The following is a 144,179-nucleotide window of genomic DNA, read 5'->3' on the forward strand; positions in this document are numbered from 1 at the left end:
AATTTTCTTATTACATTTCCTTTAGATTTACCTTCAACTATATAGCACAAGGACCTGCCTGATTGTATACAGGTGTTTAGGTTTGACCTCATGTTTTATGGTTTTGGTAAATCTAAAGGAAAATTGTACAATGTATGACCAGTCTAAGGTTTTGGAATAAATGCGTTAGCACTATGTTGAATTAAAGGATTCTCTGGATTGCTTGCCATTCTACTAACAACGTATCTATTAGGATTAGAAGCGAACTCCAGTTCTTTTATCTACTTACAGTTGTGGAGATACTTGAAAATGATATAGCATACCCAAAAGGAATGCTCAGGTAATAAAATATTTCTCATAGGGAACATTTGGACTGGCCTTGTCCTTATAAATCCTCCCAGAGTAGGCATCTGCAATGATGTTTATTAAAATCCTAGCAATGTACAGTATATAGTATATAATTTACTTGGAGTGGGATTCTTTTCACCATTCTGGAATATAGTCTTCTAGGGTCTGTCGCCTAATGTTATCTTTCAGATATTAGGAGAGCCCTGTTGCATGAGTCAGCCCCTGGCTTCTTATATTTCTTGAGCACTCCAGCAGCAAGATCTCCCTGCCATAGTTTCCAATTCTGTTCCTGTCCAACTGGGAGTTTTTGGTGTTCCCACCCAATTTTTCATGTTTTAGCACCTCTTTTTTCATTGTTCATAATAAAGGATGAACACCTCATCCAGCAAGGTGTGTAAAGACCTCTGATGTGCAGACCCAAGACTTCAAGTGCAAATATCTTAGCAACAGTGTCCCTGAGAGATACTAAAAAATCGTTCTGTCATGTTATTCTCCAGTTTTTGTTAAAAAATGGTTCTATTTGTTTGGGTGGACTGACCATTAAAATAAATAAAACCTATCATCATTATTCCAGCTTCTTTGTATTAACTATGTTTGGTTAAGCTTACATGGTTCTGTGGCTACTCAGCAACTGATTAGACAAACCTCAGTTTTTAACTGTCATCATCAAGTTGTTTGGTATTGTAATGATTTGGGATGTTCCACGTTAAACAATGCCAATTTGTTTTAGATTTTTCTAGGAATGCTGCAACTAATTATGTGTCAGCTGCCATTGTTCTAATGACAATGGGGTTAATTTACTAATGGTATACTGATTGTTTACTTAGCTTGGTGGATAATATGAAGCTGTGTTCACTTTGATCTTCCAGTCTTGTGCAAGCAAGAATCATGATTTTTTAAAATTTCCCTTGTATATGATTGTGTATTCACAGCGAACAAAGTTTCATCTCATTTACTAAGCTAAGTGAATTTTCACCTTTTAAGTGAACAATTTTTTTAGGTAAATGATAATAGTCAACACTATAATGGATACATTTCCAGTACATACTTCCAATTTTAAAATGAGCTTCTGTGAACAAAAACATAAAATTGAGCATATCACAACATCAGAAGTACATTTTCTACAAATGTTAGTACAATAGAAGCGGTATACATTGTAATATATACATTAAAAAAATTACAAAAGGTAATGTTATTATACTTCATAACTTACTGGAAGAGTGTATATGGTGTTAAGTCATGGCAAAAAATGAAGTGAAGTCAAGTGTTATTTATTTAGAATGGGACAGAAAATACGGTATGTTACAACCATATACTTTGCAATTTGCACAGAACTATAACAGTGAAATAATTATGAAAACATATTTAAAACAGCATAGAAAACTAAACTTTCATCCTTGCCTTCAAGATGACCTGATGGCTGCCATAGAAGATTGCTGCTTTGCTTTAGGCAGGCTTGGCTGTTGCCTAGGTGGTCTTCCCCCAAGCACAATTCCTTTTGCTGGTTATTAGATGACTCAGACTAATTTGTTAAGATTTCTATCAATGTTAATTACTTCTTTTGATGTCAGCAGATTGCCTATTATACTATGAAGGTGATGAAAAAAGCATGGCTTTTTAACTTATCACTTTAAGGTATATATACAACCATTTCCTTCAGAGATTATGAAGGCAAAATGTTGTTACCTATAAGGCAGGTGTGTATTTTTACTGCTTCAAATAATATATTCAACTACAGACCAAGTGATGCATATAAAGACAGCATAATTCAAAAAGTCTTGCATTTTCTCTTTGTTTTTATTAAAAAAAAATGTAATGAATCGTTGTATAACATGATCATACAACTCACAGCCGATCACACTGATAACTTGGGTTTTCAGGTTCTATATTTAGCCGACAGGTATAGACATCTTTCGTTTTAAGTGGTGGGGTATTGCTGGGACTTCCCACTCCAGAGTCTTGACTTGGTGCTACCTGTGGTACTTCTTCAGGATGCTCAATATGCTTCTGTTCTGTGAAATTAGCACGGGGGTCCTGTTTATGTTTCAGACGTTTGAAACGTTTTAGTCTGACAGGGTTCTTTCCGCTTGCCTTTGTGCACGGAAGCAAGATACCAAGGTCCTTTCTGAACTTAGAGCTCATCCCAAAATAAATCAGAGGATTGTAGAAACTTGCAGATTTAGCAAAAAGAGCTGCTAGTATACTGGTAAGATTGGGGACAAAATATCCCCATGCTGACCACATAGATATCACAGCATAGGGAGACCAGGCAATTATAAAGGCTGTGCAAATGACGATGGAAACCTATAAAGAGAACATAGGAACACATTTTAAAACAGAAGCAATTGCAAAATGTGCACCACTGTATTGTTTCACTAATGCATGCTGAAGGAGGCTGCTAGCAAACCCATGATAACTGCTTAAGGGCCCACCACTCAGGCTGTCAAGGTTTGATGAGTTGGATGCCGCTTACTAGTGGGGATGCAGGCTGAGTTAATGTCTGTCCAGACCCAAAGCATACTGCAAAAATAGGAAGATATAGCCCAGCTGCCGCGCACCTCATCCAACCCAAGTGGTTAGCAGATAAAAGCAGCCTCTGCTTGATTCATTCAGACCACAACTTCAACATGTTTCGCCCCACCCTCAGGGCTTAATCATGGAGAACCTAAGGTGGGGTGAAACATGTTGGAGTGAATGAATCAAGCGGTGGCTGCTTTTACCTTCCAACCACTCGGGCTGGGTAAGGTGTGCGGTGGGCTATCTCTTCCTATTTTTGCAGTATGTTAGCAAACCCAGCCACATGCTTACCTCTTGAGGTTTAGCCTCAGAATGAGAATTACTTGGGACAACAAATGTCTTTGAGCAGAAAATGTTAGTAGCACTAATCTGAGTCTTTTAGTGTTTTGTTAGATACACTAGTGGATTACTACTGGTGGGAAAGGGAGAATAATTTGCTTTCCTGGCTTTAGCTGGGTATATGGTGCAGAAACAGAAGACAGGGGCTGTCACCCTAGAAACTTACACCACAAAATAGTTTTTCTTTGGGGTCTGTAGCACCTGCCACATTATGGTCTACAGGTAGACAAACAGCATAATGCACAGTTAAAATAGTTAAAATAGTTCTCAACTGTTTAAACTGCCAAAACTATAAAAATAACACATTTATTTAGGCAGTGGTTAAACCCAGACTCCCTGGCAGACACTGTTCAGGTGCAAACCATTTGTTTTTCTCCACTAGGGATAGGGGATAGAATAGAGGACTTTCCCTATCCTTGTGAGGAAGCCGGGAGAGGTGAAAAGCATCAAGCAATGTTGGTTCCCAGGAAGGGGACACTGTTGTATGCAATAAATTTGTTTACAACTAATAAAAATGGCAAGAGTAGCTAAGAGTAGAGTGCGGCTAATACATTTTTTAGAACTCACATGTTGTTAAATAAGTACTATAGAAAGACCACTCATTCCCCACTACCACTGGAGAAGAAAATAATTAGTAACTTCAATGGGTAGGACAGAAAACTGCAAGGTCAAGGCATATATATAAAGCAAATTTGGGGAGAGAAGGGATGCGTTAGTCAGATTTGGGAGAGAAGGGGTGCATTAGTCAGATGCAGTTTTTGGTATTTATACTTGATAACACAAGAAAAATAAGGTGTAGCAAATTTCTAACTGATAGTCAATGAGCCAGGTCCATCCTTTTAAAAGTTTTGGGTCTCAGTGTCCATAAATACTATAGAGACTCAATAATTTAAAAAATAGCAGAATGTGATTTTTAGTTATAACAGAAACACGGTCCATACAAAACAGTTGAACAGTACTGATATTAGAAAATCATACAATACATCCAATAATATTCTAAATCCGTCTTTATATATTTCAGTATAAAGATACATACCCTGGTCACATCTCGTTCCATCTTTCTTTGTCTGTCTGATAAATTTGCTTCAGTAGTTAAAGCACGACTTGATTTAACAGTGTTGATAATAGAAACATAGCAAAAGACCATGACCATAACAGGCAGGAAGAAACAGCAAATAAATATGGACACAATATAAGACTTGAATATAGTGGAGAAACTGGCTTTAGTCCAGTCTATTTCACATGTTCCATACAAACGATCTAAGAAAAGCAGAAACAAATTACTTAGTATTGGTATTTCAAATATTCTGAAATTGGGAAAAAGTGAAAATTAATAAAAATATATGCATGCAGTTCTGATGAATTTCTAGGTACTTAAAGTGGAAGTAAACCCATCCATAAAACAGTTTCATTTCTGGCATGTGCCGAAAATGTAACACTCCCATTGGTTGTGCTCTCAACCAAGCTGTCAAACCATCCAATGGCTGGTGTCATAACTGATCACATGAGCAGCATCATGGCAGTTGTAGATGTAGCAGTTGGTTACCGCTAGTTACTAACACCCACCAAATCACCCTGCTGCCAGACCCCCATCATTCACCTCTGAGACAATGAGCAGTCATTTGCGTAGTTTTGTTTCGTTTATTGCGGGATACAACTTGGTTGGGGTAAAGGAAGATATGGGATGCCCATAGCACTTATTGAATTGTCATCACATTTTGCAGAACGTTGATTAGCGGCTTTAGCTCTGAAAATGATGCACTTCTAACATTCACAGTCTATTTCCTCTGAATATCTCCACTGCAGACTATTGCTCCTCTTCCTCTGCACTCACTCCTGCAGATTATCACTCCTCTAGATTCCTCTCTTCTTGTACAAATCCTCTACTGCAAAACTGTTAGACTCCTGTATCATCACTTCCAGTTATACAAAAAGGGTCACTCTGAATAACCCCAGTTTGCTGGCTGTACTTGAATGGTGTTGCTTCAGCAAATCAGTAAGCCAGAGGCATGCAATACCTCTCCCTGGCAGCTCAGTGAATTTGGTAGCTATATAGTCTCTCGGAAGGTATTACCAGAGTGCTTTACCAGGCCGAGATACTCGGTACCTCTCCCCGACGGCCTAGCACACGGTAATAAGCGGACTACTGTTCCCAGCCAGTCCATAACTGCAAACACTGTGTTCCCCGGCCACAGCATTCTGCACTACTGTCAACAATTCTCCTTTTGATTCTTTCACACTGACCTTCTCCTGTGTGCAAGTTCTGTGTTCTCTGGTCACAGAACTTTGTTCAACTCTCCTCAGTCCTACTGTTGCGTCTCCTTCACCGATCTTCTCCTGTGTGCAAGTCCTGTGTTCCCCGGTCACAGCAGCTTGACACCAACTCCATGATGAAGATCTTTATCCAGGAATACATCCTAGCAGCTCCTCCATCCCTCCTCTGTGCTCGGCGCGCCCCCTCCTTTTCTCCTGCACTGTCAGAACTCCCTGGCAGCATGTGACCCCCAGCTTATATGGGAGGCCTGCCCCCTGCCAATACCGAATGGTAATTGGTCAGAGCTCCTCACATGAGCTGCCTGCCACTCAAACCTCAGGTCCAACCTCTGTTCCAGAACAATCTTCCTGAAAGCAAGGGCGGCGCTTCTGAGTCAGAGCACAGGTGGTCACACCCACCACTACACTAAACACTCCCAATCTCAAATCAAAACAAACAGGCCTTAACTTACAGCACAGGCCTGTCTAAATTTGCCTACACTGATATCTTAAACCCAGAAAAATCCTATTCTAGCACCTACCTTCTGGTAGAGGGTGCTACATTCACCCCCACTAAAATCACATCTGTCCTCAGCGGTGGAGGAATACATTTGAAAAATACTTCCTGAACCCAGGAGGAAAAGCATCCCATATCAATTAGTTGGATGGAGAAGGAAGAAAAACACAAACATGGATGGGGAAACATTGTATAAAAGTACAAAATGAAACATGTACACTGTGACCATTTGCACACTTTTTACATCCTAACTACAGATCCCTGCAGCTAGTGTTACATACAAGTGGAACCAGAGCACTGCTCCCTTGGGAGGAATACTCTGCTTACCACAGGTCTTCATCTGTTCCAACGGTGGAGATGGACAGCCGTCACATCCCAAGGTTTCCTAAAAGAAGACACAAACAAACAAACACACAAACTAACTGTACATACTAACTGTATATTAACACTTCACCAGGCAGAGGGTGTTATAATCCTCTACTTGGTGACAGAAACAAACATATTATTTTCAAACTTTTTTCAAAAGTGACATGTGAAAATGTCTCCTGGTAAGTACAATTAAACACATATGCCCATAGGCAGATAAACTTTCTGTTTGGCTCCTAAACAAAGGAGTCCTTCTTGAAAAGTAGTTTTTGGCTCCTAGACAAAGGAGTCCTTTCCTTTTCTTGGAAAAGTGACTAGCAAAGGGTTTTAGCAAGGACAGCCCACCATAGTGTCCATGATATTGTCCTTATCAGGCACCCTGGGTGGCAGACTTTGTGTGTGCCCTGCAGTAATGGTGGTCATTGGGGAAACCCACCCTAACCCCACTGCAGCCCAGCAGTCCTGATGGGTGCTCTTACCTGAGGCTAAACAGCACAGTAGTCCAACTTACAGGTAATAGCGTGGGTCCAGCAAACTCCGGCTATCCCTTTCCCCTCTGACAGACACAGAGTAACTTCTAGTGTTCTGACCCGCTTTAACTACTAGAACATTGTCCCTGTGTATAGCACACCCAAGCCTCCACTCTCAATGGATGTCCTTGAAACGGGCCCAAACCTCGCTCTCAGGCACCCGTTTTGGCTTGGGTACATGCAAGTAGTCCCAGACCAGGTCATTCTCCCACTGCTCCCAGGAGTCTTCAACAACGTCCATGATCTGGGCTGAAAGGTATGGATAGTCCAGGCCCCACTCCAAAGCGACCCTCCTCTGCACTTCTCGCTGAAACCAGGAAAACCTGGGCAACTCCTTAGGCTTCCCCCAGGCAGGCAGGACACACGATTCAGAGACCTTACTCACCCATTGGCGGTAAATAATCACTTTGGTTTTAGTAGTAGAGGGCGAACTGGTGAAGAGGTGGTAAGATTGATCCTGGGGTTGCACTGGGCGCTGTGGTTCCTCCACTGGGGTTGCGGTGGATGGAGAATTTTCTGTGCACCGTGGCTCCTCATCACTAGAAGAAGCCTCCTCTGGGGAAGACCAATCAAACAGCTTCTCCACAGATCCAAATTCCTCCAGCATTCTGGGCGAACCGCAGTCCATGACCCAGCCCTCGCTCACCTCGTCCGGCTCACCTGAGGGATCCCCCTCCTGCAGCATGGATTCCTTCCGGACAGGCACAGCAAGGGTCTTACTTGTAGCCGGCTCTTCAGGGAGATCAACCGGAGGCCGCACACTAACACTTGCAACCTTCGGACCCCTGGCCAGGCCACAGGTCTTCCCGACATCTTCTTCTTCTTTGACATCCTGGAACTCAGAGATGGATGAGCTCGGTGAAAGTTCCTTCATTGTTGGGGTAGGTGACACATGGCCCTCCCCGGCCTTCCAGGTCACCTGCAGCTGTGGCATACATAGTCCAGTGAGTAGACTCATGGAGTAGTACTTTGTCTCTTGCTGCACTGGTCCTAAGCAGGTAAATGGATTCCCACAATGACTCCAGCCGTAGGTCGATGACACCTGGGACATATCATACACAGCCATACCACTCCTCCGACTACCCCCAAGGCAAGTCCTCTGGTGAGTTCCAGCCGAATGCCAGTGTCAACCAGCACCCGATCCTGCACATCAGGCGACTCTGGCTCATGTCTGGCATGTAGCACGCTGAATACTTGTTAGCTCTCCGCTGGGGCGTAACTCCACCCACTCACTTGTTGGTTCTGCGTGCGAGGAACTGTAAGCATACATTTTCAGTGTTTGTCAGAGTGACACCTGGTGGCAGGCACTGTTGAATTGCAGGCACTGTCCAAGTTTAGCTTTGAAGCTGCGTCACATAGCGGACTGAAAGCAGGCAAACTTTGCAGCAGTCACCATTAACACAGGAAAGTTTCTCCATTGCAATGTCCTACCGTAAGGAACTGACCGTGTAGACCCTGTCAACGACACCCCCTTGTGGCTAGGTTACTAAGAGCAACAGTAGACATCCACAAACTTATTTTTCACTCTCCCTGTGTTAGGCAGGCTTAATAAAGTCATTCACATTTTGCAAACAGTGGGTAATGCCCGCACTGTGCAAAGCGCCAGACATATTTGTAATCCAATGAGCGCGATCGCTCGCCGTGGTTGCCACGGGTGATAGCACATGGTTACAGTCACTGAGTTGCAGGGCTTATCGCTGTTGTGAGTGTCCATTGGTACAACTGAGTGCAGGGAGCGGGCAGGCAGCGCCCATCCTGGATGGTTGCTATGGGCAACAACACTTGGCAACAAGCTTGGTTTTGGTTGCTATGGGCAACAGCATGTAACAAAGTCAGTTTAAAGGCAAACACATAGTCCTTTTCCTCAGTATATCCCAAACTTGGCAAAACAAGCAAAGTCTCCCCCGGCTTTTAGTGGTTGCTAGGGGCGACGGCCAGCAGGTTAATCGTGAAGGTGGATTTTGGTGGGACCTCCAAATGTAGCGGTTGGTTACAACTAGTTACTAACATCCACCAAATCACCCTGCTGCCAGACCCCCATCTATCACCTCTGAGACAATGAGCAGTCATTTGCCTAGTTTTGTTGCGTTTATTGCAGGATACAACTTGGTTATGGTAAAGGAAGATATGGAATGCCTATAGCACTTATTGAATTGTCATCACATTTTGCAGAACATTGATTAGCAGCTTTAGCCCTGAAAATGATGCACTTCTAACATTCACAGTCTATTTCCTCTGAATATCTCCACTGCAGACTATTGCTCCTCTTCCTCTACACTCAATCCTGCAGATTATCACTCCTCTAGATTCCTCTCTTCTTGTACAAATCCTCTACTGCAAAACTGCAAATCTGTTAGACTCCTGTATCATCACTTCCAGTAATACAAAAAGGGATCACTCTGAATAACCCCAGTTTGCTGGCTGTACTTGAATGGTGTTGCTTCAGCAAATCAGTAAGCCAGAGGCATGCAATACCTCTCCCTGGCGGCTCAGTGAATTTGGTAGCTACACAGTCTCTTGGAAGGTATTACCAGAGTGCTTTACCATGCCAGAGATACTCGGTACCTCTCCCTGATGGCCTAGCACACGATAATAAGCGGACTACTGTTCCCAGCCAGTCCGTAACTGCAAACGCTGCGTTCCCCGGCCACAGTATTCTGCATTACTCTCAACAATTCTCCTTTTGCTTCTTTCACACTGACCTTCTCCTGTGTGCAAGTTCTGTGTTCCCCGATCACAGAACTTTGTGTTGCTCTCCTCAGTCCTACTGTTGCGTCTCCTTCACCGATCTTCTCCTGTGTGCAAGTCCTGTGTTCCCCGGTCACAGCAGCTTGACACCAACTCCATGATGAAGATCTTTATCCAGGAATAAATCCTAGCAGCTCCTCCATCCCTCCTCCGCACTTGGCGTGCCCCCCACGTGGGGACGCCCTGCGGCAGCTACCTAAAACTACATTCTCCTTTTCTCCTGCACCGTCAGAACTCCCTGGCAGCATGTGACCCCAGCTTATATGGGAGGCCTGCCCCCTGCCAATACCGAATGGTAATTGGTCAGAGCTCCTCACATGAGCTGCCTGCCACTCAAACCTCAGGTCCAACCTCTGTTCCAGCACAATCTTCCTCAAAGCAGGGGAGGTGCTTCTGAGTCAGAGCACAGGTGGTCACACCCACCACTACACTAAACACTCCCAATCTCAAATCAAAACAAACAGGCCTAACTTACAGCACAGGCCTGTCTAAATTTGCCTACATTGATATCTTAAACCCAGAAAAATCCTTCTGGTAGAGGGTGCTACATAGATTAAACAGAGGCAAAGATGGCAGCTTCCTCTCTGAAAATGATAGGAGGGTTTACTTACACTTTAATGAAAATGTTTCTTTGCTGACCCTACATAGTAAGCTATCTACTGTTTCCTGTACTGCCACTTGATCTTTGTGTTGTCTATTGACTACATCAAGAACAGTGAATACGTTTGACTCATCACATTCGTATATTAAAGCTGAAATCAGAAAGGGCACAGTGGGACTAATTTGCAATTACTATGCACCCACAATGTATGCATGCATGTGCATAGGCTGCAGCACAAATATGTTGAGTTTATTAAGTGTGGTTCACTATGAAATAAATACTCTGGTGTCCAAATATGCATTGCTTGAGTCATGGAATGCCAAGAACAAAAATTTCATTTTCTCCCATTTTTTGCATGTCTATCTAACTGTTGTTACCATACATACATACATACATACATACCAAGTAGGAATTAATCCTCATTAAGGGCACACTACTATTATTATCATTAAAAATCACCAAAAACGCCATAGTGAATGAAATAGGGGGTATTGTACAGAGTACAGTATGTGTGTATCTTTGTGTGCTTGCACTAAAGTTAACACACACCAGCTTGTGTATGAGTTTCCAATGATAAATATTCATGCATGCAATGCATTCTTCCTCTGATAGCATGACGCATGGGCTTTTAGACCTGCTGCTTGGCTTGCGTACATGCGTATTTTATTGCATAATGAGGATTTTATAGCAGCCCTAATACCTGAACATTCACTAAATAAAAAAATATTATCATTACCTTGGTTGTTTTACTATTGAGTGCATATAATGGAAAGACTGGTTCAGCTGTAATTATATTATTTTGTGATTTCACTGCTTAGTTCAGACTCCAATAAAAATTACAATATGCTAGAATGTTTCACTGAATTTGGAAAACAAAATTTTAATTACTTTCTCTTGGGTGTGTAAAAAGGGGGCATTGAAACTCTTGCAAAGTCAATTTTTATCCCAAGCGTACATTTTTAGCTCAAGTGTCCTGGCACTTTAAATGCTTTAAAAATGTCTGCAGTTTGTGAATTCACCTTCTCAGCTCATCATCTGCTCTCTGCTTCCTTTCAGGTACACTGAATTATAATCTGCTTTATTGTCTGAGTGAAAACATCCTGTGTAAAAAATTACCCTGGGTGAATCTCTTCCTGCTTTAGTTTACCCTCTGCTTTACTGGCTGTCTGTGTGTAAATTTACACCAAGTGTAACTCTCTCATTGCTCTGGTATGTTGAGGTAACCTTTGTTTTACTGATTGTCTGTGTGAAAACTCATCCTACTGTATGTTATCTTCTATCAATCTTATGGAAACAGATTTATCTTCCTGTTTGATCAGAGAGAGCTTTAAAACCTGGCTTGTCTTGTATGATAAGGTTGCTCTTGCACCCATTGGTCCTTTATCAGTTTCCAGTTGATTAATCGACAAGCATTCCCTATCAATATTCTGATACCATTAGAGCAGTCTTTGAGGGTAGGCACTTTTGCTACCTGGGGCATTGGTTCTCTTGTAATATCAGTTTGTATTCAAAGTTTCACTTTTTAGCCCAATTGTCCTGGCTGTTTGAACAAGGCACTTTAAATAGGGCAGAAACAAGACAGCATATACAAACAGTGCTCCTGACAGACTACAGGTGAACCTATATTTCCCCATCCAGCTTTTTCCTTCCGAGTTTGTCTACTGCTCTTGCCAACCTATATCATACTCTCTGTACCACTCTCTCACAATAGTGCCTTCTCTCCTTAAACTCTCATCCATATACCCTTCTTTTCCACTTCACAGCCTATACATATTACCATAAATCATGCCCTCTCCCTATTACTGCACTTATTACCTCCTGCTTATTCTTAACCCACAGGCTGACATAACGTTCAGAACACTGGGACATATGCAATCTCGCTTCTATCTTGCTTTCCTCACCCTCTTGCTTCTCCTATCTACAGAGAATATCTCACCCAGTCCTGGCCCTCTGCTATTTTTCACCCACACACCCAGCACTCTTCTTTATCTGCCAGCCCTGAAATCCACATGCTTTAATTCTTATTTCTCTGCTTCCAAGAACTAGCTATCCCTTTTCATATGCCCTCTCGAATGCCTGCTCTATCAGTAACCAGCTCAACTCTGTCCATTACCTTTTTATGTCCAACTCCCTTAACCTACTTGCCCATACCCTAACCTGACTTCAAGAATCGAACTCTACCTCTCCAGCTGCCCTCTCTCATGTTGGTCTCCGTTGGACTCACTCACGCAAACTAAGTGGACAAAAAGGATGTGGGGCTGGAAACCCTTCTATTCCTGCTAATCACTTTACAAGGTTTTCCCCTCACTACATGTAGAATTAGGTCCCAGCTCCTACAACCCTGGCAAACAGATGACACCAGAAGTCTCAAAGGACATAGCCTCATCTTAAGTGTGGCATAAAAATAGGTCTCTGCAAGACTTTGCCATGTATAAAGCTATCCTCCTAAAACATAATGCCGCGTACACACGGTCGGACTTTTCATCTACAAAAGTCCAACGGACGCCGACGGACTAAAGCTGGCTGGTAATCCGATCGTGTGTGGGCTTCTCCGGACTTTCAGCAGACTTTTTCAGCCTCAAATCCGACGGACTTTAGATTTGAAACATGCTTCAAATCTTTACGTCGTAACTACGACGGACCCCGAAATCCGCTCGTCTGTGTGCTAGTCCGACGGACAAAAACCCATGCTAGGGCAGCTATTGGCTACTGGCTATGAACTTCCTTATTTTAGTCCGGTGTACGTCATCACGTACGAATCCGTCGGACTTTTGTGTGGTCGTGTGTAGGCAAGTCCGTTCGTTAGAAAGTCTGCTGCAAGTCCGCCGAAAGTCCGCCGGAAGTCTGTCGGACAGGCTGTCGGACTTTTGTAGACGAAAAGTCCGACCGTGTGTACGCGGCATAACATTTCATTCCCTGCTGACAAACAGCTTTATTTTATCTCTTTCATTGAAACCCTCTCATCCAGTTATTGTCCTTTTCCACCATTAACTTTCTACTTTGTCCCCCACTGCCATCTACAACTAACTAAACAAGATGCATGTAGTTTGTGATGAGATGGTCATTGTCCAAATATCTTCCCAAATAACTTATCATCTATATCACCACATCAATGCTCTCCTCTTTTGATCCTGTCACTACAGAGAGGATTGCAAAAGTTTTCTCTGATGCCCATCTCACCACCTGCCCCTTGGCCCCCATTCCCTCACAACTACTCACGTCACCCTTTTACTTTATTCTTTATTTTCTTACTCACCTCCTCGATCTCTCCCATTCTACTTGCATCTTCCACGCTCCTCTAAAACATGCATTGGTTTCCCTGATACTTAAAAAGCTTTTGCTGTTTATATATAGCACGGAAACTGGTGGCTAGATTCTGGCTTTCCTCACATATTCCCACCAGGAAACAATGGGTGGAACAGGTCAATTACATCCTTATAAGATAGCAGTTAACATATCAGCACAGAAACGCAACTCGTAAATTTTATTCTATTTGGCAGGCCTGGTTGGAAACCCCAGGTTTAGCGCCTTCACACGTAGTTTTGAACAGGCTACTACAAGTATAAAGGGCATGCATATATGCATACTTTGCTAACTCTTACCTTAGGGCAGTTACTTACATACTATAATTTTCAGTATCTAAGAATGACCCATAACTATACTCTCTGTTTATCAGGGGGCACATTTTCTCAGGGTGTGGTAGGATGAAGGTGACCGTACGCAATATCTGGCCTGTTGGCCATACGTCTCTATGTTTCGGCTAGGTGGGTTAATACCCACTTACCAAATATTGCTGTTTGTTATTTATTTTCTTTTACTCTTTTATTTAGTTCTTTTAGTGTTACATGATCCTAGTATATTGCTAAGTGCCCCTCTGCTGATTTCATACTCCTGAACCATGCTGACAATTTGTTACTGGTATTGTAAGGGTGGACTCTGATTTCCAGGACACGTTATTGTTCCTTCATAATATGTCTACAAATTTAATGTTATGTAACCCGGACTATTTTCTTTTCAATTATGTTATGCCATATTCATCGTAACCTGTGTTGTATGACTATTGGCACAATAAAAACTTTTTCTGATGAGCTTTTGCTGGACCCCACCACTCTAAACTTCCTAAGATACAACTCCTTGCTCCCATTTAGCTCCAAACTCCTAGAATGCCTAGTTTAAACCTGTCCGGGATACTACCTCACTGAAAACAATAATTTTGACCCCTTACAGTCTGGCTTTTGCCCACAACACTCTATGGAAACTGCACAGTTTACCACTACCTTGGCTTCCAAGATTTTCCTCTTTCCTGATTCTACACCTACCTACCTAAGCTCTCCTTCAATATCACCTATAAATCTACCTCCCCCTCTCCTCTCCCTCTTTCTGTAGGGGTCCCTCAAGGCTGTATTTCTTTTGTTTTCTATCTACAGCGCTTATTTTGGTCAGTTGGTAACCTTGCATGGCTTGCAATACCATCTCTATGCTAATAATACTCAAATCTATCTCTCTACTCAATAGCTCACCCCTTCAGTCTCCTTGTGCATCACTATTCTACTAACCAACATATCAGTATGGATGTCAAATCACTTCCAAAAACTCTTTCATAAACTGAGTTCATATTATTTACTCCCTCATGCCTCCCTGGATTTCTATTGAGATTAATAGCATAGCTATCCTTCTCTCACCTTAAACCAGGATGATAGGTGTAATCCTGGAATTCAGTCTCTCCTTTCAGTCCCACATCCAAGCACATTCCAAAGTGGCTTCACCTATGTAACATTTTCCAAAACACACCCCTTCTTAACCAACGTAACCACCAAGCTACTAATTAACTCTCTTGTTATCTCTCTATCAATGCAACTCCCTCCTCATTGGCCTCCCACTACACAGGTTATTCCCTCTACATTATATAATGAATTCTACTACCAGACTCATCCACATTGCAATCACAGTGTCTGTCACCCCTCTCTGCCAATCCCTCTGTTTTCTGATCGCCCAACAAATACTCTTCAAAATATTAAGATTAACTGTCAGAGACAAGCACAATTCTGCCCTTAGCTGTATCACCAACATCATATTAAAATATCAACCAAGCTGTCCACTTAGCTCCTCCCAAAACCTGCCCTATAGCTCACTTATCACCTCCTTCCATGCTTTCCTCTAGGACTTCTCTAGAGCCTCTGCCATTCTCTGGACTTTTCTAGAGCCTCTCCCATCCTCTGGAGCCTCTTACACCAGCCTGCCTGTATGGCTTTCTACTGCTCTTTCTTCTTTTAAGTGGTATTGAACCTCAGAAAAAAGAAAAAAACTTACTTTAGAATGAAGCCTTGCAGCAGCGCCCAGGCACCACTGAGGGAGCTGACATGTTCCTTTGGTGTTTCTTTCGGGATCGCTGGCTCCGGCGCTGTGAGTTGCCGAAGCTGCGATGACATCACTCCCACGCATGTGCATGGGAGCCCTCCATTCCAGCAATATCCGGCAGGATGTGCCGGACCTGCAGAGCACATGCACCGCTGAAGTCAGTGGCTGTATGCTGGGTCAATACCTGCACAGTTTAGGAGATATTCTTTTCACCTACAGGTAAGCCTTATTATAGGCTTACCTGTAGGCAAAAATCACAAAGCGGGGTATACAACCGCTTTAAGGCAATCTCTGTAAACTAATTTTTTCAGGAATGCCTATTCTGCCTCTAGCTAGCAACTGAATTTTACTTTATTGAACAGCCCATCCCCATACAGTTATTAACTTTTGTATCACGTCCTCCTCCCCTTAGATTGTAAGCTTTCATGAGCAGACCCCCAACCCTTCTTATTTAAATTATATTGTAACTGTACTGTCTCCCTTTATTCTTTAAAGCCCCATGCAAACTATTGGTGCCATATAAATCCTGAATGATAATAATATTATTAATAATAATAATAATAATATTATTTATGGTATTAAAATGAGCTAGAAGTTAGTGTGTATAAGTACAGGATAAAATATGATCTGACAAACAGGTGGAATTATAATGGACGTATTATAATTTACTTTTTATCTGTACAGCACATGGTAACACTAACACATTCCAATATTATTTTGAGTAAATAAGTACTCTTTGTTTCCCATGAATAAAAAAATGCTGTTCCTAACCTCCCAGCCTAGACAGCTTAGATCACCTGATTTCTACGTACTATTTATTAGAAACTATTGTATATTTCATGCAAATATGGTTGTCTCCATGTGCATATACTGTGCATAAATACCTGTAAAAATTCTAAGCTTTAACTTCCTGATTTGTGTTTGCATTTATTAACACACTGTAAAAAGCAGACAAAAACAAGTTACAAATGTCCATTTAATCAGGCACCTTACCTCTATAGCTTCCCCATCCTAGAAGAGGAGCTGCTGACCAAAACAAGGCTGCAATCCATATAAGTACCAGAGACACAGCAATGCTGTTTTTGCTAATGCAGTTGGCTGTAACATTACAGAAACATATGTTATACAGAGTATGCATAATGTAGAGGACACTCAAGGAACAGAGGAAAAAAAAATGAAAGGAGAATGGACATTTAAGATTTCAAGGAGGTCCATACACTTTGACTTTTTTATGCAATATATCTATAGTTTTATATAATTTTATATATATATATATATATATATATATATATATATATAAGTTATATATCTATAAGTTTTAAATGTGTTAAAAGTCAGTGTATTTAGTGGTACATTGTATCATGATTGCATAAATATGCAGCAAAATTGTGAATACAGTATAAAGCGAAAGAGAGTAAAGAAAATTAAGTGAATGTTAAGAGAGACCTCCTTACTGTGTTATGGGGATGTAAAACAAATATTTGTGCATACAGTTTAGTTTGTCTAGCTCAGTGTATGCACCACTTGTATGACTGCACATAATGTAGGGACTGATTCCACCTCATTTGTTCCAGTTAGAAATTATTTTACAATGTAGAGATGAAATTCGTGGGTCCTGCATTGGGTACTCTAGTGGATTACATTTGCTGTTGGTCTGTTGGATTTATAAGAATATTACCACCTTGAAAAGTATGGATTTAAAGGATAAGTTCACCCTTTGAAAAAAATAAATAGTAAATACGCATATTTTTGCAGGTAAACAAAATGTGCATTCATTATTTTTTTTTCACAGAAGCCTGCAGTGTATTGCACCCATTATCAGTGGGTCATGGGTGCAATTTCAGGCTCCTGCTAAAGCTTTCTGCCCATACCTCTGTACAGGCTTTCTGTTTAAAAGCTGCAGGAAGTCAATAAGCTATGAGAACGCTCACCAGCACCCTAAATATGGGTGTAATGTGTAAAATGCTCCAAAACGCGAACTTATCCTTTAAGCAGAAATTTTGAGAAGGATGCACTAACCACTCACATATATTCTACTTTACTGAAGTTAGAGAATTCACTTGATCATTATAAGTATTATGTCTACTACTTCCAATAAGTGTTGGAAGTGTTTGGTAGGAACATATAAACTGGTATTAAATAACTTATTCCATGTTGTTTCAATCTTACCTCTTTGAGGATGACATCCTTTAATATAGCGAGTTACACTGATAAGAGTTAGCGTGTTTATACTGGCCAAACCAAACAGCAGAGTAAGAAAACCATCAACCTGTAATTGAAATGTAAAAGTTAAGATTTTGTATTCACTCTCATAGCATCATCCTCAAAACTGTGAAAAGTCTGGAATTTAACTGACAGATTTTAGTGATTAATTCCTGAGACTGAAGAAGCTACATTATTTGAAACACAAATACAAACAGTGGGTCTAAAGCAGGCCATAGATGATGCGATTTTCTTCTCTGCAACAGTCAGTGTTGATGTGGAAATCCTTATTGTGTGCGCCCGGCAGGGGGGTGTGGAGAACTATCCCTTTCAGGAGAACACAGTGAATATTGCTAGCAGTTATAGCTGCTGGCAATAATCACATGCTCGAAATTCGACATGCTGGCTGTACCCAAGTCGATCCATGGATCGACTTGGGTACAATCAGTCTGCCAATACATGGATCTAATCTTGCCCAGTCCCTGCTGAGCTGGCCAAGATTTGAACCATCTATAGCTGGCTTAAGTTGGCCATTTTTATCTAATCAGACCAAGCTTAAACAAACTTATTGAATATACAAAAGTAGCCTTACATGACCAAACATTGGCAAAATGATTTTTAAACATGACAAAAAAATAATTCAGCCAGGTTTTAATTTCTTAATTCTCTGCACATCAATTGTTTTGTCAAATCTTTATTGAATTGTCATGACAATCTTTTTGTCTATGGCCATCCTAGGGTTCACAGGCTCACTTAAACCCCAAAACAATAAAACAAAATGTATTATCACTGATGGCCAACCTACTATTTAATACAAATGGCCTCGAGTGCAGTCCTAACATTGTCAACAAAGGGCCGCACTTATTATTTAGTGAATGTAATTCTACAGAAAGCTGTCAGAGGCTGCAGACATGCACCAGGAGATGGTAAATGATTATGGGCATGCTACATAGGATGGTTAGAGACTACACAGGAAATGATTGGAAATTATGAATGACCAAATATACGTACTATAGGAGTTGTTGGAGACAGGGGACATCCTTCAGAAGACAGTCACAGTGTGGAGACACCTTACTGGAGATGTCTAGATTGCTTCACTGTTGTTAGAGCCACTTTACAAATCAATGCTTCCACGTTTGTGCTCTCTACAGCCCCATTAAAAATACTTTTCCCAAATTGATATTTCTTTCAACATGGTCTATTATATAATCAAACAGAAAAGGAAGAGGAATATGTCACACAGAAAACCTAAGATAATGTGAAACAAATAACCCAAATCAATTAAATACTGAAATTCAGTCTAAAGAATGTTTCCTTCAGTGACTTGATAAAGTATCTAGCCAAGAATAATTTGTCTGCAGATGCCCTAAGGGCTGTGTAATATGTGTCAAAGGACAGCATGCACCCCCCGGGGCCGCAGGTTGGGCACCAGGATTTTTATATATTTATTTTTACCAGTGCTTACACGTGGTAGCTGCATTTGTTTCCCTTTAATTTCACCTAACGATCCTGCCAGTAACAAACGTCCTGTCCTAGGGTGACAATACTTAAAGTGATTGTAAAGATTCCCGTTTTTGTTTTTTTTAAATAACAAACATGTCATACTTACCTCCACTGTGCAGTTTGTTTTGCACAGAGTGGCCCCGAACACCGACTTCTGGGGTCCCTCGGCGGCTCTCGCAGCTCCTCCTCTTATTAGATAACTCCCTAGGAGAAGCACTTTCCCGAGAGCGTTACCTTGCGGGTGCGCTCCCGAGTCCAGCATTTGCGTCCATAGGCACGAATGCCACACTCGGTCCCACCCCCCAGCGCCTGCATCATTGGATTTGATTGACAGCAGCAGGAGCCAATGGCTGCGCTGCTATCAATCTATCACATCAAGAGCAGAGAACCATGGGCAAAGAAAGAGCGTGTCTCCGCCAGGTGAAACTTCAGGGCACAGGTAAGTAAAACGGGGGGGCTGGGGGACCGGTGACTGCCAGGTGTTTTTTCACCTTATCGCATAGGATGCATTAAGGTGAAAAAACACAAGGGTTTACAACCCCTTTAATTATTGTGACATATGTACAGTGCATCTGGAAAGTATTCACAGTGCTTAATTTTTTCCACATTTTGTTATGTTACAGTCTTATTCCAAAATTCATTAAATTCATTATTTTTCTCTTGAAATCTTTGCAAATTTATTAAAAATAATAAAGAGGAGCTCTGTCAGAGTAACTATCTGGTTCTTGGTCACCTCCCTGACTAAGACCCTTCTCCCCTGATCACTCAGTTTGGCCAGGCGGCCCGCTCTAGGAAGAGTTCTGGTGGTTTCAAACTTCTCCCATTTAGAAATGATGGAGGCCACTGTGCTCATTGGGACCTTCAATGCTGCAGAAATGTTTCTGTACCCTTCCCCAGATCTGTGCCTCGATACAATCCTGTCTCTGAGGTCTACAGACAATTCCTTGGACTTCATGGCTTGGTTTGTGCACTGTTAACTGTGGGACCATATCCAATCTACTAAATTTACCACAGGTGGACTCCAATCAAGTTGTAGAAACATCTCAAGGATGAGTAGTGGAAACAGGATGCACCTAAGTTCAATTTTGAGTGTCATGACAAAGGCTGTGAATACGTATGTACATGTGATTTAAAAAGAAATAAATAAATATTTTTTTAATAAATTTGCAAAGATTTCAAACAAACTTCTTTCATGTTGTCATTATGGTGTATTGTTTGTAGAATTTTAAGGAAAATAATGAATTTAATCCATGTTGGGATAAGGTTGTAACATAAGAAAGTGTGGAAAAAGTGAAGCGCTTTGAATACTTTCTGGATGCACTGTATATAAGGGTAGTATTGTCACCTTAGGCTTCTCTCCTGATTCAAACTACAATCACACCCTCTCATAGCCCCATACCATGGAGCAGGAGATGTTCTGTTGTTCACGGAGAAAACTGGGAGGGCTGTTAGCATTGTGTGAAATTTTAGTTACAAGGACACTGGATTTTTTTCATGATCAAAAGGTGTTTTTATTTACTTACAGAAAATTTACTTAAACTGAAAACAGAAAACTACTGCAGCCACCACATCTGAGGACTGGTACAAAGCCACACAAAAGTACTGATGATGAAAAAGTGACTTATTCCAACCAATCAGATTACATGTTTTATCATTTTATAAAGGTCAATAAAGGTTGATTTGCCCAAAATTTACTCCAGATACCTAATTATTGTGGCCATTGCTGCTGTTTTATAATATGAAAGCCTGAAACTCGCCATCCATCCCATTGTAGTGATAACTGACGGTGCATTAAACTTTTTCTCCCAAATCGTAAACTTTTTATACACAATGATGAAAATACATGTAAACACATCATTGGGGATTGCATTTTATCCAACCCTATTTAATGTGAAATTAAAATATTTTTTTTAGCTAAGCTTTAAATTCCATGACACCCAATAAGCATAGCAATACTTGGCCATCAATAAAGTGAAACAATTTTCTTTCAATTTTAGAGGTGTCTCACCTCATGAACCCTGGCTATTCTTCTAATCTTTTTTAAATACAGTTCTAGTTTTAATATGGAGGTCTACATCACTTGACCCTTGCTGGCTAACCTTGACCCAGTGTAAGGCTAACAGAAAACCCATTTCCATTTCAGGCAGTTTTATTTTTAAAAGTTATAATTTGTTCACATTAGCCGTTATGCTTTACCTCAACAGTTTAAACATAAGCTAATAAAAAAAAATAGTTCTGCTGATATAAAAAAAACAGTCACCTAGATGTCCCTGCACATACCTGCAGCAAGCTTCCAAAATTCTTATGTCACTGCTGAATGCTGGACTGTTCTAACAAGCAAAGCTTCAACACTTCCGGCTAGTTCCCCACCCTTTCCTGTCTCCTGCACATTCCTGTATGCCATTATAGCTTAAGGTCAAAGTTATGATGACTGATTCTTTAATAAGGAATAAATTAGGAGCAGGCTTTAATAGCAAACTCCTTCGCTACCCAGAATTGTAGAAACATTGCCTGGCATAACTGGCTGCAATTTGGACTTCATGACACATACAACATGTATGTGCAGGAACTTCTAGGTGCTTATCTTTAAGACTTGCAACAGTTTTTTTATTTAAATGCCAAGGTTTCTTTGGGTGAAAGCTAAGAAAGCTAAGAAATGTATTTGTAATGACCTTTGTACTAAGGCAAAGTATTTGTCATCATTATGCCAGAGGGCATTTGACATCATGACTAAGTGATTACCTGATAGTGGAACAGTCATAAACTATCCTAAGAGATTAACAATGAATCTTTCTTTTACATTTCAAGTACTGTAACACCAGAGCCTCAGGCAAAGAGAATTGTATCACTTTTGTAAAAAATGATGATTAATTGCCTCATAGGTAAAGATTGAATGCCCCAAAGCTACTATGGGTGTTACTTAGCACATCTTTGCCATCATCGAGAAATGTAAACCAGCCCTATTTAATGAGACAAAAAGCAAAAAACAAGATCCTTTATTTAAATCAAACAGTCAAAGTTTATATTTCAGTAATCTATATTGAAAAAATCCAAAAATAAATAAAAACAATGACTATATCTTGCTTTCCCTTTAACAGGAGAAAGATCTGTTATAACAAATGGTCAAACAACTAGAGAAAAACAAATAATGAGAAATCAGTGGAAGAACAATTATTCCATTATTTGCTCTTTGGTTACAAGGTTACAACTATTCAGTTAGTATAAAAATTGTAAAACGTGGACTACTTATTTATTTGCTGAATGTTGTGTCGTTCCTCCCATCCCCTCCCCAAACAGGAGTAAGGGGATACCACTGCCCTAATAACAACGTACTGTTAGTAAGTTAGGATATCACCTAATAAGGTAATATTATAATAATTAGTCAATTGACATCAAGGGGAAAGTGATGGATTCTTGCCCTTAACCCCCTTCTGCAAGTTACCAGAGAATTTGGTGGCTACATTTGGTTTACTACCAAACCTGATTTGTTTAGTTAACTTGGAAAGTTGTCCACTTAACCACTGGGCCATGGACTGTAAAAAACAACTAGGCAAACGATCAGACACCTACTGATTTAGTCGTTTATGCAAACATCATAATTAAGAGGTATATAAAACAGGCAAAACTGGATAAAGCTAAAACCAGAGAGACAGCTAACAAAATCAAATCAAACTTGTGAATCATGGCTCTGTTAAGAGTTTATACTGCATTAGGGAAATTAATATCACCAGTTTATACAAGCTTATTCTTTTGTACTAAAAAAACTACATAAAACTAAGGCAAACTCTGAACTTAAGACAGCATGCTGCCTGTGTCATACTAAAAAGCATGCTGAGAAAACAAAATGTCTAGATGTTACTTGAACTGCAGAGAGTCTTGTGAGTTATTAGCAGCTCTTTACTCTATCTTCATATCTACTTCTGGATTTACTCACAAGTGTGAAGAGATGGTTAAACATTAATGAAAAAGAGTATGTGCGAATTGATAATGGGGTATTTTCTTGGAGCCAAAAGCTATGTTTTACTAGGCCAAAAGTTACTTTTAAAACTATGAAAAGAAGGCAAGTAAAACACAACACAACAGAGATGAAGGGACACAATCCATGGGAAAAATAATAATTTATATGAATATAGGACACCCCTGGTCATCCTAAAGTAGAACAATAGGCAAAATGTTTTTTATTTTGGATAGAATAAGGCAGGGTAATAATCCCTGTTGGTTTATATTTTGCCATCTGAGCCCCATTGAGGGGATTAACTTTCACTTCCTGTCCCATAGCCAAAATAGGAAGTGAGAGGAAATTCCTGAAAATTAAGAGAATCGCTTGGGGCCCTCCGGCCACCAGAACTAGTGTCCCCATTGGGAGATTTTCCTTCTATTACTTTTCTGAGGGAAACCCAAAATTAGGGATTTTCATTTACTTTCACTTTCCATAATAATGGTAAACAAGACTAGTAGAGAGGATGACTCTCCCTAATGGGGCCACGGAGAGCGATAGAATCTGACAGGTGTTCTAATCTCTCTCCACTCTATCCAAAACTAAAGAAAAGGTTATGCCTTTCATTATACTCTAATGCCCCATACACACGATCAGAAATTCCGCCAGCAAAAGTCAGATGTGAGCTTTTGGTCGGAAATTCTGACTGTGTGTATGCTCCATCTTACTTTTGCTGGCGGAATTCCCGCCAGCAAAAGATTGAGAGCAGGTTCTTTATTTTCCCGCAGGAAAAAGTTCCTATCGGAAATTCAGTTCGTCTGTATGCAATTTCGATGAGCAAAAAACAACGCGTGCTCAGAATCAAGTACGAGACTGAAGCGCTCGGTCTGCTAAAACTAGCGTTCATAATGGAGATAGCACATTCGTCACGTTCTAAATTTTTGGATCTTTTAATGCAGCACATTCTTTTGTTCTTTATAATGCTAGAAGAATGAAGTTGTTTTGCTGCTGATATTCACACAGAGTTCTCACAAACTTATTTCTTTATTATTTCTTGTGATCTCCTTAACCTTCCTGGCGGTATGATTATTTCATATTTTTGATGCTGAAAGTGGTACAATTATTTTGCTGGGAAATTTAGCATTTTATAATGTAGGCATGTAATTCTTAGGAATAACTTGATTAAATCTGTCCAAACCAGAGTCTAGTAGACATCCCGGGTATGATAAAGTTTGAAACACGAAATCATAAATTATAATATAATAAATAACTATAAATAATTATACCAAATGATAATATAATAAAAAAAAATATTCAATAATGTAATCAAATCAAAAACACTGAAATTTGCTCAGTTGCAGAATTGTCGCTGTCATTACTTTTCAGTGTTTGGTGACAGATCTCCTCACAAATCACTACCGCTCAATTCTGCGAGTGATTCTAATTTATTATCGCTGTTTTCTAGCTGGTCTAAAACCATTTTTGATGTAAAGGGACGGTTTGGTTTGGTTGCTATGGACAATCTCCAGTTTCCAGGCAGAAAGAACAGTTTTTATAATATAAAACTGCATGCAGGGCACTGGAGAAACCACTAGGGACAAAAGGGAGGTGAAATAATTTCATACAGTAATGTAATCTGTAAGATTACAGTGTACTGTATGTATAGTGTGTGTTTCACTTTTTGAATTTGGCACCGTTCTCCATCCCCATCGCAACGCTCGCAGGGAACGGAGATTAGCTCCGTGATGAATCGAGTGGAGGACGAGCAGCTCACATTGCAGGGAGACATCTCAGGATCCAGGGGACAAGGTAAGTAAGCTCTTCCTGGATCCTGTGATGAGATCCCAAGTCTGGCTTGGGGTTACCGCTTTTGGTTCTGAAATTCCAACCGAAGGCAGGCTCAGGAATACCACCAGGGAGGTTAATAATATTTTTAGTTATTAAAGCCAGATCTCCATAATAATGTTTAGAATTATTTTTTATAGTGTTTTTTTTGTTTTTTTTTCTTTAAATCAAGATCTACTTTTTTTTGATTATTTTAAAACTATTTTCTAGTGATATCCATAATTTTTTTTTTGTGTGTGTCAAGTTACCACAACAACATTATTATCTTGTATTTTTTAACCTCAAGGAGGTTGGTGTCCCTTGTTAATTTGACAATGCATTTTTGAAATGTACCTGCCTACTCACAAACAAACTGTTCTTTTTAATAAAAACACATAGGCAAGTATTTGCTGAAAACAAAATTATCATTTATTCTGGATCATACCAAAAGAAAGAGGGAAGGCAACGCTGGAGAAACTGCAGAAATTTGCAAAGCCTTTGGACCCCAGGGCAGACATCAACTATTTGAAAAAGAAAATTGGTAGCCTGAGGAGTCCATACAACAGGGAGCACAATCTGGTCCTGGACTCCGAGAGATCAGTAACATCAGCAGATCACATTTATGTCCCCAGGCTGTAGTACTACAACAGCCTGCATCTTCTGTCAGACCAGACTGAACCCAGGCCATCACACTCTTGTCTTACTTCCACGCTTCCCTGCACACTGTGGCTTTGTTCGTCGAGTTGTGGCAGGAGGTGGAGGAGGTGGAGGAGGTATAGGAGGAGGAGGATGAACAAACTCAGAAAGGTGTGTATTTTCTGTCATTTGGCCACTCAACCCCTTATTTAGGGTCTGTAAAATGATGTTCTCGTATAAGAGGCGTTGTCCCTCCTCCATTTCCTGCATTTTTGCTGCTACTATGCAGCCATAGCCCTCTTGAACGCTGGGGGGGGGTCTCTCAGGGTTGCATGAGCATCCAGAATGAGGGCAAGTGCTGCCTCCTCCATGTTCCTCCCCTTTCTGGGCCTTTTGGGTGGAAGGCGGAGGGGAGGGACCTGGGATTGGGTCAGTCCCCTGGACCCATAGTAAAACAAAGAATTCGCCCTGGGACTTTGAATGAAGTGGGTACCGTTTCCGCCAGTAAACATAACAGTAGTAAATGCAGTATATGGTTTATTCAAGTAAAATTGTTTACATGCATAGATAACACCAACAGTTGCCAATCCAAAAAAAAGGATATATAAACAAGAAATACTGGTACAGTACATGGATGTAATAGCTGTCATAGTACACGGACATCTTACTACCCGACTAGTTTTGCGAGATCCAGCTCGCTCTTCAGGGGTGGATGTGTGTAACAATGTACCTAGGATGAAAAAAGTATATATTTGGCAAAATGGCACAGTATTAGTTATAAAGGCACAGGGTAGGAGGGGTTATGGGTCCCCATACTCACCACTGAGCTTGACCATGGCTACAGGTGTGCGGCTCCAAGACAGCAGCAGCAGGTGCCTCACCAGGGAGCTGAGGGGGCGGAGTCAGATGGGACCCCACCAGGGGCCAAACAGAGAGCAGGCATGGCTTGGGTGTAGTGATGTAACCCTAGAGACCTTGTTAGTTCATAAAGAGTATAGGCTGTGAACATATGTATGTTTGTCAGGCATCTAAAGTAGTAAAGTAGAATCAATAAGTATTAGCATAAAGATATGTATGCATGAATGAAAGGCCTGGGCCCAAAGATGGTAGGGACATGGAGATGGTTAGAAACATAGGATAACAGAGGGATACTAACAGGTCCACTGGGCCCAGCCACCTCCTGGTTGCCACTTCCCCCTGCCACCTCCTGGCTGCCACATTCCACAGCCTCCTCATATCTGCCACATTCCAGACCCTCATCCTGGCTGAGGCTTTCCTGTGTATAAAAAAGGGACATAGTTTTAGTTTTTGCTTCATCAATTACACACAATTTTCTGCTCATGACTGTTGCAAATTGAATGTTAATAAATAGAAAAGACTATCATTCTGACCTTAGCATTTTTCATTCTTGTCCCAATCATTTTTGGCCACTACTGTCTATTGATATTTAAACACTTTTTGTTCAATCATTTATTTCTTATCAATAATAAAATCTAGTTAACAGCATTCATTTTAGGACAAGAAATATGTAGAAAAATACTATACCTGCCTCAAGCTGGGCTCCTCACTTCTTCCTGGATGGAAGGCCCAGGTTGGTCCTCGGAAGCCTCAGCTGGGGTGGAAGGAAGTGTGGAAACTGATGACCTCACTTCAGTCTGGTCTTCCAGAAAATGCATTTTGTTGTAGTACCACAGACTGGGTACATACACGTCCTCTGCTGCTGCTCCTGACCTCTGGGATGCCAGGACCTTATTACGCATATGCACCTTCTTGCATGTGCTCCTTAAGCTACTAATTTTCCTGTCCAAAAAATCGCTGTCTGTGTTGGGGACCTCCGTCTTCACAAATTTCAAAAGTTTCTCCAGCGCTGCCTTCCTAGCTGGTCTGTTATGGTATAATGATTGACTTGCCACAAACTGGGCAGCTCCCTGTACCTATCAATAAACTGGCTTATAAACTCAGGCTTTTTGAACAGATTCATTATTTCTGCAAGACAAAAAACAAGAGAAAAATACTAATGTCAGGCTAAACTCTCATAATCTTATCACAATATAGGCCTCAATCTAGAAGCAGTATAGGCCACTGATGCCCCAAGTTAAAATGTTACCTTCATTCTCACGATTGGTATTTCCTCCACTCACAGATCATACGTCTGACGCATGCGCATTATGATTTATATACACTGCGCATGCGTGAAACTCTGCACGTGTTGCCAGCTCTTGACGTTCTTTCTAGAATATTCCCGGCCCCTTCTCTTTCAGCGGAATTGGAGAGGACGTGGTGGAGAAAGAGCAGGTGCGTAATTCCAGTAACGACGAGGAAAGCCCGGAGCCAGAAACGTCATGATCCCAGAGGAGATTTAAAACCTCGAATATGGCCTTTATAGAGATGGTGGAGATGGTGGAGCCAGAAACGTCACGATCCCGGAGGAGATTTAAGGCCTCAAATATGGCCTTTATAGAGATGGTGGAGATGGTGGACATCTTGAAGAGGGCTGACTATGATGGGAAGTATGGACCGTACCTAAACCCAAATGTGAGAAAGGCCAAGATCATGTCTAAAGTTGTGCGAAGTCTGCACAGGAATTTTGGGGTGCGATGATCCAAGGAGCAATTGAGGAAACGCTGGTCAGACCTGAAATTGAGGGAGCAGGATCAGTACAGAAGGATCAAGAAACTGCTTCTAAAAAGTAAGTATTTGTCCTGTGTTCCTATTATTATTATTACTTGCATGCTGCTCCATGTGCTTTTCTTTACTGTTGTACAGTTTAAAATGGCAACTTTCAGGCTCGTGGGCACAGTAATTGGTCGTAGTAAACATCGTTCGTTCGCCCACTAATAATACAATGTTTTTTGCAGATACAGGGTTAACTAAATTTGGTCATGCCTATTTGTATTAAAATAAGTTTAGTACATTGTTGTCTAGATGTCAGAAAAAAACAAAAAATCACCACGCTATCGCAAAAAAAACTTTCTAAAAAGCAGAAGTTCAACTGTGAGATATACACAATAATACAGAAAACAAGGAAAAAACTGCGCTATACTATAAATTTTGTAAGTGCATAAATTCAATTAATGCAGAGTAAAATGAAAAAAACTGAAATATAAGAAAAGTGGTCAAAATACATGAAATCGTGAGTGCACAAAATATTTAAATCATGTATAGCAAAGTCCATGAACTCAGAAATCCAGAGAATCTTCTATGGAGATGGGAGGAATCCCCTAGTAGTTTTCATAGAAGCCAGTGTGAAAAAGTAGGAGATGAAACACCCCTCACAGTGATCCTCCACCACTTAAAATTCGCGCTTACCAGATAGCAAGCAAAACAGGCACGTATGTAGACCCAAATCCGGGTTTTCAGCTAGCAATGAAGCATCCCTCTATGCAGCGCAGCAGATACCAAGCAAACCAGGCACATATGTGGACCCAAATCCAGGTGTCCAGCTAGCAATGAAGCATCCCTGTGTGCAGCGTAGCTGCGGACGTGTATATGGATGGTACAGCAACCCGAATTTAAGGACATAAGGACAAAGGAAAAGTGGCCAACGAGTACACATGTAAAAAAATGGAAAAAGGTCCCCCGAGCGGGGTTTTTAGGCAGCTAACCATAGATATGAACAAGGCATTAAATAAAATATTAAAATGCTTTATTGAAGGGTAATGAATGAATGTAACAACATATAAATATAAATTGGGAGCTCCAGTGGGGAAATACCCATACCAAATACATATAATGGCAAACATAGGTTATACACAGCATATGATAAGGCTATTGCATAACAATCCTGACGCGTTTCGACCCATGAATTTTGGGGTCTCTTCAGAGGATGAGTTTGCACTGAGTTTGGATGTACCCCTCGATCAGAGCCTCCCCACACAGCAGCCAGACCATCCAGTGTGCCCGCACATAGCAGCACCCCAGGAAGAAGGGGGAACAGGAATCCACTTGATATGGCTTGCAAGGAGTCACACGTATAATTGCCCCCCCACCAACACACCACTGGGGGGTGGGGCCGGAACTCCTACTGTTGAGGAAAAGAGTCTGGCCGTCCAAGGGGACGGCCAGACTCTTTTCCTCAACAGTAGGAGTTCCGGCCCCACCCCCCAGTGGTGTGTTGGTGGGGAGGCAATTATACGTGTGACTCCTTGCAAGCCATATCAAGTGGATTCCTGTTCCCCCTTCTTCCTGGGGTGCTGCTATGTGCGGGCACACTGGATGGTCTGGCTGCTGTGTGGGGAGGCTCTGATCGAGGGGTACATCCAAACTCAGTGCAAACTCATCCTCTGAAGAGACCCCAAAATTCATGGGTCGAAACGCGTCAGGATTGTTATGCAATAGCCTTATCATATGCTGTGTATAACCTATGTTTGCCATTATATGTATTTGGTATGGGTATTTCCCCACTGGAGCTCCCAATTTATATTTATATGTTGTTACATTCATTCATTACCCTTCAATAAAGCATTTTAATATTTTATTTAATGCCTTGTTCATATCTATGGTTAGCTGCCTAAAAACCCCGCTCGGGGGACCTTTTTCCATTTTTTTGTCCATATTGGGGTGAGCAGCATTGACTCCCTAATGTGTCTTCCCTCTTTGCTAACGAGTACACATGTGTCATCTCAATGGCCTTACTTGATATGCTTATCCAGTAGATGTACTATTCACATATTTGCAATTTTTGAGTTTTCGTTTCCATTTTCATTTTCATTTAAATTTTTTTTTTATTTATTATTATTTTTTACATTTTATTTAATGTTTTATTATCCCTTAATAAGGTTTATATCACTATATATATATAATTTTTATGGTTTGTGGGAGGCATTTACCTTTTTAAGTACATTTATCATTTCTTACATTTTTTATTTATTCATCCATTAATTACCATCTGACTACCTTTTAGTAGTGGTAGTTCCTTATGGGCTTGCTAGATGGCGTAGTGATGTCCTTATACGCTCCATGCCTACATATGTGCTATTGAGTGTTTGACCCAAATATTTAGTACCGACATGGCTAATTTTTGATGTGTCCAAATATCCCCTCTAGTTATTTTTCTTGAGTGGTATTCCCTTTTTCCCCACTTTTTTTCCCACAAGATGGCGCAATGCTATTTTATTACATACTCTATGTCGATATAGATGTGTGCCAGTAAGGGTTTTCACCCAGCGGCTTAGTATCCATGTGGCCAATTTTGAGTTTATTCAATATCCCAGGGGCTTAATATACTTATTTCAGCTCTAGTCCTTGTTATTATCTTATTATTTTATTTTATTTTAATTCGATTATGTTCTATAGTTTTTAGGGAAACTTCCTCCACTTTGTTTCAGGTGTTTCCTGTCCCAATCCATTCAATGGATTGGTTGTATACATTTTACACCTTTGAGAGGTCACAATGAGGCGTGGTTTTACCTGTCTATTTATTTGCGATGAATCAGAGTGTCGCCCGTTCCCCAGACGACGTCAGCTATACATGAAACGTACGTTGGGAGGTCGACGCTCTGACGTCTTCGCACCTTGTCAAGAACAGGGGCTCGCTTGCCGGCCGACTAACTGCTCTTTTTATACTACATTCCTGTAAGTGTTCAACCTTATTTACAACAAATCTTTTTATCGGATTCATGCTATGGCCACTTTTCCTTTGTCCTTAAATTTGGGTTGCTGTACTCTCCATATACACGTCCGCAGCTATGCTGCACACAGGGATGCTTCATTGCTAGCTGGACACCTGGATTTGGGTCTACATATGTGCCTGGTTTGCTTGGTATCTACTGCGCTGCATAGAGGGATGCTTCATTGCTAGCTGGAAACCCAGATTTGGGTCTACATACGTGCCTGTTTTGCTTGCTATCTGGTAAGCGCGAATTTTAAGTGGTGGAGGAGTGGTGAGCCTTTTCACACTGGCTTCTATGAAAACTACTATTCTTCCCATCTCCATAGAAGATTCTCTGGATTTCTGAGTTCATGGACTTTGCTATACATGATTTAAATATTTTGTGCACTCACAATTTCATGTATTTTGACCACTTTTCTTATATTTCAGTTTTTTTCATTTTACTCTGCATTAATTGAATTTATGCACTTACAAAATTTATAGTATAGCACAGTTTTTTCCTTGTTTTCTGTTGTCTAGATGTGTTTGTAACTAGAATGAAATGCAAACTTCATTCAGTGTAATGTAAGGAGAGGACACTCAGCAGCTGCTTACACATCTGGACTCAGGAGCACTAGTGTGGGACACAAGAACAAACTTTTTAGGGTGTCCCACACAGGTGCTCCAGGGGATACTAGGGGTGTCTCCATGTGTGAAAATTGTACAAAAAAGGTAAGTATTCCAGCTTTGGTAAGGGGAAAAAATCATGTATTCAGCTTGGAACTCTGCCAAAACAGACACTTCTACAACACTTCCAAGCAATGTTTCATATTCCTATTTCTGCCCTCAAATATCTGTGTGCTAAGTATACCTTTTGTTTAATTCTCATAGGGGAGAAAAGACTTGGGACATCTAAAGACACCAGGAACCCCACATCACTGAAAGAAGGGGAACTCAGCACACAACCAGAGGATGTGGAGGAAGGAGAGGTGGTTGAAATAGTGACCACAACAGGTGAGTGTCTGAAACAGCTTCAGGTAATAGATGTATGCCTGCATATTTGGAAAAAAACGTGTGTTTTTTGATTTTAGGTGATGTGCATGTTGTGGAAGAACAATCTACTAATTTCACCAGTGAAAGAGCACAAATGCTAATCCAGGACATAATGCTGGATCAGGAGTGAAATCCCTATTTTGAATCACATCTTTTGTGCATCTTCAAAATTTGGCTTTTACAGGGGTGACATCACCCCATCTGATGAAGGCAAGATCAACACAGTTTTGACATACTCATGTCTGATCTTGCCTTCACTTTTTGTACGTTGAACTTTGTAAGTTCCAGAGTTGTGTATGTTATGGTTTGAAACATGCCTGTTAAAGCAAAATATAAAACTAAAAATGTCAAACTTATTTAAACAAAGATGTATTTTTGTTGGAAAAATGTTTTACAACCCACATGTGAATGTGCATGGAGTAAAATTTTTTAAACTCAACAATGTGTGGCTTCTTCTTTCAATGCTCAATACCAGTTTTTGAATTAAGTTGGTGTTTACAGTGACAATGGGGGTTATTTAATAAAGCAAAATCCACTTGGCACTACAAGTGCACTAGGAGAACCTAGGAGACAGCTAAAAGAAACACAAGCATTAAATCAAATTCAATATGATTTCAGATCAAAATAATTATTTACTTTATAAAAGAATCAAAAATTTGCTGGCATAGCAATGGCCCCCTACCCGTAAAATAGTCCAGATATTTTTGCCACACATCACGGGCACTTTGGGGGGGCAATCCAGGATGACCAGCTTCCAGGGCTGTCATTGTATTTATGTCCTGAATTGCTGCCTCAGGCCCAACTGAGGCCACATAATTTGAAGCATTTCTCCTTAAATAATTATGGAAAATACAGCATGCTAGCACTATGTGATTCAGTTTATACTCCGCCATGTTTATTGCCATAAAGAATTGACGGAGCCGTCTGGCCATTATACTAAACGCATTCTCCACCACTCTTCTGGCTTTGGCCAGCCGGTAATTAAAAACCCTCTTCTCTGGGGTGAGAGTCTTCTGGGGGAGTGGCCTCATCAGATGTTCATCCAGACCAAATGCTTCATCTGCGACAAACACAAATGGGAGTCCTTCCACGTTCTCTTCCGGAGGTGACAATCCCAAGCCACCACTCTGGAGACGTCCATAGAACTTGGTCTGGGCAAAGACTCCACCATCCGACATCCGGCCATTCTTCCCCACGTCCACATATAAAAACTCATATGTGGCCGACACCACCACCATCAACACGATACTATGAAACCCCTTATAGTTAAAATAGTATGACCCCGAGTGGGGTGGTGGGATGATGTGAACATGTTTCCCATTGATTGCCCCTCCGTAGTTGGGAAAGTCCCAACACTCGGCAAACTGGGAGGCCACAGTCTGTCATTCCTGTGGCGTTGAAGGAAACTGTGGAGTCAAACCAGAAAAAATAAAATTACTACTTTTGCACATAATATTGCAAGCAGATTAGACACAAACATTCTTGGCCAACATCAGTATAACATTTATTTTAAGGAGTATGTAAAGACAAAAAGATAAGGTACACTTATCAGATTCCTCACCCTCTCTGATGGTCCATTGTAAAAATTTTAGGGGGTTCTAGATGAATTTGGGACCCCCAAAAAAAGCCTCTGGCACTCTGCCTGAATTTAAGGACAACAATAACATTTGTACATATTTTGGGGGGTGTTTAGGGTAAAGCACTACTATGGAGCTGACAAAATACATTGTTAAGTGACTAGGCTAGGTGTATATGGACCCAGGATAGCATGCTGGGGATGTTAGTGAAGGCAAATATGCATGAAGGACAAAAAAGGAGCATTAAAAGCTTACAGCATGCATGAAGACAAAGGGCACATTCACAGCATATTACAATCATGGTAATTAGGGAATGATGAAAGAAATACAATACATTAGCAAACAATAAATACATAGAATGTGATGTTAAAGTAGAAAACTTACCTTAATATAGTCCTTCTGCAGGACCTGTATGATGGCAGAACAGGTCTCTGGAATAATGATCCCCAGAGCCTGGGGGGAAATGCCTGTCAAGAACTGGAGGTCCGCAGACTTCTCCCTGTTGCCAAGTACCGCAACGTGGTGACTAGCCTCTGTTCAGGAGTGATGGCTTGCCGCATGCAGGTGTCCTGCTTCATAATATAAGGGGACAGCAAAGCCAACAGACAGTGAAAAATGGGGTCCGTCATCTGGAGAAAATTCCTGAAATCATCAGGATTATTCTTCTGTATCTCCCGCAACAAAGGCATATGACAGAATTGGTCCTGCTGGAGCAACCAATTCTTCGTTCATGAACTCCTCCCCACCCTGTTCATGGACTGGGCTTGGGTCAAAGCAAGAACCCCAACACCAAGCCCCCACATAGCACAAACTCTACGAGTACGTAACCGCAACATGGCTTCAAAACGGTCAGTTGGTCAGAACGAACTAACAGAAAGCACTGAAAAACAGAAAGGCCTGAGAAGAGCGAGCCGAAAATCAGAAACGAGCGGACAAGAACGCACTGAAAAACAAATACGTACTATAATATTATGCACTGAAAGCCAGATGTGAACTGACTACACGCACTGAAGAACAAATGCAAACCCACAAGCACAAACTGAAGAGCAGTAGCGATCGGAAAAGCAGGAGGCTAAAAAGCTCGAATCGTCTCTCACCAAACTTCTACTAACACTAGATAAACATGAGATTAGCAGAAGGAGCCCAAAGGGTGGTGCGCTTCGTATGGAACTTCCCTTTTGTAGTGCCATCGTACGTGTTGTACGTCACCGCGTTCTTGGCGGTCGAAAGTGCAGAAAACTTTTGTGTGACCGTGTGTATGCAAGCCAAGGTTGAGCGGGATTCTGTTGGAAAAACCATCCAAGGTTTTTCAGACGAAAATTCCGATCGTTTGTACACGGAATAAGAAAACCTAAAAACTGGGCTTATATTTACATCAAGCTAGAGGTTTAGAAGGTACCCCAAGTTACATTGGCTAAAAATGTCAATCTAGTCCTGTACTGTTTGTTGGAGGATCTCCAGTTCTACTGTTCTAAAGTATACAATCAAGGTACCACAAATAAAGAATCCATAGACATAGTACGCTCCTCAAACACCCATTACAATAGCCCTTTCATGCCTAAGCCTATTTCTGACATTTGTTGCTTACAAGTTAAAATACATATTTTTTGCTAGAAAATTACGTAGAACCCCCACAAATTATATATATCTTTTAAGCAGAGAATCTAGAAAATAAAATGGCGATCGTTGCAATATTTTATGTAACACTGTATTTGCTCAGCGGTCTTTCAAATGCAATTTTTTGGAAAAAAATACACTTTCATGAATTAAAAAAAAAACTAAATAGTAAAGTTAGCCCAATTTTTTTGTATAATGTAAAAGATGATGTTACGCCGAGAAAATAGATACCTAACATGTTATGCTTTAAAATTATGTACACTTGTGGAATGGCGACAAACTAAGGCACCTAAAAATCTCCATTGGCAACCCTTTTATAAAAAATTAACAGTTACCAGGTTAGAGTTACAGAGGAGGTCTTTTGCTAGAATTATTGCTCGCACTCTGACGATTGAGGCAATACCTCACATGTGTGATTTGAACACTGTTTACATATGCGGGCGCGATTTACATGTGCATTTTCTTTGCTGCACGAGCTCATGGGGACGGGAGCACTTTAAAAAAAAAAAAATTATATATGTAAACATCCCTTGTCACAGTAATAGGTGGTGACAGGTACTCTTTATGCAGGTATCGGGGGTCTAAAAGACCCCAAATCCCTTCTTTGCACTTCAAAGTATTCAGATCGCCAAAAACAGCGATTCTGAATACTGTCATTTTTTTTAAATTGCCGCCATTGGCAGCCGAGTAAACCGGAAGTGATGTCGTGACGTCGCTTCCGTGTTTACACAAGGGAGACTGTAAGGAAGCCGTTTCCTTAAAAAATAATCTTCCACCCAAATAATAGTGACTCTATAACAGCTGAAATCTGACACTTCAATAGTCTGCTGGTGCCTAGGGTCCTACTTGGCATCATTCTACCTTGAAAGGCATCAATGAAATTTTCTCTTTACCAAGCTAAGGTGGTAGTTGAACTGCTCCAATATTAAGGCTACATCTTAGGTCAAGACTTCCTGTGATAAATCCTAATGATCAGAGAAAGCCTCTCCTGGGGCCCTTATTTTTAATTCCCCCCACGGTACCCAACATGACTTCTTTTGTTTGCGTTTTTTATTGACAAAACAATTATTGACATTGTTGACAAAAAAAAAGATTTACAGTCAGCATTCACAGATCTTTAAGCTTCTGAGGAGGCAGACTTAGCATGCACAAAAATAATAATAAAAAATAGATTTTTAATCTTTTAAATCTACGTAAACACCAGTTGTTCTAACAAGCGAATCTGTAAGTGAGGCTTAAAGTTGAACTATAGGCAAAACTTTTTTTTTCATTGTGGATGGAGCAAGGGAGGGTCATAACCCCTGTCAGATTTTTTTTCGCCATCTGTGTCCCATTGTAGAGATTTCCCTTCCCTTCCTGTCCCATAGCCAAACAGGAAGTGATAGGAAATCCCTGCAAATTATGGGATTTCCTTGGGTACCCTCAGGTCACCACAACTAGTGGCTGTGTTTAGAAGATTTTGCCTCTATTATTTTTCTGGGGACAACTCAAAATTTAGGATTTTCTTTTACTTTCATTTTCTCCATAAAGGGGACCCAGACAGCAAAATAAACATGTATTCTAATCCCTTTCCACTCTATCCAAAATAAAAATAAAAATTTGCCTTCAGTTGTACTTTAAGCAGGGCATACACATATCAACATTAGTACAGTTCAGCAGGAAGTGGCCAAATGTCAATGTGTGTGTGTATCCTTCCCCAAAAAAGGATGAGTGAATCTGCCTCAATTTGCAAGGGATTTGTGAATTCCCATCTGAAATTCAGGAAACCAGAATTTAGCAGCGAACCCTATTGAAATCTATAGCAGTGTTTCTCAACCTTTTTCCAGTCGGGGCACCCTTAAAAAGTATTTTCAGTCTTGAGGCACCCCAGTCCAAGGCTTAGTTCACGTTACTGTGTGTCGCGGAACATGTGCAAAATCGCACTCGTTCCTGACACACAGACAAATGCTCTGCTCTTTAGGGGTGCCATTAAATCTTAATGGTACCTTACACATTGGAAAATGTGGGGTGCTTTTGGTGCAGTGCAATTTAAAAAAAAAAAAAAAAAAAAAAGGTCGGAGATTTCCTTCCCTGAATTTTTGTGGTTAGGGAAGCCCATTGAAATGAATGGGCTGCACTGCACGCAGCACGCAGCAACACAGATGTGAACCAAGGGCTTGTTCACATGTCGGGTTGGAGGGGTGGTAAAAGCACATGGTTAAGCTGATTTTACCACCCCCAAATTCTTCCCCTTTAGCTGCAGAGACAACAGCTGGGGGTGTACACATGTTGTTGTGGCTGCAGCTGGAGGTATACCCAGGGTGAATGGGGCTGAACTGCAACTACCCTGCAACTGTGTACATTGCACGGTTGCGGTGTAGTGATGCTGCATTAAAACAGGTGGTGAGGAGGCAACATATTGCCTCTTTACCGCCTGTCAAATGCCTCTGAAAAGCGATCTGCGCATAGGTTGCTTTTCAGAGGAGAAGCAGTCCTTGCTGCTATCACAAACAAGACCTACAAAAGCAGTTCTGATGGTACAGGAATGGGGGGGGGGTGTCAGGATTAAACGTAACATACGCACACACACGTATACAGACACATACACGTGCACACACGCATACAGACACATACATACAGACACTTGTACATACGCACATGCAGACACGTGCACACACACATGCAGACACACATACAAACACACATACACACACACATACAGACAGACACATGCACACACACACATACAGACACACGCACACACACACACACACACATACAGACACACATACAGACAGACACATGCACACATACAGACAGACACTCACATGCACACACATACAGACACATGCGCACACACACACATGAACAAACACACATACAGACGTACACACACACACACACATACAGACAGACACTCACATGCTCACGCACATACAGACACATATACACATACAGACACATGCACACACACATGTACAAACACACATACAGACACATGTACACACACATGTACAAACACACATACAGACACATGTACACATACACATACAGACACATGCACACACACATGTACAAACACACATACAGACACATGTACACACACATGTACAAACACACATACAGACACATGTACACACACATGTACAAACACACATACAGACACATGTACACACACATGTACAAACACACATACAGACACATGTACACACACATGTACAAACACACATACAGACACATGTACACATACACATACAGACACATGCACACACACATGTACAAACACACATACAGACACATGTACACACATACACATGTATAAAGCATTTTAAAACGAATATAGTTTCTAGCACAGTACCTTTCCAGTTTCCTCATTCATCTGGGTACTGCACTGTAGGGGGAAGCAGAGAGCACAGCACACTCCCCTGCTCTTTACTTTCACTTTGCTGAGGTTGACGGAGCTTCTCACAGTGCCGATGTACAGTTCGGCTGGGGGACAGGGAGATTAGGATCATCTGACAGCCCTTCTCTCCCCTGATCCCGCGGCACACCTGAGAACCTCTGACGGCACACCAGTGTGCCGCGGCACACTGGTTGAGAAAGGCTGATCTATAGGGTGCAAATCCTGCTGTTAAATCATGGCCATTTTTGGGGCTATTTGTAGAAAAAAAAAAGGCACTGAAAGCTGAGAACCACTATGGCAGCAGGGAGAGTATGCTTTTCTGCAGCTTTGAGGGCAACATGGAAAATACACCAATCCTTTAGACTACATGCTTGGGAGATGCCTTCAAGCTGTATGTGATGTTAATCACTTGACTACTGGGCACTTATACACCCTTCCTGACCAAGCCAATTTTCAGCTTTCAGCGCTGTCGCACTTTGAATGACAATTGCATGGTCATGCAGCATTGTACCCAAACAAAATTGTTATTATTTTTTTCACACAAATAGAGATTTCTTAGTGCGGTATTTAATCACTACTGGGTTTTTTAATTTTTTTGCTAAAGAAACAAAAAAAGATTGAAAATTTTGAAAAAAAAAATGTTCATAGTTTGTTATAAAATTTTGCAAAGATGAAATTTTTTTCACTGATGTGCGCTGATGGGGCTGCACTGATTGGCACAGATAGGCACTGATAGGTGGCACTGATGGGCACTAATGAAGCTTCACAAATGGGCACTGACGAGGCAGCACTGATGGACACTGAGGTGGCACTGGTGGGCACTGATGAGGCGGCACTGGAGGGTACTGATGGGGAGGCACTGATGAGGCTGCACTGATAGGTGGTACTGATGGGCACTGATAGGTGGCACTATTGGGCTCTGATAGGCAGCACTGAAGGGCACTGAGAGGTGTCACTGATGGTTACTGAGAGGTGGCACTGATGGGTGGCACTGATGGGCACTGATAGGTGGCATTGATGGGCACTTATAGGCACTGGTAGGCAACACTGATAGGCAGCACTGACAGGTGACACTGATGGTGAGGCACTAATTGGCACTGATGGACTTTGATAGGTGGCACTGGTGGGTACTGATTGGCAGTACTGGTGGGCACTGATATGTGACACTGTTGAGCACTGTTATGTGGTACTAGTGGGCACTAATAGGTGGAACTGGTGGGCACTGATAGGCACTGATTAGCTGCACTGGCGGGCATTGAGGCAGGGATGGATGTCCCTATAACAGAAGCTGGCTACGGCTCTCTGCCTCTCTCCTCACGCTGATCATGAGGAAAAAAAGGAGATAACCAGCTTGTTTACTTTTGTGATCAGCTGTCATTGGCCGACAGCTGATCATGTGGTACAGGGCCCACTGTGATTGGCCCTTTACCCTGTTCTGTGATCAGCCGAGTCGGAAGGACTCTGCAATCACAGAGCACTCTGCCCTCGCACCCCAGGGGGCATGCAAGCAGCGCAATCATGGGAGGACGTATATTGATGCTCTCCCACCACTAAAAGCCCATCATTCGGCTATAGTGCGGGCGGAAATTGGTTAAAAAACAGTACTATTTTAATAGACAGCTCCAGCAACACTGTATTCTGGCATTACATATTTTTATTTGTAATTGATTTTTTTACATTTTTTACATTTAGTTTGACCTAGATACTGCAGCAGCACTGCTGCAATCTGATTTAATTCAGCATAACAAAAAGTATTTTAGTTTTGCCGTGGCATCTGATTTTTTATCAAGCAGTAATAGGCCCGAATTACCTGGTGAAAGTAGCAGCCACAACAGATTTAAAAGCTATAAAAAAGTTTTCTCTTAAAAAATAAAGCTAAAGTCCTCAACTTCATACTAATTGCCTGGTGGTACAACAGTTTAATAGTATACTTTGCAAGTGTCTTTTTGCTCTGTATTACACTGCATTGCCTTAAAAGTTTAATAAAAAGTCAAAACAGAATGCACAAAAGCACTTCAAAACCACAACCCTACATTCCACAAACCCGCTCCCATCCCTGTATCCTCAAAATATTCAAAATGTAGACTTACAGTTTATGTTTGGTAGAAATTGGCTAGTGTCAGGACAGTATGCAAGCACCTAAATAGGCAGCACATAGAAAGTGACAAGCCAAAGTTTTATCTTGCAATAAAAATTAGAGTGTGTTATTTGAGAGATGAATAGCCACAAATATTGTTCATTGTCTGAGCAGTATGTAAGCAGCTTGGTAAGGCCGCAATATAAAAGAGAGAGACAGGATAGGTTTTATCTTCAAACATTAGAGAGACTATAGCCACAAACACTGTACAGTAGTTGGATAGTTTGTAAGCAGTTTGGTAAGGGTGCAATGTAAAATGGAGAGACAAGGCAGGCTTAATCTTGAAATAAACAATAGAGTGTATTATTTGAGAGACAGTAGCCACAAATATTTTTAAGACCCTGATCATCAGAATAGGCTGCAAACTTTAAGGTGCAATCTGGGATTTACCTTGCAGGATACACTAGAAATTTGTCAGCTGAGATCTAGCTGTGGATACATTGTGTGGCACCTTTATTATGCTGGAGATATAGAATAGGCTAGAAGAGGCGACAGGAGCTGGTAATGTTGGCAGGTATAATTTTTATTTTTTGGAGGTCAGATGACAAAGTTTAGTATGTATTATCCGCAGCAGGGGTTTTGTAGTCATTGGTAATCCAAGACTGTCTCATTGGAAAGTGTCAAGGGACAGGGGGATTTATCTCTCTGCACCAGAAGAGGAGGGGAAGAAAGAAGGGGGGACAGTAGCAGCAGTTGCAAACAACTGCTGGGAGTGAGAAAGAAGAGGAAATCTTTGTCAGCCACTCAACTATTTCCTGTGTGTGTTGTGGCTGTACAGCATGACTGCCTTGAGAAAGAACAAGCAGCTGTAACCTGCTTCTAGATGGTGTGGCCCAGCCACTGACTGCAGAACCTCTGCCTCTCACTTAGGGGATTTCCTACATTCAATAAAAGCAATGACAATAAAGGATTAAATAAGTGGTGCTTTGGTGCACAATACTTTACCACACAACTATGCAGTGACCTGCTTGTAAAGGGCTACAAAGGGTAGCTTTGCCTGTGTCAGCAAAAAGTGTACACTGCGCACTCTGAAATAAAGAAAAATGTCAGGAATTAGTTCACCTGCTGGTGGCACTGTGGCTCCCAGACCTATAGGTTTTAGTTCCAGGGTTCTGCAGCAGGTGTCTCTCAGCAGCCAGCAGTTCCTAGCAATTAGGCATCACCTTACACTGACTGCTGGGAGCATATTTAGTCCTGTCTTTGCTACTCCATTTTTCCTTGGTGTTTTGCCCATGTGCCTCTGAACTGTGTCTGTACTGTACTCTTGCCGGCCGCACCTCTTCCGAGTTGATGCCTCATACCATGTTTTTACTGCTTGGTTCTTTAAACTTATGTCTACTTATAAATTTGTGCAATGTGGGGGAGCTGATCTATGCCCCAGTTGAAGTCCATTGGGCTTGGCTTTCAGCTCCCCACATTGCTTTTTATTCTGTGATCATAGTTTTAATTTTATGTATGAATGTTGTTTTTTTTTAATAAAACCCACCTTTTTGACGTACACCACATGGAGCCTTTTTTCTTTCTATATCCCCTCAGATGAGAGTTTTTGATTTTCCAATCTGGCTTCCTAACATCTGAGTTCCAGCCTTACGTTTACCTGCATGATTTCCTGGATCCTGCCCTGGAGTTCGCCGGTTTCCCTGGATCGTTTGTGGAAGTCTGCCGATCAGGCTATCCTCACATGATTGACTCGTTGTCGCTGACATTTGAGTCCACTACTTAGGGTAAGAGTGCATTCCCCTCACCTTGGGTGGAGGACACACTATCCCTGATGTTCTACATGCCTGCCAAGACCGTTGTACCTCACTTCTGAGCAACAACTTTCTTGTGGTGGACGCTACACATTAGTTTACCTTAAGATTTTTTTCAACTTCGGGACTTCCTACTTGTGTTTCTACCCATTATATACATATATTGTCACATTTTTATTACAATGGAGATTGTTTCTCACCATATGTTTTCACTATTTGTATGCAATATTTAGTATATTGTTATTGTTTATTGCTTTTCATTCTTTAGCGCTACATTTTTTATCAATCCCTCTTATTGAATTCTTGTCACATTCCTATGTAGCAGCGGTCACAGCGGTCCTTTCACCTTGTTATACACTAGGTTAGCGCATTAATATCTCTTATTCACACTCTGAACTGTGTATCCTGCTCCTCGTCCCATTCCTGATCCCTATCCCGCCTGCCCGTTCCTGCTCCAGTCTACCCTCTTCCTGTCCTGGCTTGCTCCCTTTCAGGAGGAGGTGTTCCCTGCTCCTACTGCCTGGGGTGTACATAAGAATGTGTAGGACACCACACTGCAATCCACAGAAATTTAGCCCAAAATAGCACAGTACAGCACCATATAGCAACTAATTCACTTTACATTGTCAGTTTTCCCAAAAATAACCCCAGTAAACACTGACAAATGGCTGCCTGGAACCCACCCTTTTATATTGAGGAGATGACACATAACAACGCCCTCATTATTTGCCCTTCTAAGCTAGCTGACCTAAGCTCAAGGGACAGACAGGGCAGTTACAAGGAACTCACCCCAAATTCGCCCCAAATTCGCCAGGACCGACAACCTCGAACATGCAGGGTCACCTCGAACCCAAATCTTACATCCCTAATAAAAAAAATTAAGAACCTCTTTTACCCTTTAGTTTTCTTTCAGCAGTCAGCTTTTTCACTCAGCAGCATGATCTCGCAGCAGAGAGATGAGTGACAAACCCCTGAGCATCAGTCATCTCAATTTAAAAAGGCCTATGGACTGATAACATCAATTAATGAGGTCTGTCTAATAGGAATGAGCTTAAGGTTTAAATGCCTAAACATTCTCCCATTTGAGAATAATGGCAGTATTCCTTAAGCAATGCTGAGCCCTTAATCCTGCCCCATTCACTTAAACTGCTGGTCCCATTTGCTTACATGGGCAAAAAACCCTGGCCATGTAAGCAAAGGAGCTGGAGAGAGGAAAAAAAAAAACAACGTGAAGATCCTCCCAAATTGTATACAAGACCCTCTGAGTCTGGTATAGCATTTAATTGGAAACCCCTATGCAAAAAAAGTGTGAGGTTCCCCCCAAAATTGACACTAGACCCTTATCAGAGCATCAACATAGGGCACCTCTCCAGGCTGAGAGTGTTAACCATATATGGACATGACCACATAGGGTTAATTATGTCAATAATGTCATAGGGATCCCATGACGTCATTGACCATATATGATCAATGATGTCTCCTGGGGACCCCACCCCTGGTCTAGGACATCATACCCAAAAAACCCATACCAGGCCCTTATTCAAGTATACAGCCTGACAGGACAGGTGGGGCCTAGGGGACAAGTGGGGGACAAGCATGCAACCCCCCACACCATACCAAGCCTGAGCAGCCTGATATAAATTTGAGGGGAACACCATGATAATTATTTTGTGGGGGTCCCCATTATTATTTATATCAGACTCTCACTTATGCCACGTACACACGAGCGCAATTTCTGTCAGAAAAAACCTGGATAGTTTTTTCGACGGAATTCCGCTCAAGCTTGGCTTGCATACACACGGTCACACAAAAGTTTGCTGAACTTTCGATCGCCAAGAACGCGGTGACGTACAACACTATGACAAGCGGAGAAAATGAAGTTCAATGCTTCCGAATTGTGCATTGCTCGTGCATGCGTAGGAATTTTCCGCGTCGGAATTGGTACAGGCGATCGAAATTTCAGATAGTAAATTTTTCCAACTGAAAAATTGAGAACATGCTCCCAATTTTTTGCTGGCTGGAATTCTGCCAGCAAAAGTCCGATGGAGCATACACACGGTCGCATTTTCGGACCAAAAGCTCTAATAGGACTTTTGCTGGTGGAATTTCCGCTCGTGTGTACGGGGCATTAGAATAAATATCTGGTATAGATGCATGTAATCCCCCCGCTGCTCTGTTTGCAAACAGAATGAAGCAACTGGGTGCTGTCATTTTGCCGGCAATTGATACACAAATTTTTTGTAAATGCCAGTTTTGATGCAGTACGTTGTATACATTGCACAAATTTGCCACTGGAGCATCCCCCTGAAATGTTATTTAATGCAATTGTATACTTTTGTATACTTTTGGTATTTTAATTTAAGCTTTGCTAAAATCACTGCTACTTTGCAAATGGAATTAAAACTTTTATTTTGCTTTCATACATGTTGCCCAGGGCAGTGTCCAGCCTCTACACAATTTATTTGACAATCCATTGCCTATTAGCTCCCATTGACTGCAACAGGGTTTGGATTCGGCATCCGAAGTTTAGTGATGTTCACTAAACCCTGCCTGAACCGAACCCAGGTATGTTGCGCTCATCACTACTGTCTAACAGGTAAGATGTGGAGCCAAGAATGGAGCCTTTATCCTACCAAGTTTCTATATAGCTTCTGGGCTCCAGGACCTAGACAAGAACTTATTAAAGCATAGCTCCACCCAAAAGGGGAAGCTCCATTTGTTTGCACCCCCCTCCACTGCCACATTTGGCACTTTTTGGGGTTGGTTTTGACAGGTACCCTCTCCCACTTCTGGCTCAGATTGCCACAGCGAACTGAGCTGGAAGTTCGGTCCCTCTTCTTCCCCTGTAGTCTTCTGAGACTCACCATAGATCCCAGAAGACTACGGGAGCATTCACAAGGTGCAACACAACTCACGCATACGCAGTAGGAAACAGGCTGTGAAGCCGCAAGGCTTCGTTTCCTGTTTCCCTTACTAGAGATGCCGGAACCTGCATCTGAAGCCAATTGAAGAATCAGTTTGGGTGAGGGTGTGATAATGAGTGTTATATTGCATGTGTGTGGCAGCAGTCCATTCAAAATGAATGTGCTGCCAATGCACCCTAACATGCTTAAAAAAGTCAAATCACGAGGTGCACATGCGCGAGGGATCCAAGATGGCCGAGAGCGTCTGATCCTCCGCACCATGTCAGACCAACGGCGTTTCTAAGGTGGCTCTGAACCCCCTAGCACGACCTACAAAGAGGGTACCTGCTGCCTGAACCTAATGTGACCCCCCACGAATGACCAACACGGTTGCCCGCTGCAATCTGGGCCTGCAATTTGAGGCATCATCCCAAGCTGGATGCACCAAGATGGCGGCCACTGCCAAGGCCCACATGCAGCCTCATGCTTTTTGCTCAGAGGGAGTCCGGGAATACAGGCAAGTCCTCATCCCAGCTACCCTGACATATACCCCGCTCCTGTCTGGGAACTGCCAGCAGGCATCCACCCCTTCTTCTTGCTCCACGGAATCACTTATAGGCCACACTATGGCAGATCAGGCCTTCTCTCCCATGGGACCTAACAGGCCTTTATACGCTGACTCCCCCACTCCAGGCCTGCAACCACAAGATCACTGTTTTTCCACAGCGGATCTTTATGACAAACTTTCTATCCTCCTGGAAAGAGGTTGGGCCACAACGGCAGCCAAAATAACCGGGGACATTAAATCTGGCCTACAAAACATAGGAACCAGAATGGAGGCAATAGAAAACAAACTGGAAATGACTTCCGCAGTATCCAATCAAAACGCCGACATGATCCAAACCTTACAAGATCAACTGAAAACTGCTTTATCGCGTATAGATGACCTCGAAAACAGGTCTAGACGCTATAATTTTAGGATACGGGGACTTCCAAAGACTGTGCCGGCTGTTTCTTCAGCAACCGAGGATTTGATTAAATCCCTGTTACCTAACATCAGCACGCAGCACCTTGAGCTAGACAGGGCCCACAGAGCCTTGGGCCCCCCTAGGAAGGATGGCTTGCCGAGAGACATAATTGTCAAACCACATCACTATACAGTGAAAGAAGCCATGATGAAACAGGCGCGCTCTTCAGCCCAGGTGACATGTCAAGGTCACACCATACAAATATTTGCAGATCTTGCTCCTTCAACCATCCAGCGATGACACTCCCTAAAACCCCTACTATCTGCCATAGCCCAAAAGGACATAAAATACAAATGGGCATTCCCGTTTGCTGTTAAATTCACTTATAAAAGCCAAAACCACGCTTTCTCCACCTTTATTGCGGGAGAAAAGCTCCTACTTCAATTGAAAATCATCTCACAAGACTCAGGAATGGATACATCATCGGCAGCAACCAAAAGACCCCCTCCTGTCAGTCCTTCGACTCCCTTCTGGTCGAAGCAGAAGTCGAGAAGATCAGGGGACAATGGCCCCACTTGAAGGTCTCCAAGATTGGTCCTGGATTATTCCATGAGCCTTAATGATTAACACGTTTTCTGACTCTTTATTTCAGGCCCCCCCAAAATTCTACGGTTCCAATCCAATCCCACCATACCGGTGATTTTCCGTACTTGAGCCATGCGGCTCATCTTTTTTTTTTTTCCTTCATCCTTAACACCTGCAGCATAAAAGCCCTGTATTATGTCTTACTCTGTCGTTCACGGGTTTCACGATGGACATTTTGGGCATTGGACATTTGGAAATTGTGAACTCTGTGTATCATAATTATCTGTAAATTCAACCCGTATATTTCATAGTTTCCCTTTCGTAATTTTTAAATTTCCTTCAGCCTCCTCCCCGTTTCCCCCCCCACCCTATTACCTATCACCCTCCTCTTACTAGGGGACCCACAATTAATCCTACAATATAGATGATAGACTTCCCAGATATAATAGTATCACAGAATGACAAAAAGCACCTGATGATGTTTCTAATGATGAGACGAATTACCCAAAGTTTAAGGTTTAAGTTGCAATGTTTTGTTTACCAAGTTTGTTTAGGTTCCCAGGTTTGAATGGTATACTTCAGATCACCCTCTGGTCGAAAAAATGTACTTATATGCTTCTTAGCTGACCTACGGCATTTTTTTTTCTAAGGTTTATTAAGCGCCTTGGTCTGGGGTGGTACACATGTGCTTCTACCTAACCCCTGTTATCCTATTAGTTTCCAGGGGCTAGGACATCCTAGATGTCAAGCTCGGACACTTTCCAAAAATGTTTGGACTTATTGGATCCTAGGGACTTCTTCTTCCCCCTGGGATCCACATCTTCTTCTGGGAGAAGATCTTCCTTTCTTCTTTCCCACTGCCTGCTTACCTTATTACTCTGTCTATCATAGCACTATTAACTCCTATATCTCTAGCAGATAACAGCGCAATGTGGACTCTAAATGAACAGCGATCGAGAAGGACCGAGGAGGCCCCCACAAACTCTGATAAACATGACCGAAGATTTCCAAGGGTAAGTGATGGTGAATGTTTCCATGGTCCTCCCCTCTGCTCCCATGGCCAGTGACACTCCACATATTTTAAAGGTTGCCTCCCACAATGTGCAGGGTTTAAATTCACCTTTGAAACGTAAGAAAATTTTTAACTTTTACAAATCTCTCAAATTGGATATTATTATGTTACAGGAGACACATTTCCTGATTCGGTACAGTCCTAGGTTCATCCATGGGCAGTTCCCTAAATTCTTTCTAGCAAATGCTGAAAACAAAACAAAAGGTGTAGCCATCTTCTTTTCCAAATCCTGCAACTTTAACTGGACCTCTGATTATAAGGATACGGAAGGCAGGTTCTTATTGGTCAAAGGCACAATAGAAGATAAAACATACTCTCTGGTGTCCTACTATGCTCCTAATAAAGGACAAGCTGTATTTTTTGCCCGCCTCTTCCGCATCCTTAATCCCATGTTGGAAGGAACAGTAATCTTTGGAGGTGACTCCAACATCGCCTTTGATCAAGGCTTAGATAGATCGAAAACCACAGGGACAACAATTAACATGCCCCCTCAAGGCCAGTCACAAAATTGCCAAAATGATTCACACTCAGGGTCTGTCTGATGTGTGGAGGGAACTGAATCCAACCTCGGTTGACTACACACATTTTTCAGCCCCCCATAACACATTCGCCAGAATAGATCAAATCCTTTTCCACACGCATTCAATTCCCAGGGTCACTCAGGCTCGTATCAGAGACACGATCCTCTCAGACCACGCATTAGTAAGCATGTCCCTACAACTTGCTAACCCAAAATCAGGACTCAAACATTGGAGACTGAATGAATCTCTCCTAACGGATCCTGTCAGAGTCACGATGCTTGAAAAATCACTAACAGAATACTTCAAAATCAACACGACAGGAGATGTTTCAATGGAAGTGTGGGCGGCTCACAAAGCTTTCATTAGGGGGGAAATCGTAAAAATGTCCACTCAAATAAAAAGGGAGAGGACCATTGAAGTAGAGAGACTTGAGAGGGAATATGCAACATTAAGATCCCACCATAAAAAAAAATCCCTCAAACAACAACATACCACAACTAGATAAACTCATATTGGAACTAAATTTAGCCCTCACGGCTCAAGCAGAGAAAAGCATAAGATGGAGTAAAAACAAATATTATACACAAAAGGATAAGATCGGCCCCATGTTAGTAGCCAAGTTATCCCCCAGAATACAATTAAACTCAATGCCCAGAATCAGAATCCCTGGCCATGGCCTTTCAACCAACCCGGTAAAAATTCTAGATGCTTTTCATTCCTTCTACATGAATCTTTACAAAGCCTCTACCCCGAAAGACACTGAGGATATAAGAACTTTCTTAGACAACCTACCCATCCCACTACTGTCCCTGGAGCATAAAGACTCCCTGGAAGCTCCTTTCACTGAAGGGGAAGTCCTTAAAGTTATCAAAGAACTAAAAAATGGATCTGCCCCGGGCCCAGACGGGCTCTCCAACTTATACTATAAATCCTTTGCTAACACACTAGTGCACCATTTAGTCAAATTTTTCAATGACCTGACCTGGGGAGATCCTCTAAAGGCCCAGCTTAACTCCGCTTTTATTGCTGTGATTCCCAAAACAGATCAAAATCCGGAAGAAATTAATAATTATCGTCCAATATCTCTAATTAACTGTGACCTTAAAATTTTAACTAAAACCCTTGCCAATCATTTCGCTTCCTTCATATCCCAATACATACACAAAAACCAGGTGGGCTTCATACGGGGCAGACAGGGCCCAGACCAAATTAGAAGAGCTATAGACATAATATCTATTCTGCAATCTAACTGGGAAGGGGGAACCAAACAGGAAGGTATGTTACTCTCCTTAGATTTGAAAAAAGCCTTTGATTCGGTTTCCTGGCCGTATATATTCACGTTGCTGCAAAAATGGGGATTCGGAGATAAATTCTTGGGTCTTATCAAATCTCTTTATTCTAAGCCTCAAGCAAGAATATGACTTCAAGGACACTATTCTAAACTCATATAGCAAAAGGCACCATGTAAGGTTGTCCACTATCCCCCCTAATCTTCACTTTGGCAATTGAAACCCTTGCAATCTCGATTAGAGAAAACCCCAGCATAACAGGAATTACTTGTGGCCCACATATTCAGAAATGCGGACTATACGCGGACGACATCCTCTTACTCATCAGCTCACCCATAACCACTTTACCAAACTTAAGACACTCCTTAGAAGAATTCTCTAATATTCAAGGGATTCAAGTCAATTACTCTAAGTTTCTAGCCATGAATATTTCCCTCCCACTACAAACTGTCTCTCTACTTCAAACGTCCTTTCCTTTTAAATGGAATAATAGATCTATTAAATATCTTGGAATTAACTTAACACCCAAGATAGAATCTCTTTACAATACCAATTACCCTCCCATGTTCAGTAAATTGGAAACAGAACTTAAGTATGGGCTAGCCACAATCTCTCATGGATAGGGAAGATAAACTCGATAAAGATGACTCTACTTCCCAAACTTCTATGCTTGTTTCGCTCCCTCCCCATTCCAATTAATAGGAGTCACATTAAATCTTTTCAAAGCAAAATATTGCAATTCATATGGGGCAAAGCGGGATACAGGCTACCACAAAATTCCCTGCACACTTATAGAAAGAAAGGGGGTTTGGGGCTTCCCAATCTCCTTCAATATTACTTTGCCGCCAGATTAGCTCAAATCTCAATCATATACTCGAGATTTGAAAAACCAGATTGGGTCCAAATTGAAAGACAAGCAGTCCCTCGCCACACCATAGATTTCTTAATGTGGGCTACCCCAAAATCCCGACCGCCGATAATGACTCCGACCCTTTCCCACTCCCTGGCACTGTGGGACAAGTTAAGCAAGTTCAGGACCCTAACATCAGTCAGCAAACCTCTAGCCCATCTATTCAACAATCCCGACTTCCCTCCAGGCCATCGGGGCATTTAAGTGGTGGCTGGACAAGGGACTGTACCGAATCGGGCACTGTTTCTCCCCTGCAGGTCCTCTCTCCCTCAAGCACTGCATCGACAAGCTTGAGCTCCCCACAACAGAACATTTTAGATTTCAACAAATCTCACATTATTTACATACCATTTGGTTGGAAAAACCACTTCCACCCAGAATTACACATATGAATTATGGTGTGGGCAGGATCCGGAGCAGAGGGGGGGAATATCGATCATTTACTCATCGCTCTTAAACCCAGCCTCTAAATCTCTGTTCATGTTGAAATGGGAGGAGGAGCTGCACTTCAATTGGGATCTGGAGGTATGGTAATCGACCTGCTTTAAATCATTTCAGGGGATCCTTAACACATCATTCACGGAGGCCAGTATAAAAGTAATCTTGAGGTGGTATTATACACCCTGTAGATTAGCATCCAGGTTTGCCTCGGCAGACCCTATGTGTTTCAGAGGATGTCAACTTTTGGGCACAATGGCCCACATTTGGTGGGAATGCCCAAGGTTACGATCATTCTGGAGAAAAATATTTAATATACTTGACAGACTGGTCGGTCGCCAGATACCCAGATTTCCAATGATAGCTCTTCTCAATGAACAGATCCCAAGAACCCCTACTCACACTAGGAAGCTAATCCACTTTATACTGGTGGGTGCTAAAATTACAATAGCTAAGGCGTGGAAACAGCCAAACATCTCCATTACAGCTGCTAAGAGGAAAATCTCTTGGATTATGTCCCAAGAAAAATTATCCAGTATACTGTCAGATACCCACACTAAATTTGAAGCCACGTGGGACCCATGAGCTCAGTATATGGGCATTTCGCTCTTCCCAGTCAGTGGGCCAACTTGAGTCCTCTCAACCACATTGTACAAATTATTTTTGGTAGACAATAACTAGCTACTCCCTCTCCTTTCCCTTCTTCACCTCTATCCTCTCCTTTCTCAATGCTATTCTTTCCAATCTCTTCTTCTTCCCCTGTCTGTTCGGGAAGACAGTGGAGCTCACACTACTCCCTAGCTCTGGGTCCCGGAATCTGGTCGGAGACCCAGGGTAGCTTGGAGTCAATCCGGTGTTGTCTGGCGGAAGAGGGAGAGGTCCAGAAATAGAGAACTCCACCCAGCACAGTCTGATCCCTTTGGGGGTGCTGGGTGTTTAAAAGGATCGCCCCTGGCCCTTTCTATCCCCACAAGAGCTCTGTTAGCAAGGCATACCCCTTACTTTCACAAACCAGCTGTCAAGTGTTATGTTATATTGGTTAAGGGGGACGTGCACACTTTTATATGTTACTGGGATATGACCCCAATCGAAGCAAATCATTTTTCTGTTATGATGCTCTGTAACGAAGTTCAACTATACATCGATATCTGAGGATTGTATTATGCTTAGATTATACTTCACTGTCAACCATCTGTAAAGTATGTTTACTTTTGATTATCTATAAAATAAAACTTTTTGATATAAAAAAGTCAAATCACTAGTAAGGGTTGATGTATATTGTTGTGCACTACAACACTGTTGCACTACCTTAGGACATTGGAGTGTCTTTTAAAATAAATGCCAGTACACCATGTTCCATGTGTTACCGCATGTTGCAGTAATGAACATGTTATTACATAGCAGTAGACACGGCCTACACATTGTCTGTGCTGTTCTAATTATCCTTTGAGACCATTTAGAACTAATATTTCTTGCTTTTAGATATTTTCCATGGTTTATGCTTCTGATGAGCGGCTACAAGGCCACTAAACACGTCAAGCCTTACACTTTACTATCATTCTACCATGGACCAATTCATATTTTCTATGGTTTTATTCATGTTTATAATCATTCATTATATGAATTATGTTAATTTCTTTTTTTTTTCTTTTTTTTTAGCTTGTTTTTTTAGCTTGTTTATAATACATATCCATTGTCTGTTCTACAACTGTCTCAATGATTGTGAAATACTATGTAACATATGTTGTAAATGATCAAATGCTTTTGGAGGTCATATACCCATGAAGTTGTATGTTAGATTATACAACATGAATAAACAATACTTCCCAGTCACTTGACTTCCTTTTGTGCTGCCGTGTGCTTCATACAAAGTCCCAGATTTGCTCTCAATTTTAATTAATGATAGGGATGGAGGCAGTTACCCCTTTGGTTACTGCCTCATTTAAAGTCCCAAAATTCCTTTTCTTTTCTCATTATAAACTAATTAGGGATGGAAGCACACGGCAGCAGTCTATTATAAAGCCTTCTTAAACTCACGCACGGCCGTGGATTTCCATGGCCCTGTCATTTTCTAGTTAATATCTATTTTTTGTTTTGTGTAAATTTTTTTCCCCTATATTATAGAGAATCACGTACTCCCATAAACCCTTTTATTTGGTTTATCCAGGCTGGCATGTCCCATGTCTGCATCGGCGCATCTGTGTGTATATTATTGGCGTTGCTGATTCATTTGTCTCGGTCTCTGATCCGAACACTGTGATGTGCAGCACATCCTTCCCCTCCCCCTCACTGTCCCCTTGGGAGGTGGGATGGGACGACATACCATCTCCTGCACGCTGCACGTTTTGGGCGCGCTGCATCCACGTGGCACGCCACCCCCGTCTGAGTGTCTCCCATTGGCTGACACACGAGAGAGGCGAACAGGCACTAATCGCCCAACGGCTGAGCTGCCCAGGTGAAAGCGTTCCTCTCTCGAGTGGTATCTGGCCAATTGACGCTTGGGGCGGGGCTGTGGTAGATGCAGCTACTTAGGCACCTCCGTGGGTTAGTTCACAGGCACATTTCTCACTCCACACATTTTGGATCACTCCCATTTATAGTGATCATCCTTTCCATTTGTAACTCACAGGTATTTATTCACCATCACTCCTGTGTTTCTAATTTTTCTATTTTTGTTTTTTTTTTTTTTTTCGACACCCTTTACCACTCACCGCTCACTCACTCATTATCTTCACCTTTATAACTTATTTACATTCACATTAGTCACTTTCCTTTCTTATGCATTCAACCTTGCATCCTAGGTTTCCCACCAGGCTCACTGCTTTTACAGTTCACAAGGGTTGTTCACTCACACACATGGCCTAAGAATTGTCTTTGCTGGTTGTTATCGCCCCTTTGGTGACCACGGTGCCCGGAGATGAGACCCTGCGATTTTTTGGCAACTTTCGATGCCGCACTGCAGCTGCGCAGATGCAGATGTAAGTTTAATATGCAGCCTGGTAACAAACCTTCATATACAATCTTTACCTTTTATTTGCTTTGTTTTTTATGTTTTTCTACCCCTATCTTAACCACAATTAATTATCCTTTGAGACCATTTAGAACTAATATTTCTTGCTTTTAGATATTTTCCATGGTTTATGCTTCTGATGAGCGGCTACAAGGACGCGAAACGCATCAAGCCTTATACTTTACTACCATTCTACCATGGACCAATTCATATTTTCTATGGTTTTATTCATGTTTATAATCATTCATTATATGAATTATGTTTATTTTTAATTTTTTTTTTTTTAGCAATGTTTATAATACGTATCCATTGTCTATTCTACAACTGTCTCAATGATTGTGGAATACTATGTAACATATGTTGTAAATGATCAAATGCTTTTGGAGGTCATATACCCATGAATGGGTATGAATGTATGTTAGATTATACAACATGAATAAACAGTATTTCCCAGTCGCTTGACTTCCTTTTGTGCTGATGTGTGCTTCATACAAAGTCCCACATTTGCTCTCAATTTTAATTAATGGCACTGCTGTGTTCCTGCTAAAGGACAGCATGTTTCTGTGGTGTCAGCGTTCTGCCTCCTAACTAATCTCATCCCCCCACCACTGTTACTGATCCCATGAATCCCACTGATCACACCCCCCTCCCCCAGTATTGCCACTGATCCCGGGAGTCCTAGGATTCCTAGGAGTTTTCTGTGTATTGATAGGTCCCCTCACCTCCCCAGTCCATGGTGTGCAGGCAGTGAGGAGATGTGCTGTAACCTTTAGCAACCAATCAGTGAGCAGTAATGCTGTGTACTAACCTCTTGCAACCAATCATTGGGCGGTAAGGATATGCAGTATCCTCTAGGAACCAATCAGTGAGCAGTAATAATGCGCAGTAACCTCTAGCAACCAATTAGTGAGTGGTATAGATGTCCACTAACCTCTAGCAATCAATCGGTGAGCAGTATTGATGTACAGTAATCTCTAGCAACCAAGCAACAAGCAGAAGTCATGTGCTGTAACCTCTAGAAAATAAACAGTGAGCCGTAATTTGTGCGATAAGGTAACCTCTAGCAGACAGTCAGTGAGCGGTAATGATACACTGTAACCTCTGGCAACCAATCGCACTTGCTGCCTGATCTGAATCAGAAAACTGATTTTGAGTCTAGCTACTATTTATTGTATGTCTTAAAGCATGTGGAGAGCGAAATTGCATGGAAGACGGGGCCCAAGAAAATGTTTGCCCAGGGTCCAGTCAATATTAAAGATAGTCCTGACTGTAAGCAATAACAGTTACATACATTTTATGGTTGGGAAGTAGCAAAGATTGTTATTGAGACATGAATGGAATTTGACACATACATGACTTAAATAAACTACACCCCCCTTTTCCAACAGGATTTGCACATAATCCGTATCATATCCTATCTTAAAATTGCACAAAGACAAGTAGATCTCATAAGTAATTATAATATGTTCCTTTCATTGAGGTTGCCATCAATCCTGCCTGATGTGATAATTGTGGCTAACTAAGACCATTTAGCATTTGGTGTATACACATTGAAAGCATCATGCATTTTCCCTTGCAAGAAGAGAGATTACTTGACTGAACGTGAGCTTTATTTGGCATCACAGAACATCATAATGCATCTACCCTAGGTGACATATAACTCTGATCTATTGCTTGTGAATATTGTATTGCATATGGTTACTTTTTGTTACACAAAAAAACAAAAAACAAATGTTATCACATTACACAAAACGCAACACAAAATTATTATCACATCATCTGTAAATAAGAAGAAAGGTTGTTTTATGCTGAGAAGTTTCCCTTTCACTGTCTCTGTTCGTCTACGGTGTGGCAGCTGTCTCTGAAAATGTTACACACATTTTTTCCTAATCCCCTTTTAACAGAGTTAGGATGGATTGAAAACAGATTGCAAAGTAGCTATTGTGTGTCAACTTAGTCTGCAGATCTAATCCTTCCATTATCTGCTAATAAAGCTGCTGCACAAGTCACATAAACCACATCCGATTTTTTCGTCAGTTGGTTTTTGCTGAGTTTTACTTCCTAACTATTTGAAAACAGCACATAGTATTACACTGTAATCAAAGACATTTTTATCGAAGTTGTCCAAATAATGACCTAGTATATATTTTTTCAACTGTTCTTTAATTTCCTCAAAACTAAATCTTAAAAACATTTATTTAGCATGTTGTATAGTACATTCTATAATTACAAGAAATAGAAGAAGTCCAAAGAGGGTTCACATTTAAAGACCTACTTTTTAAAGTAAGAGGTTCTTGACTGTTTCTGGTTAAAAAAAAATGAAACATGGGTTGATTTACTAAAGAAGTAAAGGCTATCCACCTATTAAAGTGAATGTTCTCTTTGCAAGGTGATTATTAGCAAAGAAAAAAAAAACGTGAAGCTGTGTTCACTTTGAATACCCAATTATTTGCAAGGGAAATTAAAAAAGAAAAAAAAAAAAAAAAAACATGATTTTTGCTAGCTTTTCATTAAGTTTAAATTAATTTCTCATTACCTTTAAATTAAGTTTAAATGTGTCCATTTACATATAAATATCGAACATCACTTTTAGAAACAGTGAAAGGGGAAGGGAGAAGAAGGGGAAGGATGGCCAGCAGTTGTTCACAGGACTTATAAGCATGAGATTGTCTCAGCTGATGGAAGTCATCCCTTGTATGTGGGAGTCTTATGCCGCGTACACATGATCGGACTTTAAGGCATACTTGGTCCGGCGTACTGGATTTCGTCGGACAATTCGATCATGTGTGGGCTCCAGCGGACTTTGTTTTCTCAAAAGTTTGACGGACTTAGATTTGAAACATGTTTCAAATCTATCCGACGGACTCGAGTCCGGTCAAAAAGTCCGCTCGTCTGTATGCTAGTCCGACGGACAAAAACCAACGCTAGGGCAGCTATTGGCTACTGACTATGAACTTCCTTGTTTTAGCCCGGTCGTACGTCATCACGTACGAATCCGTCGGACTTTGGTTGATCGTGTGTAGGCAAGTCCGTTTTTCAGAAAGTCCTTCGTAAAGTCCGTTGAAAAGTCCGCCGGACCTAGTATGCCGTAAAATCCGATCGTGTGTACACGGCATTAGAAGCACATGTAGTTTCCTAGAAAGAACCTACCGTTTGCTAGCAGGAACAACGTTCTATATATTTTTCTTTATTTTACATCTTAATGCACCCTATTATTAGGCTGCATTTCAAGCCTACAGTATAATGTAGTTCCACATACATGAATAAATCATTGTCCAACACTTTCTGCCAGATTGTCATAACTGGAGATAGATTAAGGCAGAATTGGGCTCTAGGCAAGGTAGCAGCTTTACCATTACTGCTTCTCCCATGCCTTCCATTAACAATAATAATGATTGCATTTAGCATACAGAAGCCATTCTTTCTTCATTGTATTGCCATAGCCCTTCCCGTCAGATAATAACTGCCTACAAGTGTATCCTGCATTGTGAATTTACATGCAAGTCAACTGCTTTATGCCTGCTTTATGTTTTACTGTGGGAGCATGGGGGTTGGATCTGGGCTTCATCTTTTGGATGATCCAGCTGTAGTCAGAACAGCCCTGAATAATGAAAGTTTAATTTGTAATTCTGACACTTAGCCTATTCAAAATGAATAATTTGTAATGTATCATGATGGCTGCAAATTTTGATCATGCTGCATTTTTTGCAGTCTACCACAATGAACACTCAAGAGAAAGTTGGAGTCGTCATTGGTGTTACTGAATGTAATAAACCCACCCCAGCTCTAGTTTCAGTGAAAACTATAATAACGTTTGTGTCAATGGCTGCAATAATACCCCCCCAGCAATGTCCGTAACCAAAAAAATAACCCACAGAATTAGTGTCAATGACCAAAATATAGGCCCCAGCATTGGCATCAATGACACTATATTAACCCCCAGCATTGATTTATGTGGATACAATAATAATCACAAGTTTTGGTGTCAGTGACTGCAATAATAACCCCCAGCATGGCTGTCAGTGACCAAATAAATAGCCCCCAGCATTGGCATCAGTGACACAATAATAACCACCAGTGTTAGCATCAGTGGCACAATAATAACCCCCAGCATTGATTTATATGGATACAATAATAAGCTCCAGCACTAGTGTCAGTGACTACAATAATAACTACCAACATTGGTGTCAGGGGACACTATAATAACCCCCAACATAGATGTCAGAGACTGCTAAGTAACCCACAGCACTGGTGTCAGTGACTGAGAAAATACACCCTTCCCCACATTGTTGTCAGTTGCAGGACTAATAAACCTTTTGAGCTGTTTTTGCGTATTTTGCACACATACTAAAATATTAATTTTTAGGCCTAAAGATTAGTTAAAACCCCAGTAAAACAGTATATATTTTCTGAAAGCTGATACCCTGTATAATAAAATTGTGGTAGATCCAATTTTTTATGTCACACAATATCGATTTTAGCAAAACAGTTTATCAAGCACAATTTTTATGTGGTTTAAAAACACTAAAATTAATTCTATTGCACATAAACCCATTTTTTGGTTATAGTAAATAGATACCCAACATGTCAAGCCTTAAAATTGCATGTGCCTGTGAAATAACAAAAAATGTAGATACCAAAAAAAGGCATCGCTTTAAGAGCTCTTACAGGTCATCAGTTTAGAGTTAACCATGAATATGTCCCATTAATTTTTGCTCTAACGTGTGTAGTAATCAACATTTCCATATGTAAGCACCCCCGACATGTGTATTTACTTACTTACAGTTTTTTTTTTGTTCTTAACTTTATTGCTATCACAAAGGGGACTAAAAGCCCTCAAAGTGAAAACATGCTCATAGTGACAGGTCCTCTTTAATGAGACATCAGGAGTCTATTAGACCCCTGATGACTCCCCTGCACTCCATTGAAGCTATTGTAGCATGGATTGTATTGTATCAACTTCTTTCTTGGCCACAACAATCAGAAAAAGTGACAGCAGAAATCACAAGTGATGAAAACCTCATTATTTCTGGATTATTATTATTGTTATTATACAGGATTTATATAGGGCCAACAGTTTGCGCAGCGCTTTACAACTTGAGGGTAGACAGTACAGTTACAATACAATTCAATACAGGAAGAGTCAGAGGGTCCTGCTCATTAGAGCTTACAATCTAGAAGGAAGGGTAAAGTTATACAAAAGGTAATAACTGTAGGGGATGAACTGATGGAGAAAATAAACATACAGTTGTTAGGTGTGGACAGAATAGGCTTTTCTGAAGAGGAGGGGTTTCAGGGATCATCCAAAATCTAACAGAGTAGGAGATAATCAGACAGATTGGGTTAAGGAGTTCCAAAAGAAGGGAGATGCTCTGGAAAAGTCCTGGAGGCGAGCATGGGAGGTGGTGATGAGGGAGCTAGAGAGCAGGAGGTCTTGGGAGGAACAAAGAGAATGATTAGTTTGGTATTTTGAGATTAGGCTAGTGATATAGCTGGGAGCTGAGTTGTGGATGGCTTTGTAACTTATTGTTAGCATTCTGAATTGAATTTGTTGGGTGAGCAGAAGCCAGTGGACGGATTGACAGAGAGGAGTAGCAGACTTGGAGCGGTTGGTAAGATGGATGAGTCTGGCAGCAGCATTCATGATGGACTGAAGGGGAGATAGCCTATGTAAAGGTAAGCCAATGAGAAGGGAGTTGCTGTAGTCGAGGCGAGAGATGACCAGGGAGTGAATCAGGAGCTTTGTGGTGTCATTGGTTGGAAAGGGCGTATTTTGGAGATGTTGTGAAGGTTGAGATGGCAAGATTTGGACAGTGATTGGACGTGGGGCTTAAAGGATAGATCAGAGTCCAGGATTACACCTAGAACTTTGGCATGCGGGGATGGACTGATAGTTGTGCCATCAATTTTGACAGAGAGATCAAGGGAAAGGGCATGTGGGGGAGTAAAAATTATAAGTTTAATTTCGGATAGATTGAGTTTGAGTGGTGTGACATCCAGACCGATATATCTGTTAGTAAATTAATGATACGTGAGGAGACTGAGGGGTAGAGAGATAGATTTGGGTGTTGTCAGCGTAGAGTTGGTAGTGGAAGCCATGGGAGGCTATCAACTGACCCAGGTAGGAGGTGTAGCTTGAAAATACTGTAGGATTCTTAATAGCTAGGAGAAATAAGGGAATGCATGTTCACTAGTCGCCTTTCCCTCAACCATGTGATCCCCAGTGGGGGAACTCATTCGGGGTTCTGTGAAAGCAATCAGGCTGGCTTGCCTCTATCTAAAATTCAACAGTCTAATTGATTGTGCAAACCCCCCGCTGCTGCCAATGTATGACATACTTTGGTGGAAGTAAAGTGGTTAAACCCCCCACACACATATAGCCCTCCTCCTACACTGTTGCTAAGTAGCATTGCTAATTTTTTTATAATTCTTTATTTATACTTTAACATTGCAAACAATTCAATCTCCTTGTCAGCCTAGGAAGGTGTATAAACATATAGTCCACTTCAATAAATACCACAATCATTTACAGAGTGATGAATCAGAGATTATCCACATACATAATGTACAGATTATAGATAAAACTTGTAGTACAAATAAAAGAGATGGTTAAAAAAAAGATTGACATGATTATCATCCCTTCACCCCAACAAAGGATGGGCTAATTGGTGATACAATAATAATCGTCTATGTAATAAAGGGCAAACAGTTTGATGATCACAAGTTACCTATACCGATGACTCAATTGGAGGTTGGTAAGGGATAATAAAGACCAGACAGATGAAAAAGTAAGGAACGGAAAGAAAAAGAAACAGTGATGCCAAGGGTCAAGATGGTCAGGTTATAGGTGGTAATTTGTTGAAGTGCAGTCAGAGGGCCAATGTGCCAAGAGTGAGAGTTGATTCTCTGGGGTTGATTTACTAAAATTGGAAAGAATTTTGCCAACAAACTGGGTAAACTGTTTCTAGTCCATATCCCTGGTTACAGACAATGAACAAAGGATTCCTCAAGGAGTGGGACTTTAAAGGACCAGAAAACAGTAAATGGTGTATTATAAAAATACAAAATTTATTGGTGAAACATAGAAAAATTGGGATCAATTAAAACAAGCACATACATGTAAAACAGCATTGAAAAGCATTGAAAACCAGTGGATAACCTATACATCGACTGTCCATGTGAGTGGGACAGAAGAAATCTGATGATTCAACAAGTGGAAGTCATAGCTTAAACGCATAGCATCAGCACATAGGATTAACCTTGAAAAATCTTGAATTGTATAACCTAGTGTCCCTGAAGAAGACCTTCACCATTTTTTGTTGAAACGAGTTGGATTTCTTCTGTCCCACGCGCATGGACAGTCGATGTATAGGTTATCCACTGTCTTTCAATGCTTTTCAGTGCTGTTTTACATGCTATGTGCTTGTTTTAATTTATCCCAATTTTCTCATGTTTCACTAATACATTTTGTATTTTTATAATATACCATTTACTATTTTCCGGTCCTTTAAAGTCCCACTCCTTGAGGAATCCTTTGTTCATTTACTAAAATTGGAGAGTGAAAAATGTAGTGCAGCTGTGCATGGTAGCCAATCTAACATGGTAGCCAATTCTAACTTCAGCTTGTTCAATTGAGCTTTGACAAAAAACATGGAAGCTGATTGGTTTCTATGCAGAGCTGCACCAAATTTTGCACTTCCTAGTTTTAGTAAATCAACTCCTCTGTTACATTACATTAAGTATGAGTCTGTTGCTGTAAAATATTACCAGGGTGTTCATATTGACCTGAATTTGTCCACAGAGTTATCTAGAGTAAGATCTTCCATAGCCAAAATGTAATTTATTTTAGAATACCACAAAGACTTAGAGGGTGGATGGATCTGTTTCCACAATAACGGATTACAGGCCTTTGCTGTGTTAAGTAAATGTACAGTAAGTGAGCAGCGGCAGCTGGTGGTAATTATATATTTGGGGGGGCAGCAAACAGTGCACCCACAACCCCTGAGTTGGGTCGGGTTGGCCAGTCAATCGGTGTACTTACCTCAACAATGGGCGGCTTCCCCGGCTCTCCTCTGCGGGCATCTCCTTCCCTGCTCGGCGGCTTTCAGCAGCCAATCAAAAAGCTTCTCCTTTCAGCCAATCAGGAAACGCGTCTCATACCCACACTTCCTGATTGGCGGAGAGGCGATTCAGTGTAATAATAGCGAATATGCATTCGCTAATATAACACACCTGGGTGGGCTCCAAGTGCAATGCTCTGCGTCCGAGCCCACCCTATTTTGAAGCCTATTAGAGCCTCTGGCCTCTGTAATTCATGCGCCCAGGCGTCCTGAAAGGGGCCGGATGCCTACAAAGGGGGTCGTGGCGATGGAAAGGGGAGAAGCCGCCTGTGCGCCTCTGTAAGCAAGGTCTTATACTTCAAAGTGGGTCTCCCGGTAATATGAAGAAGAAAAGCAGCTGTATTTTGACTCAGATCTACTGAAGTAAGTTGTTTAATCATGGATGTTACATCAATCCAGAGCAGCTGAATGTTTGGACATTGCCAGAAAATATGAAACATAATACCTGTCGTAGTGCCGCATCTTCATCTTTCAGAATTTGGTGGTACATTTTATGTAACATGGCAGGCCCTTTATACTATCTCAATAGAATCTTGTACCCCGACTCCCAGGAACCAATTAGCAATTGATGATTTGTATGCAAAATATAGTATTTTTTCCTGTTGCTGGGTGGATAGTTGGACACAGTATCTAGCTCAGATTCCCTAGCAGTGCTATTTAACCCCCTGCCATTAGTGGACAGTGGCAGTGTTCCTCAACCCCACTCTCACCCCTAATTGGTGGTCAGTGGCAGCATTTTTTAAACTCTTCAGCTTTGGGAGTCCTCCATTAGTAACCAGTGGCAGTTTTTTTAAACCCCTCCCTCCAGATTGGTGGTCAGTACAGTAACAATGAAATGTAAACTTACCTGGTCACAAGCTCCCACAGTGCTCTCTCCTCAATGCTGCCTGTACTACATCTGTACTATTGGGTGGAGTTTAACTCTGCATGACAGTACTGTCTTTACTCCAGTGCTGCCAACCTGCTGCAGCTCTGCAAATTCCACAGGTGCCCAACACTTGGTGGCCCAGGATGCAGTGGGCCCCAAACAGGGAGCCAGTAGGACACATATTACGCTTGTTGGACATTAGAACCTTAAAGAGTGAGTTAGGGCACTTGAAGGGAGGGTAGGAGGTAAGTAAATTGTGATACTCTTGATCTTTACTAATTACACAGGCTATCATAATTTGCATTTTCAAGAGCCTGGTAGGCATATACCCACAAAGTCCTGGTGTCCTGTTAAAATCAGTTTTCATTTTTTAATTTCCAATGCAGGCTAATCAAAAACAAAATCAATAAACTAAAGAAAGTATAAATGGAGAATGCCTTTCTACAACTACATACTACTATGGCACCTACCATGGTATATAAAAATATTTCCTGGATTTTTAGAACTGAATAATTGGCTGAACTGCATTCCTATGCAACTCTTTGATCGTGTTTAGGAGGTTTTATGCATTGTAAGTAAATATTAAAATGCCAAACACTCAGATGCATGATTGACTTTTATAAAGTTGTGCAATGAGCAATGATATTTCCAAAATCATTGGTAACATTTTTTGGAACCTCACAAATATTTCAGAAAAATGCTCAGGCGAATAGTAAGTTTATGGGTGCAAGTATAGGGTTAGACAAATTGCCATTACAGATTTAAGCCATTAATAAACTAGTGAGCCCACAATCTGTAAGTAAATTATCTGTGAAGAAAACTATAATTTATTCCTACCTGGCATGTCCATATTGAGGTGATAAGAAAACCATCATCTCTGAAGACATTAAAGATCTCTATGATGCCTCTAGAGTAGCCAAATACAGATATGCTGGCATCAGACACTGCCAGGTTAAATGTAAGATAATCTGTGGGCAACAAGTGGGCTCTCTGCTTGTATAATATAAACATTACAATGCTGTTGCCAAACCAAGACATCCAACCTGTGAAAAAAGGAATAAGACATGTTAACACAAGTAGGGATAGCAGGTTGATGCAAATGGAGAGTATTATTCTAAAGTAATACAAAAGCCCAAAAACTATATAATTATTTATTTATGGGAAGATATCTGGAAAAACAAAGTTACCCTTTCCTACGAAGCAAAGTTTTAAAATTCTTTCACACCTCTGGAAGTTAATGGAAGTAATGGAAGTTTCCACAGAGAGAAGATGTGCAACAACAACAAGTTAATTAAAATAATCTAAATAGAATACAGTGCTATAATCTCTAATAAATGCTAAAGGTAATAATATTACAAAGCTATCATGTCATAATACAAACTGTGCAGTAAAAGAAAATGTGTAACACAGTACAGACAAAGTTTCTGGTAGGAATTCATTAAAACTGCTGCACCACTTTCCTAGTGTTAATCCCTCTTGTTAGTGTACTGCACCAAATTCATGAAGCATTGGCGACACTTTTGGTCCTGAAAGGGACTCTTGCACCAAATTCAGGTAGTTCTACAATGCGCTGCTTTTACATTGTGGTGCAATGAATGTGCCAAATTCAAAATAACTTACCAACAGTTTGTATCTTAAGAAAGTGGAGCTAATTAGGACCAACTCTCTTTTGGAGTACAGAGAGAGAAGTGGCACAGACAGATTTTGCGAATGTGTCTCTCATGCATTCTAAAAGTAATTCTTCATGGTATACATTCAACAAGGTGCTGGAAACATTCCTCAGAGATTTTGGTCCATATTGACATGATAGCATTACGCAATTGCTGCAGATTTGTCGACATCTATGAGGCGCAGCTTCCATTCCACCACATCCCAAAAGTGCTCTATTGGATTGAGATCTGGTGACTGTGGAGGCCATTGGAATACAGTGAACTCATTGTCATGTTCAAAAATCCAGTGGTGAGATGATTTGGGCTTTGAGCTTTGTGACATGGAGCATTATCCTAATGGAAGTAGGCATCAGAAGATAGGTACACTGTAGTCATAAAGGGATGGACATGGTCAGCAACAATACTCAGGTGGACTGTAGCTTTTAAATAATGCTCAATTAGTACTAAGGGGCCCAAAGTGTGCCAAGAAAATATCCCCCATACTATTACACCACCAGCCTGAACCATTGATACAAGGCAGGATAGATCCATGCTTTTATGTTGTTTTTTACGCCAAATTCTGACCCTATCATCTGAATGTCGCAGCTGAAATCAAAACTCACCAGGCCAGGCAATGTTTTTCCAATCTTCTATTGTCCAATTTTGGTGAGCCTGTGCGAATTGTAGCCACAGTTTCCTGTTCTTAGCTGACAGGAGTGGCACCTGGTGTGGGCTTCTGCTGCTGTAGCCCATCTGCTTCAGGGTTTGATGTGTTGTGCATTCAGAGATGGTATTCTGCATAGCTTGGTTTTAAATAGTGGTTATTTGAGTTACTGTTGCTGTTCATCTCCAACCAGTCTGCCGTTCTTCTCTGACCTCTGACATTAACAAGATGCCTAAATGGATAGAAAATTATTCTTGCGCTACCATATACGGAGAAAGGAAGGAAAATAAAGAGAGTATAAAACTGGGAAAAGCCGCCTACACCAAATGGGGTACACCCTACCCCTATAAGTAAGATAAATCAGTGAAAGTGTGGTGCTGCGCTAATCCTTTTGAGAACATATGGTATGTGAGTATGTGAAAATAAAATATCAGTGTAGGTGTATCAAAATCAATATGGTGACTCTATGATACTAACGTGTTAATTATAAAGCATAAGACATGTGGTAAAATAACATGTGATCAATACCATGTGCAAAATCATCATAGATAAATAAATAACAGTAGCTGACTGTGGAATATATATATAAATAATGTGCAGCCAGGCACACAGCAAACAAGCATAAACTTAAGGTGACTGGTGCAAATAAGCAAAATATGAGTGACAACTTAACTGGAACAATGTGATAATAGACAAACAGAATCCACAAATAAACGTGCACAAAAAGTGATCCACTTAGGCTAATTAAAGAGTCCACAAATAAACGTGCATAAAAAGTAATCCACTTCGGGCTAATAAAAGTGACTGAAGTCAATGGTGATATTTTCTTTCTTCATGCAACACAGCACGCAATGGTGGGCAGTGGCCCCTTACCTGCAGGTAATGGGGTAATCGCATTAACCAATTTTAGGCATGGCGGCCCTTAAATGGCAGAATCCCAACATCAACCAGTAGTGGGGGGTGACAATAATTAGGTCCTATCCTGGCTTATCTCATCTGGGGACATACGTCTCTCCAAGTAGTGTACCGGGGTCACCAAGATGAAAAAACAGCAAAGGAAGATCCCACAATGGTGTAATATAGTTTGGCAATAAGCTGGGTTTTATTTAAGCAGATAAAAGCATTCACATTAAAAACAATGATACAGGGTAGAGATTCGACGAGCGGCGAGCTTGTATTACTAATCCACATAGAGTGCCTGTCCCGTCCCTACGTGTGACGTCACGACCCACGTGACTTCATCAGGGGATGTGTGGTCGTGGTCATTTGTGGTCGTTTTAGTATGCACACTATAAATTGATGAGAATATAATCCCCTGATATCTGAAGGCAGTTTCCTACCAAGAGGGGTATGTCCATTAATTGGCTGGAGAAAACCACTTTGTGATTGGCTGGCATCTTTCCACTTGAAGAGAAATTGATGGCATTATTTCTAAATATATGATTTTTGTTTTTGCCATTATAATGCCCTTTTGTATTATATTTTGGATTGCAGCGCTGTATTCTACTTAGAGTTTTTTTTTATTAACTCTTTTTTTGCTGCACATATTTAAGGGGTTTATAATATAGGTGCTGATTTATTGTTTTTTAATTTTTTTATTATTTATTTATAACACACTATAGCACAGCGTGGGGTTAATATCATTATCTGAGAGAGCAGGAGAATCCTACTGGCTATTATGGGCAATTGTCCTTAAGAGCCATTTGTAGTGTGTTGGCCTTCATACATCGTTTCTTTTTTTCTTCTTCTATTTTCTTTCCTTGTAATGAGCAAATAAGAAAAAAAATAAGTTGTTTATTTTCTGAGAGAGAGCTACATCTTCTGCTTTGAAGGATCAAGATTAACAATGTTGATGGGAACCTACTTGCTTGGTTCAAGCAGTGCTTTGTAAAAGCAGCCATTGGCTTTAGTCTCAGACCTTCCCAAAGCACATTATGAGGAGTGACCAAAGCACTCTGCCACACAGTACCTCAGCGCTGAACTTATCTCCACCCAAGTTGTTGTTGTTCTCACTACATAGGTTTGGTAAATTTACCTAATAAACATAAAAAGGATTGTTGACTTGTAATGGAAGTTTCTAATGTTTTGTAATGGTTTTTGCAATAGTAAAGCCATTGAACAGAGAAGGTAAGACAACTTTTGTTTGTTACTTAAAAAAAATACATTTACAATCACTTTAAAGCTATGTGAGTTGACAGCCCTGCAATCCCCAATTTCTACAGTAAAATAATGGCAACTGCTTTTATTAACCACTTGCCGACCAGACGCCATCATTATACTGCGGCAGGTCGGCATGATCCCGCGAACCGTCATAGCTGTACGTCAGTCTCTTTAAGCTGGATAGCCCACTGCACTGCGTGGGTGCCAATGCGCGTAGCCAGCGGTCGCAATGACCACCAGCCACACGCAATCCCTGGCACGAGAGCCAGAACAGGGACATGTGTGTGTAAACAAATACTTGTTCTGTGAGGAGAGGAGAGACAGATCGTGAGTTCCTACTAGCTAGGAAAAACTGTCATTTCCTCCAGTCACTCCCATCCACCTACAGTTAGGACACACACTAGGGAACACAGTTAACCCCTTGATCACCCCCTAGTGTTGACCCCTTCCCTTCTAGTGACATTTACACAGTAATCAGTGCATTTTTATGCACCGATCGCTATGTAATACAGAATACATGTCGGCCTGAACTGAGGAAAATATTTGCTTTTAAATATTATGTTTTTTTCAAAATTGTCGCTCTTTTTTTGTTTATAGCGCAGAAAATAAAAACCGCAGAGATGATCAAATACCACCAAAAGAAAGCTCTATTTGTGGGGAAAAAATTGTGTCAATTTTGTTTGGGTACATCGTCGCATGACTGCGCAATTGTCAGTTAAAGCGACGCAGTACCGTATCGCAAAAAAATGGCCTGGTCATTGAGCAGCCAAATCTTCCAGGGCTGAAGTGGTTAAATTAAGCCTCCTGTTCTATAAATGAGACTGTGTATTATCTACTCAACTGAAAACCAGCTGGATCTCCATATTTAATTATACACCTATTCTTGTATGTCCTGAATTGACTCTAACATGTCAGTTTCCATCTGGCAGTTGGGTAGAGCAGAAACACTTCTGGTTATATAATGGCAATACATATATATACACTGCATCTATTTGGGTATTTAGCATTTGGATGACTGCAGGGAGAGTATTTACATAAACTTCAAAGGGTACAAAACAGATGCCCAAGACACTTTGCTGCACTAGATTCTTAAAACCAATAAATCATGTTCGTTCTGTCTTCTCGTAAGCAGAAAATGCAATCTCGTCTATAGAATGTTATTTACCAAGTACAGTTTATGACTTTTTTTTTAAAATAGTTCTCAAAAGTATTACTGTTTTATAGTTGTGCTTGTTGACATAATTACCAATTTCAGTTAGTTAAATACATTAAGAAATGTATTATATACAAATCATAACATAGATGAATAAGTTGTGTATATGCACACACAATGAAGTTAAAGTGATTGTAAGGGTTCGTTTAAAAAAATAAATAAATAACAAACATATCATACTTACCTCCACTGTGCAGCTCGTTTTGCACAGAGTGGCCCCCAACCTGCTCTTCTAGCCTCCTCAGCGGCTCTCGCGGCTCCTCCCCACATCAGATAACCCCCTGGGAGATGCGATCTCCCGGGGGGTTACCTAGCGGCGCTCCCAAGTCCAGCATTTAGCGTCCATAGAGGCCGAATGCAGGACTCGGCCCCACCCCCCCCAGTGCCCGCGTCATTGGATTTGATTGACAACAGCGGGAGCCAATGGCTGCTCTGCTATCAATCTATCCAATCAAGAACCGAGAACCCCAGGCAGAGAGACAGCGCGTCCCCGTGGGTCAAGTTCTAGGGCTCAGGTAAGTAAAACGGGGGGCTGGGGGGCCGGTCACTGCCAGGTGTTTTTTCACCTTAATGCACAGGATGCATTAAGGTGAAAAAACACGTAGGTTTACTGAAGGCAAATAGACTGTTTGTTTTGCAAGGAAAGTTTTACTTTCCTCGAAGCTTAGTGGATGTGGTGACATTTCACATTGATAAGAATACCCAATCACGTGCAAGGAAAATAAAAATGAACTACATTTTTGCTTGCACGCGATTGGATGATGGTAATATGCAGAGCTTCACCTCATTCACTAAGCTCTGGTGAAAACTCTGTTGCAAAGTATAATTTCCCTTGCAAAGTGAACATGCTATTAGCTTTCAGTAAATCAACGAGCAAGTGATTATAATTCTGAATGACCCTAACAAGGCAAATGAGCTATACACAAAATTAGAGATGTTTTTGTTTATAGGATTAGCAACTTTTATGGGGCTGATAAATGTTATCACACATGTAAAAGAAACTATTACATCAGAAGAAAAATATTTTTTTTTTCATTAAATTTTGTATCACTTTAATTCATATACTAGCAGTGGGAAACTGTATACAAGGCTACATGGTTGATTTACTAAAAGTAATTAGGCTATGTACTGTACAAGGGAATTTACCCTGAAGCTTAGGAAATGTAGTGAAATTTCGCTTTGCAAAGAATACCCAATCAAGTGTAAGGAAAAAAAAATATTGCATAAGATCGGATGATGGAACTCAGCAGGGTTTCACTTAATTTACTAAGTTCTCTGAAAAATTCACTTGCAAAGTGCAACTTCCCTAACAAATAGAAAAAACACATTTAGTAAATCAACCCGTATGTCTACAGAACATGTGCTTGTACTCACAAGTAGCAGATGGGAGAGCAATTTATATCCATAGCTGGGCCTACAGCTCACTGAGGACATAAACTGAATTTTAACTTTACCACCCATACACAAAAGTTAGTTATTTTATTGTATTGTCTGACCTAGAATATCATACTGGTCATAAAAAAAATGACATAGCAAAAACTCCTTAGAAAAATAAGTCCACTGTTAGTTTCTCTGGTCAGGCTTCAGGCTTCTTTGGGGTATTTGAATTCACCTCTAAGCCATAATATATTTAAAATACTCAATTCCATTCAAAGAGTTTGTTCCCCTTTCTCTTTTTTACTTATGCAGTGTAATAATGTAATGAAATCACAGAATTTAACATTTAAACAGCCTGTTTTAAAACAATCTGCCATTCATAAATACAGATAGACTCAGGGGTTCTACAAGTGTCTAATTACAATGGTTATGTAAGTCAAGATTAGCCATGAGCAAAGATTTTTGCTAACACCATTTAAGTAATCAGACATGAACATGGTGCATTAATTGTCTGCTCGGTCATTTTGACATATACATTTGTGTAAATGACACATACTCTTGATCACAGTTATTCTTATAGTATACCTTCATAAAAAAGTTACTGACCTTATGTATGTAAAACAACTATAATAAACATTTTTTATCACACAAGATTCACACAACTTTCACCCAGGATCCACACATTTTGAATACAATTAGAAAAGTGTTTTAATCTTGAGTAACAGTTGGGTAGATCTTGCATGAAAACAATTATAAATAGATTCCTATTAATGTCGTTCACAGTGGAGTAAAAATTATTAATGTATTAACAAACTGTCGTTGGCATCAGGCATTAAATAAAATAGAAAAATACTATGAAACTACTTCCTTTAACATACCATTATTGTGCCACTATCAAAACAAGGAGTAAAAAAGCTGTTTTACTAAGTAGTAAAGAAGCCATTTTTAAAATTATGTCTATTTTAGTAGCACAATCTATAGCAGTATTATTAATGAAGGGCTTATTTTCCTGCTTTACATACCCAAAGATAGCAGATAGATTCCTATGATTGTTTCTGCTTGCTCTGATATTGGATTTTCTTTTTGCGGTAGAGTCATGCTGTTGTTCCTCCATGGTATTGGACGGGGAAGCTGTATAGACATTATTACTGTTACTAATTCTAAGCAAAATAACAATTCAGCTCTCTAGATACATGGATGGAGTAAATGTTCAAATGTCCAGTAATTAGCCAATGCTTCTGTCTTCTGCATTCTAAGATTAACAAATTAGGAATGAAAATCTTCTCAAGAGACAGAGAGCTGGGTAAACGTTTGACCCCCCCTTCCTCCCTCCACTCCTTATTCTTTTAATCCATTCTATAAATACATCAGTGACTGTCACTAAATAGCATATGTAATAGGTGGCTCTAGGAAAAGATGTCTTCTTTTACCTGCTTACTAGGGAGGATAAGGTTTGGGTTCCCTGCTACTATAAGTTTGTGGCTAATCCTGCATGTTTGAGGTTCACAGACCTGACAAAATAATGGAGAAATTTGCCATAATAACCATAGTGCACTATCTGGCCTTTAAGCTTGGCCAATAATGGGGCTTTTGGATAAGCCAGCCCCCTCACTCTAAAAGGATGCAGTCAGAGCAGAGATATTGACAAAGTGCTTTTGCTATTATAGGGAAAGCATGAGAGTGTTGCTGACAAATTTCATAGGGAAAGATTTGTGTAGGCACTGGCAGGTCTTTTAAAGTAGATCCTCCTACCGAGTGTCATGTAGGTAGGAAAATGCTATGTATCTTAGAGCAGGGGTCCTCAACCCTTGGACCGTGCGGCTGGGGGTCGGCAGCAGGGGAGCGAATTAGCAAAACCTGGAGTGCCAACCTCCCACTAACATAGGGCTCATCCTCCTCTTCTCCTAGCACCACTACTCCCTTCCCTCTCTGTGGTCAATTTACCTATGGAGAGGAAGGTGAAGGGGGAGAAAAAGAAGAGGAGGGAAGAGAACCGGGTGGGCCTCTAGGTGACAGGCTGCACATGCCCCCGCCCTCCGGAGGTTACAGGCTGCACACCCCCTAGAGTTAACAGGCAGCAGCAACCCACTCCCCGTTTCGTGAAGGGGTTGTCATCACTGAGGCCAGTCCCTGGTGCCAGAGGGGGTTGAGGACCACTGTTTTAGAGAATTGGGGCTGGGGGGAGGGAAGGAATTTTTACTTTTTTATTTGTGTTACATCTTAATGCTGCTGATGTTCTGTAGCCTCTTTATAGCCTGTCCCTGCCCACATGTACTACTGATAACACGTTGCATGTATTTTTTTACAGGGCATTTTTCCTAATTGTTGATGGCTGCAATTGTTTTTTGCAGGCCTTTTTTTGAATGGTGACCCAAACAAGAACCCTTATATCAATGTCACCAGCTGTTATATTCATGAAAGCTAGCAATTACAATTAAAATAGGCTTTCCATGTGAAAATAAGCTTCTTCATGTATTATTATAGTTAAAACGTATATAAGAGATTTTAGTGGTTGGGTTTACATCTACTTTAAACTCTTGCATGCCGGCCACTGTACTTATATAGCTGGTCCACTCACTGTTCTGGGAGGACATTCCGGTATGCCAAACAAAAGTGTTTTTAGTTAAATGTAAAAAATATGTGTGCTGATTTTATTAGTGACATCTGTAGTGGTGTTTGGTAGTCTTCTGCAATCCAGGCCAGATTCATTTTGTGAAAAGTCAGCTTCTCATTTACAAATCCCATCCGATGCTCTGTAGACCCTCTCTGACATGACACATGTAGCAGTACCGGCTAAAAAACTCAACCACAAATTAAGCCATTTTCCAGCCAGTGGCACATATTTGACGCACAGTAGTTCATTGGAATGAACACTTGTAAGCAGTTCAGTTACAGCCTTAACATCCCTGCACTTGTTTGCTTGACAAAGACATGGATGGCTTTATAAGGAAAACATTTTAAAAAAATTAAAAATGTAAAATATACGAAATGTAACTCTCCATGCATGCTCAAAAGGTGCTAAAAAATCGCTGGATAAAAATGCTAATATTTAGCGTTTTTTGCCAGTGTTTTTGCAGTGTTTAGGAACGTTTTCAAAAGTGTTTAAGAGTCGGTTCCCTGCTGACATCTGAATATAAACAAAACAATTGCTGGCAATAAAAAAATGAGAAAAGCATCTCCCCAATCCATACCAGGCCCTTTCGGGAGCCCCGCTGACAGGTGAAGAGTCATCTGTTGTTAAGGACGCGGTGGTCGGCTTGAACGCCCGCTCCTTAACAACCAGCTATACACTGGTTGCTAAGGACACCGGTGTGCCGCTGGCTAAGAAATAAACAAAGCAAAGGCTAAAAACCGGTGCTTAGCAGTGGTTAACAGCATTTAGGAGCTTCTAGGAGCTGTTTGAATTGTTTCCGCTGGCAAATCGCTTCCAAAAACACAAAAAAGTATTTTATTCTCTGCTCCTAGAAGCTGAAGATTGAAAAACGTTTTTAGCCTTCAATAGTGTGCTTGGACACATGGACATGCTATGTGCAGGAAAAACAATGCTCAGAGTAGCTGCTAGGAGCTTAGAAATAAGCTAGTGTGCATGGAGCCTAAATCTGTAAATAATGTTTAACAAAAAAGAAATACATAATAACTAGAAAATGCATTTCCTGGGGAAAATGCGTGGGAATGCTGAATAGCTGAATTGCTAAAACGGCCCCCAGCAAAACTGCCCCTATCATACTGCCATCAAAACTGCCCCATCAGAATCGCCCCATCAAAATTGTCCCCATCAAAACTGCCCCATCATATTGCCACCATCAAAACTGCCCCATCATATTGCCACCATCAGAATTGCAACATCAAAACTGCCCCATCATGTTGCCCACCATCAGAATTGCCCCATCAAAACTGCCCCATCATATTGGTACCATCAAAACTGCCCCATCATATTGCCACCATCAAAACTGCCCCCATTATATTGCCATCAAAACTGCCCCATCAGAATTGCCCCATCAAAATTGTCCCCATCAAAACTGCCCCATCATATTGCCACCATCAAAACTGCCCCCATTATATTGCCATCAAAACTGCCCCATCAGAATTGCCCCATCAAAATTGCCACCATCAAAACTGCCCCATCAGAATTGCCCCATCAAAACTGCCCCATCAAATTGCCACAATCAAAACTGCCCCATCAGAATTGCCCCATCAAAACTGCCCCATCATATTGCCACCATCAAAACTGCCCCCATCAAAACTGCCCCATCAGAATTGCCCCATCAAAACTGCCCCATCAGAATTGCCCTATCAAAACTGCCCCATCAGAATTGCCCTATCAAAACTGCCCCATCATATTGCCACCATCAAAACTGCCCCATCAGAATTGTCCCATCAAAACTGTCCCATCATATTCCTCTATTATAAATCAGTACATGGTGTGTCTGACCCCTCCCCCGGGCTCTGTAATCAGAGCTGAGATGCTCCAGCCACCTCCCCCCTGTGTATAACAGAAGCTCTGGTAACCATGGCAACAAAAGCAACACAGTACACTCTATTTAATGGCTAAAATTTCCTGAAATGACCACTAAACAAACAGCTTTTTCACAAAAACTGTAAAAGATATCAATCTGAAAAGATATATCCAGATAGCTGAATATTTTGTGAACATTTTAAAGTTTGTTTGGCATCTGTAGGTGAAAGTATGAAGGAGCTGAAACTTTTGGGAGCGGAAGAAGATTTTAAGGATCTGAAGCATGCTCCCATTGACTTCAATGTTAAAAAAAGTGTTAAAAAGCTTAATATTTTAAAAAGTATAATTAGTAGAAAAAAAGTTGAAAAAGTCCCGTCATTAGCTGAAAGAGACGAACATTTTAATAGTTGAATGGTTTTAATAGCTAAAAGTATGCAGAAGTTACGCAGAGCCAAAAAACATACGGAATAATAAACTAGAAAATGCATTTCCTGGGGAAAATGCTTTGAATGCTGAATAGCTGAATTGCTAAAACGGCCCCATCAAAACTGCCCCATCATACTGCCATCAAAACTTCCCCATCAAAATTGTCCCCATCAAAACTGCCCCATCATATTGCCACCATCAAAACTGCCCCATCAGAATTGCCCCATCAAAACTGCCCCATCATATTGCCACCATCAAAACTGCCCCATCAGAATTGCCCCATCAAAACTGCCCTGTCATATTGCCACCATCAAAACTGCCCCATCAGAATTGCCCCATCAAAACTGCCCCATCAGAATTGCCCCATCAAAACTGCCCCATCATATTGCCACCATCAAAACTGCCTCATCATATTGCCACCATCAAAACTGCCCCCATCGTATTCCCATCAAAACTGCACAATTAGAATTGCCCCATCAAAGTTGCCCCCATCAAAACTGCCCCATCAGAATTGCCCCATCAAAACTGCCCCTACATATTGCCACCATCAAAACTGCCCCATCAGAATTGCCCCATCAAAACTGCCCCATCATATTGCCACCATCAAAACTGCCCCATCAGAATTGCCCCATCAAAACTACCCCATCATATTGCCCCCATCAAACCTGCCCCATCAAATCTACCCCCATCAAAACTGCCCCCTTCAAAACTGCCCCATCATATTGCCACCTTTAAAACTGCTCCATTAAAATTGTCCCCATCAAAACTGCCCCATCATATTGCCACCATCAAAATTGCCCCATCAGAATTGCCCCATCAAAACTGCCCCATCATATTGCCACCATCAAAACTGCCCAATCAGAATTGCCCTATCAAAACTGCCCCATCATATTGCCACCATCAAAACTGCCCCATCAGAATTGTCCCATCAAAACTGCCCCATCATATTGCCATCATCAAAACTGCCCCATTAGAATTGCCCCATCAAAACTGCCCCATCATATTCCTCTATTATAAATGAGTACATGGGGTGTCTGTCCCCTCCCCTGGGCTCTGTAATCAGAGCTGAGATGCTCCAGCTGCCTCCCCCCCTGTGTATAAAAGAAGCTTTGGTAACCATAGCAACAAAAGCAACACAGTACACTCTGTTTAATGGCTAAAATTTCCTAAAATGACCACTAAACAAACAGCTTTTTCACAAAAACTGTAAAAGATATCAAACTTAAAAGATATAGCCAGATAGCTGAATATTTTGTGAACATTTTAAAGTTTGTTTGGCGTCTGTAGGTGAAAGTATGAAGGAGCTGAAACTTTTGGAAGCGGAAGAAGATTTTAAGGATCTGAAGCATGCTCCCATTGACTTCAATATTAAAAAAAGTGTTAAAATGCTTAATATTTTAAAAAGTATAAATAGTAGAAAAAAAGTTGAAAAAGTCCCATCATCAGCTGAAAGAGACGAACATTTTAATAGTAGAATGGTTTTAATAGCTGAAAGTATACAGAAGTTACACACAGCCAAAAAACATACGGAATAAAATTAAATAAAAATAAATGAAAGCGAATAACAATAGTGGGACTGCTAAAGCAGTCCCACTAATAAAAACTAGAAAATGCATTTCCTGGGGAAAATGCGTGGGAATGCTGAATAGCTGAATTGCTAAAACGGCCCCCAGCAAAACTGCCCCTATCATACTGCCATCAAAACTGCCCCATCAGAATCGCCCCATCAAAATTGTCCCCATCAAAACTGCCCCATCATATTGCCACCATCAAAACTGCCCAATCAGAATTGTCCCATCAGAATTGCCCATCAAAACTGCCCCTTCAAAACTGCCCCATCATATTGCCACCATCAGAATTGCCCCATCAAAACTGCCCCATCATATTGCCACCATCAGAATTGCCCCATCAAAACTGCCCCATCATATTGCCACCATCAAAACTGCCCCATCAAAACTGCCCCATCATATTGCCACCATCAAAACTGCCCTCATTATATTGCCATCAAAACTGCCCCATCAGAATTGCCCCATCAAAATTGTCCCCATCAAAACTGCCCCATAATATTGCCACCATCAAAACTGCCCCCATTATATTGCCATCAAAACTGCCCCATCAGAATTGCCCCATCAAAACTGCCACCATCAAAACTGCTCCATCAGAATTGCCCCATCAAAACTGCCCCATCATATTGCCACAATCAAAACTGCCCCATCATAATTGCCCCATCAAAGCTGCCCCATCATATTGCCACCATCAAAACTGCCCCCATCAAAACTGCCCCATCAGAATTGCCCCATCAAAACTGCCCCATCAGAATTGCCCTATCAAAACTGCCCCATCATATTGTCACCATCAAAACTGCCCCATCAGAATTGTCCCATCAAAACTACCCCATCATATTGCCACCATCAAAACTGCCCCATCAGAATTGCCCCATCAAAACTGCCCCATCATATTCCTCTATTATAAATCAGTACATGGTGTGTCTGACCCCTCCCCGGGCTCTGTAATCAGAGCTGAGATGCTCCAGCCACCCCCCTGTGTATAACAGAAGCTTTGGTAACCATGGCAACAAAAGCAATACAGTACACTCTATTTAATGGCTAAAATTTCCTGAAATGACCACTAAACAAACAGCTTTTTCACAAAAACTGTAAAAGATATCAAACTGAAAAGATATAGCCAGATAGCTGAATATTTTGTGAACATTTTAAAGTTTGTTTGGCGTCTGTAGGTGAAAGTATGAAGGAGCTGAAACTTTTGGGAGCGGAAGAAGATTTTAAGGATCTGAAGCATGCTCCCATTGACTTCAATGTTAAAAAAAGTGTTAAAAAGCTTAATATTTTAAAAAGTATAAATAGTAGAAAAAAAGTTGAAAAAGTCCCATCATCAGCTGAAAGAGACGAACATTTTAATAGTTGAATGGATTTATTAGCTAAAAGTATGCAGAAGTTACGCAGAGCCAAAAAACGTACTGAATAAAATTAAATAATAAATAATAATAATAAAAATAAATAAAATCGAATAACAATAGTAGGACTGCTAAAACATTCCCACTAACTAGAAAATGCATTTCCTGGGGAAAATGCGTGGGAATGCTGAATAGCTGAATTGCTAAAACGGCCCCCATCAAAACTGCCCCCATCATATTGCCATCAAAACTGCCCCATCAGAATTGCCCCATCAAAATTGTCCCCATCAAAACTGCCCCATCAGAACTGCCCCATCAAAACTGCCCCATCATATTGCCACCATCAAAACTGCCCCATCAGAACTGCACCATCAAAACTGCCCCATCAGAATTGCCCCCATCAAAACTGCCCCCATCAAATCTGCCCCATCATATTGCCACCTTTAAAACTGCTCCATTAAAATTGTCCCCATCAAAACTGCCCCATCAGAATTGCCCCATCAAAACTGCCCCATCAGAATTACCCTATCAAAACTGCCCCATCAAAATTGTCCCCATCAAAATTGTCCCCATCAAAACTGCCCCATCATATTGCCACCATCAAAACTGCCCCATCAAAACTGCCCCATCATATTCCTCTATTATAAATCAGTACATGGTGTGTCTCTCCCCTCCCCTGGGCTCTGTATTCAGAGCTGAGATGCTCCAGCCACCTCCCCCCCTGTGTATAACAGAAGCTTTGGTAACCATGGCACCAAAAGCAACACAGTACACTGTGTTTAATAGCTAAAATTTCCTGAAATGACCACTAAACAAACAGTTTTTTTCACAAAAACTGTAAAAGATATCAAACTGAAAAGATATAGCCAGATAGCTGAATATTTTGTGAACATTTTAAAGTTTGTTTGGCATCTGTAGGTGAAAGTATGAAGGAGCTAAAACTTTTGGGAGCGGAAGAAGATTTTAAGGATCTGAAGCATGCTCCCATTGACTTCAATGTTAAAAAAAGTGTTAAAAAGCTTAATATTTTAAAAAGTATAATTAGTAGAAAAAAAGTTGAAAAAGTCCCATCATTAGCTGAAAGAGACGAACATTTTAATAGTTGAATGCTTTTAATAGCTGAAAGTTTGCAGAAGTTACGCAGAGCCAAAAAACATACGGAATAAAATTAAATAAGATTAAAAATAAATAAAATCGAATAACAATAGTGGGACTGCTAAAGCATTCCCACTAAATAGTGTGGGCAGGTGGGCAAATGTTAATGTAGGACTGCCCAGGCCATGAACTAAAGAAGCTGGTATGAAAGCAGTTCAAGTGCCAAGCTGGCACACAGGTGCTTGATTTATGAGGGGTTTGGGGACATTTTCTCTTCCACTCCACTGGGGGATTCTTAGCAAGTGCCTAGTTGAGTATCAAGGCTTCACTCTGGGGAAGGCCAGGCAGGCTGTGATGGAGTCTGGACACCCTGTTGGGTATTACTGCCAAAAGCTGCTTCCCAAGTCCGACTCCTGGAACATAAGACCAATGGATCTGGCTATAGTACCCCAAGAACCAGGCAACACCAGTCTTAGAGTACACCAGAAAACGTACTGCTTTATTTTTAGAAACTCACCAAATTTATACAGCAAACCATCAGATAAGGGCTACTCCCATTATCTCAGACAAAGGTCACCTTAGACAGTAGAGCTAATCCTATTATCATGAAAATAACCACCCCAGACAGTCCGGTTCCCCCATAGGACTAACTTCTGCATAAGAAGCCAAAAGCAATTAGTGACCAGCTCTGGATAACTTAAGAATACATTAAAACACAGAGTTCTCCAGGCAATGGTTCTCCTGCAGCCCAAAGTCTGTGACACAGGCTATGATTGTAGGACTGTATGATTAATTTTTGTTCTTGGAGAAAGACTCAAAGGAGAAGGTCAACAGAAATAGAAATAAGTCTCTGACCCATAAAATTCAACAGGGTCCTCCTTCCTAGTTGTCAAGATTTTTACCCAGTTTGCATTGCCCTACTTGCCCATGTGCGCTTGACCAGGGCCCGAATAGGGGGAAAAAATAATAGCTATAAAAAAACAATTGTAATGAGGAGTAGAAATGTGTTAAAATGCAAAATGTAGTGCTTCCATGAAGTGGCTACGACCCCACATTGTGTATATAATGTCCCAAAATACAGTATATGTGTAACATTTTCCCAAAATATTCCAATCTGTTATGCCTTGCTTCAATAGTAGCCACCATCTGGAACACAGTAATAGCCTAGTTCTCTTTCAGTATGAAAAAAAAGAAAAAAGCTCCAAATGGTGCAGATAATCCAAGAGGTTTTTTTGGGGGGGGGTTTTCACAGTTTGAGCAGAAATATGGTAATGGATATATGAATAATAATAAAAACAAAATATATATATATATATATATATATATATATATATATATATATATATATATATATATATATATATATAATCTAGAATAAAACCATGAGAATGGTAATGGTAACAACTTTGAAGATACATTTACAATATAATAATTCATTAATTCAGATTAAATATAGAAAAATATGTATTGTATTATAATATGATCATGTATATATGTGTGTATGGGTATACACACATATATGCACACATGTACACCTGTAAAACCTAGAATCATAGCATGAAACAGACATACACACACACATGTGCACACACTTTCTATTCTCCAGTGTTATTGTGATATTGTGTTATAAATCTCACACCAGAGATATCTTGAGATCGTGGTTTGGATTTGGGGAAATCTTCAGTATTATAAAACATATGGGCTTGGTCCACAATGTCTAAAGGATACCCTTTTGTTTTGTTTTAGAGAGACACTTTGTGCGTTGTAGTCCTCTAGCCTAGTACAATTACACTGTAGGCAGCAGAATTGACTCTTAGGAACATTCTTCACCCATCTAGGGTGGTGACAGCTGTTGAAGTGTAGGAAGGAAATGGGCAAATTTTGCAGGGACATAGACGATTATAATCACAAAAAGATTCTTCCCAACTGGCTCACGCGATATACAGGGGCAGAATGGCACCACTGTGCGAATCCCTGTGCCCGCGACAATCGGATTCGTATCAGGAACCATGAATCAGACCGAGACAGAAGTACAGTTAAATCACATGTTATGTTTACTAATAATAATAATAATAATAAGGTAAACAGAGTAAACGTAGTCAAAACAAGCCAGAGCTCAGAAATCGGATCGGGTAGTCAGCCAAGCAAATGTCGGAGAGCCAGAGATAAACGTAGTAGTACAGCAAGCAGGATCAGGAGCCAGAAGGAACGTCAGCCAAGCAAGTCTTCAACAGGAACGCAGGAGAAAGTCTCTGTGATGTTGACAAAGGCGAAGGCAGAGATCAAGTGAGCTGGACGGCTTTAAGTAGGGAGGACTGATGGGCAGAATCAACAACAGCTGGGTAACTGTGGAGAGAGATGGGAACTGGCAATTAGCCGACAGCTGAACAGCCAGCTCAGAAAAGGAAGGGCTGAGCCCAGCCCTGACAATTTGTTACAGAACCGATCAATCTTCCGGTCCAGGCCAATGATTTCTGGTCAGGATCTGCTGATCGGTTCTGACGAATGAAATGCCTCCCCTGTAAACACAGGCAAGGGAGTTGATGTCATCTCCCCTCGTGGAACTCTTTTCGGTTCCAGAGAGAGGACGTCTAACAGTGAGCTGCAGTGAGTTAGCTACACTAACACCAGTACGTGTGGGCACACTTGTCACCCTCACCCCCCCGATCGCCCACCCCCCCAGTTAACCCCTTCACTCCCTGTCACAGTGTCACTAAGTGCAGTTTGCAGATTTTTCACTGATCGCTGTACTGGTGTCATTTGTGACACTAATCAGCATTAGGGCAGTTAGTAGTAGGCCTAGGTAGCTTTAGGGTACCCTCTAACCCCCCATAAAGGTTTAACCCCTTGATCACCCCCTGTCACCAGTGATCACTGTATTAGTGTCATGGGTGATGCAGGTTAGTTTTTTCATAGTGTCAGGGTACCCGCCGTATATTACCTAATAAAGGTTTAACCCCCTGATCACCCGGCGGGTGACATCGGTTTTAGCATCAGTTAGGGTCTGCGTCAGCCCCAGGCAGTGTCAGATTAGTGCCAGTAGCGCTAACACCCACGCACGCACCATACACTTCCCTTAGTAGTTTAGTGTCTGAACGGATCAATATCTTTCATCTGATCAGATCTATACTAGCGTTCCCAGAAGTTTAGGATTTCCAAAAATGCAGCGTTAGCGGGATTAACCCAGATACCTGCTAACACTTGGGTTTAGCCCCTTCGCCCAGCCCAGCCCACCCAAGTGCAGTATCAATCGATCACTGTCATTTACCAAACACAACACACATAACTGCAGCATTCACAGAGTCAGGCCTGATCCCTGCGAACTTTGTTTTTTTGGTAGCGAATGAAGCAGGCTCTGACATATCAGGTGCTCTTTTTACTTGTGAGTCGCACTAGTTGTACCAGTAAATTTAGAGGCCACAATGTCCAATCAAAGGTACACTAGTGAAGAGGCCTACACGTTTCTGAGCATGACAGATGAGAGTGAAGAGGAAGTCACCCATCTGTCAGATTCAGACTCAGAATACGATCCAGTAGACAGCAGCGGCACCCTGCCAGATAGCTCTGTGCATGGAGTAGTGGTCCCTGCTAAGGTCAGGTGTACCCGACCCCGTTCTTCTTCTGTTGTTGAGGTGCAAGAACCGCAGGGCTCTCATATGGAGCAAAGAGCAAGTACTAGTGCCACTCATCCTTCTGGTGAACTGGAAAGCACCAGCGGCCTAGTACATCCTGGTCGTACATCCAGCACTGCAGTATCATGTGGTGATGTGGCGAGTCCCATAAGTGAAGTTCAAGCGGGTGCGGTGGCTAGCTCAAGTAGTTACCGGCAGCCACCAAGAAGACAAACACGGGCCCGTCTAGCCAATAGTGCCCTTCCTGCTGCATTTGGCAGCGTTAGCGGGCAAATGCAGCATTAGCAGGATCAACCCAGATACCAGAACACTTGGGTTTAGCCCCTCCGCTCCAGCCCAGCCCACCCAAGTACAGTATCAATCAATCACTGTCACTTACCAAACACAACAACCATAACTGCAGCATTCACAGAGTCAGGCCTGATGTCAGGAACGGTGTCATCTCCGGTTTCTCCTGCTGGTGGCACTATTACATTCAGCACCAAAAGGGTGTAATTCCAGTGGCCACCAGCGGGGGTCTCCCTGCCTGGACTGCAGACTTGTCATCAAGCACACCTGTCATGGTTTTGCTGGACTATATAAACCCACCCTGAACTAACCTCAGTGCTTCAGTATTCCTCTGCTAAGCCCTTGTCCCTGCCAGTACCTGCTCTTGTTCCAGCCTGTTCCTGTTTGTTCCTGAACCCCGTTTGTGTATCCTGACCTTGAACCCTGTTTCCTGTTCCCTGCTCCTTGGTCTGCTTCATTATTCCTGGTTTCTGTTCCCTTGTCGCTTTGGCCTATGCCTTATATTTTATTTCATGTTGGTTTCCTTGCTTGTGTATTATATTAGTTAGTTAGATAGATAGTTAGGTGGGTTTGGGGGTTTGCTGTGTTTTCACCATTTTCTTGTTTTTGGTTTGCTGTCTTGTTTTCACGTGTATCTTTATCATTAATAATAAACATACTTTCTTTATTTACTCGTTTGTCCCTGATTCCTTGGTGCAGCCCAGCGATCTGATCACCTGCATTGGATGTTGTGTATAACATCCCCTGACAGAATACTGAAGCCATACAATCAGATCGGTTGCACCTGGGAATTGGGACCTGAGCCCCAGCTATTGTTGAAAGATGGATTTTGAAAGTATTTTGTATTTATCGCTCCTGGCAACTGATGACAGAGACTTTTGTTATCAGACATTGACTGAATACACTAGGGAACAGTTGTTAGAATGCATCCGCCTAGCTCATGTTTTTATTGAGCAAGGCAGTTTTTTGTTTGAAGATGTGCAACCATTAATTCAGATCTGTGCTGAGTTGGCCCTGTCTGATGTCGCTGAGGGAGGTGATGACTATACACCCCCTTTTAGTGCAGCTCAGGTAGAATCTTTAGTTTGGCTGTTGGAGGATGACTCAGCATTCTTTTTTGAACAATATTCAGCTTGTCCTCGGCAGGTGCTTGCAAAATGCATTGAATCAGTGCAGTCTCTGGTCAGACAAACCAAGTGCAAACCTGATTCAGTGCAATCATTAATACAGGCCTGGTCAAGTCTGTCGCATTCAGCTTCTGTTAGCTCCGAATATACCTCTCTACCAATGAAATACCAGTACCCTGTTTCCTCCTGCTGCACCTACCCTGCCTTTAACTCCCCTGCTGCTTCTCAACTGCCTCCATCAGCTCCACTAAATCTCCCTTCAAAACCTACTCCCTCTGTTTTGCCATCCTTTCACTCTTCGCTTCTACCAGCTGCATTCACTACCTACAGCCCTGTACCCACTTATAGATCCCCAGTGGCTAAAACCAAAAAGAAGCCGAAGTTTTTTCCAACCCATACCATCATGCCAGTATCCAATCCTGCCTCCCCACCAGCTGATCTGTTCCAGCCTGATGTGTTCCTGTATGCCGCCCAGTCTGAAGTTCCAGTACCAGCTACCCGGATTGAAGTTCCAGTACCTGCTATCCAGTCCGATGTACCTACTGTTCAGCCTATTGTGCCAGTACCTGCTGTTCTGCCTGATGTGCCAGCACCTGTGCCCACTGTCCAGTCTGAAGTTCCAGTACCAGCTGCCCGGTTTGAAGTTCCAGTACCTGCTATCCAGTCCACTGCACCTGCTGTTCTGCCTGATGTGCCAGCACCTGTGCCCACTGTCCAGTCTGAAATTCCAGTACCTGCTATCCAGTCCGATGTACCTGCTGTTCAGCCTGTTATGCCAGTACCTGCTGTCCTGCCTGATGTGCCAGCACCTGTGCCCACTGTCCAGTCTGAAGTTCCAGTACCAGCTGCCCGGTTTGAAGTTCCAGTACCTGCTATCCAGTCCGATGTACCTACTGTTCAGCCTATTGTGCCAGTACCTGCTGTTCTGCCTGATGTGCCAGCACCTGTGCCCACTGTCCAGTCTGAAGTTCCAGTACCAGCTGCCCGGTTTGAAGTTCCAGTACCTGCTATTCAGTCCACTGCACCTGCTGTTCTGCCTGATGTGCCAGCACCTGTGCCTACTGTCCAGTCTGAAGTTCCAGTACCTGCTATCCAGTCCGATGTACCTGCTGTTCAGCCTGTTGTGCCAGTACCTGCTGTTCTGCCTGATGTGCCAGCACCTGTGCCCACTGTCCAGTCTGAAGTTCCAGTACCAGCTGTCCGGTTTGAAGTTCCAGTACCTGCTATTCAGTCCACTGCACCTGCTGTTCTGTCTGATGTGCCAGCACCTGTGCCCACTGTCCAGTCTGAAGTTCCAGTACCTGCTATCCAGTCCGATGTACCTGCCGTTCAGCCTGTTGTGCCAGTACCTGCTGTTCTGCCTGATGTGCCAGCACCTGTGCCCACTGTCCAGTCTGAAGTTCCAGTACCAGCTGCCCGGTTTGAAGTTCCAGTACCTGCTATCCAGTCCGATGTACCTGCTGTTCAGCCTGTTGTGCCAGTACCTGCTGTTCTGCCTGATGTGCCAGCACCTGTGCCCACTGTCCAGTCTGAAGTTCCAGTACCGGCTGCCCGGTTTGAAGTTCCAGTACCTGCTATTCAGTCCACTGCACCTGCTGTTCTGCCTGATGTGCCAGCACCTGTGCCCACTGTCCAGTCTGAAGTTCCAGTACCTGCTATCCAGTCCGATGTACCTGCCGTTCAGCCTGTTGTGCCAGTACCTGCTGTTCTGCCTGATGTGCCAGCACCTGTGCCCACTGTCCAGTCTGAAGTTCCAGTACCAGCTGCCCGGTTTGAAGTTCCAGTACCTGCTATCCAGTCCGCTGTACCTGCTGTTCAGCCTGTTGTGCCAGTACCTGCTGTTCTGCCTGATGTGCCAGCACCTGTGCCCACTGTCCAGTCTGAAGTTCCAGTACCGGCTGCCCGGTTTGAAGTTCCAGTACCTGCTATTCAGTCCACTGCACCTGCTGTTCTGCCTGATGTGCCAGCACCTGTGCCCACTGTCCAGTCTGAAGTTCCAGTACCTGCTATCCAGTCCGATGTACCTGCCGTTCAGCCTGTTGTGCCAGTACCTGCTGTTCTGCCTGATGTGCCAGCACCTGTGCCCACTGTCCAGTCTGAAGTTCCAGCACCGGCTGCCCGGTTTGAAGTTCCAGTACCTGCTATTCAGTCCACTGCACCTGCTGTTCTGCCTGATGTGCCAGCACCTGTGCCCACTGTCCAGTCTGAAGTTCCAGTACCTGCTATCCAGTCCGATGTACCTGCTGTTCAGCCTGTTGTGCCAGTACCTGCTGTTCTGCCTGATGTGCCAGCACCTGTGCCCACTGTCCAGTCTGAAGTTCCAGTACCAGCTGCCCGGTTTGAAGTTCCAGTACCTGCTATCCAGTCCGATGTACCTGCTGTTCAGCCTGTTGTGCCAGTACCTGCTGTTCTGCCTGATGTGCCAGCACCTGTGCCCACTGTCCAGTCTGAAGTTCCAGTACCGGCTGCCCGGTTTGAAGTTCTAGTACCTGCTATTCAGTCCACTGCACCTGCTGTTCTGCCTGATGTGCCAGCACCTGTGCCCACTGTCCAGTCTGAAGTTCCAGTACCTGCTATCCAGTCTGATGTACCTGCCGTTCAGCCTGTTGTGCCAGTACCTGCTGTTCTGCCTGATGTGCCAGCACCTGTGCCCACTGTCCAGTCTGAAGTTCCAGTACCAGCTGCCCGGTTTGAAGTTCCAGTACCTGCTATCCAGTCCACTGCACCTGCTGTTCTGCCTGATGTGCCAGCACCTGTGCCCACTGTCCAGTCTGAAGTTCCAGTACCGGCTGCCCGGTTTGAAGTTCCAGTACCTGCTATTCAGTCCACTGCACCTGCTGTTCTGCCTGATGTGCCAGCACCTGTGCCCACTGTCCAGTCTGAAGTTCCAGTACCTGCTATCCAGTCCGATGTACCTGCTGTTCAGCCTGTTGTGCCAGTACCCGCTGTTCTGCCTGATGTGCCAGCCCTCCAGCCTGATGTCTCGGTGCCAGTGTTCCAGCCGGAAGTACCAGTGCCTGCTCTCCAGCTTGATGAGCCAGCTGCCCAGCTCGATGTGCTTTTGCCTGCTGCCCAGCTCGATGTGCTTTTGCCTGCTGCCCAGCTCGATGTGCTTTTGCCTGCTGCCCAGTTCAATGCGGATGTGCCACTGCCCAGCGTGATGTACCTCTGCTTTCTGCTCAGCCTGATGACATGGTGCCTGCTAAAACTGTTCCTGACTGATGGCCATCTTGCCGCTGGGTCAATCCTGTCTGTCGCCTGGCTTGAATGTAATGCTCCTGTGTGGTCTGCCTCCGATGGTTTCTTTCCCGTTACCCTGCTAATTTTCATCTCCAGATCCAAACTTCCTGACCCGGGTGGTGGGGTACGTGTCCTATTTTCAGACTCTGATGGCACGTCCCCCAGTGAACTAAAAGACTCTGACCTTGGAAGTGCGAAGAAGTCCGCAGACTCTGTAGGGAAACATTTTAAGGTGTTTCTGCACCCACTCGGACTGTCGTACCCAGGGCTGAATGGAGTGTCCGGAGGCCACTCCTTTAGGAGGGGGAACTTTCAGGAACGGTGTCATCTCCGGTTTCTCCTGCTGGTGGCACTATTACATTCAACACCAAAAGGGTGTAATTCCAGTGGCCACCAGCGGGGGTCTCCCTGCCTGGAGTGCAGACTTGTCATCAAGCACACCTGTCATGGTTTTGCTGGACTATATAAACCCACCCTGAACTAACCTCAGTGCTTCAGTATTCCTCTGCTAAGCCCTTGTCCCTGCCAGTACCTGCTCTTGTTCCAGCCTGTTCCTGTTTGTTCCTGAACCCCGTTTGTGTATCCTGACCTTGAACCCTGTTTCCTGCTCCTTGGTCTGCTTCATTATTCCTGGTTTCTGTTCCCTTGTCGCTTTGGCCCATGCCTTATATTTTATTTCATGTTGGTTTCCTTGCTTGTGTATTATATTAGTTAGATAGATAGTTAGGTGGGTTTGGGGGTTTGCTGTGTTTTCACCATTTTCTTGTTTTTGGTTTGCTGTCTTGTTTTCACGTGTATCTTTATCATTAATAATAAACATACTTTCTTTATTTACTCATTTGTCCCTGATTCCTTGGTGCAGCCCAGCGATCTGATCACCTGCATTGGATGTTGTGTATAACATCCCCTGACACCTGATCCCTGCAAACTTTAATTGTTTTTTTGGTAGCGATTGAAGCAGGCACTGACATATCAGGTGCTCTTTTTGCTTGTGAGTCGCACTAGTTGTACCAGCAAATTTAGAGGCCACAATGTCCAATCAAAGGTACACTAATGAAGAGGCCTACACGTTTCTGAGCATGACAGATGAGAGTGAAGAGGAAGTCACCCATCTGTCAGATTTAGACTCAGAATACGATCCAGTAGACAGCAGCGGAACCTTGCCAGATAGCTCTGTGGACGGAGTAGTGGTCCCTGCTAAGGTCAGGTGTACCCGACCCCCTTCTGTTGTTGAGGTGCAAGAACCGCAGGGCTCTCGTATGGAGCAGAGAGCAAGTACTAGTGCCACTCATCCTTCTGGTGAACTGGAAAGCACCAGCGGCCTAGTACATCCTGGTCGTACATCCAGCACTGCAGTATCATGTGGTGATGTGGCGAGTCCCATAAGTGAAGTTCAATCTGGTGCGGTGGCTAGCTCAAGTAGTTTCCCGCAGCCACCAAGAAGACAAACACAGGCCCGTCGAGCCCATAGTGCCCTTCCTGCTGCATTTGGCAGCGTTAGCGGGCAAATGCAGCGTTAGCAGGATCAACCCAGATACCGGCTAACACTTGGGTTTAGCCCCTCCGCTCAGCCCAGCCCACCCAAGTACAGTATCAATCAATCACTGTCACTTACCAAACGCAACACACATAACTGCAGCATTCACAGAGTCAGGCCTGATCCCTGCGAACTTTAATAGTTAAGTTAATAAGTGAAGTTCAAGGGGGTGCGGTGGCTAGCACAAGTAGTGTCCCGCAGCCACCAAGAAGACAAACACAGGCCCGTCGAGCCCATTGTGCCCTTCCTGCTGCATTTGCCAATCCTAATTGGGAGCCCACCACTTCTGCAGCACCTGTACTTCCCCCATTCACTGGCTAACCCGGAATTCAGGTGGAAATGGTTGATTTTACATCACTTGATTTTTATTCGCTGTTTTTAACGGAAGATCTCTATAGATCTATTGTGGACCAGAGCAATTTGTATGCTGGTCAATTCATCGCCACTAATCCCCATTTGACCCTTGCCAGAGAATAGAAACCTACTACAGTTTCCAATTTTAAGACCTTTCTGGGCCTATCCTTCCTCATGAGCATAGTTGAAAAAAGTGAGGTGCGGTCATATTGGTCCACTGACCCGATTCACCACATGCCCGTTTTCTCTGCTTGCATGACCAGGACACAATATGAGCAGATCTTGCAGTTCATGCATTTTAATGACAATGAACTCTGTCGTCCTCGGGGTGACCCTCAATGCGATCAGCTCCACAAAATTCGGCCCCTCATAAACCACTTCAACCAACAGTTTGCAGCCTTGTTTATTCCCGATCAAGCTGTCTGCGGTGATGAGTCCCTGATTACGTTTTCTGCCGCTTGTCATTCAAACAGTATTTTCCCAGCAAGCGTGCCAGATATGGGGGTCAAGATGTATAAGCTCTGTGAAAGGGCAACAAGCTATACATATAGTTTTATGGTTTATGAGGGAAAAGATAGTCACATGAACTGCCCAGATTACATAGGGAGCGCTGATAAGATTGTGTGGGACTTGGTGTCACCCTTATTTGGAAAGGGGTACCACTTATGTGTGGACAATTATTGCACAAGCGTGCCACTTTTTAGTCACTTGTTTGATCATGGAATTGGCGAATGTGGCACTGTGAGATGTAATCGCCGGGGCTTACCCCAGCGCCTTGTGGAGTCCCCGACTTAGACTGGGGGAGAGAGTCTGATTGAGAAGTAATAACTTGCTCGCAGTGAAGTGGAGGGATAATCCGATACGACAGTCCATATTCCAACAACAACTGGTGTTGTGGAGAAACCCCTCTGTGTCCACGAATACAACCTTAATAATATGGGAGGGGTGGACCTCAACGACCAGATGATGGCGCCGTACATAATTGCCGTAAGGCGAGATGCTGGTACAAAAAAGTGTCTGTATACTTATTCCAATTGGTTCTGCTGAACGTTTATGTGCTATACAAGCATCAGGACGAACTGGATCCTACCTTAAATTCCAGGAAGAGATCATCACAGCCCTTCTGTTTAGAGACAGTGCTGTGGCCCAACTTCCCAATGCAAATGCAGTGAGCCGGCTGTATGAGAGGCATTTTCCGTGTGTCCTCGCTGGTACCTCTACCCAATGATCACCCCAAAGAAGATATTGTGTCTGTAGAAAACGCGGATATAGGCATGACACCTGCTATTATTGTCCCTCCTGGTCTCTGCATTGGTGAATGTTTCGAACGCTACCACACACTAGTGGAGAATTAGCGTAGGGTACAGCACTGTACAGTCATAGGACACACTTTCACAGGGTCTCCAAAGATGCCATTGCATTTTGAGAGACCCAAACCTGGAACCATTACAGTTAGTTACAAATAAGAGTGTAAAAAAAAAAGTAAAAAAATGTAAAAAAATATATAAAATAAAAAAGCCAAAAATAGTTGTCGTTTTATTGTTTTCCGTCTCTATTCCCTCTCTATTGTTCTCTCTCTATTGTTCTGCTCTGTTTTACTGTATTTTATAACTGCAATTTTTTGTTTGTTGCTATGTTTTATCATGTTTGCGTTTCAGGTTTTTAATTCTTTTATACTTTACTGTTTTTACTGTTAACCATTATTTTCTTTTTAGGTACGCCATTCAGCTGTAGCACTGATTTATTTATCTTGACAGAAAAAGCGTTTGCTCTCACGATATGTAAATCAGCGACTCCAGCACTGTAGGATGTGATTTCACCACCACAGTTAAAAAAAAGAGCATATATGCCGAAGCATAGGGGCAGGGGTGGAGGGGCGATTTGCCCCTAACATTAGGGGCGGATTGCCCCATGCTTTGACATATATTTTTTACTCTTTTTTTGGCACAGATTGGTGTTGTTTTATTGAGTTAATGTTTTATTGGTACCATTGTTAGCTTTATCAGGTACACCATTTAGCTGCAGCACTGATTAATTTATCTTAACAGCAACAGCGTTTGCTCTCACGATACGTAAATCAGCGACTCCGCCGTTGTAGGAGGTGATTTCACCACCACAGTTAAAAAGAAAAGGTGCATGTATGCCCATCATTAGAAGTGGGTGGATGCAGGGCGGTATTGTAATGGTGAGCATACCCACCAATCAATCCCTTTTTTCATGCAGCCCACAGGCTGCATGAAAAAAAGAACATTACAATATATGCCCAACAAGGACCAGCAACGTACTGGTATGTTGCTGGACTTTGAGTGGTTATACCAGAGTAATGCCTGCAGGTTTAGGTATCATCTTGGTATCGTTCTTTTTAGCCAGCGGTCGGGTTTTGTGTAAAAGCAATCCTAGTGGCTAATTAGCCGCTAGACTGCTTTTACAAACAGGGAGAGAATGTCCCCCCCGCCGTGATCCATGGTTTTCTCAGGCTCTCCTTTCCCACCGGGGAACCTGAGAATGCAACCGGTGGTTCCGCCAGATGGCCATAGAGCTGATTGAAGACCAGAATGGCTCCAATCATCTCTATGGCCTAAGAAACCGGAAGCTACGAGCATTTCATGGCTTTGGTTTCGCCGGATATAAACAGCACCATTGGGAAATTGGGAAAGCATCTTATCACACCGATCTTGGTGTGATCAGATGCTTAGAGGGCAGAGGAGAGATCTAGAGTCTAATAGACCCCATTTTTTTTTAAAAAGAGTACCTGTCACTACCTATTACTATCATAAGGGATATTTACATTCTCTGTGATAACAATAAAAATCATTAAAAAAAAATTAAAGGAACAGTGTAAAAATAAAATAAAAAGGCAAAATAAATAATAATAAAAAAAAGCACCCCTGTCCCCCTGTGCTCGCACGCAAAGGCAAACGCAAGCGTTGGTCTCGTGTCATACATAAACAGCAATTGCACCATTCATGTGAGGTATCACCACAAACGTCAGATCAAGGGCAGTAATTCTAACAGTAGACCTCCTCTGTAAATCTAAAGTGGTAACCTGTGAAGGCTTTTAAAGGCTTTTAAAAATGTATGTAGCATGTCGCCGCTGCACGGTTGTGCGCAATTTTAAAGCATGTCGTGTTTGGTATCTATGTACTCAGCATAAGATCATCTTTTATATTTTACCAAACATTTGGGCAATATAGTGTGTTTTAGTGCATTAGAAGTCCAAAAAGTGTTTTCTTTTTTCAATAAAATTGCATTTGAAAATCGCTGCCCAAATACTATGCGAAAAAAAAATTGCCACACTTACCATTTTTAACTGATGGGCCTTTGCTTTAAAAAAATATAATGTTTAGGGGATCAAAGTAATTTTCTAGTAAAATAAAAAATATTTTTTCATGTAAACAAAAAGTGTCAGGAAGGGCTTTGTCTTCAATTGGTTAGAAGAGTGGGTGATACGTGGCATAAGCTTCTAATGTTAGGCATAAAATACCAGGACAGTTCAAAACTCTCCCAAATGACCACTTTTTGGAAAGTAGACACCCCATGTTATTTGCTAATAAGCATGTTGAGTCCATGGAATATTTTATATTTGGCCATTTCGGGAAAATAACAATAATTTCGATTTTTCACAAAGTTGTCACTAAATGATATATTGCTCAAACATGCCATGGCCATATGTGAAATTACACCCAAAAATACATTCTGCTGCTTCTCCTGAGTGCGGGGATACCACATGGGTGGGAATTTTTGGGAGTCTAGCCGCGTACAGGACCCCGAAACCAAGCACAGCCTTCAGGCTTTCTACTGGTGTAAATTTTTCATTTCACTCCTCACTACCTATCATAGTTTTGGAGGTCATGAAATGCCCAGATAGCACAACCCCCCCAAAATGACCCAATTTTAGGAAGTAGACACCTCAAGCTATTTGCTGAGAGGCATGTTGAGTCCATGGAATATTTTATATTTTGCCACAAGTTCCGGAAATATGACAATACATTTTTTTTGTCCACAAAGTTGTCACTAAATGATATATAGCTCAAACATGCCATGGACATATGTGAAATTACACCCCAAAATACATTCTGCTGCTTCTCCTCAGTAGGGGATGCTACATGTGTATGATTTTTTTGGAGCCTAGTTGCGTACAGGACCCCGAAAACCAATCACTGCCTTCAGGCTTTCTAAGGGTGTAAAATGGAGGTTTCACTCCTCACTACCTATCACAGATTCGGGTCCATGAAATGTCAATATAGCACAACCTCCCCCCCAAATGACACTATTTTTGAAAGTAGACACCCCAAGGTATTTGCTAAGAGGCATGGTGAGTATTTTGAAGCTTTCATTTGTTTTGGAAATTAAAGAAAGAAAAGGAAATTGTATTTTTTTTTCTTTTTTAAATGTTCAAAACTTTGTGACAAAAAGTGAGATGTGCAAAATACTCAACATGCCTCTCAGCAAACAGCTTGGGGTGTCTACTTTCCAAAATGGAGTCATTTGGGGGGGGGGGGGGGTTGTGGTATCTGGGCATTTCATGGCCTCCGAAACTGTGATAGGTAGTGAGGAGTGAAATCAAGAATTTACGCCCTTGGAAAGCCTGAAGGTGCTTGGTTTTCGGGTTCCTGTATGCGGCTAGATTGCCAAAAAGTCCCATACATGTGGTATCCTCATACTCAGAAGAAGCAGCAGAATGTATTTTAGGATTTAATTTCACATATGCCTATGGAATGTTTGAGAAATATATAATTTAGTGACAACTTTGTGAAAAAAATAAAAATAAAAATTATTGTCTTTTCCCGAAACTTGTGGAAAAATATAAAACATTCCATGGACTCAACATGCCTCTCAGCAAATAGCTTGGAGTGTCTACTTTCCAAAATGGGGTCATTTGGGGGGGGGGGGGGGGGTTGTGCTATATGGGCATTTCATGGCCTCCAAAACTTGATAGGTAGTGAGGAGTGAAATCTCCATTTTACACCCTTAGAAAGCCTGAAGGCGGTGCTTGGTTTTCAGGGTCCTGTACGCGGCTAGACTGCCAAAAAGTCTCACACATGTGGTATCCCCATACTCAGGACAAGCAGCAGAATGTATTTTGGGGTATAATTTCACATATGCCCACCCATGGCATGTTTGAGCAATGTATCATTTCAGTGACAACTTTTTGTTTTTCATTTTTCAATCACTTGTGACAAAAAAATAAAATATTCAATGTGCTCAACAAGCCTCTCAGCCAATTCCTTGGGGTTTCTACTTTCCAAAATGGTGTCATTTTGGGGGGGGGGGGGGTTGTACTGCCCTGCCATTTTAGCACCTCAGGAAATGAGATAGGCAGTCATAAACTAAAAGCTGCATAAATTCCAGAAAATGTACCCTAGTTTGTAGACGCTATAACTTTTGCGCAAGCCAATAAATATATGCTTATTGAAATTTTTTTACCTGAGACATGTGGCTAAATGCTTTTTGGCCTAAATATATGATTAAAATTGAGTTTATTTTATTATATTATAGGTATTTTTTTATAGCAAAAAGTAAAAAATATAATTTTTTTAAAAATGTTCTGTCTTTTTTCGTTTTATTCCAAAAAATAAAAACCGCAGAGGTGATCAAATACCACCAAAAGAAAGCTCTATTTTTGGGCAAAAAATGATGCAAATTTCGTTTGGGTACAGCATTGCATGACCGCGCAATTACCAGGTAGTGCAGTGCCAAATGGTAAAAATGCTCTGTTCAGGAAGGGGGTAAAACCCTTCCAGGGCTGAAGTGGTTAACTGGAAGAAAAATAGATCTAAACATATGACCCCTCTTATGTCTTCTGTCAACACTTCCCAACCCTATAATCCAACTATACCCACATTTCAAACTTCAGACCCAAGCCCAACACTCGGATTGTTGAAAAGGATCACTCCAAGCCTATGGTTCCAGACCCAATAATATCCTTACCTAGCCAGTGGGATACTACATCTTCTAACAACAGCTCCAACACCCAGGTCTCTAAGACAATATCTATACATTACATGCCAGGAACTCACCATAGCCACATGACTGCCCTCACTTTTACAGCCACATACTACCACATCTGTCCCATCCCCAATGAAGAGTCCCAATGTCATAGAGGCCATTACCCCAACATGTACCAATTCCCTTACCACTATCCATGTGTCACGAATGTCATGTCTACCTCAATGCAGGTGGTCAGACACTATAGTTGGCTACTGTGTGCTTCACCTATAGCAGCCCCCTTTCCCTTAAGGCAAGCAGGCCTACCGGTACTTGGTTGCCCCCAGGATTATAGGGGGTAGACCACACCATACCACACCCCGAGAAAGTGGGGAAACTATAGCTATACAATCTTTCATCATATAAATTTATAGATCATGAGTTATTGGTACTAAAACGGGGCCTAAACTTTGCTCCCAGTATTCCACCCAACCCTTTCACAATTTTTAAAGATCTGAACAAATTCATTAGAAATATCACACTAAAGAGACACTTTAACTTACAATCCGCTAAACACCATAATACCACTGTTGCCAATGATGATACAGTTCAAGAGACAGAAACTTTATTTAATACCTCAATAGAAACTCGTGACTTTGTAGAACTATGGGAGGACTGTGATGACATGGAATAAATATTAGAATTACAAAAATGAGCTTACTCACCACCAATCAGACACACCACCTTTAAGCCCAAATCCATCTTTACCCCTCGCACAATAAAGGACCCTACATAGAGTCCTTCTATCGGGTGGCATATTCAGAGCTCCCAAATTTTTGCAAATACACTGATTCCAAACCCACATACAACAAATCCAATTTGACCTCTACAGAAGTCTCAGCCATAAACATGTTCAGTAAAAATGAACATATCATCATCAAAATGACAGATAAAGGTGGAGGAATAGTGATTCAAGGTCGAGCCACCTATCTCGATCAATCCCACCGCCTACTGTCTGACAACGGAACATATACTAAATTGAGATCAGATCCCTTACCAGAATTCATCAAGGATTCTAAACATTTTATCATGATGGCCCTTTCCAAGGGAACCCTCACCAAATCAGAGGCTTCCTTTTTCCATAGAGACCTCTCTAATGTGCCTTATTTTTACCATCTTCCCAAGGTACATAAGAGTCTCGACAATCCTCCTGGAAGGCCTATCGTGGCATCCATGGAAAGCATTACCACCAGCTTTACCCTTTACATTGACTTTTTTCTTCAACCTTTAGCCCAAGCACCTCCCTCTTACATTCGGGACCATACACATCTTTTGGAGTTGCTACGCACATACACCTGGGGGCCCTCCTATGTGTGGGTTTCCCTAGATGTGTGTTCCTTGTATAATTCCATCCCACACGAGGTGGGACTTCAGGCAGTCCTACATTTTCTATCAGAGGATTCAGATATCAACCCAAGACAGTCTCAATTTATTTTGGCTGCTACTAGATTCTGTGCGAAACATAATTATTTTCTATTTGAGGATGATTATTATCTCCAAACAATAGGCACTGGGATGGGGGTCAATTTTGCCCCCAGTTATGCAAATTTTACGATGGGCCTATGAGAGACCAGGTGCATCTGGGAACATAACCCGTTTGCAGCTCACCTGGTCTTCTATGGGCGAAACATTGACAACATCATAGTCATCTGGGATGGCCCCGTCGATACCATACAGGAATTTGTATTGCATTGTAATTTCAACAACTTTGGTCTTTCTTTCACCTCAGAGGTCAACACCACTTCCCTCCCTGTTTTTTGGACTTAGAACTTAGCCACCTAGAGTCTCTACCATCATAGCTAAGGGATATACTAAGCCTACAGCAGGAAATTCCTTCCTACACTTCACAAGCTATCACCACTGCAGATGGGTAAAGAATGTTCCCAAGAGTCAGTTCTGCAGCGTAATTATACTAGGCTAGAGGACTACAACACACAAAGTGTCTCTCTAAAACAAAAGTTTGTTGACAAAGGATATCCTTTAGACATTGTGGACCAAGCCCATATGTTTTATAATAATGAAGATTTCCCCAAATCCAAACCACGATCTCAAGATATTGCTGGTGTGAGATTTATATCACAATAAACATCGGAGAATGGAAAGTATGTTCAAAAGACACTGGTCCATATTACAACAAGACCCCCATCTCAATACTACCATTTCCACATTCCCTCAATTTGCTTACAGAAAGGCTCCAAATATAAAAGGGAAAGTCGCTCCCAGCAAACTTAAACCTATAAAATCACGGAGTAAACAAACTTGATTGACATTAATTCTGTGGGCATGTTTCAATGCAAGAAACGTCTCTGCGTCACATGTGCCCATGTCCAGCATGGTCAAAAACGTTTTGACCATAAACGTAAAACATACAAATTCAGTGCTTTCCACAACTGCTCATCCATGTTTGTGGTTTATTGTCTTTCTTGTCCTTGTGGCTTGCTATATGTGGGCCGCACCATCAGGACCCTACGTGCTAAGTTTGGGGAACACCACAGACTGGTGGATGCAGGACTCCCCAAACATAGTGTCCCCCGCCATTTTTTGGAATACCATAAACAATCCTCCAAGGAATTGAAAGTATGGGTACTTGAATCTATTTCAGATAAATATCCCCCAGCTGAACAGTTCAAAAAGTTGTGTCACTAGCAGTGGTGGCTGGTGCTCAAAATTTTTGGGGGGTGCGAACGAACTGAAAAATTCTGAAAAGTACTGAAACAAAAACATCAAATGCAGCCTCACTGTGCCATCATATGCAGCCACTGTGCCCATCATATGCAGCCACTGTGCCCATCATATGCAGCCAACTATGCCCATCATATGCAGCCAACTGTGTCCATCATATACAGCCACTGTGCCTATCATATACAGCCACTGTGCCCATCATATACAGCCACTGTGCCCATCATATGAAGCCAACTAGTCATAGTGTTTAGTTTACGTGCTCAGTTTACACTTTTCATTGTACAGAGCCTGGACAACACAGAGTTAAATGGCATGGCCATAAATTAACTTCAGATTATCTGGATACACTGCATGCCTTGGGGATTCCTATGTGTGATGTGATGCCTTGAGAGATGTCTGTAATCTGTGGGGGACTTGGCCGATTCCCCCATACACTCACTGTTTCTTCTGACCCTTTTTGTTACCTTTCTTATGCCCTGCACACAATACCTCTCCTTACAGACTGCCAGCTTCCCTCCCCAACCAAGGTTTTACAAGATCAGCTCCACTCACCTTTATGCCTGCATGTCAGTGTCAGCAGCGACTGGCAGTGGTCTTGCTCTGCTCTTATCTCTTTCAGCATTCCACTGGTGATCCGGAGGGGGGAGCTGAGCGAAGAAAGAGCAGGCAGGGAGAGAGGAGACATAAGACATCCAGAGCTTCTAAATACACAGGGATTACCAAGATAATATTCACTTCACTTCCGGTTTCTCACTGGCACAGAGAAATTGAAAGTGAGGCCGCTGCTCGGAGGGAAAGCACCGCTCATGTCTCATGGTGGTGCCAATCAAAAAAGATAACAAGAATGAAGCAGTGTAGAGGCGCACTGCATCGCGCCATAATGCAGCCACAAACCCTGCAAATGGAGCATCTCGTCTGCAATCAGGTGATTGCATTGAAATTATGCTTCCCATAGTGCACTGTGTCCGGCGCAACACAGTGCATTTAAACACTTAAAGAACCTTTTTTATTTTTTAAAGGGCCTTTTTTGTGACTAGCTTTGGGGGGAGGGGGCGGTGCCCCTGCACCCCCTATAGACAGGCCACCACTGGTCACCAGGAAACATACTGGATTTTTACCCTTGATACATTGTCACCTAGAGGAATGAACGAAGAGATCAAAGTCAGCACCATTATATAATGGTGTTGGTGAGACCAACACAATTCTATCCTGGAGGGTCACATAGTTAATGTTAATATGCTATTCCCAGTCTGACTCTGCATCCATTCCAGACTGCTTCCACCCAGTCCTCTCAGGTATGTCTCTTAGTCCTCTGACTGTACACTCACCAGCCCTCCTGGCTGTCCTCTTTCCTGGAGATTTGCCCGGCAGTGTTCTCCTGCTGTCCTCAACCTTGCCCCCTTGTGTCCTGGTCAGGACACCACTGTGTGTCATGAAGTGGGTCCATTCCACACCAGAGCCCAGGCCCAAGCTCACCCCCCCAGACTAGGGGGAACCTCAAGAGCCACTGACAGCCTAACACTCCATCTTCCACCTGAACGCCACTGCCCCAGCTGGGGTGTCCCTGAGTATTTGAGGGGACCTGCCCCCTGCCAACCCATCTGTTGGGGATTGGTCAGGGCCCTCATGAATACTTCAGGCAGCTCCACCTGACTTCACCTCCATTCTCAGTGATGCTGCCTGTGAGTCACCCAGCTCTTCCTGGATCTCTGCCCAACCCAGGAAACAAACACACAAGCTTGGCTGCCAGCCAAGCCGGATCAATTTTACCTACACTAAACAAAAATCTTTTTACACTTCTAGCACACTAGATGATGCTACATGATGCTACATGTGCATTAAGATAAAAACCACCTGTGTGCAACAGCCCCCCTAATACTTACCTGAGCGCCATCTCAGTGAGCCAATGAGGAGAAAAAGGGGGCGGGGCCGAGCTGTGGCTCCATGTCTGAATGCACACAGAGCAGCGGCTCAGCTCGGGTGCCCCCATAACAAGCTGCTTGCTGTGGGGGCACTCGGCAGGAGGGAGGGGCCAAGAGAGCCGGTGGGGGACTCGAGAACAGGAGGGTCAGGGCTGCTCTGTACAAAACCACTGCACAGAGCAGGTAAGTATAACATGTTTGTTATTTTTAAAGGAAAAAAAAAAATTAATATCACTTTAAGGGGCTGATTTACTAAAAGCAAATAGACTGTGCACTTTTGAAAAAAGCAGTTGCATTCTGCAAATGCAGTTGCTCTAGAGCTAAGTAAATGAGAGAGAGCTCTGCTGACTTCCATTATTCAATGTGCAAGCAAAAATGCTGTTTTGTTTATTTTCCTTGCATGTGTTTGTGTGTTCTTTGTAAAGTGAAGACTTACCTCATTTACTAAGCTCTGGATCAATTGCACTTGCAGAGTGCAACTGCACTTTCAAAAGTGCACAGCATATTTGCCTTTAGAAAATCAACCCCTAATACCGCGTACACACGATCGGACTTTCCGCCAGCAAAACGGTGGATTTTTGTTCGAGGGTTGTTGGCTCAAACTTGTCATGCATAAACACGGTCACACAAATGTTGGCCAACAATTACGAACGTGGGAACGCGGTGACGTACGACAAGCCCTTAAAAAGGAAGTTCAATAGCCAGTGCACCACCCTTTGGGCTCCTTCTGCTGATCTTGCGTTTATCTCATGCTAGTAGAAGTTTGGTGAGAGACAAATCCCGCTTTTCAGCCTCGTGCTTTTCAGTTTGTTTCTGCTTTTCAGTTTGTGCTTGTCGGTTCGTATCTGTTCTTTAGTGCGTGTTGTCAGTTCGTTCCTGTCTTTCAGTGCATTCTATTTATAGTTCGCTTCTGATTTTCAGTGCTTTCTTGTCCGCTCGTTTCTGATTTTCAGCTCGTTGTTCTCAGGTCCTTTCTGATTTTCAGTTCGTTCTGAGCAGCCAACCGTTTTCTAGCCATGTTACGGTTACGTACTCGTTGTAGAGTTCGTGCTGTTGTTGGGCTTGGTGTTGGAGTTATTGCTTTGACCCAAGTCCAGTCCATAAACAGGGGGAGGAGGAGTTCTTGGACCAAGAATTGGTTACTTAATCGTGACCAATTCTCTCATATGCCTTTTTTTGCGGGAGCTCCAGGAGAATAATCCTGATAATCTCAGGAATTATCTCCGGATGACGGACCCTGTCTTTCACCGTCTGTTGGCTTTGCTGTCTCCCTATATTACCAAGCAGGACACCTGCATGCGGCAAGCCATCACTCTCAAACAAAGGCTCGTCGCCACCTTGCGGTTCTTGACAACGGGGAGAAGTCTCAAGGATATCAAGTTCACGACTGGGATCTCCCCCCAGGTTCTGGGAATCATTATTCCAGAGACCTGTTCTGCCATCATTCAGGTCCTGCAGAAGTACTATATTAAGGTAAGTTTTATCCTTTAACATCACATTCTATGTATTTAATGTTTGCTAATGTATTGTCTTTCATCATTCCATAAATACCATGATTGTAAAATGCTGTGAATGTCCTCTTTGTCCTCATGCATGCTGTAAGCTTTTCATACATATTTGCCTTCACTAACCTCCTCAGCATGCTATCCTGGGCCCATACACACATAGCCTTGTCACTTAACAATGTATTTTGTCTGCTCCATTGCAGTGCTTACCCTAGACACCCCCTAAAATGTGTCCAAATGTTATTGTTGTCCTTACATTCAGGCAGAGAGCAAGAGGCTTTTTTTTGGGGGCCAAAACTCATTTGGAACCCTCCCCCCAACCGCTAAGTCAACCGATACCAATACTCTATCTGCTGACTTTGCCAAACCTATACACACTATACCTACCTCTTTTGTGTTCATATTTATGGATGAATTCACCAAAGCATGTAGTGCAAGTTCCTGCCTGAATACTTTCTGATGGTACTGTTTAAAGTTTTGTTCTATTATCTTGATAGGTAATTGCAGAATGTAAAAATGTGCTTTATTTTGGACAGTGTCTATTCATATTTTTGGATTATGACACTTCTTACCTGTCCAGTGGGCTGCCAAAACTGTAAGTAAGGAGGGGCTGACCAAAGTAACACACATTATTTATGCATTCAGCTCTCAATGAAGTGGAGACGGTTACCTGTCCGAAACATCTCCCCCCACCATAACATTTTTACAATGAGCCATCAGAGGGAGTGAGGAATCTGATAAGTGGACCTTATACTTTTGTCTTTAACCGCTTGCCGACCGGCTCACGCCGATATACATCGGCAGATGGGCACGTACAGGCAGACTAACGTATCTGTATGTTGCCCTTTAAGAAGCGGTTTGCGGGTGCCCACCGCGACCTCCGTGAGTGTGATCACAGGTCCCGCAGACGCGCTGTCCGCGGGGATACCCGCGATCATCTCACAGAGAGGAAGAATGGGGAAATGCTTGTTTACTTCAGCATTTCCCCGTTCTGCCTAATGACACTGACACTGATTACAGCTCCCTGTAATCGGGAGCGGTGATCAGTGTCATGTCACACATAGCCCCTCCCCCCCACAGTTAGAATCACTCCCTAGGACACACTTAACCCCTACAGCGCCACCTTGTGGTTAACCCCTTCACTGCCAGTCACATTTACACAGTAATCAATGCATTTTTAATTGCACTGATCGCTGTATAAATGTGAATGGTCCCAAAATCATGCCAAAAGTGTCCAATGTGTCCACCATAATGTCGCAGTCACGATAAAAATTGCTGATCACCGCCATTACTAGTAAAAAAAAAATATTAATAAAAATGCCATAAAACTAACCCCTATTTTGTAGATGCTATAACTTTTGCGCAAACCAATCAATAAACACTTATTGCGATTTTTTTTACCAAAAATATGTAGCAGAATACATATCAGCCTAAACTGAGGAAAAAATGTTTTTTTATATATTTTTTTGGGGATATTTATTATAGCAGAAAGTAAAAAAATGTGTTTTTTCAAAATTGTCACTATTTTTTTGTTTATAGCGTAAAAAATAAAAACCGCAGAGATGATCAAATACCACCAAAAGAAAGCTCTATTTATGGGGAAAAAAGGACATCAATTTTGTTTGGGAGCCACGTCGCACGGCCGCGCAATTTTCAGTTAAAGCGACGCAGTGCTGAATCACAAAAAGTGCTCTTGTCTTTGGGCAGCCAAATGGTCCAGGGCTTAAATGGTTAAATCAATAATTTCAATAAATGTTCTACTTATGTTGGCCAAGAATGTTTGTGTCTAATCTGCTTGCAATGTTATGTGCAAAAGTACTATTTTTTTTTTCTTGTTTGACTCCACAGTTTCCTTTCAACCCACAGGAATGGCTGGTCCCAATTCGACCAGCAATGGAACTTTCCCAACTGCGGTGGTGTGATAGATGAGAAGCAAGTCCGGATCATCCTACCCTCAAACTTGGGGTCATACTACTTCAATTACAAGAGGTACAGTAGTATTGTGATGTTGGAGGTGGTGTCCGCGACTTATGAGTTCCTCTATCTGGACGTGGGGCAGAATGGCCGTCTGTCTGATGGAGCAGTCATCGCCCAGACAGAATTTTACAGGCGTCTCCAGAATGGCAGCTTGGGATTGCCTCCTCCAGCGGATAACATGGCGGGCCTCCCATTTGTTTTTTTTGCGCATGAGGCCTTTGCGTTGGGGGAGCATTTGATGAGGCCGTTCCCATGAGGACCCTGACCCCAGAGCAAAGGGTTTTTAACTACCGGCTGGCCAGAGCCAGAAGAGTGGTCAAGAATACCTTTGGTATAATGGCCAGCTGGTTCCAGCTTTTCCAATATAAATGGCCGAATACAAACTGAACCACATAATTTTAAGCTGCTGCATTCTACATAATTTTCTACGTAAGAATGCAGCCAACTATCTGACTTTTCCCCACAGAAACAGTGATGGCGCTTGAAACTGGCCCTCTAGGCTTGCCCCCCCAAATGCCCGCGAAGTACGGCAAAGCTATGTGGAATACTTCGTGGATAGGGGGGCAATTGATATACCAGAGAACCGGGAAGCTCTGTAAAATATTTTTTTTTTTTAAACTAAACTCATATTTCACTTGATTTATTGCTTGTGTTTCTAATCTGTCTCCTAGGTTCTCCAATGGCCTTTTATTTTTGGCCATTTTCTTCAATAGTGCAAATGTAACTTATTTGATACATGAGGTGACAATCTCTTCTTCAGCTAACTATTATGTTGTGCTGTGGGTCAGTTACACACACACAATGTTTTTGTTGTTAATGTATGTAATGCATTAATGATAAAAATATTCATCCTTTTCAACTCCATGCACTAATTGCTTGGAGTCCCTAAAATGGCCTGATTTTGGCAAATTTTACAGCACGGTGGGGGGTTATTTACTGAAGGCAAATCCACTTTCAGTGCACTTGTAGTGCAAAGTGGATTTGCCTTTAGTAAATAACCCCAATTGTCACTGTAACTACACCAACTTACTAAAAAAACTGGTATTGAGCATTGGAAAAAGAAGCCACACATAAAACATTTTACTCCAAGCACATTCACATGTGCGTTATAAAAGGGTTTTTTAACAAACCAACATCTTTGGTGTATAACATGTATGTTTGACAGTATATAGCCTTTTTGTGGCTAAACAGGCAGGTTTAAAACCATAACATACACATCCCCAATTCAGGAACTTACAAAGTTCAACATTGATAAAGTGAAGGCCATATGAGACATTAGTATGTCAAAACTGTGTTGATTTTGCCTTCATCAGATGGGGTGATCTCACCCCTGTAAAAGCCAAATTTTGAAGACGCGCACAAATTGGGATTCAAAATGTGGATTTCCCTCATCCCATGCCTAAAATGTGTGTCTTTTCCCTACATCTATTTTTCTAAGCCACAAAACACACAGTGTGTCAACATCTGACATCATGGGATATCAATGTACGCGTTTTGTGGGTGCAACCCTGTCATGAATATTGGAATAGTGACTGATTCATAATGCTGGGACAGATACTGTTAGGAGATGCTGATGTAAATTCCAACTCCTGTCTGTCTGTTGTCTGCTAAAATGTGTATTGTAAATAAGTCTCTAGTCATTAGATCCCCATTGTTGTTTGTGTTAATTAACTCTGCTATTGTGTGAAGAAGAGTCTATGTTGATTGTGATAATGTTGGTTGGATTTTCTGAACTACAAGATGGCCAGTCTGGCCTAAAGGTCATGTCTGAGTCATCTAGGCTGTCTAAAGGGATTAGTTAATTAGCTCATGTTAATTAGGTTAATTAGGTTACAGCTATATTGGTAGAGTAATATGAGCAGGAGGTCTGCACCTCCACTTTTAGTATATAAAAGCCTGTATTTTGCAATAAAGGATATTCCTGGTTGAACTTACATACAGCCCGCCTGGTGTTTGTTCTGAGCTATCACAACTGGACTAGAACGGCACAGAGCTGTAGTTCTAGTCCCGGAGCATCGGATGACCGAACAATCAGATGTTGTGATCTGCAGTCTGATTCTATAGCAGCAGAGGAGTGTCGGGAGAGTGGAACTGAGCGAGCAAGGGGCTCGTTACAAACCCCTTCCTCGAAACTAAAGTAGGTGAGAGGAAGGGGTTGCACACAGCCTTCTCACAACCTTAGTCATGATCTTGGCCTTTCCCTTATTTGAGTTTCTGTACGGTCCATACTTCCCATCATAGTCTGCCCTCTTCAAGATGTCCACCATCTCTTCAAAGGACATATTTGAGGCCTTATATCTCCTCCTGGATCTGGAACTGCCTTGCTCTGGGCTTTCCTCGTCATTGCTGATAACAGCACACGGCTACTGTGTCTCTGCCATGTGCTCTCCCACTGCCCCAAAAGAGAAGAGGTGGGGAATACACTAGAAAAAAGGACAGGGGCGGAGTTTGACGCTTGCGCAGTGTATATAAAGCATAACACGCGGGTATCGTACATACGATCTGTGAGTGGAGGATGGAGGATTGTAAGCGCCGATCCTGCAAACGAAGGTACAATTGTAACTTGGGGCATCAGTGGTTAGTGGCCTATACTGCTTATAGATTGAGGCCTATATTGGGACAAGATTAGGAAAGTTTAGCCTGACATTAGGGTTTGTCTTGTGTTGTGTCTTGCAGCTAAAATGGTGGAAAAATTCACTGACCCGGATTTCCTGCCCAAATTCTTAGACATGTACAGGGAGCTGCCATGTCTCTGAGAAGTCCAGAGCAAAGACTACTCGAATAAGCAAAAGAGGAAGGCAGCGCTGGATAAAATTTTGTAATTAGTGAAGGCGGTGTATCCCACGGCAGACATCAACTATTTGAAGGCTAAATTTGGTAGCCTGAGGAGCACATATAATAGGGAGCACAAGAAGGTCCAGGATTCCATGAGATCCGGAGCAGCAGCAGATGACATATATGTACCCAGGCTGTGGTACTACGACAGACTGCGTTTTTTGTCAGACCAGAAGGAACCCAGGCCATCACTATCTCCACTTCCTTCAACACTTCCTTCCACATCAGCTGAGGCTCCTGAAGTCCAACCTGGGCCTTCCACCCAGGAAGATGTGGAGGAGCCCAGCTTGACCCAGGTACAGCATTGTTGAACATGTAAAAAAATTGAGTGATGTTAACTAGATGTTATTGATCACTAATTTCTGATTTAGCAAAGTGGTTTACATATCAATAGACAGTAGTAGCCAAAAATGATTGGGACAAGAATGAAAAATGCTGGGGTCAGAAGGATAGTCTTTTGGTAACATTGAATTTGCAACAGTCATGAGCTCAAAATTGTGTGTGATTGATGACCAAAAAACTAAAACTATGTACCATTTTCATACACAGGAAAGTCTCAGTCAGGAGGTAGCCATGGCAAGCAGCCTGACGGAATCCCAGGTTCCTCCCCTCCTCCCTCCAACCAAAAGGACCAGGAAGGTGTGGAACCTGGAGGAGTCTGCGACTGTTTTCCTTCGCCAGGCTACTGCGGCACATAACATGACCCCTGGTGGCCATGAGGCCTTTGACTGTGTCACAGCAAGCAAACTCGGACACATGGAGGAGGGCCAATGCACGATCTGTGAGGAAATCATTCTGCAGGTCCTAAACAAGGGGACGAGGGGCGAACTAACAACTCAAACCCACTTGTGTGAGTTGGACCATACTCCTCCACTACCACACCACCAACACCACAGCCACCCAACCCACTACAGCAGCATGGAAGGAAGCGTGGAAGGAAGTGTTGAGAGTGCTGGCCTAGGTTTGGTGTGCTCTGGCAAAAAACACAGGCTGTTGTAAGACCACAGCCTCAGGACATATATGTCATCTGCTGCTGCTGCTCCCGATCTCTCGGAGTCCTGGACTGTATTTTGCTCCCTATTAAATGGACTCCTCAGGTTACCAATTTTGACAGTCAAATAATTGATGTCTGCCCTGGGATACAAAGGCTTCACCAATTCCAATTTTTTCTCCAGCGTTGCCCTCCCCTATTAAATTTCTATTTTTTTTTTTTTTTGACAAATACTTGGCTATGTGTTTTACTTCAAAAAGGACAGTTTGTTTGTGAGTAGGCAGGTACATTTCAAAAATACAATGTCAAATTAACAAGGGACACCAACATAATTGTATCTTTGATGTTAAAAAAATACAAGATAATAATGGTATTGTGGTAACTTGACGAAAAAAAAAAAATGGAGATCACTAGAAAAAAAAAATATTATTCTGGAGATCTCCAGAAAAAAAAATATGGAGATCACTATAAAAAAAAAAAAGATTATTCTGGAGATCATGAGGTAAAAAAAAAAAAATATTATTCTGGAGATCACAAGAAAAAAAAAACAACAAAAACAAGTATTATTCAGGAGATCATGAGAAATAATAAAAAATAAGTTTGTCAGAACTCTGTGAATATCAGCAGCAAAGTAACTCCATTATTATAGCATTATAAAGAAGAAGAGAATGCACTGCATTGAGAGATTTCATTATTTGCAGCTTGACGAATGTGATATCTCCATTACAAATGCTAGTTTTACAAGACCGAGCGATTCCGGTTGGTACTTGATTCCGAGCATGCGTGAACTTTTGTGCGTGGACTTGTGTACACACAATCAGACTTTCCGACAATAAAGTTTTGTTGGCGGAAAATCTGAGAACCTGCTAGCAAACATTTGTTGGCGGAACGTCCGACAGCAAATGTTTGATGGAGCATACATACGGTCGCACTTTCCGACAACAAGCTCACATCCAAAATTTCCCGTCGGAAAATCCGAACGTGTGTACGCGGCATAAGTGTGCATAAGATAAAGTTACATGTCTGTACTACATCCTTTCAAAACTCTTACTGTGCGATTTAGAAATTCTTCTACTCTTACAACTTTTTGTACAGTAGGTTAAAGTTATGACTATTTTTAACTGAATGGTCTGACTGGGAAAGTTGTGCCTTAAATTGTATGTAAACCCTAACATCGTACTCCTCCTAGTTGCTACCTGTTGGTCTCTTAAATATACCACTGAAAGTTTTTTGTAATATATGTTTGAGAAGTGGAAACAATAACTGTTCATCATGCAAAAAATTCAGATCTGTCCTGTGCATACTTGCTGTGTAATCTCAAGATACCTAATTAGCCCTGTGACATCGCCCACTGCGATGGTTGAAGACTGGGTCCTTGCTCTTGTTTTGTCCCTGCACCATGGTGATCCATTCGCTGTCTCTGCATGAATCCTTCCAACTGCCTCCTGTGGTAGGATCCTTCCAGGTCAGCTATCTTGAGCCCCAGCCCAAGGCGTCTCCCCCTCCAGTAAGGGACTCCTCAAGGGCCACCAACAGCCTCCCTCAGCATTGCTTCTCCATCTTGCACCCGACTCCCTTTGTTGCTGGCATGGCTTATGTCTATTTAAAGGCTTCTTTAGCTCCCTGCCAGACCTCCAACCTAGGTATTTGCTAAAGGCCCCTAAATATTCATGGGAACTCCTCCTCACCTCCACCCTCTTGCTCTAGAACATTCTCCAATGTCCTAGAAACAGGGGGTGGCACCAGGATGAGTCTTCCAGCCCTGACATCTAGTAACCCTGACACAGATTTAGTGATTCAGGGTTTATCCCTGGCCAGAAAAAGCTTTTACCTACTCTCAGTTCTTGTACTACACAGTAGAAGGTACTACACTCTGATTGACAGGATCCTGTAGCAAGATGGTGAGTGTCCATGCAGTATGTGGGCTCTTTAAGTGGGGATCACAGTTTGGGCTGCCCAGGGTTTTATTTCCATTTTTTCCACTAGGGGCAGTGGTGCTTAGTTTGTGTCTCCTGTGCTGCAGATAGAGTAAGTTCAGTACTGCTGAACAGTGTTAATTTAGTCGACTAAAACGACTAAAACATTTTAGTCAACTAAAATGACTAAAACATTTTAGTCGACTAAATGAATACTATTTTAGTCGACTAAAATGCGACTAAAGCTAAAACAATTGAGATGACTAAAATACGACTAAAACTAAAAGCCATTTTAGTCAAAAGACTAAAATGAGACTAAAACTAAAATGCCATTTTAGTCCTAAGACTAAAATGAGACTAAAACTAAAATGCCATTTTAGTCAAAAGACTATGACTAAAACAAAATTGCAATTACTGAAATGTACTGGAGATTTTAGTCGACTAAAACATAGGACATTTTAGTCGACTAAAATGTACTGGAGATTTAGTCCACTAAACACGACAAAAACTAAAACAATTGCAGAAGACTAAAATGGGACTAAAACTGAAATGCCATTTTAGTCCTAAGACTAAAATTAACACTGTTGCTGACTGTTTACACTCTTCCTGTGTGTCAATCCCCCTTATGCTTCAGGTTGCTATTATTGCTGCAGCTGTGCGCACATATGGTTGTGCACATGAATTGGACAACCATACTTGTACACTGGAAGCAGAAATGCATCATGGGGGTGGAGCCAGCGGCCATATTGGTAAAGTAAATGAGTGGGGTAGCCTGGTAGAAACAGCCCTATTGACCAGCAAACTTGGAAGATGTCTTCCAGAAAGTGAAGGGAGCACAGCTGGGAAGGGTTCAGGGGCATCGCTGTTAGATCTAGTGGACACTGTTAGTAGTCCTGCTGATTTTGTGTCTCCCGAGAGACCAGTTGTGACAGGTGCATCTGAGCCATTATGTCTGATATTGTGGCCACTGCAGGGGCATCAACTTAAGCTTATGTCACTAAGGATGACTTAGCTTCTGCTTTGGCTGGGGTAGAGGGAAAGATTGCTGGCATGCTTGCCTTCTTGGAACAGAATAATCGGAAGTGGATGTGTTCCCCTTTGCCAGATCCTCCTTTGATTGTGGATGAGGAATGGGTATATATATCGTTGAGGAGGTGGTGAGGTAGAACTTGAAGCAGGTGGGACAGTGGAATCCATGTCAAATGATTCTGAACCTGAAGAAATTCAGGGGCTGTCTGTCTCTCAAGCTCAGAGGATGTTGGTGCATTCCCTTTCTGAGATGGTTTGGTCTGATTTCAAGTTGCCTCCTGCTGAGTCCAAGGATTTTCTCTTGCAACCTTTCTTAGCAGAGATGTTGTATGCTGAATTGGATCACCCAGATAGGATATTTGTGCCACCAAAGAGATTTTCTCAACTTTGACTTTAACTTGCCTAGCTGATGATGTCCAGGTCTTCAAAGTCCTGGCTGATAAGAGACTGGAGATACTGTTAAAAGCCTGCTTCTCTTTGGCAAGCTCTGCTATGCAGTCGGAGGTGGCAGACATTGACGTTTCTCAAAGCCTTAAAGATCGCATAAAGTGGTTGGGTAAAAAGAACCCGCTACATGCTAAACAGACACAAGTGAGGGGTTAATGGAGTTGCACTGGTCTCTGTGTTTTGCAGTAGATGCCTTAAAGGACTCTATTCAACAAATTTCTCTCTTTGTCCTGGTGTCTATTCACATGCGCAAGGGTTCTGTGGTTAAAAATGCTGGCAGAGCTTTTTAACCACAGCTTTCGAAGAGGTGACCTGTAAAAAATTATTATCAGGATTTCCTTTTCATGATGACTTGGATAAATATGTCCAAAAGATTTCTGGCGGTAAAAGCTCCCTCTTGCCACTAAGGGCAAAATGGCTAGTGTCCAGAGTTAAGAGGTTCTGCCCCTCTAGCTTCCAGTTCCACATCTAGGCAATCCTTTTGGCCCTCCCAGGTGGCTGGGTCCAGAGCGAGCACTCGAGGCCAAGGACAAAAAAGTTCCTGGTCAACCAAGTCAGCCAAGCCAGAATCCAAGTCCTCTTCACAGTGATAAGGGCACCTACACTCATTCGGGTGGGGGAGAGGCTGCTGGTTTTTTCAGAAGTCAAATGTTCCTGTAGAACAGGGGTCTTCAAACTGCGGCCCTCAGGTGTTCAGGAACTACAATTCCCATCATGCCTAGTCATGTCTGTGAATGTCGGAGTTTTACAATGCCTCATGGGATGTGTAGTTCTGCAACAGCTGGAGGGCCGTAGTTTGAGGATCCCTGCTGTAGAACAATGCAAGAGGGTGTTGCTGTTACAGGCACTCAATTGTCTGCTGGCATAGGGCATAATCAGATCAGTTCCAGTGACCGAAAGTTTACTCAGATTTTACTCAAATCTCTACAGTCTCAAAGCAGGATGTAAGGTTTGAGGGAGTATCAGTTCTGGTGTCTCATCGGTTGGATCATCAGTTAAGGCAAAATGTGTCCCTCACGGTTCTACACTGGAAGGTCTAAGCTGGGTCCTCAATGTGCAAAAATCAGCATTGGAACCAATGCAGAGCCTGGAGTATCTAGGCCTAATCTTGACTTATGTCCAGATGAAGGTGTTTCTGCCTCCAGAAAAGTGCCTTTCTCTGAGAAATCAGGTGTCCATACTCAGGGGTTGAAAGTCTCCCTCTTGCCTTTGTATGAGACTGCTGGGGAAGATGGTTGCCACATTCGAGAGGGTTCCATACACTCTATTCCAAGCTGTTACAAAGAAATATCCTGTTGGAATGGAACAGGAGGGTTCAGTCGTTGGATTGTTGAATGTCCATAATTTCCAACATGAGTCTTTAACTATTTCTGCTCAGACCTCAATATTTGCTGTACAACTTTATCACTGAATATGTCACCCAACCTTCTGCTATAAGTTATACAACTACCCTGTTTCCCCGAAAATAAGACCTAGCGTGATTGTCATTGATGGCTGCAATATAAGCCCTAACCCCCAAATAAGCCCTACCCTGTTTCCCCGAAAATAAGCCCTACCCTGAAAATAAGACGTACAAGGACTTTAACTAAGGCTTATTTGGGGGGTAGGGCTTATATAGCAGCCATCACCGACAATCACGCTAGGTCTTATTTTCGGGGAAACAGGGTAAATGGATAGGTCTGCCTTTTAGCCAGCTGCTGTCTTTTAGACAGCTGCTGCATTCTGCTCTTGATGGTCCAGTTTTTCCATTCACCCTTGTCTAAAATTGTCATTTTGTTTCTGATAAAGCTGTATACATATTATACAGTAGAAGTGAATAACAAACACTAAGTTTTTTATAGCATAGACATTTTTGTCTCACAAGGGATTTTGTCATGAAGAAATATTCCTGCTGCAATGAAAGCATTTTAACGCATATATATTTACATAGACATGAATATTTTAAACAGTTGTGATATATACTCACAACTATTTATATAGCACATAGTTGATATTGCATAGTTAGAATTGTATAGGATCAACTGTGTCTAAATTGTATACAGTATGGTGCAGTGTTTGTAAGGTAATTAATTAATCAGAAAATGACAACTGGCAGATCAAGAGCAAATATTTATATCATTTAAACATGTTATTTTTGATTATAGTAAAAAAGATTAATTACAAGACTCCCTTAAAGTGTTATTAAACCCAGGACCTTGCATTCACTATATCTGTCTCCCACAGTATACAGAACATGGAAATGCAGTAGTAAATATAAACTGCTAAATACCTTTTCTCATCAGCAGTTAGAGCAATCTTGTGACTTCTATCAGTGTTCAGCAGGTTAAAGCTTGTAGTAGTTTTCATTCTCCCCTGATTGTCCTATGAGGCTGCAGGACCCCTGACCCTCTGTCTGGACAGTGCTGATTGGCCCTGTGCTGATCAAATGCACTCTCCCAAGAAAACAAAAAACAAAAAACTGAGCATGTGCAGCTTACCCACAGGGCTCTATTCTATCAGGAGATGGTTTGGGGACTGTAAAAGAAGGGGAGGATCAGAGAAGACAGGATGAAACAGCCTTTTTACACAACGCAGAGGATTAACCCCTTAGGTTCCACAGTGAGTATAAAAAGCACATTTTACTGCATATACAGACTAATTTTACTGTTGTGGGTTTAGTAACACTTTAAATTATACTGTATACTCTATGTTTTAATGTAGAGCTGTTTTAGTAGAAGAAGAATCATATAACCTGCTAGCCAAAATGTATGTGATCACTCTTTTATGTGTTTTCCAGACTCATGTAATCTTTCATGCTAGTGTCATCAGTTCCATCACGATTATCACACGATAAAAAACTGAAAATTGAAGCCCTTTGTGTAATTTTACTTCAGTTTTGACATTAAAGTGATTGTAAAGACCCTTTTTTTTGTTGTTTTTTTTTAATAATGAACATGTTATACTTACCTCCTCTGTGCAGTTGGTTTTGCACAGAGCAGCCTGGATCCTCCTCTTTGCGGGTCCCTCTTTGCTGCTCTTAGCCCCTCCCTCCTTTGAGTGCCCCTCAGCCAGCAGCTTGCTACACTCAAGCTGAGTCAGAGCTCCATGTATCCATTCAGACACAGAGACCTGACCTGGCCCCGCCCCCTCTCTCTCCTGATTGGCTGACTGACTTTGATTGACAGCCACGAGAGCCAATGGCACTGCTGCTCTATCTCAGACAATCAGGAGTGTCCTGGATGGCTGAGGGGATCGTGGACATTGCTGGAGAGATAAGGGGCTCAGGTAGGTAATTAGGGGGGGTGCAAAGAATGCATTAAGATAAAAAACCTTCTGCCTTTACAACTCCTTTAATCTTCAGCTCAGTTTAAATCAGTATACATGATTTTTTTCACATGTCCATTTTTTTTCTAGATGTTGAAGAAAACAGTCATATAGGTGAAAAAATGTATATGTATATTATATGTACATAACAAAAAAAAATATGTTTCTTGCCTAAAAAACGTACACAAACAGAAATGACATACATGGAGGACATCTGTTTATATCTGTTTATGTCTCAAATGTGTCCTTTTATGAAACTGCGGTAAAATACCACGATTCAGTTCTCAGGCATTCTCAGAGGAGATCGCTCTCCTCTGAGTGCCTGTTTATGAAAGTGTGTAGATCGCTTCTCATGTTGAGTTGAGAAGCGATCTACAAATGCCGGGAACTCCTGAGTAGGGATGAGCTTCGTGTTCGAGTCGAACCCATGTTCGACTCGAACATCGCCTGTTCGACCGTTCGCCGAATTGCGAACGTTATGGGCCGTTCGCGCTAAATTTGTGTGGCGCGTCACGGCCCATAATTCACTGCGGCATCGCAGTGCATTGCTGGCTGATGATTGGCCAAGCATGCACTATGACCCGCATGCTTGGCCAATCACAGCGCCGTCAGTAGAGAGAGCTGTAATTGGCCAAAGCCAGGGTGGCTTTGGCCAATTATGGCTCAGGGGATTTAGTACACACCCCACACTATATAAGGCCGCCTGCACGGCGGCCCTGTGTAGTGTGTGTTCCGGTGTGCTGAGAGATAGAGAGAGAGAGAGACAGTGTCATTTGATTTGAGTTAGATAGATTAGGCAGAACAGTCAGTCAGTTAGCTGCACTTACAGTGTATTGTGTATATATATGCATCCCAGGTGTTGCATATATATATATACACTGTATTCAGTTTAGCTAGATCCGTTCCTGTTATCTTCTATCTAGACTATTTACATTTAATGCAGTGCGTCCTGCTCACAGTGTTCAGCTAGATCCGTTCCTGCTATTTACATTTAGTGCAGTGCATCCTGCTCACAGTGTTCAGCTAGATCCGTTCCTGTTATCTTCTAGACTATTTACATTTAGTGCAGTGCGTCCTGCTCATAGTGTTCAGCTAGATCCGTTCCTGCAATTTACATTTAGTGCAGTGCGTCCTGCTCACAGTGTTCAGCTAGATCCGTTCCTGCTATTTACATTTAGTGCAGTGCGTCCTGCTCACAGTGTTCAGCTAGATCCGTTCCTGCTATTTACATTTAGTGCAGTGCGTCCTGCTCACAGTGTTCAGCTAGATCCGTTCCTGTTATTTACATTTAGTGCAGTGCGTCCTGCTCACAGTGTTCAGCTAGATCCGTTCCTGCTATTTACATTTAGTGCAGTGCGTCCTGCTCACAGTGTTCAGCTAGATCCGTTCCTGCTATTTACATTTAGTGCAGTGCGTCCTGCTCACAGTGTTCAGCTAGATCCGTTCCTGCTATTTACATTTAGTGCAGTGCGTCCTGCTCACAGTGTTCAGCTAGATCCGTTCCTGTTATCTTCTAGACTATTTACATTTAGTGCAGTGCGTCCTGCTCACAGTGTTCAGCTAGATCCGTTCCTGCTATTTACATTTAGTGCAGTGCGTCCTGCTCACAGTGTTCAGCTAGATCCGTTCCTGTTATTTACATTTAGTGCAGTGCGTCCTGCTCACAGTGTTCAGCTAGATCCGTTCCTGCTATTTACATTTAGTGCAGTGCGTCCTGCTCACAGTGTTCAGGTAGATCCGTTCCTGCTATTTACATTTAGTGCAGTGCGTCCTGCTCACAGTGTTCAGCTAGATCCGTTCCTGCTATTTACATTTAGTGCAGTGCGTCCTGCTCACAGTGTTCAGCTAGATCCGTTCCTGTTATCTTCTAGACTATTTACATTTAGTGCAGTGCGTCCTGCTCACAGTGTTCAGCTAGATCCGTTCCTGCTATTTACATTTAGTGCAGTGCGTCCTGCTCACAGTGTTCAGCTAGAGCCGTTCCTGCTATTTACATTTAGTGCAGTGCGTCCTGCTCACAGTGTTCAGCTAGATCCGTTCCTGTTATCTTCTAGACTATTTACATTTAGTGCAGTGCGTCCTGCTCACAGTGTTCAGCTAGATCCGTTCCTGCTATTTACATTTAGTGCAGTGCGTCCTGCTCACAGTGTTCAGCTAGATCCGTTCCTGTTATCTTCTAGACTATTTACATTTAGTGCAGTGCGTCCTGCTCACAGTGTTCAGCTAGATCCGTTCCTGTTATCTTCTAGACTATTTACATTTAGTGCAGTGCGTCCTGCTCACAGTGTTCAGCTAGATCCGTTCCTGTTATCTTCTAGACTATTTACATTTAGTGCAGTGCGTCCTGCTCACAGTGTTCAGCTAGATCCGTTCCTGTTATCTTCTAGACTATTTACATTTAGTGCAGTGCGTCCTGCTCACAGTGTTCAGCTAGATCCGTTCCTGTTAAATTCCTACTGACAGGCAGGCTTGTCTGGTTACAGTATATAAAGCTACCTGAAGAAAATTACAGGTGTTCTATTTGATCCTATTAGTACCACGGTCAGGCAGCTAGACTATTTACATTTAGTACAGTGCGTCCTGCTCACAGTGTTCAGCTAGATCCGTTCCTGTTATCTTCCTACTGACAGGCAGTGTCAGGTCCCACACTTACCAGACAGGTGAGTCCACTTGGGCAGAGGGTAGGCTCCCTTACGTATCCGATTCGGGGCCCCTGGTAGAGTAGACAGGAGGCCACGAATGCGGAGTGGTATGAGGGCCTGAAGTAGGGTCCTGGAGCACAATGGTCTGGCAAGCAACCGGTAGATCTTCAGACTGGATAGAGCAGATGCTGGGCAGGAACTAGTCAGGCTGGTCACACACAGGCAGAGGTTGGCAACGGACTGGCAGCAGCGGTACAAGAGGGTGAGGCAGAAACAAGGTCAGACAAGCCGGGGTCGGGTTCAGGCAGCAATCAAGGAAGGTCCAAAGGGGCAAGCCGGGTCACAACGGATAAGCACAACGAGGATACAGGAACACAGGATGATCACGGAACAAGGTACAGAGCTGTTTGATCAGGCAGCACTGGGTCAGCATGGAGGCAAGCCTTAAATAGGCCGATTGGCGCCAAAACGCCGCGCACGTGCACGCGCCGATTCGCCAAAGCGCGCCGCGCCCCCGCACGCGCCCGAGCGCGCCCCCGACACCGGCGTGCACGCCCACCGAACCGGGTCGCGTCAAAAGCAACGCCCACAGGCGGACGCGCGCTAACGCGAACGCGCGTACGCACGAACGCCCGGACACCACCCTGCACGCCACGGCCGGCCAGCCCAGACACACCAGCGCCCCCAGGGACACGCGCCCCAGCACGGACAGGAACGCGAGCGCCAACACGCCCCGGCGCGCCCCGGCGCCCAACCAGGTAACCTCTCTGACAGTGCCCCCTCCTCAAGGGCAGACTCCGGATGCCCAGCTGGGCCATCTTTGCGGGATGAGAGGTTTTGAAGGATTGTAGAAGTTCGTTAGCATGTAAATTGCTTTCTGGTTCCCACGAATTGTCTTCGGGACCATAGCCCCTCCATTTCACCAGATATTGTACCTGATTGCGCCTTCTTCTGCAATCAAGAATTGCTTCCACTTCAAACTCCTCTTCGCCATCAACCTTAATCGGTTTGGGTGGACCAATGCAACGACCAGGAAAGAAATTAGGAGTGACCGGTTTTAGGAGAGATACGTGGAATACTGGATGTATCCTCAGGGAATTGGGGAGGTCCAATTCAAATGCCACATTGTTGATCTTCCTTTTGATCAAGAAAGGACCCAGGTATTTGGGACCCAGTTTCCTGGATGGACAAGCTAACTTGAGGTTTGCGGTGGACAGCCAGACAGAATTGCCAGGTTCTAGCACAAGTTCTCCTCGTCTCTTTCTGTCAAAGATCCTCTTGTAGTCTTCCTGAGCCTTGGTCATGGTTTCCTGTAGCAATTTATTGTTGTTGGAGAAAAAATTCAAGGTCTCAGAAACTGCAGGAACAGGGCATTCAGGAAATGCTCCAGGTAAGAAGGATGGGTGGAAACCGTAATTGGCATAGAACGGAGACTGATTAGTCGCTGAGTGTAATGAGTTATTATAAGAAAACTCTGCGATGGGAAGCAGGGAGGCCCAGTCATCTTGGGAAAAAGCTGAAAAACAGCGGATGTATTGCTCCAAGGTTTGGTTCGTCCTCTCGGTTTGTCCATTGGACTGAGGGTGGTAGGCCGAGGAAAAGGACAACTCGATCTCGAGGGCACCACAAAGGGATCTCCAGAATCTGGAGGTGAACTGGACGCCTCTGTCCGAGACTATATTGGTCGGGACTCCATGTAGTCTGACGATTTCTTTGATGAAGATAGAGGCGGTCTCCATGGCTGAGGGGGTGCCCTTCATGGGGAGAAAATGGGCCATTTTAGACAACCTGTCTACTACGACAAAAATGGACGAAAAACCCTCTGATGGTGGGAGCTCCACGATGAAGTCCATAGAAATCATGGCCCAAGGTCTCTCTGGGACTGGTAATGGCTTCAGTAGGCCCCATGCTCTTGACCGGCTAGTCTTATTTCTGGCACACGTATCACAGGACTCCACATATGCCTTACAATCCTTGGTAAGATGAGGCCACCAGAAGGAGCGTTGGACAAGGTCAATTGTTTTCCGTGTGCCGAAGTGACCGGCAAGTTTGTGGTCATGGCACAAGCTTAGTACTCGTGCTTTCAGCTCCTCAGGGACCACAATCCTATTCTTGAACCAGAGTAGTCCATCCTTGGCACAGGCTTCAGCAGGTGGGGGCATTCTCGAGGAGGCTCGCCTGATTTGAGAAATTATGTCTTCCTGTAGAACTAGGAAATTTCCAGAAGGGAGAATGGTGTCTGGGGACAGGGTTCTTTCAGAGTCGAGAAACATTCGGGAAAGGGCGTCGGATTTGACATTCTTGGATCCAGGTCTGTACGTAATGTGAAAAATAAATCGAGAAAAAAAAAGTGCCCATCTGGCCTGCCGGGGTTTTAATCTCTTGGCCGTTCTTAGATATTCTAAGTTTTTATGGTCTGTGTAGACCAAGATGGGATGTGCTGCACCTTCCAGGAGATAACGCCATTCCTCCAGAGCTGCCTTGATGGCCAGAAGTTCCCGATCACCCACGTCATAATTTTTCTCGGAAGGAGAGAGCTTACGTGAGAAGAATCCCACTGGGTACAGGAGTGCTTTGGCACCCTGTCTCTGAGACAGTACAGCTCCGACTGCAACTTCGGAAGCATCCACTTCCAGGACGAAAGGCAAGGCAGGATTGGGATGCTTAAGAATAGTGGCTGAGGTGAACAACGCTTTGAGTCTTTCAAAGGCCTCTTGTGCTTTAGGGGTCCAGTGGAACCGGCACCCTTGTTTAATAAGTTCCGTAATGGGAGCTATGATTGAAGAAAATCCCTTGATGAACTTTCTGTAGAAGTTGGCGAAGCCAATAAAACGTTGTACCCCTTTTTTGTCAGTCGGAGCAGGCCACTCCAGAATAGCGGATACTTTCTGAGGATCCATTTTAATGCCATCAGGAGAGATGATTAAACCCAAGAATTGGATGGATTGGAGCTCGAATTCGCACTTCTCAAGTTTGGCGTAAAGCCCATGCTGTCTTAGCCGGGAGAGTACGGTTCGTACGTGTTTGCGGTGCTCCATCAGGGAGGCGGAGAAGACCAAGATATCATCCAGGTAAACGATGACATATAAATCCAGTAAATCATGAAAGACGTCATTAACAAAATGCTGAAATGTTGCCGGTGCGTTGCACAGACCAAAAGGCATGACAAGGTACTCATAATGACCAAATCGGGTACGGAAAGCTGTCTTCCACTCGTCTCCTTCTCTTATACGGATCAGGTTATAGGCTCCACGGAGGTCTAATTTAGTAAACACGGTAGCAGATCCTAACCTCTGAAATAGCTCAGGAACCAAAGGTAGCGGGTATCTGTTTTTTATGGTAATTTTGTTAAGCTCCCGGTAATCAATGCAGGGACGTAGGGAGTGATCCTTTTTTTCCACGAAGAAGATGCCTGCCCCAGCTGGAGACGTGGAAGGACGAATGAACCCTTTCTTCAGGTTTTCGTCAATGTAAGTCTTCAAGGTGCCCAGCTCCTGCTCAGTTAGGGGAAAGATCCTACCAAAGGGGACTTCGGTACCCGGTAGAAGTTCTATTGGGCAGTCATAGGATCTATGTGCTGGAAGGGTTTCTGCCCCCTTCTTACTGAACACGTCTAGGAAATCCCGGTAAGGTTCAGGAAGGTCTTGGTAGAGTTTAGTTTCAGAGTCCATGCACAGACATTGGGAGGAGGTTGGTGGGATTCCCCGTAAGCAGTTTTGTCTGCAATATTCAGAGGAAAACTGAACTTTGCCCGTAGCCCAGTTGATGCTAGGATTGTGGGCCTGTAGCCAAGGTATTCCTAGGATAATTGGGAAGAGAGGAGAGGAGATGACATCTAGGCATAATAGTTCCTGATGTTCCGGGCCAATGGTGGCCAAAAGAGGAACCGTTTCTTGGGTGACGGGTCCGGCACGGAGGGTGGAACCGTCTGCTAGAAAAACTGCCAGTCCTTGGGCTTTAGTTTGAGTGGGGATGTGGTGAGTTTCAACGAAGGTCCGGTCAATGAATCCACTGCATGCCCCCGAATCAATGATGACCGGTACTGGGATGTTCCTTCCAGGTAACTGTAAGACAATGGAGAGTGTTAAATGGCTACCGGCACTAGGTAGGACAGGTGCACACAATGAGGAGGACGGTAGACACTTACGTCTCTTATTGGGGCATGCTCTTGCAAAATGACCGGGTTCTCCACAGTACAAGCACAGGTTGAGTGTGCGTCTTCGTGTCTTCTCTTCTGGAGTCAGAGAGGGACGGAGCAGTCCCAACTGCATAGGTTCCGAGCCTTCCTGGGCGGAAGCAGATGAGACCAATGGAGCTTGGTGCGGGGCACTAGGGACCCTGGGCAACATCCAGGTAAGACGTGGATGACCAACTGATCTTTCAGAGCGTCTTTCCCTGAGGCGACGGTCAATTTGAATTGACAAATTGATGAGCTCCTCTAATGTCTGGGGAACCCCCACTCGTGCCAGTTCATCCTTTAGGGGATCAGATAATCCCAACCGATATTGGTGACGCAAAGCAGCGTCATTCCACTCCGTGTCGGAGCTCCAACGCCTAAACTCCACGGCGTAATCTTCAGCCGCTCTGCGACCTTGTTGGAGGGAATGCAAAGTGGCTTCAGCCGTTGCCGTTAGCTGAGGGTCCTCATACAGTTGAGACATGGCTAGGAAGAAATCACTCACGGAGTCAAGAGATTGAGCCTTTTGCTTCAGTAGATGGTGGGCCCAGGTTTGAGGTTCACCAGTCAGCAAGGATATGACGAACCCCACTTTAGTAGCTTCCAGGGAGAACGTACGGGGTTGCAGGGCAAAATATAGTTCGCATGCGTTGCGGAACGCCTGGAACTTACTGCGATCTCCGGAAAACTTCTCGGGTGTAGGTACCCTGGGCTCTGGTGGAAGCATCACTACAGAGGGTGCCGAAGCCGGATTGGACGCTGCTCCTGAAGGAGAGGCTGAGAGGGCCTGGACCTGTCCTTCCAATCTGGTGTAGCCTTCTTGCAGACTTTTAACGGCTTGAGTAAGGCCCGCTAGGTGCCTGCACAGTTCATCCATGGGGGAGGCCCCCTGCCCGGACTCAGTCATGGCTGCCTGATACTGTCAGGTCCCACACTTACCAGACAGGTGAGTCCACTTGGGCAGAGGGTAGGCTCCCTTACGTATCCGATTCGGGGCCCCTGGTAGAGTAGACAGGAGGCCACGAATGCGGAGTGGTATGAGGGCCTGAAGTAGGGTCCTGGAGCACAATGGTCTGGCAAGCAACCGGTAGATCTTCAGACTGGATAGAGCAGATGCTGGGCAGGAACTAGTCAGGCTGGTCACACACAGGCAGAGGTTGGCAACGGACTGGCAGCAGCGGTACAAGAGGGTGAGGCAGAAACAAGGTCAGACAAGCCGGGGTCGGGTTCAGGCAGCAATCAAGGAAGGTCCAAAGGGGCAAGCCGGGTCACAACGGATAAGCACAACGAGGATACAGGAACACAGGATGATCACGGAACAAGGTACAGAGCTGTTTGATCAGGCAGCACTGGGTCAGCATGGAGGCAAGCCTTAAATAGGCCGATTGGCGCCAAAACGCCGCGCACGTGCACGCGCCGATTCGCCAAAGCGCGCCGCGCCCCCGCACGCGCCCGAGCGCGCCCCCGACACCGGCGTGCACGCCCACCGAACCGGGTCGCGTCAAAAGCAACGCCCACAGGCGGACGCGCGCTAACGCGAACGCGCGCTAGCGCGAACGCGCGTACGCACGAACGCCCGGACGCCACCCTGCACGCCACGGCCGGCCAGCCCAGACACACCAGCGCCCCCAGGGACACGCGCCCCAGCACGGACAGGAACGCGAGCGCCAACACGCCCCGGCGCGCCCCGGCGCGCCCCGGCGCCCAACCAGGTAACCTCTCTGACAGGCAGGCTTGTCTGGTTACAGTATATAAAGCTACTTGAAGAAAATTACAGGTGTTCTATCCCAGCTTAGTGCAGCTACAGGCCATTAGTATGTCTGGAAGGCCAAGAAGGAGAGGCAGACAGTCACAAGCCAATAAGAGAGGGCAAGCAGGCTCTGTGTCTAGTGCTGGTCGTGGAGACGGTGCATCCTCATCAGCACGTGGCCATGGGACACGCTTGGCCTTTTTTTTGGCAGCTGGCCGTGTTGAGCCGCAACATGCGGAAGACTTGGTCGAGTGGATGACCAAGCCGTCCTCATCCTCCTCATCCTCTCTCACCCATGCCCAGGGTGCTTTGTCTGGCAAAGCAGCGGCCTCTTCCCTCAGCTCAATGTCATCAGTGACTCCTTCCCTAGCTCCACCATGTCCTCATGAGGATTCCCTCGAACTGTTTGACCACAGTGTTGGGTACATGCTCCAGGAGGATGCCCAGCGTTTGGAAGGCTCTGATGACGATACTGAGCTCGATGAAGGCAGTAACATGAGCACGGACAGAGGGGGTGCCCAAGAAGGACAGCAATCTGGCAGTCATGCTCCCCCTGCTGCAGCATACTGCCAGGTTTGCTCCAGTGATGAGGAGGGAGGGGATGATGAGGTCACTGACTCAACGTGGGTGCCTGATAGGAGAGAGGAGGAGGAGGAGGAGGAGGAGGAGGAGGAGGCGGCGGCACATCACCAACGAGGCAGGATGCCCTCCAGGGGCCAGCCTAAGGGCAGCACATTGACTGCATCACACCCCAAAGCTCCACATGTGCAGGGCGCTGCAGTCTCTGCGCGTTATTCAAAAAGTTCTTTGGTGTGGGCCTTTTTTGAGACGAGTGCATAAGATCGCACTGCTGCTATTTGCAACATATGTCTCAAGCGTATCTCGCGTGGCCAAAACATCTCCCGCTTGGGTACCACATGCTTGACCAGACATATGTTGACCTGCCATGCAGTTCGTTGGCAAGCGTATCTAAAAGACCCACACCAAAGAACAAAGAGGATCTCTCCTTGCTCCTCATCAGCTGAGATTTCCAACCCCACTAGACCTTCAGTCCTCTCTGAGACCTGCAGTGAGAGGAATGAAGGTGTAGAATTAGGTGTGTCACAGCCAAGTACTTGTGGGCAATCTGCTTTTGGTACACCGACGTCAGATTGTACCAGGCAAATTTCCCTGCCCCAGCTGCTGCACCGCCGAAAGAAGTTTGCTCCCAGCCATCCACATGCCCAGCGGTTGAATGCTAGCTTGGCAAAATTGCTAGCACTTCAACTGCTGCCTTTTCAGTTGGTAGACTCTGCCCCCTTCCGTGAGTTTGTGGAATGTGCGGTTCCTCAGTGGCAGGTACCCAAACGCCACTTTTTCTCACGGAAGGCGATTCCGGCTCTCTACCGGCATGTGGAAGGCAATGTCCATGCCTCGCTGGACAGGGCGGTCAGCGGTAAGGTGCATATTACCGCTGACTCATGGTCCAGCAGGCATGGACAGGGACGTTACCTAAGTTTCACGGCGCATTGGGTGACTCTGCTGGCAGCTGGGAAGGATGCAGGACAAGGTGCAGTAGTGTTGGAGGTTGTTCCGCCACCACGCCTCCAAAATGCTGATTGTGACACACCTCTCTCCTCCACCCCCTCCTCTTCTTCTTCCTCCATGGCCTCTTCCTCGGAACCAGCGGTGCTCCGTAGGCGTTCAAGGGGCTACGCAAGTACGCAGGCCAAAAGATGCCATGCGGTGCTTGAGCTGGTGTGCTTGGGGGACAGGAGCCACACTGGGGCAGAGGTTCTGTCAGCTCTGCAGGGGCAGGTTCAGAGGTGGTTGACGCCACGCCAACTTAAGGCAGGAATGGTGGTTTGCGACAATGGCACCAACCTCCTCTCTGCCCTCCGACAGGGACAAATGACCCATGTGCCCTGTTTGGCTCACGTCCTTAACTTGGTGGTGCAGCGGTTCTTGGGCAGGTACCCGGGCTTACAGGATGTCCTGAGGCAGGCCAGGAAAGTCTGTGTGCATTTCCGCCGGTCATATAATGCCAGTGCTCGGCTGACGGACCTCCAAAAGGAGTTTAACCTGCCCAAGAACCGCCTAATCTGTGACATGCCCACCAGGTGGAACTCAACGTTGGCCATGCTGCAGCGGCTGCACACGCAGAAGAGGGCCATCAATGAGTACCTGTGCGACTATGGCACCAGGACAGGGTCAGGGGAGCTTGGTTTTTTTTCCCCACGCCAGTGGGCCATGATCAGGGATGCATGCACTGTCCTGTCACCATTCGAGGAGGCCACGAGGATGGTGAGCAGTGACAGTGCATGCATCAGTGACACTGTCCCCCTTGTCCACCTGTTGGAGCACACGCTGCGTGGAATAATGGACAGGGCACTTGAGGCAGAACAGAGGCAGGAAGAGGAGGACTTCCTTAGCTCTCAAGGCCCCCTTTATCCAGACAGTGTTCCTGCGTGCCCGCCGATCACACAGGAAGAGGACAAGGAGGAAGAGGAGGAGGAGGAAGATTGTGTCAGTATGGAGGTGGAGCCTGGCACTCAGCATCAGCAGCAGTCTTTAAGGGATCAGTCCCAAGAAACACATGGACTTGTACGTGGCTGGGAGGAGGTGGCTGCGGACCATGTCGTCCTTAGTGACCCAGAGGACTCCGGACCGAATGCCTCAGCAAACCTACGCTGCATGGCCTCCCTGATCCTGCAAAGCCTGCGTAAGGATCCTCGTATTCGTGGTATCAAGGAGAAGGACCAATACTGGCTGGCAACCCTCCTTGATCCACGTTACAAGGGTAAGGTTGCGGACCTTATCTTGCCATCGCAGAGGGAGCAGAGGATGAAACATCTTCGGGAGGCCTTGCAGAAAGGTCTGTGCAACGCGTTCCCAGAGACTGGGAGGTTACAAACTCCTGTTTCTGGACAACGTGTTGCTGAGGCTTCGGTCAGTCAAAGAAGGAGCGGTGGAGAAGGTGGCCGTCTGACCGATGCGTTCAGACAATTTTTTGGTCCGCAGCCCCAAGGTATGATCGGTTCCAGCAACCATCGCCAGCGTCTGTTTTACATGGTGCAGGAATACCTAGGGGCAAGATCAGACTTGGACACCTTTCCCACCGAAAATCCTCTGGGTTACTGGGTCTTGAGGATGGATCACTGGCCAGAGCTTGCACAGTATGCAATTGAGCTACTGGCCTGTCCTGCATCCAGCGTTCTTTCGGAACGCACATTCAGTGCTGCTGGAGGCGTGGTAACCGATCACAGGGTGCGTCTGTCCACCGACTCGGTCGATCGGCTGACCTTCATAAAAATGAATGAGTCTTGGATCACCACCAGCTACCAAGCACCTGATGCTGATGTAACCGAATAATTTTTTTTGAAATCTCAGATCCCTTCAAAGACTGCCTATGCTGATGCTGAGTGACTATCCCTGAGTAATTATCCTCTTCCTCCTCAATCATCACGCTGATAGCTTGTAAGAACATTTTTGGTTCTGGGCGCCACCACCAGTGCCTAAGGCACAATTTTTCAGCCCCTGTTTAACAGGGGCGTGTAATTACAATTTTTGATGTAATACTTTGCAGCAGGGCTCGTTCCTGCATTCCAACTAGAGTGTCTGTGAGGGGTTGCAGTGTTGTGGCACCAGCACCAGTGCCTAAGGCCCAATTTTTCTGCCCCTGTCTAACAGGGGCGTGTAATTACAATTTTTGATGCAATACTTTGCAGCAGGGCTCGTTCCTGCGTTCCAACTAGAGTGTCTGTGAGGGGTTGCAGTGTTGTGGCACCAGCACCAGTGCCTAAGGCCCAATTTTTCTGCCCCTGTCTAACAGGGGCGTGTAATTACAATTTTTGATGCAATACTTTGCAGCAGGGCTCGTTCCTGCGTTCCAACTAGAGTGTCTGTGAGGGGTTGCAGTGTTGTGGCACCAGCACCAGTGCCTAAGGCCCAATTTTTCTGCCCCTGTCTAACAGGGGCGTGTAATTACAATTTTTGAAGCAATACTTTGCAGCAGGGCTCGTTCCTGCGTTCCAACTAGAGTGTCTGTGAGGGGTTGCAGTGTTGTGGCACCAGCACCAGTGCCTAAGGCCTAATTTTTCAGCTCCTGTTCAACAGGGGCATGTAATTACAATTCTTGATCTAATATTTCACAGCAGGGCCCTGTGAGGGCTTACAGTGTTGTGGCCACAGCAACACCTAAGGCCCAAATTTCTGCTGAGTATATAGGGCAGGACCCTACTTTCAAACATCTAACTTACAAACGACTCCTACTTGCAAACGGAAGGAGACAACAGGAAGTGAGATGAAATCTACCCCTAGGAAGGGAAATTCTCTCCTGTAAGAGTTAATATGGGAAAACAATTTCTCCTTTCCACTGAAGGGTGATAACCCTTCCCTATGTTTTCCAAAAAGCTTAGAAAAGATTTTTTGGCTGGAGCTAAACACGTTAAAAATGTTCAAAATTACAAACAGATTCTACTTAACAACAAACCTACAGTCCCTGTCTTGTTTGCACCGCCTGTATACTGCTGTTCAGAGTATATAGGGCCTGGTGGCCCCACACCTTTCCTTATTTTAATTTGGGTGCGGGGTTCCCCTTAATATCCATACAAGACCCAAAGGGCCTGGTAATGGACTGGGGGGTACCCATGCCGTTTGTCTCACTGATTTTCATCCATATTGCCATGACCCGACATGACATTAAACCCGCAAGCAGTTTTAAATGAGATTTTTTCCTTTAAAAATGACATTTGGTGCAGGGACTGTTCTAAACATGGGAAACACGCGTCACTTTACAGGCATACTATAGACACCCCCCAGGTACGATATTTAAAGGAATATTTCACTTTTTTTTTTACTTTAAGCATCATTAAAATCACTGCTCCCGAAAAAACGGCCGTTTTTAAAAGTTTTTTTTGCATTGATACATGTCCCCTGGGTTAGGACCTGGGTCCCCAAACCCTTTTTAGGACAATACCATGCAAATTAGCCTTTAAAATGAGCACTTTTGATTTCAAACGTTCGAGTCCCATAGACGTCAATGGGGTTCTAACGTTCGTGCGAACTTTCGGTCCGTTCGCGGGTTCTGGTGCGAACCGAACCGGGGGGTGTTCGGCTCATCCCTACTCCTGAGAACGGCTCCTCTCACTGTAATCTCGCATGATGTAACAGGATTACAGTATGAGGAAGCGTAAAATACAAAAGTGTAACACGAATCAGCACACATTATTCCCCAACATATTAATAAAATAATAAAGTTAAATTCCCCCTACACAATATACATTAACCTAATTATTAAAAAAACATTATTTTTATCAATATTTAAAGATCATACATGTGCCTCTTTAAATGTGAATGGTGTATAGTAAATGAATGTAATCCACATATGTAATGCAGCTATACACCATTCATATAAATGCAAAATACATTTATAATCATTACATTTTTTTTTTAATAAAGTATTTAATAATAAATTAAAATAAAATATATTTCATAATTGATAAACACAAAAATTGATAAACTAGTGCGATGCGAGAACACTGCGAATCATCGCACCGACTCGCATGTCAGTTCACACTACCATAAGCGAATCGCTGGGGAGTGTCAATACATTGTTAACGACACCCCCAGTTCAGCTTGCATATCGCACTGCGAGCTGACAGTTCGGACATGAATCGGATCGCATATGTGTGAACACACATGCGATCCGATTCTGGTCCGAACAGAAAAAAGGGTCCTGTGCATGTTTGCACCGAATGCGGTGCAATATCAGCCATACTATCTGTACGGCTGATATCGCACCGCACAGACATGTAATGTGAACGGTAGTGCTCTGCAAATTACATGCGATGCCTGTGCGATGTCTGGCATTGCACAAGTGTGAACCGGGCCTAAAAGTTAATGACACCCCCAAATCAGTTCACATATCGCAGTGTGATCTGCAAACTCGGACAGGAATCGGATCGCATGGGTGTGAACACCCATGCGATCCGATTCTGCTGCGGACCAAAAAAAGGGTCCTATACGAGTTTGGTCCGAATGCAATGCAAATTCAGTCATACTATCTGTATGGCTGAAATCTCATCGCACAGAAATCGGATGTGATTTGCACTGCAGTGTGGTGTGAATCACATCCGATACCGCAGCAGTGGGAACCGGCCCTAAATCATATTGCATTTGCACCAAAATGGTACAGGACCCTTTATTTGGTCCGCACTGGAATCGGATTGCATGGGTGTGAGCACCCATGCGATCCGATTCCTGCACCATTACATAGTTCGCACTGCGATCTGTGAAATGATCTGGGGGTGTCATTAACTTTACATTGACACCCGCAGTTGTGCGCAGATGTCAATGTAGGTGCGATGTGGAAACCCGCACAGGAATCACTCTGGTTCACGCATCGCACAAGTGTGAACCCAGCCAGAGACGTAAACATCTAAAATATATATATAGATATATATATAGAAATATATATATCTATATATATCTATATATATATCTATATATAGATATATATATAGATATATATATAGATATATATCTATATATATATCTATATATATATATTGTACAGGACGCCGTGGCTGGGTCCTGGAAGGACGCTATGTTTCCCCTCTGTTTGGACTGTGGTCCCTTTAAGGGAACAAAAAAGGGTTAACTCACCTGTAAGAGGAAGTGGGTTTAAAACAAGACAGGAAGTTAGAGAGGGTGTGAAGGAGTGTAGAGGAGAATGTGGATGGTGTTTTGGTGTGCAGCAACAGTGAATAGCAGTGTCCTGCCTGGAAGCCTCCTGCTAGAGGAATCTACCTGCAACAGAAACTAAGGACTGTTTAACTGCAATAGCAGTTCTGGACTTTGCAAGTCGGTGAGACCGAAACCTTTTTCTTTTGTTTTTGCTGCTGTAAAGCTATTTAAGTTCAATAAATCTCCTTTTGAGTGAAAAGCCTGTGTCCGGCGATCTAGCTGGTTCCCCAAACATTACAAGTGGTGCTCGAATGCGGGCAGGACAGAGTAACAGGCATTTTTCTTGCTGTTTTTTTTTTTTGTGTTGGACTTAAAACTGACATTTAAAGGAACAGTACAGTGGATTTATGTCCTGGGTTAAAGCCGCACAAACCCTGAAAGCTGAAGCAATGGAGGAGCTAATTAAACAGCTGTCCTTGGCTAATATACAAGCGCAGACTCGCCATGAGGAAGCTAATCAGCGCTTAACAACCCAGCTGGAGGTACAGCAAGAAAACACTCGCCTGTTGGTAGCCCAGTTGGCAGCCCAGCAAGCGACCCAGCAAGAGGTTATGCAGGCTCAGGTGACTGCCTTAAAAGAAGTAGTGCAGCAGCTTTCTCAAGGCCGTGAGCAAGCGGCTGTTGCCCCTGGCAACCAGGTGACCGTGAGGGCAAGCCATTTTTTGCAGAAGTTGTCCCTGAGTGATGATGTAGAGGCTTTTCTTTCTACATTTGAGAGGAGGGCAGAGAGAGAAGGGTGGCCCCAGGACCAGTGGGCCGGCCTAATTGCTCCTTTCCTAACCGGGGATCCTCAAAAAGTCTACTTCGACCTGCCACCAGATCACGCTAAAGACTATCAAAAATTAAAGGCAGAAATATTGGCTTGTTTGGGGGTAACTACAGCTGTTCGGGCCCAACGAGTGCACCAATGGAAGTATCATCCAGATCGTCCACCACGGTCTCAAATGCATGACCTGGTGCAACTGGTAAAAAAATGGCTGCAGCCCGAAATGTTGTCTGGCCTCCAAATCGTGGAGCAGGTCGTGCTGGACCGATACCTAAGGTCACTGCCAGACGACCTTCAACGGTGGGTCAGCCATGGAGACCCCAAACAGTGAACCTCCTTGTTGAGATGGTGGAACGATACACAGTGGTGGAGGATCTGCTTGGCCCTACCAAGCGCCAAGGACCCAGTGTGCCACGGCCTATTCGTTTGACTGCTGCCCTTCGAAAGGACATTCCCCGGAGCCCTGGAACCAACACCCCGGAAGGTCAAGAGTCACTCCCGATACCTTCTCAGCGATCTGTTCCTGTTCGGAGAGGAGGGGATGTACAATGTTGGCGATGTCATTCCTGGGGCCATACCCGGGCCCACTGCCCACTGCAAGAGGAGCCCATGGAATGCGGGGTTCTTCGGAGGGGGTCTTTTTATGCCCAGAAAGCATGCACAACACATATTGATCTTAGAGAAGAGAAATTCGAGTGTGAAGTCCAAGTGAACCACCTCCCTGCCCGGGCTTTGATGGACTCCGGAAGCATGGTAACCCTGGTCCATCCTAGAGTAATTGGGAAGATCGGTCCGGTAAGAAAAACTTTACGGGTGGTGTGCATTCACGGGGACACTAGAGAGTACCCTCTCATCTCGGTGTCCATCTCCACAGCATGTGGCACTGGTACTCAAGAGGTGGGGGTGGTAAAGAACTTAGTACATGATGTTATCATAGGACGAGACTGTCCATTATTTGCAAAACTGTGGGGACAAGGAGAACCACCTGGACGGTCCAGAGACTGGGGAGAAACTAGTCCCTCTGTTCCTGCTGTTGAGAAAAATAACCCTGAAATGCCGAATGTTCTTGAAAATGCTAATGATTTGGTTAATGGTGATGAAAGTAGTGCTGATATTATTAAGGGTGTCAAAATGTGTGGTTCACAGACCTACCTGAACACTGAAGAGGGGGGGGAACCTTCCCCACTTCAGGTAATGCTGGGGGAAGAGGATGAGGAAGTGGCCGTTACCCCTGCCCTGCCGGATTTGGGTGTTCCGCAGGGGGCATTTGGTACTGCCCAGATGCAAGACCCCACTTTGGCCCATGCATGGGAACAGGTTGTAGTAATAAATGGGGTTCCCCAAGAGCCAGTGCGAATGAGCGGTGGCCACACTTTGCAATATGTAATGAATTGCTTTATCGGGTTACCAAAGTGAAAGAGAATGTGGTAGAGCAATTATTGGTACCCCAACAGTATAGACTCAAGGTCCTGGACCTGGCCCATGATGATGTTTTAGGGGGACACCTGGGAGTTGAAAAGACGGAGGCACGGATCACCGACCAGTTTTACTGGCCAGGTCTGAAAGCAGAGGTAAGGAGATACTGTACCTCTTGTCCCACCTGTCAGTTGACCGCTCCGGTGACCCACTTCCGGAATCCTTTGGTCCCTCTGCCCATAATTGAGGTCCCATTTGAAAGGATAGCCATGGATATAGTGGGTCCCTTGGTGAAGTCGGCTCGAGGTCACTCCTTCATACTGGTGATTCTCGACTATGCCACCCGATATCCTGAGGCGCTACCCCTGCGGAATACCTCCTCTAAGGCTATTGCCCGGGAATTATTCCAGTTGTTTACACGGACTGGTTTTCCCAAGGAAATACTAACGGACCAGGGCACCCCGTTTATGTCGAGGGTTATGGCCGATGTGTGCAAGCTCTTCCGGATTAAACAGCTGCGCACATCGGTCTACCATCCCCAAACGGATGGGTTAGTAGAACGCTTTAATAAGACCCTTAAATCTATGCTCAAGAGAGTTGTACAAAGGGATGGGAAAGACTGGGACTGTCTGTTACCAGCTCTCCTGTTTGCTATCCGGGAAGTGCCCCAGGCCTCCACTGGGTTTTCGCCCTTTGAGTTGGTATATGGGCAGAGACCTCGCGGACTACTGGATTTTGTTAAAGAGGAATGGGAAAGTGAACCTAGTCAGCATAAGAGTGTTCTTGAATATGTTTCCCAAATGCAGGAGAGGATCCGAACTGTGTTGCCACTAGTCAAGGAACATTTACAAAAAGCCCAGGAGGCTCAACGAGGAGTCTATAACAGGGCTGCTAAAATAAGAAACTTCCAAGTGGGGATCGAGTAGCGGTGTTGATTCCCACTGTGGAAAGTAAATTCTTAGCCAGGTGGCAAGGCAGGCCCCTTTGAAGTTGTAGAAAAAGTGGGAGAGGTGAATTATAAATCCACCAACCAGGTAAGAGGAAACCCTATCAAATATATCATGTAAACTTGTTAAAGCCCTGGACAGAGAGGGAACCAGTGACCTCCCTGGCTAGTGCAAGATTGGAGCCTCGGGTTGGGGTGGAGAGTGTCCAAGTAGCAAATACCCTGTCTAAAACCCAAAGTTAGCAGGCAAAGGAGTTCTTGCAGAGAAATAAAGAAAAATTTTCAGACTTGCCAGGGCTCACGAGTACCATAGAGCATGATATCATCACGGAACCAGGAGTCAAAGTTTTTGTCCGGCCCTACCGCATCCTAGAGGCCCAAAGGAAGGCTGTTTCAGAGGAAGTGAAGAAGATGTTAGACCTGGAGATTATTGAAGAATTTGCAGAGTGAGTGGTCGAGCCCAATTGTGTTGGTACTGAAGCCCAACGGGACTCTGCGATTCTGCAATGATTTCCGGAAACTTAATGAAGTTTCACGGTTTGATGCCTACCCCATGCCCCGGGTAGATGAGCTTATTGAGAGACTAGGTCCAGCCAGGTTTATCACTACGTTAGACCTTACCAAGGGATATTGGCAAATCCCGTTGACTAAGGCTGCTAGGAAGAAAACTGCTTTTTCTACCCCAGAGGGGAGTTTTCAGTACAAAAGGATGCCTTTTGGATTGCAAACTGCTCCAGCCACATTCCAGCGAGCAATGGATAGGATTTTACGACCTCACCGGAAGTATGCCTCAGTGTACTTGGACGACATAGTCATTTTTAGCAGAGACTGGGAATCACACTTGCCCAAAGTCCAGGCAGTGCTGGACTCTCTTTGGAAGGAGGGGTTTACAATAAACCCTGAAAAATGTGCTTTGGGAATGGAGGAGGTGAAATACCTGGGCTATATCGTGGGTAGAGGGGTGGTGAAACCTCAGGTCAGCAAGGTAGAGGCTATACAGAGTTGGCCCCGTCCCCTCACAAAAAGCAGGTACGTGCATTCTTGGGCATGGTGGGATACTACAGGAGGTTTGTACCCAACTTTGCCACGTTGGCGGCTCCATTGACCGATCTGACTAAGGGTCGGAAATCGGTCATGGTGGAGTGGAATGCAGACGCTGAGAAGGCCTTTTTGGAGCTCAAGTCGGCACTGTGCCAACACCCTGTCCTGGTAGCACCCAATTTTTCAAAAGAGTTTGTTGTCCAAACTGATGCTTCCGATGTAGGGTTGGGAGCGGTGTTGTCACAGGTTGTTCATGGAGAGGAGCACCCAGTAGTCTTCCTCAGTAGGAAGTTAACACCAGCGGAGAAAAACTACGCTATAATTGAACGAGAGTGTCTGGCCATTAAGTGGGCTCTGGAGTCCCTCAGATATTACCTTATGGGGAGGAAGTTTAGGCTGATTTCTGCCCATGCCCCTTTAACATGGTTGAGACAGGGTAAAGGGAATAATGCCAGGGTTACTCGGTGGTTCCTGGCACTCCAGGAATTGAAATTTGTAGTGGAGCATAGGCCCGGGAGACTGCATCAAAATGCAGATGCCCTCTCCCGAGTCCATTGTTTGAGCTCCACTGTTGCCTCCACCTCCATGGCGTTGGGGCACAGGGGGGGGATATGTACAGGACGCCGTGGCTGGGTCCTGGAAGGACGCTATGTTTCCTCTCTGTTTGGACTGTGGTCCCTTTAAGGGAACAAAAAAGGGGTTAACTCACCTGTAAGAGGAAGTGGGTTTAAAACAAGACAGGAAGTTAGAGAGGGTGTGAAGGAGTGTAGAGGAGAATGTGGATGGTGGATGGTGTTTTGGTGTGCAGCAACAGTGAATAGCAGTGTCCTGCCTGGAAGCCTCCTGCTAGAGGAATCTACCTGCAACAGAAACTAAGGACTGTTTAACTGCAATAGCAGTTCTGGACTTTGCAAGTCGGTGAGACTGAAACCTTTTTCTTTTGTTTTTGCTGCTGTAAAGCTATTTAAGTTCAATAAATCTCCTTTTGAGTGAAATGCCTGTGTCCTGCGATCTAGCTGGTTCCCCAAACTTTACTATATATATAGATATAGATATAGATATAGATATAGATAGATAGATAGATAGATAGATAGATATAGATAGATATATAGATTATCTATCTATCTATATACACACTATAAATTCTTAACCTGCTGGTTTTGGGGTGTGTAATGGTGGGGAAGATGTGCTCTGACTGTTTGGTGAAAGGAAGAAGTCAAAAGACTTCTTGCTTTCTCCAGAATACTCAGCCAGCTTCACGTTTCTCACTCTGATTCTCCACCTCTGAAATGGTGAATCAGAAAGTGAGAATTCTGTCACAGATCGCCAGTGAGGTGCCGAGATCGCACCTTCATAAACTGGCCGTTTCTGTGACAGTCAGTTACAGATTCTCACTGTGCTGAGATAATGAGTGGAGAACATGTTCTCTGCTCATTATCTCAGTTTCATAAACTGGTAATGACCTGAGATCAGCGGTGAGACTCGGGATCACCACTGATCTCAGTTTCATAAAAGGACACCTAAAAACCAAAAAGTATGCAGACCTTCTTTTAAAGACATAAACCGTAAAAGTGTGAAATGAAAGGATGTATATCCATTTACATCCGCCCACTCATAGACATACATTGCAGTTCAGTCTGGATCTGTCTGAAAAAACTTTTAGAAGGATCCAGGCTGAACACTCATATAAACGTGCCCTTATTTATATTTTAGAATTGCTGCTTAGGAATGAAAGCTCATATTGCTCAGGTGTGCATGTTTGTGAACAAGTCAAACCATGGCTCCCAACTCCTGGTCATTTGGAGCGACTGTCTGTCTGCTGCATAGACCTCGGTAAAAAAGGTAAGCTTCAAGTCAAGCCAGTATGAGCTTCAAGGGTCTAAAAGTCCTTCCTTGGCTCCCTCGCCATAGAGTAAAGGAAGCTATAGAAAAAGTCTCATGGTTTCAGTTTTTCACATTCTTTTTTTTAAATTTTTTATTTATATCAGGCAAGGGGGCCCGCATGGACCGACATACAAATAGTAAACATCAACACGTTAACAGTCATAACGTTGAGCACAATCATATAATCCAATATACAGTTAAGCCTGTTAGTTCTTTCTGTTAACATCTGTCGTCTCAACGCTTTGGTAACAATTAGAATATAGGAAAAAACAAGAATATAAACCGGAAGAGGGATATTCTACGTATTCTTTAAGTATTCTTGTATTAAGTGGTGCAGTCCATCAGGTTCCCCTCCTACCATTATTACTTTAAAGTCCTAAGATTAGAAAAAGAGTAAGAGCGAGAGTAGGAGTAGAGAGGTGGGGATAGGATGTGGGGGGGGGGGGGGGGAGTGGACACGTGCCTCGCAATCACGGAGTATTTAAAGAACTCTCCGAGGCATGACTGTACTTGTGACACAGATGTGTGTCTCGTTTGTTAATTTACCATGTGGTTGATTGGAGGGTTATTCAGGTCTCTAGCAGGGTTTGGCCCTCGCTGGAATAAATGAACATATTCCACAACTGCCATGTCTTGGAGAATTTTTCCTGTCTGTTTTGAGCTGTGTGTATAAGGTCTTCCATTCTTTTGATTTTTTCTACTTTTTTGATCCACAAGCCTAAAGTTGGGGGTGTCTGGGATTTCCAGTGGAGCGGTATGCAGGCTTTAGCTGCGTCCAGAAGGTGGCGAAGCACAGACTTTTTATATATTTTGGTGGGTATATTGGATGCATGTAAGAGAAAAAATGCCGGGTCATTAGTAATGTTATAGTCTGTAAATTTCTGTATAATTGTCTGTATTGTATGCCAGAAGTTCGTCAGTTTAGGGCACGACCAGAATATGTGTAATAATGTCCCTTTTTCTGCTTGGCATCTCCAGCAGAGTTCAGGTGTCATTGGGAAGTATTTGTGTAAGAGTGTTGGGGTTCTATACCAATGTGTTAAAATTTTGTAATTCGTTTCTTGGGTTTTGGCGCATATCGAGGATTTGTGTGTGAATCTAATAATTTGCTGTCTTTTGGTACTGTTAAAATTACAGTTTAGTGCCTTCTCCCATTTAAGTAAGCCTGGTGGTACGAAATCTGGTGTGGGAGTGTTCAGTAAGGTATATGTCAGAGAGAGTGTATGCTGTAACACCCCCGGCGTCGAGCACAGGTCCTCAAATGTGGTAGGTGGTAGGGCATTCGAGGGGGGCTGAATGGATTTGAGGAAATGGCTCAGTTGGAGGGCCCTCAGGAAATCTAGGTGGTAAAGGCCCGTAGGTGCAGCAAGTTCTGCGCTCGTCCTCCACCTCCCCCCAATGCTAAAGTGGGAGGCTTGATAAAAACCCTCTCCAGCTAGTCTCTCAAAGATTGCGTCCTGTAGGCCTGGCGCAAACAAAGGGTTTCCCAGTACTGGGTATAAGGGAGAATTTGGTGAGAACAGGGATGCACGGGGCAGAAGACGAGCACAGACCTGTATGGTGTTTCCTATTAGAGGGTGTTTCTTGATTTCAATCGGAACTGCTGGGCAGCACCAAGGGGCTCTCCGGAGTGGAACTATACTTTGTTTCTGTTCTATCTGAGTCCAAAGTTTGGTATCGGTATGACGGCACCAATCTATCAATCTTCCTAGGTGTATTGCCCGGTAGTATGTACTCACATCAGGGAGTGCTAGTCCGCCATGTTGTTTGGGGAGGATTAGTATTTTGTTAGAGAGTCATGGTCTCTGTTTGGCCCAGACAAATGTCGTAAAGAGCGATTGTACTTTCCTGAAATAAGCCGAGGGTATCGCGACGGGTAGTGCCTGCATAAGGTAAAGGAATTTAGGTAGTATAGACATCTTTAGTATGTTGCAGCGTCCCAGCCATGAGTGCAGTCCTGTGCCCCATTGGTTTAAGAGAGCTTGGACTTTTTTTAAAAGTGGTGGGAAATTCAACTCGTATAGTTTGGACAAGGTTTGTGGTATGTGTGTACCTAGATATTTTAATGAGGTCGTAGTCCATTTCAAATTGAAGCTAGATTGGAGAAGCGAGTGTTGTGGTTTAGGAATTCCCACCCCCATAGCCTCTGATTTGGTGAAATTGATCTTCAGATTTGAGAGGGACCCATATAAGTCAAATTCCCTAAATAGGTTTGGGAGTGATATCGTTGGCTTCGTTATTGAGAACATAAGGTCGTCTGCATACGCAGACACCTTATATTGTGACTGGTTTATGGTAACTCCCGATATGTTTGGGTTTAGCCTTATGTGGCACAGAAAGGGTTCGAGAGAGAGTGCGAAAAGAAGGGGCGATAGAGGGCACCCTTGCCTCGTCCCGTTGGTGATTGGAAACTGGTCTGAGATCACGCCATTCGCCCTGACCCTGGCCGTCGGTGTGGTGTAGATCGCTTTTATCCAGCGCATCATGTTATCGCCTATTCCCGCGTGTCGGAGTGTTTCAAACATGAAGGACCAGTTTACACGGTCAAACGCCTTTTCGGCATCGGTGCTTATAAATATACTCGGTGTTTTGGTGAGGTTAGCTGCGTGTAGTAGGTTTAAGACCTTGATGGTATTGTCCCTCGCCTCTCTACCCGGAACGAAGCCCACTTGATCTAGGTGTATTAAGTGGGGAAGGTGTTGTTGTAGTCTGGTCGCTATTATTTTTGTAAATAGTTTGAGGTCAGTATTAAGTAGGGAGATTGGCAGTTTTTCACATTCTGCTCTAGTTAGCAAAAGGATTGCAGGAGTGTAAACAGAAGTAACTATAAATAGCCTTGGAAATGGGCCACAACGTAAACCTTTCTCTTTACCCCACATGGGCAAAGTACAGGTTCTCTAAACCGCTAAACTACCTTGTAATTATCAGAGATTATTTGATTGCAAAAAGGATTGCTTTTTGACTACATGACCATATATTGCTCCACTTGATAAATTGAGATGACTTGATAAATGTGTGGCACCCTTCTAGATGTGTGCTAGGTTAGGTAAATTTAGCTCTGGCTCACTGTAATCAGTGTAGCTGCATGTTAATGTTTTGGTCTATTCTGTGTTTCATTGGCTGCAGGGTTGACTGCTCCCCACTGTCTATCTGGAAAGGTTCTGGAAGATAGTGTGCTCAGGGAATCTAATCAGCAGCCGAATATTTATGCAGCCCTGGTTAATCCTGGGGAGGGTTGCCCAGATGGTGGCTGGGATTGTGAATACATTCTCTGAGACTTGGAGCATCTTTTGACAAAAGTGTCTTGTCCCTGAGAAGTAGATCGTAGCACGGGGGGGTTTGTTTGCCACCTAGTCCCACTTTTCATCTGCGGCTCTAGTCTGGTATCACTGAAGAAGTGTTTGGATAACATTGGATGTAGGTAACCAATAATCCATGGGCATTAGTGAGTACAGGCTGAGACCCTTGAGACTGTGTACTACTGCCATTCCTATTGTGACTGGTGTTGCCTTATGAGTTTATGTGAAATCTCCATTAATAGCTGGAAAATATTGTAATTAGGAATATATATCATTTAGCTTGTATCTATGCAGGCCGGAAGATAGTCTGGTCTTCTCACAGATATGTGTGAAGATACAAGAGGGTGCCCAGGCTTTTGCGTACAAACAATGGGAATCAAACCTCATTGTTTTACACATACTCACTTCAAAGGATCCCATGCTGGGATATGCAATGAAGGGAGGCCAATACTTAACTTCCCGGGAAAATTCAAGTCAATTTCTGGCTCACAAGGATTTGCATTAAAGGGGGCTGACTTATGCAAAGTATAGGTAAGCTAACCAATCAGAAGTCACGCTATGCCAACCAATGAGACATCAGCCTGTATTGATATACACAGACTTAATGGGAGGAAACTTTCTCTTTCTGGGAGAGCAGCAATCAGAATGGAACCGTGGTGAGAAAGGGTAATTATGGGAAAGGCCTGCATTTTACTTTACTAACTAAATATTTTTGTAGATTAATGTTTTCAGGAATATATTCTGTATTCCTTCATGTAATTCTCTGATTTTAACCTAATATTTTCTTCCTTGGTGTAGACTATAGATAGATGGTTGTGTATAGATAGACTTTCAACTACTTACCAATAAATGTTGTTATTGTGTTAAAGCTTTCACTCTTGGTCAAAGAACTCTCATTTAACCCAAATCATATCAGAGAGATATTAAATCTTAAATATAATAAACGGGTAACACTGGTATCCTGAAAAGATCAGTCCACTATTTTCTGCAAGGAAGGGCTTTTTGTTCACATTATTGCTTCTGCTAAATCTCTTGTAGTAATGTCAGTTCTACCTAAAAGGACTTTCTTACTAAAGTGTTCCTGACAAGCTTGGTCCAATATTTGCTGCAAGCAAGGACCCTTGCTCACTTTATTAAGAGGTAGTCTAGTGTTCTCAAGTTCACTACTCAAAGTTACTGGAGTATCCCACAGTTACGCTGAACCTTTCCATGTTCAAATCCTGCAATAAAGCATCAGAAAAGTATATCTCTAGACTATTCATTGAGACTGTGTGCCTGGCTGGGGGGTACTTACTGGGAAAAGAACCCTGGGCATCTATTCTGCAGCCCCTGCAGGGGGAATATGAAAGGCACAGGGCTACAGAATAATAATCACAAACTGGAAAAACATGTAGGTAAGCCATAGTAGCTTACTTAAAATGCTGTTTACATTTTGTATTTATTTATGTTTGTGATTTTTTTTCTTGTCAGGAGCATAGTGTGTGTTTCTCTTTAACACCTTGAGTGTGTTTTACAGTTGTGACTTTTCTTTCAGTCTATCTTTACCTATGTCTAATTTGTTCTGTTTAATGCTTTTTAGGGTCTCTGCCCTCACCAGGCTGTGTTTGGTGTCTCTGTTTGAGTAAGTCTGTACTGATTTGAGCTCTACAGCCCCTGTCTGTTTCAGCATTTGGGCTTTACCTTTTTCTCTTCTTTATTTTGGCCTGTATTGGCTGTGGTATCTGATCCTGTTTGACTGGCTTGTCACCATAACCTAAGATGGCAAGGCACTCCCCTGCTGCTACTTTCTCCACCCTTTTGCAAACCAGCAGCTGACCAACTCCTGATCAATGCTGTCAGCCAATGGCAAAGAGTGCTGATGGGAGTGTTTTGGCGGGGGATCCCCCTGTCAGGACACAACAGCTCAGTAGGGGAAATCACTGTACTAATGTCAAATGGTTAGTACAGCAGCTCTGACTAGAGCTGACAGTTCTTTTTTTATGCAACCTGCTGGGTTGCACACAAAAAAAAAACTGTTATAGGGCGTACATATGGTCGGACTTTGTTCGGACATTCCGACAACAAAATCCTAGGATTTTTTCCGACGGATGTTGGCTCAAACTTGTTTTGTCTACACACGGTCGCACAAAGTTGTCGGAAAATCCGATCGTTCGTTCTAAACGCGGTGACGTAAAACACGTACGTCGGGACTATAAACGGGGCAGTGGCCAATAGCTTTCATCTCTTTATTTATTCTGAGCATGCGTGGCACTTTGTCCGTCGGATTTGTGTACACACGATCGGAATTTCCGACAACGGATTTTGTTGTTGGAAAATTTTATCTCCTGCTCTCCAACTTTGTGTGTCGGAAAATCAGATGGAAAATGTCCGATGGAGCCCACACACGGTCGGAATTTCCGACAACACACTCCAATCGGACATTTTCCATCGGAAAATCCGACCGTGTGTACGGGGCATTAGTGTGTACCAGGCTTTAGGGTTTAATACTACTTTTAACCTTTGTAAAAAATGACCATACCTGTTAAAGGACTAGATGAATGGCAAGCCAATATTGTATTCACATTTTCAGACAGTTATTTTAAGAGAGATCTATCTATCTATCTATCTATCTATCTATCTATCTATCTATCTATCTTTCGTATGCATAGACATTATACATAGGATTACCATACCATAGTAATTGGCAGGATTTTTCTTTGCAAGCTTTATTTTTCATTTACTCTGCAGCCTTTTGACAATGGCCACTTTTACTAAGGGCAAATTAATCCACCTCGCTTTACTTCCTGTGGACTTGGAAATAAGAAAGGATCACCCGAAGACCAAAGAAATAAGGGTTTTGTGGTATGTTTAAAAGGTATTTATTAAAAGTAGTGACATGTACATCAAGCCAACACATTTTTGGGTAAAAGGACTCCCCCTTCTTCGGGGTTATCAAACAAATGCAGAAGTATACTGAAAACAAATACTGTATATAAAAGCAATAAAATGACAGCTAAAAAGCTAAAAAAAACAGCAAAACAAAGAGTATACAAAAGTATACTTTTGTTCTTCATGCAGAAATGATCATAAGACCGTATTCAAGAGGGTCTACTGCCACTACCCACCACTGAGCACAACCCACGGGAAGGAATCTATTCCTACTCTCCCACACATTTTACCCACCTGAGACCAGTGACTAACCTAGTCAGTTCAGAGCGACCTCCAACAGGAAATCTGTCTTCCTGGAACTTGTTCTGCCTCCTGGAACTTGTGACAGAAACTTCCCAAGATGCAGTTGTGAGTCCATGGTTATATCACCAGTGCCTCCCTCAACTAGGAAGTGGAAAAACAGTAATTAAACTGTAAGTAACTGCAAAAAATGTTTAACTAATGAATGCAAGATTATTTCATACCAACATGCAGAGTTGTATGCTTATGTGATTTTTCAGTAAAAGGTGGTGGGGAGGAGAAGATCCACTTTAATTACTTAGTAAGCATTACTCTTAAGTACGACAGGGGGGCGTGGGGGGTTATTTACAAAAGACAAATCCACTTTGCACTGCAAGTGCACTGCAAGTGCACTTGGAAGTGCAGTCGCTGTAGATTTGAGGGGGCCATGCAATGTACATGATGAGATGATAGAAATCAGCAGAGCTTCCCCTTATTTCAGATCTTCCCCTCAGATCTACAGCGACTGCACTTTCAAGTGTACTTCCAAGTGCAAAGTGGATTTGCCTTTAGTAAACCCCAATGACTGCACTTTGCTGCTTAACATTTTAGTGGAAACTGTAGACCTAGTTGGACTGATCAAAGGAAACCTGTACTGAGAGAAATATGGAGGCTGCCACTGTTGACCTCTGACTGAAAATGCAAGCTGCCTGGCCCTTCTTTTGGAGAGGTTTTCTTTAACTTCCTGTTGTGTCATGAAAAATCTTCCCCAAAGTGAATTAGATAAAATATGAAAGTGCTCTTTTACCCTTTCCATATTCTACCCAAAAGTTTTGACTTTAGATATATTTTAACTATTAGGCTTGTAGCAAACTGTTATTAGAAAAATGTACAAATGATTAAGCAGATTAAGAATAGGTGAAAATATTAAGAATACGTGAAAATATTGTTGCCTTATGGTAAATAGCGACAACAGGTACCCCTGCCCTGCCTTGATGCTTCGGGAGAGATAATATCCTAAGACAAATTTTGGGGCGGGCTGAATTCCAAATAAAGTTAGAAAACATCCGGTGCAGTTTTCTAAAAAACAGGACCGGGAGGTGAATAGGAAAGGTTTGGAATAAAAATAAGAGGCAAGGAAGAATATCCATCTTGAGAATGTTGATTCTAGTGAACCATGAGACTCTCTTAGAAGTGTAGGAGGCCAAGTCTGACTGAATTTTATAAAGCTATGGGAGAAAGTTTAAAGAGTATATGTGTGAAGCAGAGGCTGATATCTGGATCCCTAAATAGCGAAAAAAAGAGGGGCAGGTCTTAAAAAGAAAATTTGTCGAAAGTTACGTCATAGTCATTTGCGATAAAGAAATATTGAGGAGTTCGGTTTTACTATAGTAAACCATGAACTTCACCAAATCTCTGTAATTCCAGAAGTATTGAGAGAAGGGAGGTATGTGGTTGTGTTACAAATAAGAGCAGATCATCTGCAAATAAAGCCATCTTTGCATGAAGAGGGCCCACCGAAACACACGTGATGTTTGGGTTCTGTTGCAAGGCAATTGCCAGATGTTCCATTGTAAGGACATATAGAAGGGACAATAGAGGGCATCCCTGACATGTTCCATTATAAATTGGAAACGCAGGAGACAAGGACCCATTCACTCTGCTTCTGGCTGATGGAGATGAGTAAAGGGACATAATCTATAACATCATATAGAGGCCTAGACCAATCTGTTGAAGCGAGAGTCAAAAAAGTTCCCAACTAACACGGTTAAGCGCTTTTTCAGTGTCGACCGTTAAAAGGCAAAGAGGAATATCTAGCGTATGCGCATATTTTGTCAACAGGAGGGTTTTAAGTGTGTTATCTCTAGTCTCTTGTCTGCTAACAAAGCCGGCCTGGTCAAGATGTGTTAGTTACAGCAGTAATGGTTGTAATCGATTTGCTATGACCTTGGCAAATATTTTTATATCAACTCCTATTACGGAGATTGGTCTGTAATTCGTGCAAAGTGAGGGGTCTTTTTCTGGTTTCAGGATAAGTGATATATGTGCCTCCAGAGTTTGCTTCAGAAAGATGGAGCCATTTGCTATAGAGTTAAATATCCTAGTCAAGAAAAGAGTAAGAACATTTTTTTAACTTGAGCAAGAATAGGGTCAAAACAGTTTAGTTAAAGCACCCTTACTTTTAACTTAGACCTTAGCTAACTGTTGC

The 144,179-nt window shown here is 43.1% G+C and overlaps 1 protein-coding gene across 1 annotated transcript; it reads right to left on the reverse strand.

Annotated features, from left to right (window-relative positions):
• Nucleotides 1–1,592: 1,592 nt before the first annotated feature.
• Nucleotides 1,593–71,790, reverse strand: LOC141141565 (visual pigment-like receptor peropsin). Its single transcript, XM_073629155.1, has 6 exons — nucleotides 71,535–71,790; nucleotides 64,287–64,492; nucleotides 17,726–17,825; nucleotides 16,550–16,654; nucleotides 4,220–4,443; nucleotides 1,593–2,631 (listed from the first exon to the last, which is right to left on the reverse strand). Exons 1-6 carry the CDS (start codon nucleotides 71,653–71,655, stop codon nucleotides 2,173–2,175), a joined length of 1,215 nt encoding a protein of 404 aa, XP_073485256.1. The 5' UTR covers nucleotides 71,656–71,790; the 3' UTR covers nucleotides 1,593–2,172.
• Between the last annotated feature and the right edge of the window lie 72,389 nt (nucleotides 71,791–144,179).

The sequence above is a fragment of the Aquarana catesbeiana genome, linkage group LG04, assembly GCF_042186555.1.
Source record: "Aquarana catesbeiana isolate 2022-GZ linkage group LG04, ASM4218655v1, whole genome shotgun sequence".
Lineage (NCBI taxonomy): Eukaryota > Metazoa > Chordata > Amphibia > Anura > Ranidae > Aquarana > Aquarana catesbeiana.

Excerpts from the sequence above, each read along its gene's own strand:
- LOC141141565 (XM_073629155.1), bottom strand. The coding sequence starts at position 71,655 with ATGTCTATACAGCTTCCCCGTCCAATACCATGGAGGAACAACAGCATG. Across the intron at positions 17,826-64,286 it reads CCTCAATATGGACATGCCAG|GTTGATGGTTTTCTTACTCT; the intron begins GTAGGAATAAAT and ends TTTCAATTACAG. Across the intron at positions 4,444-16,549 it reads AGGATGGGGAAGCTATAGAG|ATCGTTTGTATGGAACATGT; the intron begins GTAAGGTGCCTG and ends TGCTTTTCTTAG.